Raw genomic sequence first — 120,717 nt, 5'->3', positions numbered from 1 at the left:
AGCACGAGGTATGACGAGTCCTCACGATCGTCGAATTGGGTCGCACCAACGGATGGGGCCATCTCGCTATGGCGGAGATGCACAAATTTTATCATGGCGACATTGCGACCATCCGCGATGTGGATCGACAGGACCAAGTCTCACCAAGGATTGCCAGGTGTCATCTAGAGCGCGATGCAGTTGCAGACATGGTGTCGAGTGGGATGGGTCCGGTCACAGATCGCAGAGTACGGTAGGTCAGAAGTTTCATGGCAACGGGCAAACAAGTTTCACGGCTCAAAGGTTTCAAAAAATGATGAGGCGCAATGGCGCCAATGGAAAACCAATGCATTTTTTGTTGGCGACATAGTGCCCAAACGGAAGGTTTCACCGTGGCAAGGAATGATCAGGCAGATGGGTCTCGTCGGTACTCTGCAGCGTAATTTGTCAGCTTAGTGTCAGGATAGCGAATCAGATGGGGAAACATGTAAATATCAGGGCACACTATCAATGGGCGCTATGGCGCTATGGGAATTTGGTCTCGATTTCTGCATAGCGACATGGTGCCTAGCTGACACGTGGTCGCTCTGCGGATCAGGTCTTGGGTTACCAGCTAGTGTTTCATCAAACCAAATAGGGAAGTGCCATGTGTATGAGTCAGTGCACAGCATACAGCGGGCCCCGTAGTCTCAGCACGAATGGCGAGTCTTCACGATTGTCGAACCTGCAGGAATCTACGACTGGCGCTATCTCGCTATCAAGAACTGCCCAGGAGTTAACGTCAGCGACATAGCGCCCGTGCACCATGTGTCCTGGCGGGACCACATTTCATGTCACCAGTGCAGTCAGATTTAAGCAACCAATAGACCAACAAGGAGATGCCACGTATCAGCGGGCCTGGCGAATCAATAGAGAAGGAGGGTCGCGGGAGGTCAAGTTTTGTGACCTTCAGATCTACAGAGATCAGCAACAGGATCTATCTCGCCATGGAGAAGCCGCGTGAGTTTTATGATAGCGGGTTAGCGCCTGTGCGCCTCGTGTCCTCGTGGCCCAGATTTGGAAGCGCAATAAGTAAAACGATTGGCGGTTGGTGGTTGGTGGTCATTGCAATTGTTACAGTCGATGTGATGGTTAATGTATGATGGCGCAGTCAGGATGAAACCCTTAGGCGCTATGGTGCTATCGAGATCTTCGAAGACTTTTTTGATAGCGACATAGCGCCCAGTCGCATGAAAAAGGTGGTAAGCGCCCAGTCAAACATAAGAGACTGCTAGGGTGGCGAAATCAAAGGTGTGATTGGCCTGCATGGCCCAGTTGGCTCGTCGAGCCTATTTGACTGATCAATTCTGATGGGTACACAAATCATGAGTGATGAGAAATCCGAGTTTTGCCACAATCTGATAGTGGGATTAATTGCTACCAACTCGGAATGAATGCCAAGCGCAGGAAGACACTCCATCCATCATGGCGATCCATCTACCATGTCAGAGAATGTTGTGGCACCATTCCTGTCTTCTCCAGGCTCTTTCTCAGAGGGATATCAGATTTCTTGGTATGCAGGCCATGATCAATCAGATCTTTGATTGGATTCTCAGGATAGAAATTTAATGCCAGTAGGTGAGAAGTGAATGTAATGCAAAAATCTTCAGTTATTCCTAATCTATAAAGGCAATTTGGTGATTTGTTCTTAGGGTCGACTCTTCCTGATTTTCTCTGCTATTCCTTGCAGACTTGCAGTGTAAAACCCCTTTGTCTCTGAGCTAGATAAAACATCCTATATCATCTCTTTCAGCCATCAACGTGTATGTGTATAGTTTTTCCTCTCATTGATGTATTATTGAGATCAGTGGTCTACATACTGTATCTATCTTTAGCCTATTGAATAATATACAAGTGAAATCTTCTGTTCCTGGTGTTATTCAGTTGGTCTCCTGATCTGTATGTGGCTGTTGGTCAATATAAGTCTGAATGAATGTATGACTTTGAATGTTACCCTAGTCTCGTAGTGCATATATCGGTAGAAATGAGTCTAAACACTCTGTTTTGGTGCATCACCGCCTTAGATTAGACTAGGTAGATTTTCTTTAGTGCTCTCTTTCTCCGTTTCCCTTCTGAGAATAGATAGGTGCGCCCTGACAGTAAGAGGAAGCCGGCCTTCTCCGAAGACTCAACCTCGTAGTTCAAGTCCCACAGCTTGGAGGTTGTTTTCATGTTTCACTAGGTTGTCCTCGTGTATAGGCCTTGGACAAGGGTGCAAACCTATGTGACAACAAGGACATACAAGGAAGTTAACTAATAATGATGTATTATTAGGACAAATACTCCATTAATGAGCAATAAAATTTATACATAGTTAAAGAATATTTTAGTATGATTTAAAATTCATCGACCATTCATTTAGTCATTTGTTTGGGTGACTAAATATTAGATACCAATTGTTTATTCATTTATTTGATCATTTATTTAGCCACTTATATTGGTCCATCCTTTTGATTTTAGCCAATGACCAAATTAATCATTTATTTAGTCACTTATAAATTACAAAATATTACTAGAATTTGATCACCTTTAGTCATGTGACTAAAAGTTTTAGTCATGTAGTCATTTATTTGCCAAAATTCTACTAGTGAAGGGATTCATGAAGATGTGAAATGACCTATTGATGGTCCTATGCAAAGATGTAGAACTTAGACTATAGAACATATCTCTTTGAAGTCATTCAGCAGGATGATATAAGGTTAGAACACAAGTGACTACAAACTCTTGAGAAGCATATTGTTCAAAACCATCACAAGGCTTCCAGAATGATAGATCAGTTTTTGCCATTCAATATATTGACTACATTTGTTGAACTTTGCATACTCTTTTACAAGGCGTGTTCAGCAATTTTATATATTTAAACATTTTGTGCCTAGCAAGATATGTTCAATACTTGTGTGCATTTTAATATTGATACTATTGAACCCAATTGTTTTCCTTCCTAAGAATATTAGGGTATAGATGATTGCATATCTATATTGTAAATAACCTAATATATGTGAAATTGATATGTGATGCCTATCTTATTAATATAAATTGAATATTAAATATTTTTCTTTAACCTCAAATTATCTATAATATTTTATATTGAGACTATCTTAATAAGTTAAATTTAATTTGTTGTTATCAAATTTAGTATACTAAATTTGTACAATTTTCAATGGCACAAAATGGAAGTTCAAAATACACAATCAATACCTCTAAAATAATAACTAGTAATGCTATGATTTATTTAATCAACATCTTGCAAGGAGGTAGAATGAATGGCTACTAATGATATACTTTATTTCATTAGAAACACTTGCAATGAAAGTGAATACCATTAAATAGTCACAATTTAACTTAGAAGATTGTCTCAAAAAGAATAAACTATCCACCAAAACAATCTACAAACTCAAAAACATAACTGAACTACACCGAATTTTTCAAAATCAATATAACCCTTGCACCACTTGGTTCATGTCCTGGCATGAATGGTGAGCATCTGAATAGTCAATAAGTTTGGTTAATTTAAAAAGGGTTTTTAGGTTTAAAATTATAGTAATGATCCCTACAAAATTTAATGGCTTAATCTGAGTTTTTTTTTAGCACAATGTACACAACCATATTGATAAAACCCCTCTTATGTGAACATTTTGAAGTTAGTCATTTTCTCTTGACGTTTCCACTCTAGGGAAAAAGTAGTCTTAGCCACACAAAGATAAGCACCACCTAAGATGGAACTTTCATAATGTTTACTATTAAATAGACCTTTGGGAAGCTCAATCATATAGAGATATTAGTTAAAAAACATAGATATTAGTTAAAAAACATATGCGTCAGAAATATAAACTAAGGGGAGGACCCCATGTGGTTGCTAAAATTATTTTGGCTAGAAGCTGCTACTCCATTTTTTTAGCAAAAATTTGTGAAGTTTGTGGTTTCGTGTAAGAAAAATTTGTGCTTATTTTTAAGCATCCTCTTTTAAATCAAAATTTTAAATGAATATCTATTGCAAATTAGATTTGGAAAAAAAAATTTAGGCAAGAAGAAAAACATTTATGAAGATATCTATGGTTTTTCGAATTTAAATAGTTGCACTTTTTTCAAAGATTATTTTGAAATTATTAGTGGTTGTTGCTCCACGATAATAAGAAAATACGAGCTTGTAGAATTTTTTAATTATAACATATAATATCTAATTAAAACACGATAAACTGTATATGAGAACATTCTCAAATTTTGTCTCTTTTAAATGGTGTTTATAAGTTATTAAAAATATATCATAAAAATAGTAAGAGTTATTGAAATGTCAGCTTTCAGAAATAATTATATTTCTTTAGTAATTCGATACAAACTAGTATAAAACATGAAGTTAATAAACATTTCCAATTGGAAAGGTGTGATACAATGTATAACTTAGCTAGAAGAAATTTATCTATATCATATCTTTGAAAAAAATTAATTTTTAGATAGAAATACTCAAATTCAGTTGTTCTGATTAGTCAGCCTAAAAGGTGACACAACTTTGTACTTTTACCCATGGATATGCCACTAAAAAATAGTATCAAAATTACAATGGGCCAAAGTCGACAATTACATTCATACATAGAATAGAAAAGTTTCTTATACTACTTGGCATGAAAGGAAATGGTGAACTACAAATGCCAAGTCATGGTAACATCAAGTAGTTAGACCTTTGAAAAATGTAACTTTGGTTCCCTGCAACCACGAAGTGCCTATGAATTCCCCAACATTTTTGTCAAAATATTGGAACAGATATTTGAATAAAGAAAAACTGAAGACAATGGAAAAATAGTGGTAGCTAATTAGTTTAAAAACTTAAAATTTCAGTTTAATAAAAAAATTTATATTACATGATTCCCTAAGAACAATAAAATGGTGGCAATGCTATGTAACTAATGTCTGCCTCTGTCACCTAATGTTGGGATCCACCCCCACTCTCAGTCACCTAGCCTATTCTACATTTCCAACAAGACATAGATATGATTTGTTTTTTTGTTGAGTGTAAGTAAAATTATTTACTTCATCTTCAAATGGAAAAAAAAATTTTTTACGACATAGGGCAACTCCTAGATATATTTATTTCAATTGTAAATTATTTCGTGTAGGAGCACCTAAGTAGAAAGGAATACTAGGAGGTTACAAGAGGACAGAATTTGTATTATGAATTTTATAGTGTTTTCAATGTATTAGGAGTCTATTTGAATCATAAGTAAGGCTATGTGAAGCCATTTAGATGACATTGTTAATATTGTCTTGTTAAGGTCCTAATTTGGTCAAGAAGGTTAGAATATGAAAGAATGACTAATAAATGTAAAATGGATGTAAAATAGCTATTAAAATTTATTTTAGGGTAATTGAATGTCCATGCAAATATTTATTAAGTGTGGAGTTAAAATTTCAAATTTGTCACATTGACATAAAAACATCGTAATGCAAAATTGCATGAAATGCATAAAACATTGTAAAAAGTGCAATTATGTTGTAAAGAGTAGGGTTATTGATTCAAAGGGTGGTTGGGAAGTTATAAAGCACCCCAAATAGTATAAAATCATTGTATGTGTGTTCCAAATAATGAATGGAAAGAGGAAGATCATTTTGAATCAATCAACATCTTCAAAATGTGTTGTTTTGATTGGTGTTAACTATATTTATGTTGAGTCTAGGTTGTGTATGGACCACTATAGCCTAGAAATATCATACAAAGTGTTTATTGTTTAAATTAAGATGAATAAGCTTCATTTTAGTTTTTTTCTGGAATGATTATGTGGACAAATGAATAAGTTATGAGTATTTTGGTGAAAGTGGTTTTTTGTAGATTTGAGAATCCCATCATATTGAAGGGTTTGGTATGGAAGCATTTGGACAAGTTTGAGAACCTATATAGATTAATTGGAAAGATAGGTGAATCCACTTTTATTCCCTTTTGGTTTGAATCAGTTGTATGAAAATTTGGGAAAGCTGTGGACAGTTTAGCAAAAAGAAGTTTTTGTATACCTCCAATGGAGTTGCAGACAATGATTTGTTCTCTCATAATTATTTATACGTTGAAATAATTAATGGATTAGATATTATGAAACTATATTTGTATATGGTTACAACTTGACAAATTCATTTTGTGTAATTTGAAATTGTAATTTATGATAGTAAAACTGGGCCTTGGTGCAGAGACTATAACTTGAAAATGATTTATTCAAATTGGGCTCAATTGAATGGATATGATTTAGATTTATTCTTAATTTCAATCAATATTAACTAATTTTAATTGACCCTGTGTAGACTACAATAGAAACATAATATGACGAAACGAGCTCTCTTCTTTTGGATACACAATACCAAGTAGTGTGGAAGTTTACTATTCATATTCCATTTCTAGATAATTGCATCACTAGTTATCCATTGTGAAGTATTTCCTATTTATCACAAGTTATGGTTTTGTACAATTAATTCTATGTAAATTTTCTTCTTACAAAGATGAGCCATTATAATAGAAAGTTGTATGACTCCCATCTCATAAAGGGTCCATAATATTTGTCAAAAAGCCAAAGGTAGTTGAGGATTGAATTGAAAATCTAAGTTAACCACTCAACTAGTGGCCTCTTACATATTTTATTTTTCTTAGACGAAGGACCAACGTTCCAAAATTTATTTAGGACTTTATACCCAATGCTATTTATACCTAGACAAGATCTTACTAATAAAAATCCTTTCATACTTTCACAAAGCTATAGTTGGATTTTTGTCTCGCTTCATTTCTTTGGATATATATTTTCCCTGCTATTGACCTGCTCTATTTTCTCCATCTCCAGCCCTATATTTTCCTTGCTATTGGTGTACTCTATTTTCTCAAACTCAAGACCTATTATACTTGGTTACAATATATCTCTACTTTTCTTCATCTAACTTCAGGCAAGAACTTCAGCGCATTGTATCTCTTGTGAAGAAAAACTACTAGAAAAAATTATAAGAAACATCCAAATAGATAAGAAAAATAAAATCTGAAAAAAAAGTCTACAAACAAAATCATGAAAGTATAATATAAGTTAATAAAGTAATTCAATTTTCAACAAAGTAAATAATTGTGTGCTTAATAAAGCATTAAAAACATCCATCTCTCACTATAAAACATTATATATATATATATATATATATATATATATATATAGTTCAATCTATCACAAAATTATTTTAAAAGAAACTTCAATTAGTCTACCCTAACTACCCTTCTCACTAATTCAAATTGAGGCTTACCCTGTACATTATTATCCTGAAGCAAGACCAATCAACACATTAGACAGAGTAAACTATTCCAGAAGTGCTAATAATTTCTTAAAAGCCTCCATGACTCTTCTTCTGCTTCCCTCAACTAGCACCTCCTTCTCTATCTTGATTCCTTCGAGTGTGATGACCACTATATCTCCACCATTTTTGAGGTGCAAGTATATTTGTAGCACTTTCCTCTCCCCATTCAGCTCCTTTCCCTTCCTATAGCAAAAATAATTAGTCTCGCGTACATAGCCCAGCGGCTTGGCCTTCCTGACCATAAGATAAGGAAACTCTAAAGAGTTTAGAATGGGCTCCATGACACAGCTAACGCTACCTTGTATAAATATTTCTCCTGGCCTTCCCTGCAAATAGTAATTTTTGCAAGTAATTAACATGAACATTTATATAAATTTAGAAAACTCTAAATTTGTGAAAGTTTTCATTACCTTGATATTTATAGATTGAATACAAGATTTGAGAGCTGATATGGTGTCACATACAAACTCCATTTCTTCCAATCCTTCCAATTTCTCCAAACTTTGTATAACAGACTCCTTCTAGCGGGTCTGTCGAAGACATAGATGCTTCAATGACTTGCAGTGTTGCAGGCCTTCTATTTTCTTAACTTTGGGGCATTCTATCAGTCTAAAGTATTCCAGCGAAGCCAAATTAGCAAAGCTTGACAGCTCTTCGAACTGTGGACAATATTGTATTAGCAGCTTCTCAAGGTGTACGAGACCACTAAGACAGCTGATCTTCTTTAGTACTTCGCAATGGTATATTGACAGCGTTTGCAGGGTCACTAGCAATCTCTCTATCTCGATTAAAAAGGAAACTTGTCTCTTTGAATGATGCTATTGCCCTCGAGCTCCAAATTTTGGAGGTTGGGCCAACAGTTACTGGAAATTGATAGCACGGAGACTGGTTTACAGTCTTCTTTCTTAGCACCAAATTCCATTGTACCTTTAGAACTTATGATTTCAATCTTTTTCAACAAGGGAAAGCAAACAAGAGAAGTCTGCAAGCCTTTCATCACCCTGCTCTCAATTTTGAGCGACGATAAGCTGACAAGTTGACCAATGTTACTTGGTGAGCTTCTCAACTTAAAGCAACCCATTAGATCTAACTTTGTCAAAAATGCCTGATTCTTAATTTGATTAGGCAAATCTTCTAATTCTTCACAACCGCTGAAGCCCAAGTACTTGAGCTTTCTGATGCCTTCAAACACATCTAAGTTTAGTTTAAGCTTGGCACAACCTTGTAAATTTAGATGCTCCAGGTGTATCAGCCTCTTGAATGAATCTGGCAAAGTTCTCAACTGCTTGCACAGTCCCAGATTTATGAGCTTCAATCTGTTTAAATTGTCAAAACCCTCAGGCAGTGAGGATAACATTTGACAACCTGATAAATCCAGATATCCCAAGTGTATCAGCTGCCTGAAAGAGTTCGGCAACATGTTCAACTGGCTGCACCAAATTAGACTTATGTGCTTCAATCTATTTAAATTACCAAAACCAATAGGTAGCAAGGAAAAACCATTAGTAGTTGAGGAGAATGGAATCTCTAGATCTTCCAAGTGTGTCAAGTGCTTGAAAGAATCCGGTAAAGTGCTCAACTACTCACAAAATGTTAGACTTAAATACTTCAATCTTACTAAATTCCCAAAGCTATTAGGCAGTGAGGAGAGCTTTTCACATCTAGAAAATCGAAGATGTTTCATCTTTATCAGCTGCTGGAAAGAATCTGGCAAAGTGCTCAACTGTGGACAAGACAGCATTAAATACTTCAAATCTTTTAAATTGCCAAAACCAGCTGGCAGTGAAGATAACTTTGGACAGTATAAATATAAATACTTCAGCGAATGCAGGGCACAGAACTCTTCTGGCAAACTGCTACCACTAAAACAAAGGGAAAGCATTTTAAGATTTTGAAGATGTCCTATTGAGGTTGGAAGCCATTGCAATTTGAAAGAGAAATGTACGATAAGCTTTCTCAATTGCAGAGGAGGCTGCACACAAACATCATTATACTCAATTCAGTTCATTATTGTACTGAATTCAATTGAGAAAAATATAAACTATCAAAAAGCTATTACATAAAAACCATGGATTCAAACTACTTACATCCACATTGACCTGCCACAACTCTTGCAAGTCATTAGCATCATCAAGCTCTAAAACACTTAAAAGTCTTAATGGAAGCCAAGATGGAAGGTTTCTTAACGAACGGGTACGCTAGTGAAGCCAAACAAGATGCTCTGATAAATATACAAACTCTTCTGTAAACTCATTGCTTTGCAAATGAGGTATATTTAGTTTTCTTAAGGTTCGCATTAGCTGATGAGCGTACTCTTTGTAGGCCACAAAAGTAGCTGGAGGTTGTATCCCTCTAATTTGTATTTCTTTCTGAATGAAAAATACCAGAATACAAGCTATTTCAGTCAACTCTGCCACAAGCAGAGGCAGACAAAACAACAAACTATTATTTTTATGATTTCACTAAGAAATAATTAAAGGGGAGCCAGTAATACATTTACCTAGAAATGCATTATATTATCAATCTACTGTGGACGCCAAAGCCGATATGATGAGTGCTCACTTGCCATCTCTCTTGCCATGTCCCTCAGATGATCGTGCATCCATATCTTCTTCTCATTGAAGGTGTTATGTTTCTCGAAAACCAGCTCCACAAGACAATTATTTACAAGTGTTTGTAAACCGTGCAGGCCACTCCAACCCGATCCATCCCACAGTGCTATAGTTGTGCTTTTGCATTCGCCGATGAGAAAACAAGCCGCATCCAAGAACATCTCTCTATCTTCTTTATCCAGAGCATCATAGCTAACCTGTAGCCTTTTTGTGATGTCGCTAGGCAATATTCTTGAGATTTTATCTAATTGGGATTCCCAGTAAGCAATGGAATCCTCAACATGTAGCTGTCCCCCTAATACCTTCAGAGATAAAGGCAAACCATTGCAAACCTGGACGAATTTGTCAACTAGAGTGTCAAATCTGGTGGGTGGAGAAGACTTCTGCAAAGCATGCCTGTAGAATAAATTCTTCACTACTGAGCTCTCAAGTCTTGTCACTTCGTAAATGTTTGAGATACCCATCGATTTAAGAACACCCCTTTTGTGGGACGTCACAATTACCATACTTTGGGATTCGAGGTTGAGTTTATTTGGGAAAAGAGCATTCAACTGATCAATGTGATCCAGGTCATCCAAAACAATGAGGGCCCGAACAAAGCTCAAATGATTTGTGAGTACCACTTTGCCTTCATTGACACTGTCTAATGACAAATTTTCAACGCCAAGGTCTGTAAGAAGCTTTTTCTACTTCTCAGGCAGAGCATTTCTGGATGCCGCATCCTAGACGTTGGGAACAAAATTGCATTTCTAAAATGAGCAAAAGTTTCTGTTGAAGAGCTCTTTGGCCAAAGTGGATTTCCCAATGCCACCCATGCCCACGATCCCCGTGAGTGTTTCACTGTCTTCTTCACTTGTGACTGATTCGACGAAGCCTTGTACTAGTTCATCCAAACCAAGTGGATATTCGGCTACATGTATGGGATCTATTTTCATTAATCCCAATGCTCTATTCATAATGTTCTTCAAAACTTCGGCCTTGTCCCTAAAAATTATGGGCGAAAAATAAAAATCAAAACAAAATACACAACACGAATTAAGTAGAACCTATATATTGTAAAATCTGAAAAAAGGTAAAGAATAGAGAGTATAATATAGCACACAAAACAACAATTATTTCCACGCACTAATTAAAATTACATTACAATCATTTAAAATGAATATATTGCTTGTTCTCCAACCCTACAAACTCCTTCTACGCAGATATTCACTCTACCATAAACAATGCAAACTGATACAATTTTTTTAGTTCCTCTTGCATGAGCAGATAAATATTAAAGAATATATAGCATACAAAAAATTATCAGTTCCTCAAGCATCACTTTTCTCAACATATATGGAATACAGAACTTGACTATCGAGGAGAAAAAGAAACAATACATATTATTGTTAACTTGTAAGCCAAAAAGGGATGAAATTTTGTGTATTGCCGCTTTCCACTGATCGAGCCTTTCCTTGGTGTATCTACCTTTCTTTGCATGTTGTGAGAACGCATCGGCATATATTCCTTTTCCTTGATCAATATATCTGAGATCAGAGGGATCAACATGATAGAAAATGGGAACAATTGTAGCAAGGGTGTGAAAAATCAAATTATTGCAATTGTGTTATTTTTCAAAATTAGATGGGAATTTGTTTTCAGCAGTTTAATAATCATTCAGGATAGGAGATTAATAATCAGTGACTACAATAGTTTGATTTTTCACATGGTATCAGAGCATTGTTAAGGGTAGAAGAGTTTTTCCCTAGGTTAAGAAATTTTGATCTCTTTAGATTTATTATTGCTTTAAACCCTTGAGATGGCTTCAGCTAGTTTGAGAGATTAGAATAGATTGGATGGTGCCTCAAATTTTGGTGTCTGGAAGGCCATAATTTCTTTATTGTTTGAAGAGAATGGTATCAAGGATTATGCTACCAGTGGTGTACCTATACCAAAAAATGCAACACAACTTGTAGCATATAGGAAGGACGATGCCAAAGCGAGGAGGATTATCCTTGATGGTGTCAAGGATCATATTGTTCCACATATCTCAGAGCTAGATACAGCAAAGAAGATGTTGGATGTCATTCTAAATCTGTACCAGAATGCTACCACCAACAGGAATTGGATTCTCAGAGAGAAGCTAAAGAATACCCGTATGAATCAGGGAGAAGATGTCAAAAGTTACCTCACCAGGCTCAGACTTGTCAAGGATGAGTTAGTAGCTGTTGGAGATAGCCCTAGTGATGATGAGCTAGTGAGACTAGCCCTAAATGGGTTTACTAAACAATGGAGTTTCTTTGTTCAAGTTGTTAGTGGACGAGATACTTTACCAAGTTGGGATCGACTATAGACTAATTTCACTCAGAAGGAGTTTAGACTAAGTCTTGTCAATGGGGCCAACAAGAGTCAGAAAAATGAGGTGGAATAAGAGAACGTTGCCCTAGCGGGTAAAGGGAAAGAAAAGAAGGGATCTAGCAAAGGATCAAATTCACAAAGTGAAAAGAAGAAGAAGGACCTTTCTAAGGTCAAGTTCTTTGGATGTCATGAGTTTGGCCACTATGTCAGTGATTTCCCAGAGAGGAAGAGGGGTAAGAAGCAGGTGGCAGCTTCAGCAAGTGCAGAAGAACTCTCCATTAGAATGGAAAATGAGTTTGCACTCATAGCCTGTATGGTTAGCTCAACCTCACAATGTGTTTGGTATATAGATAGTGGGGCGTCATTTCATATGACAGGAGTTAGAGAGTACTTCTCCAGTTACAAGGAGGAGGACACCAACATCCAAATTTCTATGGGAAACTTGTCCAAACTCAACCCTGTTGGGACTATTCAGTTTCAGAGGGAGAATGGAAAGATAATTCCACTTCATGATGTGTTATATGTGCCAAGCTTAGGTATGAATTTGATTTCTGTATCTTTTCTTCAGGATATGGGGTATAATGTACTCTTTAGAGGGACACATGTGTTGATTAAGCACAAGGATTGGAAATCACCCATAACTATTGGAGTTAGGAGTGGTCACCTTTATAGATTGCAGTTTGATGCTCCTAAGGCACTTATGAACAATAGTAATCCTAGAGATCTTGGAGAGCTATGGCATAGGAGGATGGGCCATATTCATCATCGAGCACTTAGATTGCTTCGTGAGACCGTGATAGGTGTTCCAGAGGTGAGCACAGAGCATGACGATGTATGTAAGAGATGTGTGTTGGGGAAGTTTGTGAAAGCATCTTTTCCAAGGAGTGACACCAGATCTAAGGTTGTTCTTGATCTAGTACATTTAGATGTTTGTGGACCAATGTCGATGAAATCTCTTAGAGGATATGAGTACTATGTTACTTTTATTGATGATTTCTCTAGAAAGACCTGGATATACTTCTTGAAGACTAAGGATGAGGTTTTCAGTCAATTCCAAGAGTTCAAGGCTCTTGTGGAGAACTCGACAAGAAAGAAGATAAAGGTTCTTCGGTCAAACAATGGAGGCGAGTACAAAGGAAATGTCTTCCAAGAGTTTTGCACCAAAGAAGGAACAATATCAGAGGTAGCAAGAGCTATGCTACATGACCAGGACATGCCCCGTTACTTATGGGTAGAGGTGTGTAATATAGCAGTCTACATTCAGAATAGAGTTCCACACAAGGTGTTAGGGAAGATGACACCAGAGGAGGCTTTCACAGGGAAGAAGCCAGATGTTAGTCACTTTAGGATACTCGAGAGTTTGGCATATTGTCATATTCCTGGAGATACACGTACAAAGTTAGATCAGACTGCAGAGAGGGGGTATTTTGTTGGGTACAATGAGACCTCAAAGGCATACAAGATTTTCATTCCAAGGACTAAAAGAATTATTGTCAGACGGGATGTCAAGTTCATGGAGGATAAGGCATTCAGGAGATCCAAAGATTTGCTAGCAGATGATCAGAGTAAGCAGCCAACAGAAGCTCCAAGACCAGGTCTAGGGCAGAAAAGCTCAAGTACAGTTACCAGTATGAGTGTACAGTCAGTTAGTGAAGATTCACAGAGTATGGAGCAACAAGTGCAATAGGAAATGCATCTAGAAGACTTAGAGGTTGACATTTCATCCTCTACAGTTGGCAGCAGGAACCATATGGTTCCAGATACACAAAGGGATACTCAGGAGTTTGTGGGAGCTCCTGGGAAGAGTACTAGATAGTGAAGACAACTAGCCAAGTTCAATGACTATGTGGCATTAGTTAGTCAGTTGGTAGATAGTGAGCCTTCTAGCAATCAGGAAGCTGCAGAACATCAGGTATGGCGAGATGCTATGGTTGAGGAATATTCTTCAATAATGCAGAATGATGTGTGGGAGGTAGTACCTAGACCAACAGATAGGGCTATAGTTGAATCACATTGGATCTATAAGATAAAGCACGGTGTAGATGGTAGCATTGAGAAATACAAGGCTAGGTTCATGGCAAAGGGGTTCTCTCAGAAGGAGGGAATAGACTATGAGGAGACATTTGCTCCAGTTGCCAGGTATACTTCTATGCGAGCTATAATCTCACTTGCAGCACAAATGGGATGGCAAATCCATCAAATGGATGTCAAGACAACATTCCTCAATGGTGAGTTGAAGGAGGAGGTATACATAGAACAACCAGAAGGCTTTGTAGCACACAGCAAAGAGACTCACGTGTGCAGATTGAAGAAAGCATTGTACGGACTCAAGCAGGCTCTTAGAGCGTGGTATGAGCACATTGATACATACTTGCAAAAAATGGGCTTTGTGAAGAGTGAAGCAGATGCTAACCTCTAATACTTGATGGTTAGGGGTGAGATTCTCATTCTTGTTCTTTATGTGGACGATCTATTTCTTACAGGTTCACTAGGGCTCATAGTGGATTGCAAGAGGAACCTTGCAGAAGAGTTTGAGATGAAGGATTTAGGACTTATGCACTACTTTCTAGGCATGGAAGTGTGGCAGATAGATGGGGAGATTTTCCTTGGTCAAGGGAAATATTGCATTGAAATCTTGAAGAAATTTGGGATGCAGGATTACAAAGCCATGTCTACACCCATGATCACGAATTGGAGGAAGGTAGATACATCTAAGGAAAAAGATGTAGATCCCACTTTATATAGATAGTTGATTAGTTCACTTATGTATTTGGTTAACACTAGGCTAGATATAGCATTTGCAGTAAACTCTCTTAGTCAGTTCATGGTTGAACCAAAGAGAATGCATTGGATAGCGGCTAAGCATGTGCTACGTTACTTGCATGGTACACTTGAGTATGGGATGAGATATGTTTGAGGTGAAGGTATCAGGTTGATAGGCTATACTGATGCAGATTAGGAAGGAAGTACAATGAATAAAAAGAGCACTTCAGTGTGTTGTTTCAGCTTGGGATCAGGAGTTGTATCTTGGTTCAGCAAGAAGCAGAAGTTTGTGGCTCTAAGTTCAGCAGAAGTAGAATACATAGCAGCTAGCATGGCGACATGTGAAGCTATATGGCTTCGAAAGTTGTTAGTAGCCTTTTTTGGTCAGAAGGTTGAGACTACTATAATACATTGTGACAATTAGAGTTGCATCAAGTTGTCTGAGAATCCACTATTTCATGATAGGTCTAAACATATAGATATCAGATATCACTTCATCAGAGATTGTGTACAAAGGGGAGTTGTTCGACTATAATACATACCTACAGATGAGCAGGTAGCAGACATTCTAACGAAGGCTTTGGGAAAGGCCAAATTTATCTTCTTTAGAGATCAGATGGGTGTCTTGCAGAATAGCTTCCCCACTAAGAGGGAGTGTTAATTATTGTTAGTTAGACAGCTATTATTTCTGACCCAAAAATAGTAGTAGTATTTATGGGTAGCTTGGACAGCTGTTCATCCTTATCTATGAATAGCAGTAGTATTTATGGGTGGTTTGGACAGCTGTTTGTCCACTTGCCAAGAATTAGTAAATGGTTATTATTTGCTAATTTTAGAGATTCCCTTTTGGACACCTTGCAACAAATTCTATTGTTGGTTGTTGAGTTATCTTAATCTCAGTCGTTGGTTTGATTTAATCTCGGTCATCGGTTTACCAATAGGAGTAGTATAAAAAGGGGCCATTGGGTCATTTGGATAGAAGAAGTTTCAAAGAAATGTTTGCAGTGTTAGCAAACAGTCTTGCAGTGTTAGCAAGGGCGTAGTGTTAGCGCGGGAATAGCAGTGGGGAATATCAGTGGGAGAAATTAGGAGGTTCTCAGAGTTCTGCTAGTGAGAGGGAAGGAATTTTGTATCTCTTGATTTGCTGAAGTTTAATATAATTCCTCATCTATAGAACTGGTTTTCCCTTAGGGGTTTTTCCAGGGACAATTTGTCCAAAAATATTGTGTTCATTGTGTTGCACATTTCTTTCCATATTATAAGTGAAATTGTAGTTGTGTTATTTTTCAATATTAGCTGGGAATTTGTTTTCAGCAGTTTAATAATCCTTCAGGATAGGAGATTAATAATCAATGACTGCAATAGTTTGATTTTTCACAAGGGGCTCTGATTTTGAGCATGTAAGCAAGCTCATCCAGACACTATGAGGATTGGGCATAGTTGGGAGAGAAAATGGCAATGTGAAGAGAGGCATTGTTCATTGCTGCTTGTATTTATCTCTTTATCACATCGCTGGGCCGAATTGCACCTACATCGAAGAAAGCGAGGAATCCCTTGCTATCAAGGGTTTCCTTATTTTTTTGGGCGAATGTGTATTTCGTATTGCTTCCGCGATGGTTAATGAAAGTTTGGCAGAGCTTCGTGGATGCAGACTCGGAGAATGGTGGGAACTGGTCAAATATGTTTTGGTGATCAGCCTCATGTAGCGTTTGCCGGCTGAGTTCAATAGCTCTCATAAACCTACGGAATGGAATGAGGCAGATCTATACCAAGATGTTTAGAATGGATAGACACCATTCGTGCAACAATTTAGGGATCTCCATTAAAAAGTTCCCATTTTCCCTGGGCCTTGAAGAAGGTTCAGGCTGCTCAAAAGCCTCTTCCAGTTTAGGCTGCTCAATAGTGTCTTCAAGCTTAGGCTGCTCAGAATTGGAAGCCATTTCAAAGGATCCAAATTATCCTTAATACAGAGAAGAGACAAAACCACGGTCGCAAATAGAGGAAAAAAAATGCTATGCAAGAAGAAAATAAAGATTTGGAGAAGAAGAAGAGCGAAAATATAGAAAATGGCCTGTCCAAAACTGTGTGAGTTCGTACAAATTTTTACAAAGAAGCGTCTCCGTTGAAGACGGCTACCTACGGATGCGGCCATGTTTGCTTAGATTGCACCATACATAAAATAGCATAACTATAATTGCAACAAACGTACATATATAAATAGTCTAAATTAATAGATGGTAACATGGATGACAATAATTGCAACAAATGTACATAGATAAATAGTCTAAATTAATAGATGGTAACATGGATGACAATGGATGACCATGCAAGCGTTCTGGGGCACCGGCTATCTAATTGATTATTTTTAATGTATCATGCACATTTTAGGCATCATGGCATACGTAGGCATTATGGCTGTAACAAGTGATGGAAGTGGAAGTAAAACATCTATGAGAACCATGCACTATCCTATCTTGCAACTGTGAGGCAACTTAGGGAAAAATACCTGATTTAGAGAAAACAGTTTCCCATACCATATAGAGTAAAATACATCATATAGGGAAATATTTAATATTCACCCCCAAAATAAATCAAAAAGATTTAAATATAAATTGATATAACATATATTCAGTAATCTTGAACTTCCAGAGTTCATCATGGAATTTTTTTATTTTTATTTTTTAAATTTGCAAGTCAAAAATCATACTCATAATCTTCTAAATAAAGCATAACCAAATCTTAGAAATATTTTGTAGTCTAAGAGTCTTGCAGAATTACTATTGTAATTTCTTGATACTTGGACAACATGACATGTTGGATGTAATCTTATGATTCTATTATGAGAAATTGGTGTTTTGTGGATCTGAATATCTATGTTATTGTTATATTATGATATGTGGTTAATTGTTGATGGCTAGGATTTGGGGATTCTCCTACCTTTTACAGCATCAGTTTTACTTATAAATGTTATTTAAAAATTAAAATGTTGTAAAGATAGACAAAGTTTAAGATAGATTTAAAACATAAAATATAATAGTAATTTAATAACTATATTTAAATATCAACGCATTTAAGAAAGATAGATCTAAAATTTATATATAATACATCTTCACCAATCCATAAAATAACAAATATAAAATTAATTTAAAAATAATATTATTTATTTTGAATTTTTCTAAACTAATATACAAATTTTCTTTATGTTATTATTACTTATTGCAATTGCTATCATATATTTCTATTTTATCTTTTCAATGAATTATAAGTATATCAAATATGATTTAAAAACTTCAATTGCTGAATTCTAATAAGTAAGCCAAATACATAATAATAAACAAGCATTCACTTAATTGAGAATTAAAGTGAATTGAAAATGTCTCAAGTAAATAGAAAAGCGCGGTTCGGAGACATGTGGTGGATGGAAATGAAGCAACACTACTAAGTACAAAATATCTCTCTATTCTTCAAATGTAACTTCTTTGTTGATCTCGTCAAGGATAATAATGAGAGTGACAATAAAACTCTTACTTTTCTTTTCTCCTTTTCTTCTTTATAATCAAATTTTCATCTATGATCTATCCCATTTGAGATTATGTAAATGCAATAGTGATTCAATTTACTCTAATTACAATACATATTTTGCTAATCTTAACTAATTTTTGTCCAATATTTGTTCAAATGTATTTGTGAATTCTGGGTTTAACACCAATTCTTTGGGTCAAATTTCTGTGCCAGACCAAACCATGACATCCATCAGACCATCATGTGAAAGTCTGATTACAAATACATCTTGAAAAATTCTCACTATATCTTCAATTACAACTATATCTTCTAGAATTCTCACTATCATTTTCTAGCACGGGTGGATTAGTTCATGTTAAAGTTGTCAATAATCTTTAAGATGAGTTAAGTGCAGGGCAAAATAAAAGAAGAAATAAATTAATGAACAAAAAAGAGAGGAAAAATAGGAACATATAAGAAGATACAACAAAAACATGAAGCACACCATGATGGTTATGAATTCAATTTCATTATAACTTTCCACAAATAACACAAAAGCAGTGTGTGTTCTAGAAGCTTGATTTACTATAACCTTAATATAAACTTTTCAAACATGTAACATGTTAACACACCAAGTTATAAACATATAAAATCTTCTATTTTCTACCAAACTCAAATTCATATTCTATTTTCCCCAAAAGAGAGGGACTATAGAGCTAGGGGACACAACCAAGTAGCTCACTGTAGAACTTGTGGAGTGTGAGGTGGTCTAAAAGTGTCATTTTCAAATGTTCAACCATAACCCATTATGTTCGTACCCATATGAGCACTCACCAAAAATATAGTACCTTTTGTACACATGAACCAATCAAGCTAAAAAAATGGTTGAAACTATTAGTACTTGTGTGATTACTATTGGTACATATGCTATCATTTTTCAAACTTTTGTGAACAATAATTGAGAGAATCTATAACAAGAGCTCCGAGAGAGTTTAAGTCCCCGTCTTATGTTATAGGTGAAATATATTACAATTTTTTAATAGTATAAAGTATTAAATATAAGTGCAAGGAGGAGATTTTTTTAAGATAAATTGTTCTGTATCAAGTAATTTTGAGAAAATTAACTTAACAATGATGAATTAATTTAATATAGTAATGTTAAAAATATAATGAGAATTAACTAATAATTGTACTTAAAATTTGATTTTGATAATGTAATGATGAAAACATCAAAAAATTAATAATAAATATAAATATGATTTGTGAAGAAAAAAAATTTATATTTGCATTCAGATGTTACTTTGAATTTTGAACTAAAAATAAAATTATAAAAGCAATTAAGTTGTGAGTTTTGAAAAACTTCCTCCAATTTTGACTCAATTATTGCAATTAATTTAATTATTGTTTAACTGAATTTATTTTAATTATATTTATTTTTAACTTTTCCTTAATCTGAAGTTTTTTATTGGCTGAGTTGAATTTTGCAAAAGATTTTATTATTTTTTCAATTCAAAAAAGTAACAATTATAGAATTTCAAAAAAATTTTGAAAAGTTTTTTTTTGAAGAGTATTGAATATACCATTTGCTGTTTAAACGTTCCCATGTATGAACATGTGAATCTTCAAATACCATGGTTTGCCCAAACCTATAATGGAGCTAAAGATTGTTTCCCTTTGTACCCAAGATACGAGGAAATTGACATTTTAATCACAAAGTTAAATAGTTGTACATTTAGATCATGTTGATGAGTAAGTTAAAATAAAATAACTAGCCACAAAGACCTTTAAATGCTTGGCATTTGTGCAATAAATCATACCTTACTCTGACGTCGTGTCCCATTGCATTGAAAGCCAGGCACCCTTGGTAGACAGAGAAGACAAATTAAATAATTTATTTTATCATTTTTAATTAGCCACATTGCATGTGAAATCTTCAAATGGCTTGTCGAGTACGAGGGCAATTTGACACAAAATCCAATATTAAGATCTTCAACAAGATGTGTCTTTAAATTTATTCTTCAATGTTGTCGATTGATTACGATTTGATAGCTGAGGAGATGACATAAATAGCTGTTAAGGTACTTGACATGCACCAGAATGAGTAAAATGAAAAACAAAACATTCCTCTCTTCGAGGGTTTGGAGAAGAAGCCTATGTTGTCGATACAATTAATTTTAATCACTCTTTCTATATTGTAAAAGTAATTTTTTTAATTAAGACTAATTAATATAAAGAATCAATATTATAATTGATTGTAGATTTCTCTTTTTTTTCATAGTAATAAGGAAAATGATCTAGTAGTCTCCTATGCCAACTTTGGGAATCTAATGCTCCTAATTCATACATCAAAATTTATCATTTTTTAGGTAAAGCTCCATAATTGAGTGAAGAGCCTAAAGCTAATTTTTCAAATTTTCTACATTTGTGGAGCTCTTTGTAGACCTCGTAGAGTGTGAGGTGGTCTAAAAGTGTCATTTTAAAATCTTCACCCAGAATCCAAAAGTGACCATTGGAACATGGGTGACACCCAGAATCCAGAAGCGACCATTGGAATATGGGTGACTAATGAGTTGTCTCCCCTACAAAATCAATGTAGGATGCAGATCATCCATTTTCACTCATTATTCATAGAATCTTTGTTATTACATGACTGGTACATACCGATTTACAAAACCCTAATTGACACTAAAATTGTAGACTTATTCACTACCCTCTCTCTAAAGACTTATTAGTTGTTTGATTAGGTCAAGTGTATGTGTACCTCACACATGTAGGAGCTCAATTTATTTGAAAAATGTAAAATACCTTACACCCTTATTTTTAGGCTTTAATTTCTCCATCTTTAAATTTATTGAATATCAAATTACAGTTTTAGTTATTAGTCTTATTTGTTTATTTAGATAGTTTTGTAAATTATATAGTTATTTTTGTGAGATCTAATTTGATAGGTATTGATTTTAACAATAATGAAAAACTAGCGATTACACTCCAACAAAGTGCAATGTTTATGCCAATAGGAAGATATACTTGGATAATATATTGAAGAGAAGGGAGAAAACTATTTTTGAGCATTTTGTAAATATTTCAAATAGAAATATTGTTTGTGTCTATAGCATAAGATGGGTTAAAAATGTTTTTTGTTGACCAAAAAGTGAAACTTTTTAATTAGACACAACTGATTTGAAATCTTGGCCCTATCTATGTTCCACAGGATTTAGTTCACTCAAGGGAAATGGCACCACAAAACCATCATTATTTTAGAAAACAAGTATTAAATATACCCAACCCCATATCAAACTCATTTTTGAATGTTTAAGTTGTGGAGGAGTCACATGCTTATCCATAATGGCTAGGGGAAATGACCCAATACTTCAATGGCTTCCAATGATTGTGATAGGAGTTGTTGACTTGATATCTACACTTGTTAATTTAATATCCATATTTATTCACTTAATGTCCAATTTTTTGATAACATCGCACCAATATTTTGACTTTAAAGTTGTTAGTACAATGATGACTACCAAAAACTGAATGAAATGCACCCTTAGTTGCAAAAATAAACCAATGATGCAATGCCATGTTAGATGTGCAAGTATGTGTACCCTTTTTGCAAGACCATTAATATTAATTTTTAGTTGGGTTGGTTTGGCCAAGTTGAATAAAGCATGCTTATGTGGCATCATAATTGATGATGTGGACTTGAAACCTTTATATTATAAGAATATAATTCACCAAGTAAGATGTTGTAAAAAGTTGGGAGTGATATGAAATTTCCAAGATTTTGATAAGTTCAATGTTTGGGTGCTCGAGTATCAGGGTTTTTCCACTATCAAACTCAAATTTAAGTAGGGATGGAGTGTATAAAATATATTAAAATTGCATTATGTTTAATTCAATTTGCAATTGGATGGCAAGTAGGTGCTAAAATAAATAGAAATGGTAGAAATTTCACTTCAAGTTTAGATTAAATTAAAAATGATCCTAATTGAAGCCCACCAAACTAAAATATCTAATGGATAATAAATACTCACAACAAATGCAATACATTTTCTAAAGGTGCAAGTACAAAGACACTTTCATAATCACATATCATATTTTATATTAAAGGTCATTGGCAAACCTTGTGCTCATTCAAGCAACAACATGAGACTTACAAGATTATTCAAGATCCTTATGAAAAACAACGCCAAAATAACAATTGGAAGACCAAGAGTCACAATTTAGAATTTCACAAAGGTGCTTGTCTTGGAATTTGAACCAAGATTTCCATAATGGGAACTCATTGCTTCAACCAGCTAAGATGAACCCCTTGGACAACATATAACATATTTTTAAAACAATATGGGCTTATTATAACCTACATATTATAGAGTCATATTAAAAGCCGATCTATTTTTGCTTAAGCTTGGTTATGTTGCCCTGTATTTAAATTCATTCATTTCACTATTACAATGTATGATCATCAAAAAAGAGAGGGAGGAAAATGAAAAGACTTGCATCAATATATGTGTCCTACTCAATGTTATTAGGAAAAAATGACAACGCAAGGATAGTTCATAATCTTTTCATGGGTACTTACTGATCGTCTTATTAAATCCAAACTTTGATTAAAGAGAGAACATACATTGGCATGTCAAGATTTTCATTCGCATGAAGATAAATAAAAGAAAATACATTTCCTATCACAAAGTTCTAGTTCTTTGTTTCCCTCTTTTTGATACTTGAGGGTGGCTAGGGATCATTTCTTGGTTGTACTCAATCATATATATTTTGAGCATATTGTGCTTGGCATAAGAAATAATCAAGGATATTTTGAACAACATCCCTAAAGTTTACAGCACTTTTATAAACATCTTAGTTATTAACTACAATGCCCATGAACCCAAATAGATCAATCTTATTATTGACTTCATTAATTTGCCCCCCAAAAAATAAGGATACAAACATTGGCTATATATTTATAGATGACATTTTAAATGTTATTTTTGTGTTCATGTTTTGTTTTTAATAGATACAAAATTTAGTATTTCATTTTTGTGTATCTATAGACTACTAGAACTATTCTGGATGCTCCATCCTCAGAAAGCATGAGCAATAGAATGATCTCTAAAGATGTCTCTTCAAACTAAAGAATGATCTTTAGAATGAACAATAGTAAGATGTTCCTTTTCTGCTTGTAAGTCCGAGTAATAATGAGTCATAAAATTGAACAAATTTCTAGTACGTTATAGGTTTTGTAGAAACTCAAATTCAAATATTCTAACATCGACATGGTTTCATTGTTTCATCATCATATTTATGCAAAGGATTTTTGTCAAAAAATATTCTAGAGAACTAATGAGCCCTGCCTTTAGCAAGGTATGTTGGGTGGAATTAGTTCTCTCTCATATATGAGAAAAATAAATTAATGCACACAATTAGTTCAATGATGCTTCATCCTTGGGGAGAAATATAAATTTCTAACAAAAAAAGTTAGGTTGAGCATCTTAAATATTAAATGCCTTTACTATAATTAAGTATAGTTATAAATAAATAAATAGGTAAATAATTTTAAAAAAATTCACTATGTAATTTGAATAAATATATATATATATATAGGTAGGTTTGTGTGTGTGTGTGTAGATAGATAGATGGATAGATATTGTGTGTGTGTGTGCGGGTGTGCTAGATAAAACATGTTAAAGTAGTGTCAATTTCACTATTTCATAATTGAAGTATGATAGAGTAAGTTAGTATTTTTAATTTTATTGGTATTAAAATTATTTATTGTATCTATTTTTTTTAATGCAAGATTGAGTTATTTGATATAAAAGAAAAGTTAGGAACATTAAGATTAGAGTAATTTTAAATAGACTTAGTCCTATAAATCATGTTCAGTCATAAAAAATGTAATCTATGAGTTATGTGGTAGCAAATGCTAATACATGTAAATTTTAGAACTAATGGTTTGGGCAAGGTGATGTGACTATAAATGTTGTCATACTAAATGTGATCATGATACTAATAGTACAAAAGTGATGGGAAGATTCTGGATGGTATAGAGAAGGGACTATGTATGGTGGTCAAGTTGGAGAAATTTGTCGGCTTCATAGCTGGCTCCCAAAACATGTTTGGCCAAAATTTTCGGACTGGAACTATTCTAGTAATGGAGTGTCGATGGCAAGGATGTGACAATTTTTAGAGTAACATTCATGAGGTAATAGCCTTATCAACTAGATTAATGATAAATATAATTTAAATTGTAAATATTTATTATTTTTATTAATAAATAATTTTATTCAAAGATTTAATATTTATCTAATAGAGGTTCTCACTATTTACTAAATACTAATATATTAAATGTAATTATAATAAAATAATGTTATATTTTATAAAGATGGTTATTACATGACATTAATTTGATTAATAGTGATTCTATGTTGAGATTATAAAATACTTAATTATAATTAATATTATTTGTATACAGCGATAGATTTGGAATTTTTTTTTGAGTGTGTGGAGGTTTTTTCATCTTCAAGAGTATATATATAGATTTAGAGTGCAAATTGGGGTGATTTTGAGTTCATTTCTTCTTCAAGATCAATTGAGAGGACATACAAGGAAGTTAACTAATAATGATGTATTGTTAGGACAAAGACTCCATTAATGAGCAATAAAAGTTATACATAGTTAAAGAATATTTTAGTATGATTTAAAATTCATCGACCATTCATTTAGTCATTTGTTTGGGTGACTAAATATTAGATACCAATTGTTTATTCATTTATTTGATCATTTATTTAGCCACTTATATTAGTCCATTTTTTTGATTTTAGCCAATGACCAAATTAATCATTTATTTAGTCACTTATAAATTACAAAATATTACTAGAATTTGATCACCTTTAGTCATGTGACTAAAATTTTTATTCATGTAGTCATTTATTTGCCAAAATTCTACTAGTGAAGGGATTCATGAAGATTTGAAACCACCTATTGATGGTCCTATGCAAAGATGTGGAACTTAGACTGTAGAACATATCTCTTTGAAGTCATTCACCAGGATGATATAAGGTTAGAACACAAGTGACTACAAACTCTTGAGAAGCATATTGTTCAAAACCATCACAAGGCTTCCAGAATGATAGATCAGGATTTGCCATTCAATATATTGACTACATTTGTTGAACTTTGCATACTCTTTTCCAAGGCGTGTTCAGCAATTGTATATATTTAAATATTTTGTGCCTAGCAAGATATGTTCAATACTTGTGTGCATTTTAATATTGATAATATTGAACCCAATTATTTTCCTTCCTAAGAATATTAGGATATAGATGATTGCATATCTATATTGGAAATAACCTAATATATGTGAAATTGATATGTGATGCCTATCTTATTAATATAAATTGAATATAAAATATTTTTCTTTAACGTCAAATTATCTATAATATTTTATATTGAGACTATCTTAATAAGTTAATTTAATTAGTTGTTATCAAATTTAGTATACTAAATTTGTACAATTTTCAATGGCACAAAATGGAAGTGCAAAATACACAATCAGTACCTCTAAAATAATAACTAGTAACGCTATGATTTATTTAATCAACATCTTGCAAGGAGGTAGAATCAATGACTACTAATGATATACTTTATTTTATTAGCAACACTTGCAATGAAAGTGAATACCATTAAATAGTCACAATTTAACTTAGAAGATTGTCTCAAAAAGAATAAACTATCCACCAAAACAATCTACAAACTCAAAAACATAAGTGAACTACACCCAATTTTTCAAAATTAACATAACCCTTGCACCACTTGGTTCATGTGCTGGAATGAATGGTGAGCATCTGAATAATCAATAAGTTTGGTTAATTTAAAAAGGGTTTTTAGGTTTAAAATTATAGTAATGATCCCTACAAAATTTAATGGCTTAATCTAAGTTTTTTTAGCACAATGTACACAACCATATAGATAAAACCCCTCTCATGTGAACATTTTGAATTTAGTCATTTTTCCTTGACTTTTCCACTCTAGGACAAGAGTAGTCTTAGCCACACAAAGATAAGCACCACCTAAGATGCAACTTTCATAATGTTTACTATTAAATAGACCTTTGGGAAGCTCAATCATATTGAGATATTAGTTTAAAAACATATGCATCAGAAATATAAACTAAGGGGAGGACCCCATGTGGTTGCTAAAATTAATTTGGCTAGAAGCTGCTACTCCATTTTTTTACCAAAAAATTGTGAAGTTGGTGGTTTCGTGTAAGCAAAATTTGTGCTTATTTTTAAGCATCCTCGTTTAAATCAAAATTTTAAATGAATATCTATTGCAAATTAGATTTGGAAGAAAAAATTTAGGCAAGAGGAAAAACATTTATGAAGATATCTATGAAGTAATACATTTACTTGGAAATGCAGTATATTATCAATCTGCTCTCGACGCCAAAGCCGATATGATGAGTGCTCACTTTCCATCTCTCTTCCCATGTCTCTCAGATGATCGTGCATCTGTATCTTCTTCTCATTGAAGGTGTTATGTTTCTCGGAAACCAGCTCCACAAGACACTTACTTACAAGTGTTTGTAAACCACACAGGCCACTCCAACCCGATCCATCCCACAGTGCTATAGCTGTGCTTTTGCATTCGCCGATGAGAAAACAAGCCGCTTAAAAGAACATCTCTCTATCTTCTTTATCCAGAGCATCATAGCTAACCTGTAGCCTTTTTGTGATGTTGCTAGGCAATATTCTTGAGATTTTATCTAATTGGGATTCCCAGTAAGTAATGGAATCTTCACCATGTAGTTGTCCCCCTAATACCTTCAGAGATAAAGGCAGACCATCGCAAACCTGGACGAATTTGTCAACCAGAGTGTCAAATCTGGTGGGTGGAGAAGACTTCTGGAAAGCATGCCTGCAGAATAAATTCTTCGCTACTGAGCTCTCAAGTCTTGGCACTTCGTAAATGTTTGAGATACCCATCGATTTAAGAACATCCCTTTTGTGGGACGTCACAATTACCATACTTTGGGATCCGAGGTTGAGTTTATTTGGCAAAAGAGCATACAACTGATCGATGTGATCCAGGTCATCCAAAACAATGAGGGCCCGAACAGAGCTCAAACGATTTGTGAGTACCACTTTGCCTTCGTTGATCCCATCTAATGACAAATTTTCAACGCCAAGGTCTGTAAGAAACTTTTTTTGCTTCTCAGGCAGAGCATTTCTGGATACCGCATCCCGCACGTCGGAAAGTAAATAGCATTTGTGAAATGAGCGAAAGTTTCTGTTGAAGAGATCTTTGGCCAAAGTGGATTTCCCAATGCCACCCATGCCCACGATCCCCGTCAGTTTTTCACTGTCTTCTTCACTTGTGACTGATTCGACAGAAGCCTTGTACTAGTTCATCCAAACCAAGTGGATATTCGGCTACATGTATGGGATCTATTTTCATTAATCCCAATGCTCTATTCACAATGTTCTTCAAAACTTCGGCCTCGTCACTAAACATTATGGGTGAAAAATAAAAATCAAAACAAAACACACAACACGAATTAAGTAGAACCTATATATTGTAGAATCTGAAAACAGGTAAAGAATAGAGAGTATAATACAGCACACAAAACAACAATTATTTCCACGCACTAATTAAAATTACATTACAATCATTTAAAACGAATATATTGCGTGTTCTCCAACGCTACAAACTCCTTCTACGCAGATATTCACTCTATCATAAACAATGCAAACTGATACAATTTTTTCAGTTCCTCTTGCATGACCAGATAAATATTAAAGAATATATAGAATACAAAAAATTATTAGTTCCTCATGCATCACTTTTCTCAACATATATGGAATACAGAACTTGACTATCGAGGAGAAAAAGAAACAATACTTACTTATTATTGTTAACCTGTAAGCCGGAAAGGGATGAAATTTTGTGTATTGCCGCTTTCCACTGATCGAGCCTTTCCTTGGTGTATGTAGCTTTCTTTGCATTTTGTGAGAACGCATCGGCATATATTCCTTTTCCTTGATCAATATATCTGAGATCAGAGAGATCAACATGATAGAAAATGGGAACGATTGTAGCAGGGGCTTTGATTTTGAGCATGTAAGCAAGCTCATCCAGACACCATGAGGATTGGGCATAGTTGGGAGAGAAAATGGCAATGTGAAGAGAGGCACTGTTCATTGCTGCCTGTATTTCTCTCTGTATCACATCACCGGGACGAATTGCGCCTACATCGAGGAAAGCGCGAAATCCCTTGCTATAAAGGGTTTCCTTAATTTTTTTTTGGCGAATGTGTATTTTGTATCACTTCCATGATGGTTAATGAAAATTTGGCAGAGCTCCGTGGACGCAGACTCGAAGAATGGTGGGAACTGGTCAAATATGTTTTGGCGATCAGCCTCATGTAGCGTTTGCCGACTGAGTTCAATAGCTCGGATAAACCTGCAGAATGGAATGAGGCAGATCTGTACCAAGATGTTTAGAATGGACAGACACCATTCCTGCAACAATTTAGGGATCTCCATTAAAAAGGTCCCATTTTGCCTGGGCCTTGAAGAAGGTTTAGGCTGCTCAAAAGCGTCTTCCAGTTCAGGCTGCTCAATAGTGTCTTCGAGCTCAGGCTGCTCAGAATTGGAAGCCATTTCAAAGGATCCAAATTATCCTTAATACAGAGAAGAGACAGAACCACGGTCGCAAATAGAGGGAAAGAACGCTATGCGAGAAGAAAATAAAGATTTGGAGAAGAAGAAGAGCGAAAACATAGAAAATAGCCTGTCCAAAACCGCGTGAGTTCGTACAACTTTTTACAAAGAAGCGTCTCTGTTGAAGACGGCTACCTACGGATGCGGCCATGTTTGTGTAGATTGCACCATACATAAAATAGCATAACTATAATTGCAACAAATGTACATATATAAATAGTCTAAATTAATAGATGGTAACATGGATGACAATAATTGCAACAAACGTACATATATAAATAGTCTAAATTAATAGATGGTAACATGGATGACAATGGATGACCATGCAAGCGCTCTGGGGCACCGGCTATCTAATTGATTATTTTTAATATATCATGCACATTTAAGGCATCATGGCATACGTCGGCATTATGGCTATAACAAGTGATGGAAGCGAAAGTAAAACATCTATGAGAACCATGCACTATCCTATCTTGCAACTGTGAGGCAACTTAGGGAAAAATACCTGATTTAGAGAAAACACTTTCCCATACCATATAGAGAAAAATACCTCATATAGGGAAATATTTAATCTTGAACTTCCAGAGTTCATCATGGAAGTTTTTTATTTTTATTTTTTAAATTTGCATGTCAAAAATCATACTCATAATCTTCTAAATAAAGCATAACCAAAACTTAGAAATATTTTGTAGTTTAAGAGTCTTGCAGAATTACTATTGTAATTGCTTGATACTTGGACAACATGACATGTTGGATGTAATCTTATGATTCTATTATGAGAAATTGGTGTTTTGTGGATCTGAATATCTGTGTTATTGTTATATTATGATATGTGGTTAATTGTTGATGTCTAGGATTTGGGGATTCTCCTACCTTTTACAGCATCAGTTTTACTTATAAATGTTATTTAAAAATTAAAATGTTGTAAAGATAGACAAAGTTTAAGAGAGATTTAAAACATAAAATATAATAGTAATTTAATAACTATATTTAAATATCAACGCATTTAAGAAAGATAGATCTAAAATTTATATATAATACATCTTCACCAATCCATAAAATAACAAATAAAAAATTTATTTATAAATAAATTTATTTATTTTGAATTTTTCTAAACTAATATACAAATTTTCTTTATGTTATTATTACTTATTGCAATTGCTCTCATATATTTCAATTTTATCTTTTCAATGAATTATAAGTATATCAAATATGATTTAAAAACATCAATTGCTGATTGCTAATAAGTAAGCCAAAATACATAATAATAAACAAGCATTCACTTAATTGAGAATTAAAGTCAATTGAAAATGTCTCAAGTAAATAGAAAAGAGCGGTTCGGAGACACATGGTGGATGGAAATGAAGCAACACTACTAAGTACAAAATATCTGTCTATTCTTCAAATGTACCTTCTTTGTTGATCTCGTCAAGGATAATAATGAGAGTGACAATAAAACTCTTACTTTTCTTTTCTCCTTTTCTTCTTTATAATCAAATTTTCATCTATGATCTATCCCATTTGAGATTATGTAAATGCAATAGTGATTCAATTTACTCTAATGACAATACATATTTCGCTAATCTTAACTAATTTTTGTCCAATATTTTTGCAAATGCATTTGTGAATTCTGTGTTTAACACCAATTGTTTGGGTCAAATTTTTGTGCCAAACCAAACCATGACATCCATCAGACCATCATGTGAAAGTGTGATTACAAATACATCCTTAAAAATTCTCACTATATCTTCAATTACAACTATATCTTCTAGAATTCTGACTATCATTTTCTAGCAAGGGTGGATTAGCTCATGTTAAAGTTGTCAATAATCTTTAAGATGAGTTAAGTGTAGGGAAAAATAAAAGAAGAAATAAATTAATGAACAAAAAAGAGAGGAAAAATAGGAACATATAAGAAGATACAACAAAAACATGAAGCACACCATGATGGTTATGAATTCAATTTCATTATAACTTTACACAAATAGCACAAAAGCAGTGTGTGTTCTAGAAGCTTGCTTTACTATAACCTTAATGTAAACTTTTCAAACATGTAACATGTTCACACACCAAGTTATAAACATATAACATCTTCTATTTTCTACCAAACTCAAATTCATATTCTATTTTCCCCAAAAGAGAGGGACTATAGAGCTAGGGGAGACAACCAAGTAGCCGCCCAAGCTAACTTCGAGCAGCTAAGACTTCCAATCCATATGTTAAAATCTGTCAATTTTTTTCAATGAAGTGCCATAGGTGAGTGAAGAGCTTAAATCTAACCCTTTAGATTTTGCACATTTACGAAGCTCACTTTAGAACTTGTGGAGTGTGAGGTGGTCTAAAAGTGTCATTTTCAAATGTTCAACCATAACCCATTATGTTCATACCCATATCAGCACTCACCAAAAAAATAGTACTTTTTGCACACATGAACCGATCAAGCTAAAAAAATGATTGAAACTATTAGTACTTGTGTGATTACTATTGGTACATATGCTATCATTTTTCAAACTTTTGTAAACAATAATTGAGAGAATCTATAACAAGAGCAAGGAGGAGATTTTTTTAGGATAAATTGTTCTGTATCACGTAATTTTGAGAAAATTAACGTAACAATGATGAATTAATTTAATATAGTAATGTTAAAAATATAATGTGAATTGACTAATAAGTGTACTGATAATTTGATTTTTTCAATGTAATGATGAAAACCTCAAAAAATTAATAATAAATATAAATATGATTTGTGAAGAAAATAAATTTATATTTGCATTCAGATGTTACTTTGAATTTTGAACTAAAAATAAAATTATAAAAGCAATTAAGTTGTGAGTTTTCAAAAACTTCCTCTAATTTTGACTCAATTATTGCAATTAATTTAATTACTGTTTAATTGAATTTATTTTAATTATATTTATTTTTAACTTTTCCTTAATCTGAAGTTTTTTATTGGCTGAGTTGAATTTTGCAAAAGATTTTATTATTTTTTCAATTCAAAAATATAACAATTATAGAATTTCTAAAAATTTTTGAAAAGTTTTTTTTGAAGAGTATTGAATATACCATTTGCTGTTTAAACGTTCCCATGTATGATCATATGAATCTTCAAATACCATGGTTTGGCCAAAGCTATAATGGAGCTAAAGATTGTTTCCCTGTCTACCCAAGATACGAGGAAATTGACATTTTAATCACAAAGTTAAATAGTTGTACATTTAGATCATGTTGATGAGTAATTTAAAATAAAATAAATAGCCACAAAGTCCTTTAAATGCTTGTAATTTATGCAATAAATCATACCTTACTCTGATGAAAGCCAGACACCCTTGTTAGACAGAGAAGACAAATTAAATAATTTATTTTATCATTTTTAATTAGCCACATTGTGTGTGAAATCTTCAAATGGCTTGTCGAGTACGAGGGCAATTCGACACAAAATCCAATAATAAGATCTTCAACAAGATGTGTCTTTAAATTTATTCTTCAATGCTGTGGATTGATTATGATTTGACAGCTGAGGAGATGACATAAATAGCTGCTAAGGTACTTGGAATTAATCTCCAATAAATCAATTGCATTAATAATTGAACCTGCTGTCACCGAATTACAATCTTGTCAGCTATGTCTACAGATGTTGTTTTTTGCTCAATAATAATATTCATAAAATGAATAAAACCTCAGAAAAATAGTGTTAGCCAATCATAAATTTATAATTAGCATATAATAATTTTTTTTTTAATATAATTCCTCAAACTTTGCAATATGATAGGCTATTACCAAGAAAAAATAAATTAGGGGGTGAAAACAAAACATTAGTTTCCTGCCTTTTGGACTAATAATAGACATAGTAGTCATTAGAATGTGGGCCACTATTAGATCATCTCCCCTAGTCCAAATTTGATTGGTGAACCATTTCTAATAAAATAATAATAATTAAAGATAATTATCTTACCTACCGACATGGAAAAAAGATCACAATTCAACTCTGCACAAGAATGCTCACCAGAAAGTTTTAGAGGAAGGATTTTGAAAGTTGGGGAAAGGTGGAACCATGGATGTAAGGGGAATCAAAATTCTTGTCAATAGTCCTCATTTGGTAAAAGTCACAGAGGGAAGATTCGATGTATGAAGAGAAAAAAAAAATTCAACAAAGCATACTCATCCACCTGTTTCACATCATACTCCTCAGTGCCAATGTAGTCAACAAGTTGGGGAAAATTGGAAAGCAGAAGTCTTATCGACTATTCACCCAGTTGTCTCGCATCACACTTGTCGAGAAATTTGCAATCTTATCGAACAGTAGTCATCCATCTGTCTCCCAGTAAAATAGTGGACACAGACAAATTTGCCATTGAATATATTGACTACATTTGTTGAACTTTGCATACTCTTTTCCAAGCCATATTCAGCAATTGTATATATTTAAACATTTTGTGCCTAGCAAGATATGTTCAATACTTGTGTGCATTTTAATATTGATACTATTGAACCCAATTATTTTCCTTCCTACAAATATTAGGGTATAGATGATTGCATATCTATATTGGAAATAACCTAATATATGTGAAATTGATATGTGATGCCTATCTTATTAATATAAATTGAATATAAAATAGTTTTCTTTAACCTCAAATTATCTATAATATTTTATATTGAGACTATCTTAATAAGTTAATTTAATTAGTTGTTATCAAATTTAGTATACTAAATTTGTACAATTTTCAATGGCACAAAATGGAAGTGCAAAATCACAATCAGTACCTCTAAAATAATAACTAGTAATGCTATGATTTATTTAATCAACATCTTGCAAGGAGGTAGAATGAATGACTACTAATGATATACATTATTTTATTAGCAACACTTGCAATGAAAGTGAATACCATTAAATAGTCCCAATTTAACTCAGAAGATTATCTCAAAAAGAATAAACTATCCACCAAAACAATCTACAAACTCAAAAACATAAGTGAACTACACCCAATTTTTCAAAATCAACATAACCCTTGCACCACTTGGTTCATGTGCTAGAATGAATGGTGAGCATCTGAATAATCAATAAGTATGGTTAATTTAAAAAGGGTTTTTAGGTTTAAAATTATAGTAATGATCCCTACAAAATTTAATGGCTTAGTCTGAGTTTTTTTAGCACAATGTACACAACCATATAGATAAAACCCCTCTCATGTGAACATTTTGAAGTTAGTCATTTTTCCTTGACTTTTCCACTCTAGGACAAGAGTAGTCTTAGCCACACAAAGATAAGCACCACCTAAGATGCAACTTTCATAATGTTTACTATTAAATAGACCTTTGGGAGGCTCAATCATATAGAGATATTAGTTAAAAATCATATGCATCAGAAATATAAACTAAGGGGAGGACCCCATGTGGTTGCTAAAATTATTTTGGCTAGAAGCTGCTACTCCATTTTTTTACCAAAAAATTGTGAAGTTGGTGGTTACGTGTAAGCAAAATTTGTGCTTATTTTTAAGCATCCTCTTTTAAATCAAAATTTTAAATGAATATCTATTGCAAATTAGATTTGGAAGAAAAAATTTAGGCAAGAGGAAAAACATTTATGAAGATATCTATGAAGTAATACATTTACCTGGAAATGCAGTATATTATCAATCTGCTCTCGACGCCAAAGCCGATATGATGAGTGCTCACTTGTCATCTCTCTTCCCATGTCCCTCAGATGATCGTGCATCCGTATCTTCTTCTCATTGAAGGTGTTATGTTTCTTGGAAACCAGCTCCACAAGACACTTATTTACAAGTGTTTGTAAACCATGCAGGCCACTCCAACCCGATCCATCCCACAGTGCTATAGCTGTGCTTTTGCATTCACCGATGAGAAAACAAGCTGCATCAAAGAACATCTCTCAATCTTCTTTATCCAGAGCATCATAGCTAACCTGTAGCCTTTTTGTGATGCCGCTAGGCAATATTCTTGAGATTTTATCTAATTGGGATTCCCAGTAAGCAATGGAATTCTCACCATGTAGCTTTCCCCCTAATATCTTCAGAGATAAAGGCAAACCATCGCAAACCTGGATGAATTTGTCAACTAGAGTGTCAAATCTGGTGGGTGGAGAAGACTTCTGGAAAGCATGCCTGCAGAATAAATTCTTCACTACTGAGCTCTCAAGTCTTGGCACTTCATAAATGTTTGAGATACCCATCGATTTAAGAACATCCCTTTTGTGGGACGTCACAATTACCATACTTTGGGATCCGAGGTTGAGTTTATTTGGCAAAAGAGCATACAACCGATCGATGTGATCTAGGTCATCCAAAACAATGAGGGCCCGAACAGAGCTCAAACGATTTGTGAGTACCACTTTGCCTTCATCGACAGCGTCTAATGACAAATTTTCAATGCCAAGGTTTTCAAGAAGCTTTTTTTGCTTCTGAGGCAGATCATTTCTGGATGCCGCATCCCGCACGTCGGGAACAAAACTGTATTTCTGAAATGAGCGAAAGTTTCATTTGAAGAGCACTTTGGCCAAAGTGGATTTCCAGATGCCACCCATGCCCACGATCCCCGTGAGTTTTTCACTCTCTTCTTCACTTGTGACTGATTCGACAGAAGCTTTGTACTAGTTCATCCAAACCAAGTGGATATTCGGCTACATGTATGGGATCTATTTTCATTAATCCCAATGCTCTATTCACAATGTTCTTCAAAACTTCGACCTTGTCCCTAAACATTATGGGTGAAAAACAAAAATCAAAACAAAACACACAACACGAATTAAGTAGAACCTATATATTGTAGAATATGAAAATAGTTAAAGAATAGAGAGTATAATACATCACACAAAACAACAATTATTTCCACGCACTAATTAAAATTACATTACAATCATTGAAAATGAATATATTGCATGTTCTCCAACGCTACAAACTCCTTCTACACAGATATTCACTCTATCATAAACAATGCAAACTGATACAATTTTTTCAGTTCCTCTTGCATGAGTAGATAAATATTAAAGAATATATAGAATACAAAAAATTATCAGTTCCTCATGCATCACTTTTCTCAACATATATGGAATACAGAACTTGACTATCGAGGAGAAAAAGAAACCATACATACTTATTATTGTTAACCTGTAAGCTGGAAAGGGATGAAATTTTTTGTATTGCCGCTTTTCATTGACCGAGCCTTTCCTTGGTGTATCTAGCTTTCTTTGCATGTTGTGAGAACGCATGGGCATATATTCCTTTTCCTTGATCAATATATCTAAGATCAGAGGGATCAACATGATAGAAAATAGGAACGATTGTAGCAGGGGCTCTGATTTTGAGCATGTAAGCAAGCTCATCCAGACACCATGAGGATTGGGCATAGTTGGGAGAGAAAATGGCAATGTGAAGAGAGGCATTGTTCATTGCTACTTGTATTTCTCTCTGTATTAACCATCGCGAAAGCGATACGAAATACACATTCGCCAAAAAAAATTAAGGAAACTCTTGATAGCAAGGGATTCCGCGCTTTCCTCAATGTAGGTGCAATTCGGTCGCAAATAGAGGGAAAGAATGCTATGCGAGAAGAAAATAAAGATTTGGAGAAGAAGAAGACCAAAAACATAGAAAATGGCTTGACCAAAAGTGCGTGAGTTCGTACAACCTTTTACAAAGAAGCATCTCTGTTGAAGACGGCTACCTATGGATGCGGCCATGTTTGCGTAGATTGCACCATACATAAAATAGCATAAATATATTTGCAACAAACGTACATATATAAATAGTCTAAATTAATGGACGGTAACACGGATGAAAATAATTGCAACAAACATGCATATTTAAATAGTCTAAATTAATAGATGGTAGCATGGATGACAATGGATGACCATGCAAGCGCTCTGGGGCACTGGCTATATAATTGATTATTTTTAATGTATCATGCACATTTTAGGCATCATGGCATACGTAGGCATTATGGCTATAACAAGTGATGGAAGTGGAAGTAAAACATCTAAGAGAACCATGCACTATCCTATCTTGCAACTGTTAGGCAACTTAGGGAAAAATACCTGATTTAGAGAAAACACTTTCCCATACCATATAGAGAAAAATACCTCATAGTGAAATATTTAACATTCACCCCCAAAATCAATAAAAAAGATTTAAATATAAATTGATATAACATATATTCAGTAATCTTGAACTTCCAGAGTTCATCATGGAATTTTTTTATTTTTATTTTTTAAATTTGCAAGTCAAAAATCATACTCATAATATTCTAAATAAAGCATAACCAAATCTTAGAAATATTTTGTAGTCTAAGGGTCTTGCAGAATTACTATTGTAATTGCTTGATACTTGGACAACATGACATGTTGGATGTAATCTTATGATTCTATTATGAGAAATTCGTGTTTTGTGGATCTGAATATTTGTGTTATTGTTATATTATGATATGTGGTTAATTGTTGATGGCTAGGATTTGGGGATTCTACTACCTTTTACAGCATCAGTTTTACTTATAAATGTTATTTAAAAATTAAAATGTTGTAAAGATAGACAAAGTTTAAGAGAGATTTAAAACATAAAATATAATAGTAATTTAATAACTATTTTTAAATATCAACGCATTTAACAAAGATAGATCTAAAATTTATATATAATACATCTTCACCAATCCATAAAATAAGAAATATAAAATTAATTTTAAAATAATATTATTTATTTTGAATTTTTCTAAACTAATATAAAATTATCTTTATGTTATTATTACTTATTGCAATTGCTCTCATATATTTTTATTTTATCTTTTCAATGAATTATAAGTATATCAAATATGATTTAAAAACTTCAATTGCTGATTGCTAATAAGTAAGCCAAAATACATAATAATAAACAAGCATTCACTTAATTGAGAATTAAAGTCAATTGAAAATGTCTCAAGTAAATAGAAAAGCGTGGTTCAGAGACACGTGGTGGATGGAAATGAAGCAACACTACTAAGTACAAAATATCTCTCTATTCTTCAAATGTACCTTCTTTGTTGATCTCGTCAAGGATAATAATGAGAGTGACAATCAAACTCTTACTTTTCTTTTCTCCTTTTCTTCTTTATAATCAAATTTTCATCTATGATCAATCCCATTTGAGATTATGTAAATGCAATAGTGATTCAGTTTACTCTAATGACAATACATATTTTGCTAATTTTAACTAATTTTTGTCCAATATTTTTGCAAATGCATTTGTGAATTCTGGGTTTAACACCAATTGTTTGGGTGAAATTTCTGTGCCAGACCAAACCATGACATCCATCAGACCATCATGTGAAAGTGTGATTACAAATACATCTTGAAAAATTCTCACTATATCTTCAATTACAACTATATCTTCTAGAATTCTCACTATCATTTTCTAGCATGGGTGGATTAGTTCATGTTAAAGTTGTCAATAATCTTTAAGATGAGTTAAGTGCAGGGCAAAATAAAAGAAGAAATAAATTAATGAAAAAAAAAGAGAGGAAAAATAGGAACATATAAGAAGATACAACAAAAACATGAAGCACACCATGATGGTTACGAATTCAGTTTCATTATAACTTTCCACAAATAGCACAAAAGCAATTTGTGTTCTAGAAGCCTGCTTTACTATAACCTTAATGTAAACTTTTCAAACATGTAACATGTTCACACACCAAGTTATAAACATATAACATCTTCTATTTTCTACCAAACTCAAATTCATATTCTATTTTCCCCAAAAGAGAGGGACTATAGAGCTAGGGGAGACAACCAAGTAGCCGCCCAAGCTAACTTCGAGCAACTAAGACTTCCAATCCATATGTTAAAATCTATCAATTTTTTTCAATGAGGCACCATAGGTGAGTGAAGAGCTTAAATCTAACCCTTTAGATTTTCCACATTTTCGAAGCTCAATTTAGAACTTGTGGAGTGTGAGGTGGTCTAAAAGTGTCATTTTCAAATGTTCAACCATAACACATGAACCAATCAAGCTAAAAAAATGGTTGAAACTATTAGTACTTGTGTGATTACTATTGGTACATATGCTATCATTTTTCAAACTTTTGTGAACAATAATTGAGAGAATCTATAACAAGAGCTCCAGGAGAGTTTAAGTCCCCGTCTTATGTTATAGGTGAAATATATTAAATTTTTTTAATAGTATAAAGTATTAAATATAAGTGCAAGGAGGAGATTTTTTTAAGATAAATTTTTCTTTATCGCGTAATTTTTAGAAAATTAATGTAACAATGATAAATTAATTTAATATAATAATGGTAAAAATATAATGTGAATTGACTAATAAGTGTACTGATAATTTAGTTTTCACAATGTAATGATGAAAACCTCAAAAAATTAATAATAAATATAAATATGATTTGTGAAGAAAATAAATTTATATTTGCATTCAGATGTTACTTTGAATTTTGAACTAAAAATAAAATTATAAAAGCAATTAAGTTGTGAGTTTTGAAAAACTTCCTCTAATTTTGACTCAATTATTGCAATTAATTTAATTACTGTTTAATTGAATTTATTTTAATTATATTTATTTTTAACTTTTCCTTAATTTGAAGTTTTTTATTGGTTGAGTTGAATTTTGCAAAAGATTTTATTATTTTTTCAATTCAAAAAAATAACAATTATAGAATTTCTAAAAAATTTTGAAAAGTTTTTTTTGAACAGTATTGAATATACCATTTGCTGTTTAAACGTTCCCATGTATGAACATATGAATCTTCAAATACCATGGCTTGCCCAAAGCTATAATGGAGCTAAAGATTGTTTCCCTTTGTACCCAAGATACGAGGAAATTGACATTTTAATCACAAAGTTAAATAGTTGTACATTTAGATCATGTTGATGAGTAAGTTAAAATAAAATAACTAGCCACAAAGACCTTTAAATGCTTGGCATTTATGCAATAAATCATACCTTACTCTGACGTCGTGTCCCATTGCATTGAAAGCCAGGCACCCTTGTTAGACAGAGAAGACAAATTAAATAATTTATTTTATCATTTTTAATTAGCCACATTGCGTGTGAAATCTTCAAATGGCTTGTCAACTATGAGGGCAATTCGACACAAAATCCAATATTAAGATCTTCAACAAGATGTGTCTTTAAATTTATTCTTCAATGCTGTGGATTGATTACAATTTGATAGCTGAGGAGATGACATAAATAGCTCATAAGGTACTTGGAATTAATCTCCAATAAATCAACTACATTAATAATTGAACCTGCTGCCACCGAATTACAATCTTGTCAGCTGTGTCTACAGATGTTGATTTTTGCTCAATAATAATATTCATAAAATGAATAAAACCTTAGCAAAATAGTGTTAGCCAATCATAAATTTATAATTAGCATATAATAATTTTTTTTTAAATATAATTCCTCAAACTTTGCAATATGATAGGCTTTTACCAAGAAAAAAGAAATTAGGGGGTGAAAACAAAACATTAGTTCCCTACCTTTTGGACTAATAATAGACATAGTAGTCATTAGAATGTGGGCCACTACTAGATCATCTCCCCTAGTCCAAATTTGATTGGTGAACCATTTCTAATAAAATAATAATAATTAAAGATAATTATCTTACCTACCGACATGGAAAAAAGATCACAATACAACTCTGCACAAGAATGCTCTCCGGAAAGTTTTAGAGGAAGGATTTTTAAAGTTGGGGAAAGGTGGAACCATGGATGTAAGGGGAATCAAAATTCTTATCAATAGTCCTCATACGGTAAAAGTCACAGAGGGAAGATTCAATGTATGAAGAGAAAAAAAAAATCCAACAAACCATACTCATCCACCTATTTCACATCATACTTCTCAGTGCCAATGTAGTCAACAAGTTGGGGGAAATTGGAAAGTAGAAGTCTTATCAAGACTATTCACCCAGTTGTCTCGCATCACACTTGTCGAGAAATTTTCAATCTTATCGACCGTAGTCATCCATCTGTGTCCCAGTAAAATAGTGGACACAGAAAAATTCTTTACCACTGTCGCTTTGCAGGATAATTCTTGACTATAAAGGTTTAATTAACTTCAGGTCAAACCAAGATGGACAGCCATGGGCCTACTGTTCGAAGGCGAGCTATTTAATTTGAAATATTAGTGGGAAAGGGACACGATACAACTTGACATGCACCAGAATGAGTAAAATGAAAAACAAAACATTCCTCTCTTCGAGGGTTTGGAGAAGAAGCCTATGTTGTCGATACAATTAATTTTAATCGTTCTTTCTATATTGTAAAAGTAATTTTTTTAATTAAGACTAATTAATATAAAGAATCAATATTCTAATTAATTGTAGATTTCTCATTTTTTTCATAGAAATAGGGAAAATGATCTAGTAGTCTCCTATGCTAACTTTGGGAATCTAATGCTCCTAATTCATACGTCAAAATTTATCATTTTTTAGGTGAAGCTCCATAGGTGAGTGAAGAGGCTAAAGCTAATTTTTCAAATTTTCTACATTTATGGAGCTCTTTGTAGACCTTGTAGAGTGTGAGGTAGTCTAAAAGTGTCATTTTAAAATCTTCACCCAAAATCCAAAAGTGACCATTGGAACATGGGTGACACCCAGGATCCAGAAGCGACCATTGGAATATGGGTGACTAATGAGTTGTCTCCCCTACAAAATCAATGTAGGATGCAGATCATCCATTTTCACTCATTATTCATAGAATCTTTTTTATTACATGACTTGTACATACCGATTTACAAAACCCTAATTGACATTAAAAATTGTAGACTTATACACTACCTTCTCTCTAAAGACTTATTAGTTGTTTGATTAGGTCAAGTGTATGTATACCTCACACATGTAGGAGCTCAATTTATTTGAAAAATGTAAAATACCTTACACCCATATTTTTAGGCTTTAATTTCTCCATCTTTAAATTTATTGAATATCAAATTACATGTTTAGTTATTAGTCTTATTTGTTTATTTAGATAGTTTTGTAAATTATATAGTTATTTTTTTGAGATCTAATTTGATAGGTATTGATTTTTCCAATAATGAAAAACTAGCAATTGCACTCCAACAAAGTGCAATGGTTATGCCAATAGGAAGATATACTTGGATAATATATTGAAGAGAATGGATAAAACTATTTTTGTGCATTTTGTAAATATTTTAAATAGAGATATTATTTGTGTCTGTAGCATAAGATGGGTTAAAAATGTTTTTTGTTGACCAAAAAGTGAAACTTTTTAATTAGACACAACTGATTTGAAATCTTGGCCCTATCTATGTTCCATACGATTTAGTTCACTCAAGGGAAATGGCACCACAAAACCATCATTATTTTAGCAAACAAGTATTAAACATACCCAACCCCATATCAAACTTATTTTTGAATGTTTAAGTTGTGGAGGAGTCACATGCTTATCCATAATGGCTAGGGGAAATGACCCAATACTTCAATAGCTTCCAATGATTGTGATAGGAGTTGTTGACTTGATATCTATACTTATTAATTTAATATCCATATTTATTCACTTAATGTCCAATTGTTGGATAACATCGAATCAATATTTTGACTTTAAAGTTGTTAGTACAATGATGACTACCAAAAACTGAATGAAATGCACCCTTAGTTGCAAAAAGAAACCAATGATGCAATGCCATGTTAGATGTGCATGTGTACCATTTTTGCAAGACCATTAATCTTAATTTTTAATTCGGTTGTTTTGGCCAAGTTGAAAAAAGCATGCTTATGTGGCATCATAATTTATGATGTGGACTTGAAACCTTTATATTACAGGAATATAATTCACCAAGTAAGACGTTGTAAAAAGTTGGGAGTGATATGAAATTTCCAAGATTTTGATAAGTTCAAAGTTAGGGTGCTCGAGTATCAGGGTTTTTCCACTATCAAACTCAAATTTAAGTAGGGATGGAGTGTATAAAAAATATTAAAATTGCAAAATTTTTAATTCAATTTGCAATTGGATGGCAAGCAGGTGCTAAAATAAATAGAAATGGTAGAAATTTCACTTCAAGTTTAGATTAAATTAAAAATGATCCTAATTGAAGCCCACCAAACTAAAATATCTAATGGACAATAAATACTCACAACAAATGCAATACATTTTCCAAAGGTGCAAGTACAAAGACACTTTCATAATCACATATCATATTTTATATTAAAGGTCATTGGCAAACCTTGTGCTCATTCAAGCAACAACATGAGACTTAAAAGATTATTCATGATCCTTATGAGAAACCACACCAAAATAAAAATTGGAAGACCAAGATTCACAACTTAGAATTTGACAAAGGTGCTTGTCTTGGAATTTGAACCAAGATTTCCACAATGGGAACTCATTGCTTCAACTAGCTAAGATGAACCCCTTGAACAACATATAGCATATTTTTAAAACATTATGGGCTTAGTATAACCTACATATTATATAGTCATATTAAAAGCCGATCTCTTTTTGCTTAAGATTGGTTATGTTGTCCTGTATTTGAATTCATTCATTTCACTATTACAATGTATGATCATCATAAAAGAGAGGAAGGAAAATGAAAAGACTTGCATCAATATATGTGTCCTACTCAATGTTATTAGGAAAAAATGACAACGCAAGGATAGCTCATAATTTTTTCATGGGTACTTACCAATCGTCTTCTTAAATCCAAACTTTGATTAAAGAGAGAACATACATTGGCATGTCAAGATTTTCATTCACATGAAGATAAATAAAAGAAAATACATTTCCTATCACAAAGTTCTAGTTCTTTGTTTCCCTCTTTTTGATACTTGAGGGTGGCTAGGGATCATTTCTTGGTTGTACTCAATCATATATATTTTGAGCATATTGTGCTTGGCATAAGAAATAATCAAGGATATTTTGAATAACATCCCTAAAGTTTACAAAACTTATATAAACATCTTAGTTATTAACTACAATGCCCATAAACCCAAATAGATCAATCTTATTATTGACTTCATTAATTTTCCCCCAAAAAAATAAGGATACAAACATTGGCTATATATTTATAGATGACATTTTAAATGTTATTTTTGTGTTCATGTTTTGTTTTTAATAGATACAAAATTTAGTATTCAATTTTTGTGTATCTATAGACTACTAGAACTATTCTGGATGCTCCATCCTCAGAAAACTTGAGCAATAGAATGATCTCTAAAGATGTCTCTTCAAACTAAAGAATGATCTTTAGAATGAACAATAGTAAGATGTTTCTTTTCTACTTGTAAGGCCGAGTAATAATGAGTCATAAAATTGAACAAATTTCTAGTACGTTATAGGTTTTGTAGAAACTCAAATTCAAATATTCTAACATCGACATGGTTTCATGTTTCATCGTCATATTTATGCGAAGGAGTTTTGTCAAAAAAAATTCTAGAGAACTCATGAGCCCTGCCTTTAGCAAGGTATGTTGGGTGGAATTAGTTCTCTCTCATATATAAGAAAAATAAATTAATGCACACAATGAGTTCAATGATGCTTCATCCTTGGGGAGAAATATAAATTGCTGATAAAAAAGGTTAGGTTGAGCATCTTAAATATTAAATGCCTTTACTATAATTAAGTATAGTTATAAATAAATAAATAGGTAAATAGTTTAAAAAAAATTCAATGTGTAATTTGAATATATATATATATATATATATATATATATATATATATATATATATATATATATATATATATATATAGGTAGGTGTGTGTGTGTGTGTGTAGATAGATAGATAGATAGATATTGTGTGTGTGCGTGCGTCTCTGCTAGATAAAACATGTTAAAGTAGTGTTAATTTCACTATTTCATAATTGAAGTATGATAGAGTAAGTTAGTATTTTTAATTTTATTGGTATTAAAATTATTTATTGTATCTATTTTTTTTAATGAAAGATTGAGTTATTTGATATAAAAGAAAAGTTAGGAACTTTAAGATTAGACTAATTTTAAATAGACTCAGTCCTATAAATCATGTTCAGTCATAAAAACTGTAATCTATGAGTTATGGGGTAGCAAATTCTAATACATGTAAATTTTAGAACTAATGGTTTGGGTAAGGTGATGTGACTATAAATGTTGTCATACTAAATGTTATCATGATACTAATAGTACAAAAGTGATGGGAAGATTCTGGATGGTATAGAGAAGGGACTATGTATGGTGGTCAAGTTGGAGAAATTTGTTGGCTTCATAGCTAGCTCCCAAAACATGTTTGGCGAAAATTTTCTAACTTGAACTATTCTAGTAATGGAGTGTCGATGGCAAGGATGTGACAATTTTTAGAGTAACATTCATGAGGTAATAGCCTTATCAACTAGATTAATGATAAATATAATATAAATTGTAAATATTTATTATTTTTATTAATAAATAATTTTGTTCAAAGATTTAATATTTATCTAATAGAGGTTCTCACTATTTACTAAATACTAATATATTAAGTATAATTATAATAAAATAATGTTATATTTTATAAAGATGGTTATTACATGACATTAATTTGATTAATAGTGATTCTATGTTGAGATTATAAAATATTTTTCTTTAACCTCAAATTATCTATAATATTTTATATTGAGACTATCTTAATAAGTTATTTTAATTAGTTGTTATCAAATTTAGTATACTAAATTTGTACAATTTTCAATGGCACAAAATGGAAGTGCAAAATACACAATCAGTACCTCTAAAATAATAACTAGTAATGCTATGATTTATTTAATCAACATCTTGCAAGGAGGTAGAATGAATGACTACTAGTGATGTACTTTATTTTATTAAGTGAATACCATTAAATAGTCACAATTTAACTCAGAAGATTGTCTCAGAAAGAATAAACTATGCACCAAAACAATCTACAAACTCAAAAATATAAGTGAACTACACCCAATTTTTCAAAATCAACATAACCCTTGCACCACTTGGTTCATGTGCTGGAATGAATGGTGAGCATCTGAATAATCAATAAGTTTGGTTAATTTAAAAAGGGTTTTTAGGTTTAAAATTATAGTAATGATCAATACAAAATTTAATGGCTTAATCTGAGTTTTTTTAGCACAATGTACACAACCATATAGATAAAACCCCTCTCATGTGAACATTTTGAAGTTAGTCATTTTTCCTTGACTTTTCCACTCTAGGACAAGAGTAGTCTTAGCCACACAAAGATAAGCACCACCTAAGATGCAACTTTCATAATGTTTACTATTAAATAGATCTTTGGGAAGCTCAATCATATAGAGATATTAGTTTAAAAACATATGTATCAGAAACATAAACTAAGGGGAGGACCCCATGTGGTTGCTAAAATTATTTTGGCTAGAAGCTGCTACTCCATTTTAGTACCAAAAAATTGTGAAGTTGGTGGTTTCGTGTAAGCAAAATTTGTACTTATTTTTAAACTTCCTCTTTTAAATCAAAATTTTAAATGAATATCTATTGCAAATTAGATTTGGAAGAAAAAATTTAGGCAAGAGGAAAAACATTTATGAAGATATCTATGAAGTAATACATTTACCTTGAAATGCGGTATATTATCAATCTGCTCTAGATGCCAAAACCGATATGATGAGTGCTCAATTGCCATCTCTCTTCCCATGTCCCTCAGATGATCGTGCATCCGTATCTTCTTCTCATTGAAGGTGTTATGTTTCTCGGAAACCAGCTCCACAAGACACTTATTTACAAGTGTTTGTAAACTGTGCAGGCCACTCCAACCCGATCCATCCCACAATGCTATAGCTGTGCTTTTGCATTCGCCGATGAGAAAACAAGCCGCATCCAAGAACATCTCTCTATCTTCTTTATCCAGAGCATCATAGCTAACCTGTAGCCTTTTTGTGATGTCGCTAGGCAATATTCTTGAGATTTTATCTAATTGGGATTCCCAGTAAGCAATGGAATCCTCACCATGTAGCTGTCCCCCTAATACCTTCAGAGATAAAGGCAGACCAGCGCAAACCTGGATGAATTTGTCAACCAGAGTGTCAAATCTGGTGGGTGGAGAAGACTTCTGGAAGGCATGCCTGCAGAATAAATTCTTCGCTACTGAGCTCTCAAGTCTTGGCACTTCGTAAATGTTTGAGATACCCATCGATTTAAGAACATCCCTTTTGCGGGACGTCACAATTACCATACTTTGGGATCCGAGGTTGAGTTTATTTGGCAAAAGAGCATAAAACTGATCGATGTGATCCAGGTCATCCAAAACAATGAGGGCCCGAACAGAGCTCAAACGATTTGTGAGTACCACTTTGCCTTCGTCGACACCGTATAGTGACAAATTTCCAACGCCAAGGTCTGTAAGAAGCTTTTTTTTGCTTCTCAGGCAGAGCATTTCTGGATGCCGCATCCCGAACGTCGGGAACAAAACCGCATTTCTGAAATGAGCGAATGTTTCTGTTGAAGAGCTCTTTGGCCAAAGTGGATTTCCCAATGCCACCCATGCCCACGATCCCCTTGAGTTTTTCACTGTCTTCTTCACTTGTGACTGATTCGACAGAAGCCTTGTACTAGTTCATCCAAACCAAGTGGATATTCGGCTACATGTATGGGATCTATTTTCATTAATCCCAATGCTCTATTCACAATGTTCTTCAAAACTTCGGACTCGTCCCTAAACATTATGGGTGAAAAATAAAAATCAAAACAAAACACACAACACGAATTAAGTAGAACCTATATATTGTAGAATCTGAAAACAGGTAAAGAATAGAGAGTATAATACAGCACACGAAACAACAACTATTTCCACGCTCTAATTAAAATTGCATTACAATCATTTAAAACGAATATATTGCGTGTTCTCCAACGCTTCAAACTCCTTCTACACAGATATTCACTCTATCATAAACAATGCAAACTGATACAATTTTTTAAGTTCCTCTTGCATGAGAAGATAAATATTAAAGAATATATAGAATACAAAAAATTATTAGTTCCTCATGCATCACTTTTCTCAACATATATGGAATACAGAACTTGACTATCGAGGAGAAAAAGAAACAATACATACTTATTATTGTTAACCTGTAAGCCGGAAAGGGATGAAATTTGTGTATTGCCGCTTTCCACTGATCGAGCCTTTCCTTGGTGTATCTACCTTTCTTTGCATGTTGTGAAAATGCATGGGCATATATTCCTTTTCCTTGATCAATATATCTGAGATCAGAGGGATCAACATGATAGAAAATGGGAACAATTGTAGCAGGGGCTCTGATTTTGAGCATGTAAGCAAGCTCATCCAGACACCATGAGGATTGGGCATAGTTGGAAGAGAAAATGGCAATGTGAAGAGAGGCACTGTTCATTGCTGCTTGTATTTCTCTCTGTATCACATCGCCGGGCCGAATTGCACCTACATTGAGGAAAGCGCGGAATCCCTTGCTATCAAGAGTTTCCTTAATTTTTTTTCGCGAATGTGTATTTCGTATCGCTTTCGCGATGGTTAATGAAAATCTGCCAGAGCTCCGTGGACGCAGACTCGGAGAATACTGGGAACTGGTCAAATATGTTTTGGCGATCAGCCTCATGTAGCGTTTGTCGGCTGAGTTCAATAGCTCGCATAAACCTGCGGAATGGAATGAGGCAGATCTGTACCAAGATGTTTAGAATGGACAGACACCATTCCTGCAACAATTTAGGGATCTCCATTAAAAAGTTCCCATTTTGCCTGGGCCTTGAAGAAGGTTCAGGCTGCTCAAAAGCGTCTTCCAGTTCAGGCTGCTCAATAGTGTTTTCGATCTCAGGCTGCTCGAAATTGGAAGCCATTTCAAAGGATCCAAATTATCCTTAATACAGAGAAGAGACAGAACCACGGTCGCAAATAGAGGGAAAGAACGCTATGCGAGAAGAAAATAAAGATTTGGAGAAGAAGAAGAGCGAAAACATAGAAAATGCCCTCTCCAAAACCGCTTGAGTTCGTACAACTTTTTACAAAGAAGCGTCTCCGTTGAAGACGGCTACCTACGGATGCGGCCATATTTGCATAGATTGCACCATACATAAAATGGCATAAATATAATTGCAACAGACGTACATATATAAATAGTCTAAATTAATAGATGGTAACACGGATGACAATAATTGCAACAAACGTACATATATAAATAGTCTAAATTAATGTATCATGCACATTTTAGGCATCATGGCATACGTAGGCATTATGGCCGTAACAAGTGATGGAAGTGGAAGTAAAACATCTATGAGAACCATGCACTATCCTATCTTGCAACTGTGAGGCAACTTAGGGAAAAATACCTGATTTAGAGAAAACAGTTTCCCATACCATATACAGAAAAATACCTCATATAGGGAAATATTTAATATTCAGGCCCAAAATAATTCAAAAAGATTTAAATATAAATTGATATAACCTATATTCAGTAATCTTGAACTTCCAGAGTTCATCATGGAATTTTTTTATTTTTATTTTTTAAATTTGCAAGTCAAAAATCATACTCATAATCTTCTAAATAAAGCATAACCAAATCTTAGAAATATTTTGTAGTCTAAGAGTCTTGCAGAATTAATATTGTAATTGCTTGATACTTGGACAACATGACATGTTGGATGTAATCTTATGATTCTATTATGAGAAATTGGTGTTTTGTGGATCTGAATATCTGTGTTATTGTTATATTATGATATGTGGTTAATTGTTGATGGCTAGGATTTGGGGATTCTCCTACCTTTTACAGCATCAGTTTTACTTATAAATGTTATTTAAAAATTAAAATGTTGTAAAGATAGACAAATTTTAAGAAAGATTTAAAACATAAAATATAATAGTAATTTAATAACTATATTTAAATAGCAACGCATTTAAGAAAGATAGATCTAAAATTTATATATAATACATCTTCACCAATCCATTAAATAACAAATATAAAATTAATTTAAAAATAATATTATTTATTTTGAATTTTTCTAAACTAATATACAAATTTTCTTTATGTTATTATTACTTATTGCAATTGCTCTCATATATTTCTATTTTATCTTTTCAATGAATTATAAGTATATCAAATATGATTTAAAAACTTCAATTGCTGATTGCTAATAAGTAAGCCAAAATACATAATAATAAACAAGCATTCACTTAATTGAGAATTAAACTCAATTGAAAATGTCTCAAGTAAATAGAAAAGCGCGGTTTGGAGACACGTGGTGGATGGAAATGAAGCAACACTACTAAGTACAAAATATCTCTCTATTCTTCAAATGTACCTTCTTTGTTGATCTCGTCAAGGATAATAATGAGAGTGACAATAAAACTCTTACTTTTCTTTTCTCCTTTTCTTCTTTATAATCAAATTTTCATCTATGATCTATCCCATTTGAGATTATGTAAATGCAATAGTGATTCAATTTACTCTAATGACAATACATATTTTGCTAATCTTAACTAATTTTTGTCCAATATTTTTGCAAATGCATTTGTGAATTCTTGGTTTAACACCAATTGTTTGGGTCAAATTTCTGTGCCAGACCAAACCATGACATCCATCAGACCATCATGTGAAAGTGTGATTACAAATACATCTTGAAAAATTCTAATTATATCTTCAATTACAACTATATCTTCTAGAATTCTCACTATCATTTTCTAGCACGGGTGGATTAGTTCTTGTTACAGTTGTCAATAATCTTTAAGATGAGTTAAGTGCAGGGCAAAATAAAAGAAGAAATAAATTAATGAACAAAAAAGAGAGGAAAAATAGGAACATATAAGAAGATACAACAAAAACATGAAGCACACTATGATGGTTACGAATTCAATTTCATTATAACTTTCCACAAATAGCACAAAAGCAGTGTGTGTTCTAGAAGCTTGCTTTACTATAACCTTAATGTAAACTTTTCAAACATGTAACATGTTCACACACCAAGTTATAAACATATAACATCTTCTATTTTTTACCAAACTCAAATTCATATTCTATTTTCCCCAAAAGAGAGGGACTATAGAGCTAGGGGAGACAACCAAGTAGCCGCCCAAGTCAACTTTGAGCAACTAAGACTTCCAATCCATATTTTAAAATCTGTCCATTTTTTTCAATGAAGCGCCGTAGGTGAGTGAAGAGCTTAAATCTAACACTTTAGATTTTCCACATTTACAAAGTTCACTTTAGAACTTGTGGAGTGTGAGGTGGTCTAAAAGTGTCATTTTCAAATGTTCAACCATAACCCATTATTTTCATACCCATATGAGCACTCACCAAAAATATAGTACTTTTTGCACACATGAACCAATCAAGCTTAAAAAATGGTTGAAACTATTAGTACTTGTGTGATTACTATTGGTACATATGCTATCATTTTTCAAACTTTTGTGAACAATAATTGAGAGAATCTATAACAAGAGCTCCAGGAGAGTTTAAGTCCCCGTCTTATGTTATAGGTGAAATATATTACAATTTTTTAATAGTATAAAGTATTAAATATAAGTGCAAGGAGGAGATTTTTTTAAGATAAATTGTTCTGTATCACGTAATTTTGAGAAAATTAATGTAACAATGATGAATTAATTTAATATAGTAATGCTAAAAATATAATGTGAATTGACTAATAAGTGTACTAATAATTTGATTTTGACAATGTAATGATGAGAACCTCAAAAAATTAATAATAAATATAAATATGATTTGTGAAGAAAATAAATTTATATTTGCATTCAGATGTTACTTTGAATTTTGAACTAAAAATAAAATTATAAAAGCAATTAAGTTGTGAGTTTTCAAAAACTTCCTCTAATTTTGACTCAATTATTGCAATTAATTTAATTACTGTTTAATTGAATTTATTTTAATTATATTTATTTTTAACTTTTCCTTAATCTGAAGTTTTTTATTGGCTGAGTTGAATTTTGCAAAAGATTTTATTATTTTTTCAATTCAAAAAAATAACAATTATAGAATTTCTAAAAAATTTTGAAAAGTTTTTTTTGAGGAGTATTGAATATACCATTTTTTGTTTAAACGTTCCCATGTATGAACATATGAATCTTCAAATACCATGGTTTGCCCAAAGCTATAATGGAGCTAAAGATTGTTTCCCTTTGTACCCAAGATACGAGGAAATTGACATTTTAATCACAAAGTTAAATAGTTGTACATTTAGATCATGTTGATGAGTAAGTTAAAATAAAATAACTAGCCAAAAAGACCTTTAAATGCTTGGCATTTATGCAATAAATCATACCTTACTCTGACGTCGTGTCCCATTGCATTGAAAGCCAAGCACCCTTTTTAGACAGAGAAGACAAATAAAATAATTTATTTTATCATTTTTAATTAGCCACATTGCGTGTGAAATCTTCAAATGGCTTGGCGAGTATGAGGGCAATTTGACACAAAATCCAATATTAAGATCTTCAACAAGATGTGTCTTTAAATTTATTCTTCAATGCTATGGATTGATTACGATTTGACAGCTGAGGAGATGACATAAATAGCTGGTAAGGTACTTGGAATTAATCTCCAATAAATAAACTGCATTAATCATTGAACCTGCTGCCACCGAATTACAATCTTGTCAGCTTTGTCTATAGATGTTGATTTTTGCTCAATAATAATATTCATAAAATGAATAAAACCTCAGCAAAATAGTGTTAGCCAATCATAAATTTATAATTAGCATATAATAAATTTTTTTTGAATATAATTCCTAAAACTTTGCAATATGATAGGCTGTTACCAAGAAAAAAGAAATTAGGGGGTGAAAACAAAACATTAGTTCCCTGCCTTTTGGACTAATAATAGACATAGTAGTCATTAGAATGTGGGCCACTATTAGATCATCTCCCCTAGTCCAAATTTGATTGGTGAACCATTTCTAATAAAATAATAATAATTAAAGATAATTATCTTACCTACCGACATGGAAAAAAGATCACAATTCAACTCTGCACAAGAATGCTCACCAGAAAGTTCTAGAGGAAGGATTTTGAAAGTTGGGGAAAGGTGGAACCATGGATGTAAGGGGAATCAAAGTTCTTATCAATAGTCCTCATTTGGTAAAAGTCACGGAGGGAAGATTCAATGTATGAAGAGAAAAAAAAAAATCCAACAAACCATACTCATCCACCTGTTTCACATCATACTCCTCAGTGCCAATGCAGTCAACAAGTTGTGGAAATTTGGAAAGTAGAAGTCTTATCAAGACTATTCACCCAGTTGTCGCGCATCACACTTGTCGAGAAATTTGCAATCTTATCGACCGTAGTCATCCATCTGTCTCCTAGTAAAATAGTGGACACAGACAAATTCTTTACCACTGTCGCATTGCAAGATAATTCTTGACTACAAAGGTTTAATTAACTACAGGTCAAACCAAGATGGACAGCCATGGGCCTACTGTTCGAAGGTGAGATATTTAATTTGAAATATTAGTGGGAAAGGGACACGATACAAGTTGACATGCACCAGAATGACTAAAATGAAAAGAAAAACATTCCGCTCTTCGAGGGTTTGGAGAAGAAGCCTATGTTGTCGATACAATTAATTTTAATCGCTCTTTCTATATTGTAAAAGTAATTTTTTTAATTAAGACTAATTAATATAAAGAATCAATATTCTAGTTGATTGTAGATTTCTCATTTTTTTCATAGTAATAGGGAAAATGATCTAGTAGTCTCCTATGCTAACTTTGGGAATCTAATGCTCCTAATTCATACATCAAAATTTATCATTTTTTAGCTGAAGCTCCATAGGTGAGTGAAGAGCCTAAAGCTAATTTTTCAAATTTTCTACATTTATGGAGCTCTTTGTAGACCTTGTAGAGTGTGAGGTGATCTAAAAGTGTCATTTTAAAATCTTCACCCAGAATCCAGAAGTGGCCATTCGAACATGGGTGACACCCAGAATCCATAAGCGACCATTGGAATATGGGTGACTAATGAGTTGTCTCCCCTACAAAATCAATGTAGGATGCAGATCATCCATTTCCACCCATTATTCATAGAATCTTTGTTATTACATGACTTGTACATACCGATTTAAAAAACCCTAATTGACACTAAAATTGTAGACTTATTCACTACCTTCTCTCTAAAGACTTATTAGTTGTTTGATTAGGTCAAGTGTATGTGTACCTCACACATGTAGGAGCTCAATTTATTTGAAAAATGTAAAATACCTTACACCCATATTTTTAGTCTTTAATTTCTCCATCTTTAAATTTATTGAATATCAAATTACATGTTTAGTTATTAGTCTTATTTGTTTATTTAGATAGTTTTGTAAATTATATAGTTATTTTTGTGAGATCTAATTTGATAGGTATTGATTTTTCCAATAATGAAAAACTAGCAATTGCACTCCAACAAAGTGCAATGGTTATGCCAATAGGAAGATATACTTGGATAATATATTGAAGAGAAGGGAGAAAACTATTTTTGAGCATTTTGTAAATATTTCAAATAGAAATATTGTTTGTGTCTATAGCATAAGATGGGTTTAAAAAAAAATTTGTTGACCAAAAAGTGAAACTTTTTAATTAGACACAACTGATTTGAAATCTTGGCCCTATCTATGTTCCACAGGATTTGGTTCACTCAAGGGAAATGGCACCACAAAACCATCATTATTTTAGCAAACAAGTATTAAACATACCCAACCCCATATCAAACTTATTTTTGAATGTTTAAGTTGTGGAGGAGTCACATGCTTATCCATAATGGCTAGGGGAAATGACCCAATACTTCAATGGCTTCCAATGATTGTGATAGGAGTTGTTGACTTGATATCTACACTTATTAATTTAATATCCATATTTATTCACTTAATGTCCAATTTTTTGATAACATCACACCAATATTTTGACTTTAAAGTTGTTAGTACAATGATGACTACCAAAAACTGAATGAAATGCACCCTTAGTTGCAAAAAGAAACCAATGATGCAACACCATGTTAGATGTGCAAGTATGTGTACCCTTTTTGCAAGACCATTAATCTTAATTTTTATTTGGGTTGTTTTGGCCAAGTTGAAAAAAGAATGCTTATGTGGCATCATAATTGATGATGTGGACTTGAAACCTTTATATTATAAGAATATAATTCACCAAGTAAGATGTTGTAAAAAGTTGGGAGTGATATGAAATTTCCAAGATTTTGATAAGTTCAAAGTTATGGTGCTCGAGTATAAGGGTTTTTCCACTATCAAACTCAAATTTAAGTAGGGATGGAGTGTATAAAAAATATTAAAATTGCAAAATGTTTAATTCAATTTGCAATTGGATGGCAAGCAGGTGCTAAAATAAATAGAAATGGTAGAAATTTCACTTCAATTTTAGATTAAATTAAAAATGATCCTAATTGAAGCCCACCAAACTAAAATATCTAATGGACAATAAATACTCACAACAAATGCAATACATTTTCCAAAGGTGCAAGTACAAAGACACTTTCATAATCACATATCATATTTTATATTAAAGGTCATTGGGAAACCTTGTGCTCATTCAAGCAACAACATGAGACTTACAAGATTATTCAAGATCCTTATGAGAAACCACACCAACATAACAATTGGAAGACCAAGATTCACAATTTAGAATTTCAGAAAGGTGCTTGTCTTGGAATTTGAACCAAGATTTCCACAATGGGAACTCATTGCTTCAACCAGCTAAGATGAACCCCTTGGACAACATATAACATATTTTTAAAACATTATGGGCTTAGTATAACCTACATATTATATAGTCATATTAAAAGCCGATCTTTTTTTGCTTGAGCTTGGTTATGTTGCCCTGTATTTAAATTCATTCATTTCACTATTACAATGTATGATCATCATAAAAGAGAGGAAGGAAAATGAAAAGACTTGCATCAATATATGTGTCCTACTCAATGTTATCAGGAAAAAAAGACAACGCAAGGATAGTTCATAACTTTTTTCATGGGTACTTACGATCGTCTTATTAAATCCAAACTTTGATTAAAGAGAGAACATACATTGGCATGTCAACATTTTCACTTGCATGAAGATAAATAAAAGAAAATACATTTCCTATCACAAAGTTCTAGTTCTTTGTTTCCCTCTTTTTGATACTTGAGGGTGGCTAGGGATCATTTCTTGGTTGTACTCAATCATATATATTTTGAGCATATTGTGCTTGGCATAAGAAATAATCAAGGATATTTTGAACAACATCCCTAAAGTTTACAACACTTTTATAAACATCTTAGTTATTAACTACAATGCCCATAAACCTAAATAGATCAATCTTATTATTGACTTTATTAATTTGCCCCCCATAAAATAAGGATACAAACATTGGCTATATATTTATAGATGACATTTTAAATATTATTTTTGTGTTCATGTTTTGTTTTTAATAGATACAAAATTTAGTATTCCATTTTTGTGTACCTATAGACTACTAGAACTATTATGGATGCTCCATCCTCAAAAAGCATGAGCAATAGAATGATCTCTAAAGATGTCTCTTCAAACTAAAGAATGATCTTTAGAATGAACAATAGTAAGATGTTCCTTTTCTACTTGTAAGTCCGATTAATAATGAGTCATAAAATTGAACAAATTTCTAGTACTTTATAGGTTTTGTAGAAACTCAATTTCAAATATTCTAACATCAACATGGTTTCATTGTTTCATCGTCATATTTATGGGAAGGAGTTTTGTCAAAAAAAATTCTAGAGAACTAATGAGCCCTACCTTTAGCAAGGTATGTTGAGTGGAATTAGTTCTCTCTCATATATGAGAAAATTAAATTAATGCACACAATGAGTTCAATGATGCTTCATCCTTGGGGAGAAATATAAATTGCTAATAAAAAAAGTTAGGTTGAACATCTTAAATATTAAATGCCTTTACTATAATTAAGTATAGTTATAAATAAATAAATAGGTAAATAATTGAAAAAAAATTCAATGTGTAATTTGAATATATATATATATATATATATATATATATATATATATATATATATATATACTGTGTGTGTGTGTGTGTTCGTGCGCGTGTGCTAGATAAAACATGTTAAAGTAGTGTCAATTTGACTATTTCATAATTGAAGTATGATAGAGTAAGTTAGTATTTTCAATTTTATTGGTATTAAAATTATTTATTGTATCCATCTTTTTTAATGCAAGATTGAGTTATTTGATATAAAAGAAAAGTTAGAAACATTAAGATTAGAGTAATTTTAAATAGACTCAGTCCTATAAATCATGTTCAGTCATAAAAAATGTAATCTATGAGTTATGTGGTAGCAAATGCTAATACATGTAAAATTTAGAACTAATGGTTTGGGCAAGGTGATGTGACTATAAATGTTGTCATACTAAATGTTATCATGATACTAATAGTACAAAAGTGATGGGAAGATTCTGGATGGTATAGAGAAGGGACTATGTATGGTGGTCAAGTTGGAGAAATTTGTTGGCTTCATAGCTGGCTCCCAAAACATGTTTGGCCAAAATTTTCTGACTTGAACTATTCTAGTAATGGAGTGTCGATGGCAAGGATGTGACAATTTTTAGAGTAACATTCATGAGGTAATAGCCTTATCAACTAGATTAATGATAAATATAATTTAAATTGTAAATATTTATTATTTTTATTAATAAATAATTTTATTCAAAGATTTAATATTTATCTAATAGAGGTTCTCACTATTTACTAAATACTAATATATTAAATGTAATTATAATAAAATAATGTTATATTTTATAAAGATGGTTATTACATGACATTAATTTGATTAATAGTGATTCTATGTTGAGATTATAAAATACTTAATTATAATTAATATTATTTTTATACAAAGATAGATTTGGAATTTTCTTTTGAGTGTGTGGAGGTTTTTTCGTCTTCAAGAGTTTATATATAGATTTTGAGTGCAAATTGGGGTGATTTTGAGTTCATTTCTTCTTCAAGATCGATTGAGAGGACATACAAGGATGTTAACTAATAATGATGTATTGTTAGGACAAAGACTCCATTAATGAGCAATAAAAGTTATGCATAGTTAAAGAATATTTTAGTATGATTTAAAATTCATAGACCATTCATTTAGTCATTTGTTTGGGTGACTAAATATTAGATACCAATTGTTTATTCATTTATTTGATCATTTATTTAGCCACTTATATTAGTCCATCCTTTTGATTTTAGCCAATGACCAAATTAATCATTTATTTAGTCACTTATAAATTACAAAATATTACAAGAATTTGATCACCTTTAGTCATGTGACTAAAGGTTTTAGTCATGTAGTCATTTATTTTCCAAAATTCTACTAGTGAAGGGATTCATGAAGATGTGAAACCACCTATTGATGGTCCTATGCAAAGATGTGGAACTTAGACTGTAGAACATATCTCTTTGAAGTCATTCACCAGGATGATATAAGATTAGAACACAAGTGACTACAAACTCTTGAGAAGAATATTGTTCAAAACCATCACAAGGCTTCCAGAATGATAGATCAGTATTTGCCATTCAATATATTGACTACATTTGTTGAACTTTGCATACTCTTTTCCAAGGCGTGTTCAGCAATTGTGTATATTTAAACATTTGGTGCCTAGCAAGATATGTTCAATACTTGTGTGCATTTAATATTGATACTATTGAACCCAATTATTTTCCTTCCTAAGAATATTAGGGTGTAGATGATTGCATATCTATATTGGAAATAACCTAATATATGTGAAATTGATATGCGATGACTATCTTATTAATATAAATTGAATATAAAATATTTTTGTTTAACCTCAAATTATCTATAATATTTTATATTGAGACTATCTTAATAAGTTAATTTAATTAGTTGTTATCAAATTTAGTATACTAAATTTGTACAATTTTCAATGGCACAAAATGGAAGTGCAAAATACACAATCAGTACCTCTAAAATAATAACTAGTAATGATATGATTTATTTAATCAACATCTTGCAAGGAGGTAGAATGAATGACTACTAATGGTATACTTTATTTTATTAGCAACACTTGCAATGAAAGTGAATACCATTAAATAGTCACAATTTAACTCAGAAGATTGTCTCAAAAAGAATAAACTATCCACCGAAACAATCTACAAACTCAAAAACATAAGTGAACTACACCCAATTTTTCAAAATCAACATAACCCTTGCACCACTTGGTTCATGTGCTAGAATGAATGGTGAGCATCTGAATAATCAATAAGTTTGGTTAATTGAAAAAGGTTTTTAGGTTTAAAATTATAGTAATGATCCCTACAAAATTTAATGGCTTAATCTGAGTTTTTTTAGCACAATGTACACAACCATATAGATAAAACCACTCTCATGTGAACATTTTGAAGTTAGTCATTTTCCCTTGACTTTTCCACTCTAGGACAAGAGTAGTCTTAGCCACACAAAGATAAGCACCACCTAAGATGCAACTTTCATAATGTTTACTATTAAATAGACCTTTCGGAAGCTCAATCATATAGAGATATTAGTTAAAAAACATATGCATTAGAAATATAAACTAAGGGGAGGACCCCATGTGGTTGCTAAAATTATTTTGGCTAGAAGCTGCTACTTCATTTTTTTACCAAAAAATTGTGAAGTTGGTGGTTTCCTGTAAGCAAAATTTGTGCTTATTTTTAAGCATCCTCTTTTAAATCAAAATTTTAAATGAATATCTATTGCAAATTAGATTTGGAAGAAATAATTTAGGCAAGAGGAAAAACATTTATGAAGATATCTATGAAGTAATACATTTACCTTGAAATGCAGTATATTATCAATCTGCTCTGGATGCCAAAGCCGATATGATGAGTGCTTAATTGCCATCTCTCTTCCCATGTCCCTCAGATGATCGTGCATCCGTATCTTCTTCTCATTGAAGGTGTTCTGTTTCTTAGAAACCAGCTCCACAAGACACTTATTTACAAGTGTTTCTAAACCGTGCAGGCCACTCCAACCCGATCCATCCCACAGTGCTATAGCTGTGCTTTTGCATTCGCCGATGAGAAAACATGCCGCATCCAAGAACATCTTTCTATCTTCTTTATCCAGAGCATCATAGCTAACCTGTAGCCTTTTTGTGATGTCGCTAGGCAATATTCTTGAGATTTTATCTAATTGGGATTCCCAGTAAGCAATGGAATCCTCACCATGTAGCTGTCCCCCTAATACCTTCAGAGATAAAGGCAGACCATCGCAAACATGGACTAATTTGTCAACCAGAGTGTCAAATCTGGTGGGTGGAGAAGACTTCTGGAAAGCATGCCTGCAGAATAAATTCTTCGCTACTGAGCTCTCAAGTCTTGGCACTTCGTAAATGTTTGAGATACCCATCGATTTAAGAACATCCCTTTTGCGAGACGTCACAATTACCATACTTTTGGATCCGAGGTTGAGTTTATTTGGCAAAAGAGCATACAACTGATTGATGTGATCCAGGTCATCCAAAACAATGAGGGCCCGAACAGAGTTCAAACGATTTGTGAGTACCACTTTGCCTTCGTCGACACCGTCTAATGACAAATTTTCAACGCCAAGGTGTGTAAGAAGTTTTTTCTGCTTCTCAGGCAGAGCATTTATGGATGCCGCATCCCGCACGTCGGGAATAAAACCGCATTTCTGAAATGAGCGAATGTTTCTGTTGAAGAGCTCTTTGGCCAAAGTGGATTTCCCAATGCCACCCATGCCTACGATCCCCGTGAGTTTTTCACTGTCTTCTTCACTTGTGACTGATTCGACAGAAGCCTTGTACTAGTTCATCCAAACCAAGTGGATATTCGGCTACATGTATGGGATCTATTTTCATTAATCCCAATGCTCTATTCACAATGTTAAACACACAACATGAATTAAGTAGAACCTATATATTGTAGAATCTGAAAACAGGTAAAGAATAGAGAGTATAATAAAGCACACAAATCAACAATTATTTCCATGCACTAATTAAAATTGCATTACAATCATTTAAAACGAATATATTGCGTGTTCTCCAACGCTACAAACTCCTTCTACGCAGATATTCACTCTATCATAAACAATGCAAACTGATACAATTTTTTAAGTTCCTCTTGCATGAGCAGATAAATATTAAAAAATATATAGAATACAAAAAATTATCAGTTCCTCATGCATCACTTTTCTCAACATATGTGGAATACAGAACTTGACTATCGAGGAGAAAAAGAAACAATACATACTTATTATTGTTAACCATTAAGCCGGAAAGGGACGAAATTTTGTGTATTGCCGCTTTCCACTGATCGAGCCTTTCCTTGGTGTATCTACCTCTCTTTGCATGTTGTGAGAATGCATCGGCATATATTCCTTTTCCTTGATCAATATATATGAGATCAGAGGGATCAACATGATAGAAAATGGTAACGATTGTAGCAGGGGCTCTGATTTTGAGCATGTAAGCAAGCTCATCCAGACACCATGAGGATTGGGCATAGTTGGGAGAGAAAATGGCAATGTGAAGAGAGGCACTGTTCATTACTGCTTGTATTTCTCTCTGTATCACATCGCCGGGCCGAATTTGGCAGAGCTCCATGGACGCAGACTCGGAGAATGGTGGGAACTGATCAAATATGTTTTGGCGATCAGCCTCTTGTAGCATTTGCCGGTTGAGGTCAATAGCTCGCATAAACCTGCGGAATGGAATAAGGCAGATCTGTACCAAGATGTTTAGAATGGACAGACACCATTCCTGCAACAATTTAGGGATCTCCATTAAAAAGTTCCCATTTTGCCTGGGCCTTGAAGAAGGTTCAGGCTGCTCAAAAGCCTCTTCCAGTTCAGGCTGCTCAATAGTGTCTTCGAGCTCAGGCTGCTCAGAATTGGAAGCCATTTCAAAGGATCCAAATTATCCTTAATACAGAGAAGAGACAGAACCACGGTCGCAAATAGAGGGAAAGAACGCTATGCGAGAAGAAAATAAAGATTTGGAGAAGAAGAAGAGCGAAAACATAGAAAATGGGCTGTCCAAAACTACGTGAGTTCGTAAAAATTTTTACAAAGAAGCGTCTCCGTTGAAGACGGCTACCTACGAATGCGGCCATGTTTGCGTAGATTGCACCATACATAAAATAGCATAAATATAATTGCAAAAAATGTACATATATAAATAGTCTAAATTAATAGATGGTAACATGGATGACAATAATTGCAACAAATGTACATATATAGATAGTCTAAATTAATAGATGGTAACATGGATGACAATGGATGACCATGCAAGCGCTCTGGGGCACCGGCTATCTAATTGATTATTTTTAATGTATCATGCACATTTTAGGCATCATGGCATACATAGGAATTATGGCTGTAACAAGTGATGGAAGTGGAAGTAAAACATCTATGAGAACCATGCACTATCCTATCTTGCAACTGTGAGGCAACTTAGGGAAAAATATCTGATTTAGAGAAAACACTTTCCCATACCATATAGAGAAAAATACCTCATATAGGGAAATATTTAATATTCATCCCCAATATCAATCAAAAAGATTTAAATATAAATTGATATAACATATATTCAGTAATCTTGAACTTCCAGACTTCATAATGGAATTTTTTTATTTTTATTTTTTAAATTTGCAAGTCAAAAATCATACTCATAATCTTCTAAATAAAGCATAACCAAATCTTAGAAATATTTTGTAGTCTAAGAGTCTTGCAGAATTACTATTGTAATTGCTTGATACTTGGACAACAAGACATGTTGGATGTAATCTTATGATTCTATTATGAGAAATTGGTGTTTTGTGTATCTGAATATCTGTGTTATTGTTATATTATGATATGTGGTTAATTGTTGATGGCTAGGATTTGGGGATTCTCCTACCTCTTACAGCATCAGTTTTACTTATAAATGTTATTTACAAATTAAAATGTTGTAAAGATAGACAAAGTTTAAGAGAGATTTAAAACATAAAATATAATAGTAATTTAATAACTATATTTAAATATCAACGCATTTAAGAAAGATAGATCTAAAATTTATATATAATACATCTTCACCAATCCATAAAATAACAAATATAAAATTAATTTAAAAATAATATTATTTATTTTGAATTTTTCTAAACTAATATACAAATTTTCTTTATGTTATTATTACTTATTGCAATTGCTCTCATATATTTCTATTTTATCCTTTCAATGAATTATAAGTATATCAAATATGATTTAAAAACTTCAATTGCTGATTGCTAATAAGTAAGCCAAAAGACATAATAATGAACAAGCATTCACTTAATTGAGAATTAAAGTCAATTGAAAATGTCTCAAGTAAATAGAAAAGCACGGTTCGGAGACACGTTGTGGATGGAAATGAAGCAACACTACTAAGTACAAAATATCTGTCTATTCTTCAAATGTACCTTCTTTGTTGATCTCGTCAACGATAATAATGAGAGTGACAATGAAACTCTTACTTTTCTTTTCTCCTTTTCTTCTTTATAATCAAATTTTCATCTATGATCTATCCCATTTGAGATTATGTAAATGCAATAGTGATTCAATTTACTCTAATGACAATACATATTTTGCTAATCTTAACTAATTTTTGTCCAATATTTTTGCAAATGCATTTGTGAATTATGGGTTTAACACCAATTGTTTGGGTCAAATTTCTGTGCCAGACCAAACCATGAAATCCATCAGACCATCATGTGAAAGTGTGATTACAAATACATCTTGAAAAATTCTCACTATATCTTCAATTACAACTATATCTTCTAGAATTCTCACTATCATTTTCTAGCACAGGTGGATTAGTTCATGTTAAAGTTGTCAATAATCTTTAAGATGAGTTAAGTGCAGGGGAAAATAAAAGAAGAAATAAATTAATGAACAAAAAAGAGAGGAAAAATAGGAACATATAAGAAGATACAACAAAAACATGAAGCACACCATGATGGTTACGAATTCAATTTCATTATAACTTTCCACAAATAGCACAAAAGCAGTGTGTGTTCTAGAAGCTTGCTTTACTATAACCTTAATGTAAACTTTTCAAACATGTAACATGTTCACACACCAAGTTATAAACATATAACATCTTCTATTTTCTACCAAACTCAAATTCATATTCTATTTTCCCCAAAGAGAGGGACTATAGAGCTAGGGGAGACAACCAAGTAGCCGCCCAAGCTAACTTCGAGCAACTGAGACTTCCAATCCATATGTTAAAATCTTTTAATTTTTTTCAATGAAGCGCCATAGGTGAGTGAAGAGCTTAAATCTAACCCTTTAGATTTTCCACATTTACGAAGCTCACTTTAGAACTTGTGGAGTGTGAGGTGGTCTAAAAGTGTCATTTTCAAATGTTCAACCATAACCCATTATTTTCATACCCATATGAGCACTCACCAAAAATATAGTACTTTTTGCACACATGAACCAATCAAGCTAAAAAAATGGTTGAAACTATTAGTACTTGTGTGATTACTATTGGTACATATGCTATCATTTTTCAAACTTTTGTGAACAATAATTGAGAGAATCTATAACAAGAGCTCCAGGAGAGTTTAAGTCCCCGTCTTATGTTATAGGTGAAATATATTACAATTTTTTAATAGTATAATGTATTAAATATAAGTGCAAGGAGGAGATTTTTTTAAGATAAATTTTTCTATATCACGTAATTTTGAGAAAATTAACATAACAATGATGAATTAATTTAATATAGTAATGTTAAAAATATAATGTGAATTGACTAATAAGTGTACTGATAATTTGATTTTGACAATGTAATGATGAAAACCTCAAAAAATTAATAATAAATATAAATATGATTTGTGAAGAAAATAAATTTATATTTGCATTCAGATGTTACTTTGAATTTTGAACTAAAAATAAAATTATAAAAGCAATTAAGTTGTGAGTTTTGAAAAAATTCCTCTAATTTTAACTCAATTATTGCAATTAATTTAATTACTGTTTAATTGAATTTATTTTAATTATAATTATTTGTAACTTTTCCTTAATCTGAAGTTTTTTATTGGTTGATTTGAATTTTGCAAAAGATTTTATTATTTTTTCAATTCAAAAAAATAACAATTATAGAATTTCTAAAAAATTTTGAAAAGTTTTTTTTGAAGAGTATTGAATATACCATTTGCTGTTTAAATGTTCCCATGTATGAACAAATGAATCCTCAAATACCATGGTTTGCCCAAAGCTATAATGGAGCTAAAGATTGTTTCCCTTTGTACCCAAGATATGAGGAAATCGACATTTTAATCACAAAGTTAAATAGTTGTACATTTAGATCATGTTGATGAGTAAGTTAAAATAAAATAACTAGCCACAAAGACCTTTAAATGCTTGGAAGTTATGCAATAAATCATACCTTACTCTAACGTCGTGTCCCATTACATTGAAAGCCAGGCACCCTTGTTAGACAGAGAAGACAAATAAAATAATTTATTTTATCATTTTTAATTAGCCACATTGCGTGTGAAATCTTCAAATGGCTTGTCGAGTACGAGGGCAATTCGACACAAAATCCAATATTAAGATCTTCAACAAGATGTGTCTTTAAATTTATTCTTCAATGTTGTGGATTGATTATGATTTGACAGCTGAGGAGATGACATAAATAACTGGTAAGGTACTTGGAATTAATCTCCAATAAATCAACTGCATTAATAACTGAACCTGCTGCCACCGAATTACAATCTTATCAGCTCTGTCTACAGATGTTGAATTTTGCTCAATAATAATATTCATAAAATGAATAAAACCTCACCAAAATAGTGTTAGCCAATCCTAAATTTATAATTAGTATATAATAATTTTTTTTTTTTTAATATAATTCCTCAAACTTTGCAATATGATAGGTTGTTACCAAGAAAAAAGAAATTAGGCGGTGAAAACAAAACATTAGTTCCCTGCCTTTTGGACTAATAATAGACATAGTAGTCATTAGAATGTGGGCCACTATTAGATCATCTCCCCTAGTCCGAATTTTATTGGTGAACCATTTCTAATAAAATAATAATAATTAAAGATAATTATCTTACCTACCGACATGGAAAAAAGATCACAATTCAACTCTGCACAAGAATGCTTATCGAAAAGTTTTAGAGGAAGGATTTTGAAAGTTGGGGAAAGGTGGAACCATGGATGTAAGGGGAATCAAAATTCTTATCAATAGTCCTCATCCGGTAAAAGTCACGGTGGGAAGATTCAATGCATGAAGAGAAAAAAAAAATCCAACAAACTATACTCATCCACCTGTTTCACATCATACTCCTCAGTGCCAATCTAGTCAACAAGTTGGGGAAAATTGGAAAGCAGAAGTCTTATCAAGACTATTCACCTAGTTGTCTCGCATCACACTTGTCGAGAAATTTGCAATCTTATCGACCATAGTCATCCATCTGTCTCCCAGTAAAATAGTGGACATAGACAAATTCTTTACCACTGTCGCATTGCAGGATAATTCTTGACTACAAAGGTTTAATTAACTACAGGTCAAACCAAGATGGACAGCCCTGGGCCTACTGTTCGAAGGCGAGATATTTAATTTGAAATATTAGTGGGAAAGGGACACGATACAACTTGACATTCACCAGAATGAGTAAAATGAAAAACAAAACATTCCTCTCTTCGAGGGTTTGAAGAAGAAGCCTATGTTGTCGATACAATTAATTTTAATTGCTCTTTCTATATTGTAAAAGTAATTTTTTCAATTAAGACTAATTAATATAAAGAATCAATATTCTAATTGATTGTAGATTTCTCTCTTTTCATAGTAATAGGGAAAATGATCTAGTAATCTCCTATGCCAACTTTGGGAATCTAATGCTCCTAATTCATACATCAAAATTTACCATTATTTAGGTGAAGCTCTATAGCTGAGTGAAGAGCCTAAAGCTAATTTTTCAAATTTTCTACATTTATGGAGCTCTTTTTAAACCTTGTAGAGTGTGAGGTGGTCTAAAAGTGTCATTTTAAAATCTTCACCCAGAATCCAGTAGTGACCATTGGAACATGGGTGACACCTAGATTCCAGAAGCGACTGTTGTCACTTAGGTCTACACCCTTGTCCAAGGCGTAGGCACGAGGATGACCTAGTGAAACACGGAAACAACCTCCAAGCTGTGGGACTTGAACTACGAGGTTGAGTCTCCGGAGAAGGCCAACTTCCTCTTATTTTCAGGGCACACCTATCTATTCTTAGAAGGGAAAGGGAGAAGGAGAGCATTAAAGAAAATCTACCTAGTCTAAGCTAAGGCGGTGATGCACCAAAACAGAGTGTTCAGACTCATTTCTGCCCATATATGCACTACGGAACTAGGGTAACATTCAAGGTCATACATTCATTCAAACTTATATCGGCCAACAACCACATACAGATCAGGAGACCAATTGAATAACACCAAAAAAAGAAGATTTCACTTGTATACTATTCAATAGGCCAAAGATAGATACAGTATGCAGAACCACTGATCTCAAGAATACATCAATGAGAGGCTAAATGCTACACACACACATTGATGGCTGAAAGAGATGATAGAGGATGTTTTATCTAGCTCAGAGACAAAGGGATTTTACACTACAAGTCTACGAGCAACAGCCGAGAAAATCAGGAAGAGTCGACCCTTACAAAATCTACAAAATTTGCCTTTATAGTTCAGGCGTAACTGAGATCTTTTACTGCTGAAATGACCCTGCAACTACCTACCATTGAGTCCCGTGGAAGACAATCATGGAAAAAATCTCCAAAAAAATTGATCTCTTTCGCCAATAATGTCCTCAGAAGACTGAAAACGGCGCCATAACTGCGCTCCGACCTGATAGATGGATCAACGGATGGATGGAGTGTCATTTTGTGTTTTACATTTACTCTAGTAGGTTGACATTGATCATGGAGATCAGATCGAATGATAAAATCGATTATCTTCGCTTCCTGGTTCATGAATCCGTCGAAGTCCAAAGGTCAACCGGGCTCCTTATGCATCAACTAGGCCGTGCGGGCCAATTGCATTTCTTTATTTTGCCACCTAGAGGTCCTCCCATGGTTAACCACCCTTCATTAGACTAACTGCACCACCTTGAATACTATCATGATTGTGACGGTTACACTAACCGCCAACCGCCATCCTAGACTGCGCCGACAAGACACGTGTCGACAAGGCGCTGTGTCGCCAACATAACCCTCACACATCTCCACCATAGCACGATGGCGCCTACCGTCGATCAGCCTCGATCCAACGATCATGGAGACTCGTCATTCAGCAACCTCTTTCCCTTGTAAATCACTGGGCCCTTGGCACATGTGGCACTTCCCTATTGGTCCGACGATTGCTTAATCCTTACTGCGCCAGCTGCATGAAACATGGTTCCACCATCACATGGCGCATGGGCGCTATGTCACCAATGTTAACTCCCAGGTAAGTCTTGATAGCGAGATAGTGCTAGTCGTAGATCCCTGTGGATCCAACGATCGTGAAGACTCGTCATTCGTGCTGAGACTACTGGGCCCGCTATACGCTGTGCACTGACTTATACACATGGCACCTCCTTATTTGGTTTGATGAAACACTAGCTGGCAACCCAAGACCTGATCCGCAGAGCGACCACGTGTCAACTAGGCACCATGTCGCTATGCAGAAATCGAGGTCAAATTCCCATAGCGCCATAGCACCCACTGACAGCGTGCCCTAAGATTTACATGTGTCCCCATCCAATTCACCACATCGACTGTGCTTGCACAGTACCCGCTAGGACCCATCCGTCTGATCATTCCTTGCCACGGTGAACTTTCCGTTTGGGTGCTATGTCGCCATCAAAAAATGCGTGGGTTTTCTGTTGGTGCCATGGCGCCTCGCCATATTTTTGAAACATCCGGGCCGTGAAACTTGTTTGCCCACCGCCATGAAACCTCTAACCTGCCATACTCTGAGATCTACGACCAGACCTATCCTACTCGGTGCCATATCTGTAACTACACCACACTCTGGATGACACCTAGTGATCCTTGGTGAGACCTAGTCTTGTCGATCCACGTGGCCGATGGTCGTCATGTCGCTATGATAAAATCCGCACATCTCTGCCATAGCAGGATGGCACCATCCGTTGATGTGACCCAATTTGACGATTGTGGGGACTCGTCGTACCTCGTGCTTCCGCCCTCCATGTCAATACACCTGGCATCGCCTTGAGACACGACCCCACCTGACATGCATCACCAGGGCACGATGTCGCTATCATAACCCTCACGCAACTCCTTCATAGCGCGATGGCGCTTTATCGTTGATCTGAGTTGATTTGAAGGTGGTGAACGTAAGCCCCGATTGTGTTAGCCGTGCCGACAGGAACTCTGACCTGGCACACCTGGATCCTCCTAATTCGTCGCCGCAACACCTGATCACGTCGGTCATTGAAACTCACCGCCGCGACTATTTCTGCCAGGCGCTATGTCACTATGGAGATTTTTCGGCCGATATGCAATAGCGACATAGTGCCAAGGGCGTCAAGAACCTTTTCTGACCCGCGAAACGCTGGACCCACCCCTGTAACATGTCGTCAGGGCGTCATCGCGCTATAATAAATATCATGCATTTCCCTTATAGCGCGATGGCGCCAACCGTTGGTACCGCTTAGATCTGATGGCCTAAAACTTGCAGGTTGTAACATTAAAACACTTATTCGAGACTAACCGTTGCACGAGCCACACTTTCAAAATTTAAATTCTTGGTGGTAAAACCAAAGGTAACACTTTTGGCGACTCGCAGGGGGCATGAGCCTGTTCAATGCATGATCAGTGCCTGAGAATGATCCATTGGGCCATGGAGTCAGAAAAGAGGGCCCAGAAGTTACAGGAACAACAAGAAGCAACTAAACTAACTATGTACATGGATTCACAACCTTTTCAGAAATAGGGCTTCAGATGGATCCCATTGACTGGAATGGGCAGAATTTCACCATTTGGCCTGCTTAGCTGGAACGCATTGGCCTATTTTCAACTGGAGATCAGATAAGGGCCAGTCCATAGTGGATCAAATTTGGAGTGCCTCCCTAGTTTTGCTCTGTCTGAGTCCCACTTGAGAACTAAATCTCCCTCTCTGAAGATTCTGGCCCTTGCCTTCTTATCAAAACTCTTCTTCATCTGCTGCTAGTGTATCTCCAGGGTTTGCATAGCTTTGTTTCTCTTTTCTTCTAGTTCAATCAACTCTGCCATTCTCGCTAACATGGAACTGTTTTCAACCAATTCCAGCTGATGAGCCAACCCCAAGGATGGGAATTCCAACGAGATTGGAAGTCTGGCCTCCCTACCATATACCAGCACAAAAGGTGAATTCCCAATAGATCTCTTGGGTGTTATCCTATCAGCTCATAGAGCGGTCCTTAATTTTTTATGCCAGACCCTTTGATTGTCTTCTATCGTTCTCCTTATGATTCTGATCAGATTTTTGTTGGAAGATTCAGCTAAACCATTGCCCTGTGGGTAGTAATTTGATGATGTGCTTAGATAGATATTGTGACTCATTGCCCATGCACAAATCTGGGTTCCAACAAAAGATTTGGCATTATCTGAGATGATAGTAGAAGGAGCTCCAAACCTAGATACAATTCCATCAAGGAATTCAACAACTGATGGCTTTGTGGCATCCTTCAAGGCAACTGCCTCTGTCCACCTAGTTAAATAATTGGTAGTAGCCAAGATCCATTTATGACCTGCACTAGATGGAGGATTAATGGGGCCTATAAAATCCAACCCCCACTGGATGAAGGGCTGATCCACTTGAATGGGGTGAAGAGGAAGAGCTGCAAGTCTCTGTTTGTCTAAGAAAAAAGCACATCTCTCACATTTTCTCACATACCTATAACAATCATGGAATAGAGATGGCTAGTAATATCCAACCCTCATGATCTTCATGGCGGTTGTTCTTGTAGAGAAGTGGCCACCCTCAAGGCCATCATGAAGTTCTTTAATCATCCTCTCAACCTGATCCTCTTCAATACATCTCAACAGGGTCCCATTAAAATCCCTCCTGAATAGGATATTATCAATCACAACATAGGGAATGGACTGCAGTCTGTATTATCTTCTTTTAGCTCTGTCCAATCCCTGAGGGTATCCATTCCCAGATAAAATGTTCCTCATGTCATCCATCCAACTCCTTGGGGTATTAACATTTCTTTCCTCCTGCTGCTCTGCAATTACCATAGCAGTCCCTTCATCTGAATCCTGACTTGATAACATTTCTTTGCATAATCCTCTCCCTCTTACCAACTTGGTAATTTGAATATCAACATCATATTCCATTACCCTAGTGATCCATCCAGCTCTCTTTTCACTGATGCCCTTGCTTAACAAGAAGTCTTTTACACTCGCATGGGGCACCAACAAATGGATCCTATTGTGGGATAAGAGGTGTCTAAATTTCTTCAAAGCTCTAATGACTGCAAGGGCTTGCTTCTCAACAAAGCTATACTTATCTTCATATTCCTTGAGTACTTCACTAAAGAAGGCTATGGGCTGCTCCTCATTCTTGTCATTTGTTTGAGTCAAGATAGCAGAAACACTTGAATCTATGGCTATGGCTGCCTTAAGTGTAGAGGATGAAATCTTTCTCAAAATTTGGGTTTATGAGAGTGGGGGCTGAGGCTATGGCTGCCTTAATTTCTTCAAAACTCTCCTTCCCCTCCTTGGTCCATGAGAAGACCATATCTTTCTTAAGCATGGCTATGAGGGGTTTCACCATGATGGCAAGATTAGGAATAAACCTTCTTACAAAATTTATCCTACCAAGAAAACTTTGCAGCCCTTTCTTGTGTTTAGGGAGAGGAAGGGCAAGTATTGCTTTTGTTCTTTCTAGATCAATGGTCAACCCATCCTTAGATACAATGTGTCTCTGTAATTTTCCTTGGCTTGTAGCAAAGACACACTTGGCTGGGTTGAGGGAAACTCCAAACTCTCTACATCTTAGAAATACCTGTCTCAAATGATCAAGATGATCTTTTACATTCTTAGAATATACAGGTATATCATCAAGGTATACTAAGAAAAACTTGTCGATTAATCTTTTGAAAGCTACCTCCATTTCCTTTTGGAATGTGGCACCTGCATTTGTTAGTCCAAATGGCATCTTGCAATAAGCATAGGTGCCCCATTTAGTAGTAAATGCTATCTTATATCTGTCAGATTCTTTAACCAACACTTGGTTATAACCAAAAAATCCATCAAGAAAAGAGAACCTCCTTGACCCACTGACCTTGGATAGAATTTGCTCCATAGAAGGGAGAGGATGGTGATCCTTAAGGGAAGCCTGATTAAGATCCCTAAAGTCCACACACAATCTGATTTCTCCATTCTTCTTCCTTATAGGGACAAGGTTAGCCACCCATGATGAGTGTTTGATAGGAAAAATTATGTTAGCTTCAATCAACTTGGATAGTTCCTTCCTCATTAAGGGTTCAATCTTGGGATTCACTGGCCTCTTTTTTTGCCTTACTGGTTTGACCCTATCAACTAAATCTATGGTATGCTGAAACAAACTAGGGTCAAACCCCTTTAAGTCATCATATGTCCAAGCAAACACATCATTAAATTCTTGACATAGATGAATGAAATTTTCTTGCTCAGCCTTAGAACATACCTTCCCCATGTTAAGAGACTTTCCATCAACAATAGTAACTAGAGCATGATCATCCTTTTCTGCAGCTAGATTTATTCCTTTGCCTCTTGTCTGATCATCAGGATTAAAGATACTCTCCAAGGTAATGAGACCCTTGGGCAACTTGTTGGAACTGAGGTGAATGATCTGATCACCATATTGATCTTGTAGTCTTGACTGATTTCTTTCTAAAAATTCTACTTCATTCTGCAAGAAACTCACAATCTTCTCATCAGACTCAAACACCTGCCAATGAGTATTATTATCAGGAACAGCAGGCCTTACTACCACCCTTATTTGTTGCTTCTTCTCTTCCTCAAGATTCCCTGGCACATCATAAGATGCACCCACTGCTGCAAGTCTATCATCATATTTGTTTTCTTTCCTAGGAATGTTCTGGATATTAAATGCTTGGAAACCCTCAAGCAAATCCCAGACTCTGTGTTTGTAAAACTTGAGCAGGCCATTTTTGGTGATATTCTGATTTCTCACTTGGTTCACTACCAACTCACTGTCTCCATATACTTTCAAGTTTTGAATTCCCCTCTTTTGGGCAAGTAGGAGACCTTGGATCAAAGATTCATACTCGGCCAAATTATTGGTACAACTAAATTGGAGCCTAAAAGAGAAGTATTATCTTATTTGTGCAGGAGAGATCAACATAACACCAGCCCCTGCTCCATTTCTATTCCTTGAGCCATCAAAGTACATATTCCATATTCCACTTATGTCATCATTAGCTCCAACAAGATCAAGAACTTGAGCCTCCTTCTCTATTATGCAATATGTACTAAGGCCTGTCTCAAGAGTTTCCGACATAGGCTCAAACTGACACGTATTCGCCCACTCATCTAAGAAGAAATCAGGAATCTCTACTATGGAGGTGGCAGGCTCATTTACTATGTCATTTTCATCCATCTCCAAAATGGGGCAATTCATATTAATGAAGTTGGGAGTGTAGGGTTTAGTGTGATGAAGGGCTTGAGGTTCTGCTCTAATTGAAGCATTGGCCCCATATCTAGTCTTAAATGACATATAAGACCAATCAGCAGATATGAATCCACCTATTTGGGTAGTGGAGTCTCTTGAAAGACAGATGGCAAAATAGGGCTTGACTTCAGCAACATATATGTCTTGAATCACAGTACAACCAGGGCATGCATGTAGGGCCATTTCCACATTCCTAAGGATGCCTACGGTTTTGACAGTACTCCCATCTAGTTGTAACACATCCCTAATAATGGGCTCATATTTCATTCCTAAAGCATGAGCAACACACCTAGGCATTACTGAGCTGCTAGCCCCCGAATCTATAATGCAATTATGGACTAACTTGCCCCCTATAATCGGAGAAACATAGAATGGAGGAGGTCTAACCTTTTTTTTTTCTCCACATCACCTGATGGTTGTACTAAACTAGTGTCAGTCTCCATGGTAGATGACTAATCTTTGGGCTCAATCTTTTCCAATTCTTGCTGTAGCATCCTTTTCTGCATTGGTATGGTGGCAATTGCATCCCACATGGAAATGATTACATTGGTTTTCTTCATTTGCTCTACCAAACTCAAGGGTGCATTAGGAATTTTGGCGGAAACTTTGGGAGATGTACCCATGAGAGACTAAGATGGAGCAACATAGGGATCACTTGCATCCTCCTTTCTTAGACCTTGCCTTTGCTGTTGTGAAGTGTTTGTCTTCTCATTTGCTTTTTGTGTATGAGGTATAACACTCGAAGTTGAGGCCTACTTAGGAGAAAGGGGGGCAGTATGTTCCATAGCTCTCTTCTTGCTTCTTGTGTTATGAGCAACGAAATCCTGGTTTACATTACAATGCTCCTCCATCTGGTGATTCATAAAAGAACAATCACCCTGCCTCTGAACATATGAGGCCTCCTTGGGATGATCTTCCTTGTGTGATTACTTTACTGCGGACTCCTAAATAGTTAGGGCCAAATAAGATTCTACTTTCTGACATAGGTAGTAGGTATAAGAATAGTTACATGAAGGATAGAAGTCTTGATCTTGGACTAAGTTATTTTGAGGAACTAAAGCTCTACTCTGATTTGAGCTTGAAGTAGCAGCATGACTATTTTGCCTATTCTGATCAAAAGAGCTATTCCAATGATTAGGAGGCCTACCACCACTTGGGGCCTGATGTTGTAATTGGGGGGGCTTACCACTTTGGGCTTGCTGCCTTTCTAAGGCCACCACCTTGTTACTCATTTTTTGTATTAGAGAAAAACTATCCTCTAATCTCTTCCCTTGGTCCTTCAACTCCTTCCCCTACTCTTGCAATTTTTTATCCAGAGTCCTCTCTCTTTTATCTGTATTCAGCACTAGACCTTGGAGCATTTCCTTGAGTTCCTCTATTCCATTTGAGGATGTGGAAGCTTGGGGAACTGGAGTAAGGGCTTGTGACGTAGAAATTGTAGGAAGGGGGGCTATTCTGGTTGGTGGTTGGGAACATCAGGAAAGAAAGGCATAGGAGGCCTTGGAGCCAACTTTCCTCCTTGTATGAGGATGTTCTCAGCTTTTATAGCTATCTCATAAGCATTCGACAATGTATCTCCTCCCGTAGTTTGGATTGTAGTGGCAATGTCACTGTTGAAAGCTCTAAGGTAATGCAAGAAGGCATTACTAGGGGTAGGTTTCACTATAGTAGGTATTCTATCCCATGTCTTTTGGAATCTGTAATTAAAAGTCATACATTCATGGGGGGCTCTTTTTATTGTAGTCAGCTGCTCTAGTAGTGACAAATGGTCACTCTTATCCTCAAAATGTTTGCATAATCCTGCTCCTAGTCCATCCCAATCAGTTATGGAACCATGAGCTAAGCCTCTATACCACTGTAATGTTTTTCATTTTAAAGATGAGGCTAGAAGTCTGACAACAACATCGTCTTCTATAATACCATGAATATTGCAGACATTCACTACCTCTTGGATATGCTCTAAAGGGGAAATAGAAGTTTCACCAGTAAAATCAAGTATACTTTTTAGTGCAGATACTGGTATATCATGTCTTTGGGCTAACAACAGAGGACTTCCACCATTAAAGGTGGCAAAAGCGTGAACTCTTGGCTGTGCCATATAAACAAGTGTTCTATTGATGAGTGTTGATGGCAATCTAGGCTGAGTTCGAATAGTAGGGGGAGTAGAGACAGATCTTACAGGTATATCAACTATTATTCTACCCCTAACTGGTGATAATGAAGAACTAGTCCTTCTTCTCCTAGGATTTGAAAGAGAAAGCTCTTGATATTGAAATTTACCTCTAGAAGACGCCCTTGTTTCAGTCCTGGGCATGAATTACTGCAAACTAGGTCTGGAACTAGACTTTTTTGATGTTCAGAGTCGCTAAGTACTTGAAGAATCAGTCTCTTAAAGGCTTGAAAACTGAAGCCAGCACTACTTCTTCAGCATTTATCTCTAGAATCCTTTCTTCTTGACACCAGTAGACCTGAAATCTTCTGATATGGGTCCCACCAGGCGTGCCAAAAATTGTTGTCACTTAGGTCTGAACCCTTGTCCAAGGCCTAGGCGTGAGGACGACCTAGTGAAACATGGAAACAACCTCCACGCTGTGGGACTTGAACTGCGAGGTTGAGTCTCCGGAGAAGGCCGGCTTCCTTTTACTATCAGGGCACACCTATCTATTCTCAGAAGGGAAAGGGAGAAGGAGAGCATTAAAGAAAATCTACCTAGTCTAATCTAAGGCGGTGATGCACCAAAACAGAGTGTTCAAACTCATTTCTGCCCATATATGCACTACGAAACTAGGGTAACATTCAAGGTCATACATTCATTCAGACTTATATCGGCCAACAGCCACATACAAATAAGGAGAGCAATTGAATAACACCAGAAATAGAAGATTTCACTTGTATACTATTCAATAGGCCAAAGGTGGATGCAGTATGCAGACCACTGATCTCAACAATACATCAATGAGAGGCTAAACGCTACACACACACGTTGATGGCTGAAAGAGATGATATAGGATGTTTTATCTAGCTCAGAGACAAAAGGATTTTACACTGCAAGTCTGCGAGCAGCAGTCGAGAAAATCAGGAAGAGTCGACCCTTACAAAATGTACAAAATCTGCCTTTATAGTTCAAGCGTAACTGAGATCTTTTATTGCTAAAATGACCCTGCAACTACCTACCATTGAGTCCCATGGAAGACAATCATGGAAAAAATCTCCAAAAAATTTGATCTCTTTCGCCAATAATGTCCTGAGAAGACTGAAAACGGCACCATAACTGTGCTCCGACCTAATATATGGATCAACGGATGAATGGAGTGTCATTCTGTGTTTTACATTTACTCTGGTAGGTCGAGATTGATCATGGAGATCAGATTGCATGACAAAATTGATTATCTTCGCTTCCTAGTTCATGAATCCGTCGAAGTCCAAAGGTCAACCGGGCTCCTTATGCATCAACTAGGCTGCGCGAGCCAATTGCATTTCTTTATTTTGCCACTTGGAGGTCCTCCCATAGTTAGCCACCCTTCATTGGACTAACTGGGCCACCTTGAATACTATCATGACTGTGACGGTTACACTAACCGCCCACCGCCATCCTAGACTGCACCGACAGGACACATGTTGACAAGGCGTTGTGTCGCCAACATAACCCTCGCACATCTCTGCCATAGCGCGATGGCACCTACCATCGATCGGCCTCGATCCAATGATCATGGAGACTTGTCATTCTACAACCTATTTCCCTTGTAAATCACTGGGCCCGTGACACATGTGGCACTTCCCTATTGGTCCGACGATCGCTTAATCCTTACTGCGCCAGCTGCATGAAACATGGTTCCACCATGACACATGGAGCACAAGCGCTATGTCGCCGACGTTAACTCCCAAGTAAGTCTTGATAGCGAGACAGTGCTAGTCATAGATCCCTGTGGATCCGACGATCGTGAAGACTCGCCATTCGTGCTGAGACTACTGGCCCCGCTGTATGCCATGCGCTAACTTATATACATGTCACCTCCTTATTTGGTTCGACAAAACACTAGCTGGCAACCCAAGACCTGATCTACAGAGCGACCACGTGTCAGCTAGGCTCCATGTCACTATGCAGAAATCGAGGTCAAATTCCCATAGTGCCATAGCGCCCACTGACAGCGTGCCCTGAGATTTACATGTGTCCCCATCCGATTCGCCACGTCGACTGCGCTTGCACAATACCCGCTGGGACCCATCCATCTGATCATTCCTTACCATGGTGAACTTTTCGTTTGGGTGCTATGTCGCCATCGAAAAATGCGTGGGTTTTTCGTTGGCACCATGGCGCCTTGCCGTATTTTTGAAACCTCCGGGCCGTGAAACTTATTTTCTTGTCTCCATGAAACCTCTGACCTACCATACTCTGTAATCTGCGATCGGACCCATCCCACTCGGTGCCATATCTATAACTGCACCACACTCTGGATGACACCTGGCGATCCTTGGTGAGACCTGGTCCTGTCGATCCACATGGCAGATGGTCGCCATGTCGCTATGATAAAATCTGCACATCTCCGCCATAGCGGGATGGCACCATCCATTGATGCGACCCAATTCGACAATCGTGGGGACTCGTCATACCTCGTGCTTCCGCCCTCCATGTTGATACACCTAGCATCGCCTTGAGACACAGCCCCACCTGACATGCATCACTAGGGCACGATGTCGCTGTCATAACCCTCGCGCAACTCCTCCATAGCGCAATGGTGCTTTACTATTGATTTGAGCTAATCCTACGATGGTGAACGTAAGCCCCGACTGTGTTAGCCATGCCAACAGGAACTCTGACCTAGCACACATGGTTCCTCCTGATTCGTCGCTGCAACACCTGATCATGCCAGTCGTTGAAACTCACCGCCGCGACTATTTTCGCCGAGCGCTATGTCGCTATGGATAATTTCCAGCCGATATGCGATAGCAACATAATGCCAAGGGTGTCAAGAAACTTTTCTGTCCTGTGAAATGTCGGACCCACCCCTGCAACGTGTCGTCAAGGCATCATCACACTATAATAAATATCGTGCATTTCCCTTATAGTGCGATGGTGTCAACCGTTGGTACCGCTTAGATCTGACGGCTAGAAACGTGCAAGTTGTAACATTAAAACACTTATTCGAGACTAACCATTGCACGAGCCACACTTTCAAAATTTAAATTCTTGGCGGTAAAACCAGAGGTAACAGCGACCATTGGAATATGGGTGACTAATGAGTTGTCTCCCCTACAAAATCAATGTAGGATGCAGATCATCCATTTTCACTCATTATTCATAGAATCTTTGTTATTACATGACTTGTACATACCGATTTACAAAACCCTAATTGACACTAAAATTGTAGACTTATTCACTACCTTCTCTCTAAAGACTTATTAGTTGTTTGATTAGGTCAAGTGTATGTGTACCTCACACATGTAGGAGCTCAATTTATTTGAAAAATGTAAAATACCTTACACCCATATTTTTAGGCTTTAATTTCTCCATCTTTAAATTTATTGAATATAAAATTACATGTTTAGTTATTAGTCCTATTTTTTTATGTAGATAGTTTTGTAAATTATATAGTTATTTTTGTGAGATCTAATTTGATAGGTATTGATTTTTCCAGTAATGAAAAACTAGCAATTGCACTCCAACAAAGTGCAATGGTTATGCCAATAGGAAGATATACTTGGATAATATATTGAAGAGAAGGGAGAAAACTATTTTTGAGCATTTTGTAAATATTTCAAATAAAAATATTGTTTGTGTCTATAGCATAAGATGGGTTAAAAATGTTTTTTTTTTACCAAAAAGTGAAACTTTTTAATTAGACACAACTGATTTGAAACCTTGGCCCTATCTCTCTTCCACGGCATTTAGTTCACTGAAGGGAAATGGCACCACAAAACCATCATTATTTTAGCAAACAAGTATTAAACATACCCAACCCCTTATCAAACTTATTTTTGAATGTTTAAGTTGTGGAGGAGTCACATGCTTATCCATAATGGCTAGGGGAAATGACCTAATACTTCAATGGCTTCCAATGATTGTGATAGGAGTTGTTGACTTGATATCTACACTTATTAATTTAATATCCATATTTATTCACTTAATGTCCAATTGTTTGATAACATCGCACCAATATTTTGACTTTAAAGTTGTTAGTACAATGATGACTACCAAAAACTGAATGAAATGCACCCTTAGTTGCAAAAAGAAACCAATGATGCAATGCCATGTTAGATGTGCAAGTATGTGTACCCTTTTTGCAAAACCATTAATCTTAATTTTTAATTGGGTTGTTTTGGCCAAGTTGAAAAAAGCATGCTTATGTGGCATCATAATTGATGATGTGGACTTGAAACCTTTATATTATAAGAATATAATTCACCAAGTAAGATGTTGTAAAAAGCTAGGAGTGATATGAAATTTCCAAGATTTTGATAACTTCAAAGTTAGGGTGCTTGAGTATCAGGGTTTTTCCACTATCAAACTCAAATTTAAGTAGGGATGGAGTGTATAAAAAATATTAAAATTGCAAAATGTTTAATTCAATTTGCAATTGGATGGCAAGCAGGTGCTAAAATAAATAGAAATGGTAGAAATTTCAGTTCAAGTTTAGATTAAATTAAAAATGATCCTAATTGAAGCCCACCAAACTAAAATATCTAATGGACAATAAATACTCACAACAAATGCAATACATTTTCCAAAGGTGCAAGTACAAAGACACTTTCATAATCACATATCATATTTTATATTAAAGGTCATTGGCAAACCTTGTGCTCATTCAAGAAACAACATGAGACTTACAAGATTATTCAAGATCCTTATGAGAAACCACACCAAAATAACAATTGGAAGACCAAGAGTCACAACTTAGAATTTCACAAAGGTGCTTGTCTTGGAATTTGAACCAAGATTTCCACAATGGGAACTCATTGCTTCAACCAGCTAAGATGAACCCCTTGGACAACATATAAGATATTTTTAAAATATTATGGGCTTAGTATAACCTACATATTATATAGTCATATTAAAAGCCGATCTTTTTTTGCTTAAGCTTGGTTATGTTGCCCTGTATTTAAATTCATTCATTTCACTATTACAATGTATGATCATCATAAAAGAGAGGAAGGAAAATGAAAAGACTTTCATCAATATATGTGTCCTACTCAATGTTATCAGGAAAAAATGACAACGCAAGGATAGTTCATAATTTTTTCATGGGTACTTACCGATCGTCTTATTAAATCCAAACTTTGATTAAAGAGAGAACATACATTGGCATGTCAAGATTTTCATTCGCATGAAGATAAATAAAATAAAACACATTTCCTATCACAAAGTTCTAGTTCTTTGTTTCCCTCTTTTTGATACTTGAGGGTGGCTAGGGATCATTTCTTGGTTGTACTCAATCATATATATTTTGAGCATATTGTGCTTGGCATAAGAAATAATCAAGGATATTTTGAAAAACATCGCTAAAGTTTACAACACTTTTATAAACATCTTAGTTATTAACTACAATGCCCATAAACCCAAATAGATCAATCTTATTATTGACTTCATTAATTTACCCCCCAAAAAATAAGGATACAAACATTGGCTATATATTTATAGATGACATTTTAAATGTTATTTTTGTGTTCATGTTTTGTTTTTAATAGATACAAAATTTAGTATCCCATTTTTGTGTATCTATAGACTACTAGAACTATTCTGGATGCTCCATCCTTAGAAAGCATGAGCAATAGAATGATCTCTAAGGATGTCTCTTCAAACTAAAGAATGATCGTTAGAATGAACAATAGTAAGATGTTCCTTTTCTGCTTGTAAGGCCAAGTAATAATGAGTCATAAAATTGAACAAATTTCTAGTACATTATAGGTTTTGTAGAAACTCAAATTCAAATATTCTGACATCGACATGGTTTCATTTTTTCATCGTCATATTTATGCGAAGGAGTTTTGTCAAAAAAAATTCTAGAGAACTCATGAGCCCTGCCTTTAGCAAGGTATGTTGGGTGGAATTAGTTCTCTGTCATATATAAGAAAAATAAATTAATGCACACAATGTGTTCAATGATGCTTCATCCTTGGGGAGAAATATAAATTGTTGATAAAAAAAGTTAGGTTGAGCATCTCAAATATTAAATGCCTTTACTATAATTAAGTATAGTTATAAATAAATAAATAGGTAAATAGTTTTAAAAAAATTTAATGTGTAATTTGAATAAATAAATAAATATATATATAGGTAGGTGTGTGTGTGTGTGTGTGTGTGTGTGTGTGTGTGTGTGTGTAGATAGATAGATAGATAGATAGATATTGTGTGTGTTCGTGCGCTTGTGCTAGATAAAACATGTTAAAGTAGTGTCAATTTCACTATTTCATAATTGAAGTATGATAGAGTAAGTTAGTATTTTTAATTTTTTTGGTATTAAAATTATTTATTGTATCTATTTTTTTTAATGCAAGATTGAGTTTTTTGATATAGAAGGAAAGTTAGGAACTTGAAGATTAGAGTAATTTTAAATAGACTCAGTCCTATAAATCATGTTCAGTCATAAAAAATGTAATCTATGAGTTATGTGGTAGCAAGTGCTAATACATGTAAATTTTAGAACTAATGGTTTGGGCAAGTTGATGTGACTATAAATGTTGTCATACTAAATTTTATCATGATACTAATAGTACAAAAGTGATGGGAAGATTTTGGATGGTATAGAGAAGGGACTATGTATGGTGGTCAAGTTGGAGAAATTTGTCGGCTTCATAGCTGGCTCCCAAAACATGTTTGGCCAAAATTTTCTGACTTGAACTATTCTAGTAATGGAGTGTCGATGGCAAGGATGTGACAATTTTCAGAGTAACATTCATGAGGTAATAGCCTGATCAACTAGATTAATGATAAATATAATTTAAATTGTAAATATTTATTATTTTTATTAATAAATAATTTTATTCAAAGATTTAATATTTATCTAATAGAGGTTCTCACTATTTACTAAATACTAATATATTAAATGTAACTATAATAAAATAATGTTATATTTTATATAGATGGTTATTACATGACATTAATTTGATTAATAGTGATTCTATGTTGAGATTTTAAAATACTTAATTATAATTAATATTATTGGTATACAGAGATAGATTTGGAATTTTCTTTTGAGTGTGTGGAGGTTTTTTCATCTTTAAGAGTTTATATATAGATTTTGAGTGCAAATTGGGGTGATTTTGAGTTCATTTCTTGTTCAAGATCAATTGAGAGCACATACAAGGAAGTTAACTAATAATGATGTATTGTTAGGACAAAGACTCCATTAATGACCAATAAAAGTAATACATAGTTAAAGAATATATTAGTATGATTTAAAATTCATCGACCATTCATTTAGTCATTTGTTTGGGTGACTAAATATTAGATACCAATTGTTTATTCATTTATTTGATCATTTATTTAGCCACTTATATTAGTCCATCCTTTTGATTTTAGCCAATGACCAAATTAATCATTTATTTAGTCACTTATAAATTACAAAATATTACTAGAATTTGATCACCTTTAGTCATGTGACTAAAAGTTTTAGTAATGTAGTCATTTATTTGCCAAAATTATACTAGTGAAGGGATTCATGAAGATGTGAAACCACCTATTGATGGTCCTATGCAAAGATGTGGAACTTAGACTCTAGAACATATCTCTTTGAAGTCATTCACCAGGATGATATAAGGTTAGAACACAAGTGACTACAAACTCTTGAGAAGCATATTGTTCAAAACCATCACAAGGCTTCCAGAATGATAGATCAGGATTTGCCATTCAATATATTGACTACATTTGTTGAACTTTGCATACTCTTTTCCAAGGCGTGTTCAACAATTGTATATATTTAAACATCTTGTGCCGAGCAAGATATGTTCAATACTTGTGTGCATTTTAATATTGATAGTATTGAACCCAATTATTTTCCTTCCTAAGAATATTAGGGTATAGATGATTGTATATCTATATTGGAAATAACCTAATATATATGAAATTGATATGTGATGCCTATCTTATTAATATAAATTGAATATAAAATATTTTTCTTTAACATCAAATTATCTACAATATTTTATATTGTGACTATCTTAATAAGTTAATTTAATTAGTTGTTATCAAATTTAGTATACTAAATTTGTACAATTTTCAATGGCACAAAATGGAAGTGCAAAATACACAATCAGTACCTCTAAAATAATAACTAGTAATGGTATGATTTATTTAATCAACATCTTGCAAGGAGGTAGAATGAATTACTACTAATGATATACTTTATTTTATTAGCAACACTTGCAATGAAAGTGAATACCATTAAATAGTCACAATTTAACTCAGAAGATTGTCTCAAAAAGAATAAACTATCCACCAAAACAATCTACAAACTCAAAAAAATAAGTGAACTACACCCAATTTTTCAAAATCAACATAACCCTTGCACCACTTGGTTCATGTGCTGGCATGAATGGCGAGCATCTAAATAATCAATAAGTTTGGTTAATTTAAAAAGGGTTTTGAGGTTTAAAATTATAGTAATGATCCCTACAAAATTTAATGGCTTAATCTGAGTTTTTTTAGCACAATGTACACAAACATATAGATAAAACCCCTCTCATGTGAACATTTTGAAGTTAGTTATTTTTCCTTGACTTTTCCACTCTAGGACAAGAGTAGGATTAGCCACACAAAGATAAGCACCACCTAAGATGCAACTTTCATAATGTTTACTATTAAATAGACCTTTGGGAAGCTCAATCATATAGAGATATTAGTTTAAAAACATATGCATCAAAAATATAAACTAAGGGGAGGACCCCATGTGGTTGCTAAAATTATTTTGGCTAGAAGCTGCTACTCCATTTTTTAACCAAAAAATTGTGAAGTTGGTGGTTTCGTGTAAGAAAAATTTGTGCTTATTTTTAAGCATCCTCTTTTAAATCAAAATTTTAAATGAATATCTATTGCAAATTAGATTTGGAAGAAAAAATTTAGGCAAGAGGAAAAACATTGATGAAGATATCTATGAAGTAATACATTTACCTGGAAATGCAGTATATTACCAATCTGCTCTGGATGCCAAAGCCGATATGATGAGTGCTCACTTGCCATCTCTCTTCCCATGTCCCTCAGATGATCGTGCATCCGTATCTTCTTCTCATTGAAGGCGTTATGTTTCTCGGAAACCAGCTCCACAAGACACTTATTTACAAGTGTTTGTAAACCGCCCAGGCCACTCCAACCCGATCCATCCCACAGTGCTGTAGCTGTGCTTTCGCCGATGAGAAAACAAGCCGCATCCAAGAACATCTCTCTGTCTTCTTTATCCAGAGCATCATAGCTAACTTGTAGCCTTTTTGTGATGTAGCTAGGCAATATTCTTGAGATTTTATCTAATTGGGATTCCCAGTAAACAAAGGAATCCTCACCATGTAGTTGTCCCTCTAATACCTTCAGAGATAAAGGCAGACCATTGCAAACCTGGACGAATTTGTCAACCAGAGTGTCAAATCTGGTGGGTGGAGAAGACTTCTGGAAAGCATGCCTGCAGAATAAATTCTTCGCTACTGAGCTCTCAAGTCTTGGCACTTCGTAAATGTTTGAGATACCCATCGATTTAAGAACATCCCTTTTGCGGGACGTCACAATTACCATACTTTGGGATCCGAGTTTGAGTTTATTTGGCAAAAGAGCATACAACTGATCGATGTGATCCAAGTCATCCAAAACAATGAGGGCCCGAACAGAGCTCAAACGATTTGTGAGTACCACTTTGCCTTCGTCGACACCGTCTAATGACAAATTTTCAACGCCAAGGTCTGTAAGAATCTTTTTCAGCTTCTCAGGCAGAGCATTTCTGGATGTCGCATCCCGCACGTCGGGAACAAAACCGCATTTCTGAAATGAGCGAAAGTTTTTGTTGAAGAGCTCTTTGGCTAAAGTGGATTTCCCAATGCCACCCATGCCCACGATCCCCGTGAGTTTTTCACTGTCTTCTTCACTTGTGACTGATTCGACAAAAACCTTGTACTAGTTCATCCAAACCAAGTGGATATTCGGCTACATGTATGGGATCTATTTTCATTAATCCCAATGCTCTATTCACAATGGTCTTCAAAACTTCGGCCTCATCCCTAAACATTATCGGCGAAAAATAAAAATCAAAACAAAACACACAATACGAATTAAGTAGAACCTATATATTGTAGAATCTGAAAACAGGTAAAGAATAGAGAGTATAATACAACACACAAAACAACAATTATTTCCATGCACTAATTAAAATTACATTACAATCATTTAAAATGAATATATTGCGTGTTCTGCAACGCTACAAACTCCTTCTATGCAGATATTCACTCTATCATAAACAATGCAAACTGATACAATTTTTTCAGTTCCTCTTGCATGAGCAGATAAATATTAAAGAATATATAGAATACAAAAAATTATCAGTTCCTCATGCATCACTTTTCTCAACATATATGGAATACAAAACTTGACTATCGAGGAGAAAAAGAAACAATACATACTTATTATTGTTAACCTGTAAGCCGGAAAGGGATGAAATTTTGTGTATTGCCACTTTCCACTGATCGAGCCTTTCCTTGGTGTATCTACCTTTCTTTGCATGTTGTGAGAACGCATCGGCATATATTCATTTTCCTTGATCAATATATCTGAGATCAGAGGGATCAACATGATAGAAAATGGGAACGATTGTAGCAGGGGCTCTGATTTTGAGCATGTAAGCAAGCTCATCCAGACACCATGAGGATTAGGCATAGTTGGGAGAGAAAATGGCAATGTGAAGAGAGGCACTATTCATTGCTGCTTGTATTTCACTCTGTATCACATCGCCGGGCCGAATTGCACCTACATCAAGGAAAGCGCACAATCCCTTGCTATCAAGGGTTTCCTTATTTTTTTTGGCGAATGTGTATTTCGTATTGCTTCCGTGATGGTTAATGAAAATTTGGCAGAGCTCCGTGGACGCAGACTCGAAGAATGGTGGGAACTGATCAAATATGTTTTGGCGATCAGCCTCATGTAGCATTTGCCGGCTGAGGTCAATAGCTCGCATAAACCTGCGGAATGGAATAAGGCAGATATGTACCAAGATGTTTAGAATGGACAGACACCATTCCTGCAACAATTTAGGGATCTCCATTAAAAAGTTCCCATTTTGCCTGGGCCTTGAAGAAGGTTCAGGCTGCTCAAAAGCCTCTTCCAGTTCAGGCTGCTCAATAGTGTCTTCGAGCTCAGGCTGCTCAGAATTGGAAGCCATTTCAAAGGATCCAAATTATCCTTAATACAGAGAAGAGACAGAACCACGGTCGCAAATAGAGCGAAAGAATGCTATGCGAGAAGAAAATAAAGATTTGGAGAAGAAGAAGAGCGAAAACATAGAAAATGGGCTGTCCAAAACCACGGGAGTTCGTAAATTTTTTTACGTAAATTTTTTTACAAAGAAGCGTCTCCGTTGAAGACGGCTACCTACGAATGCGGCCATGTTTACGTAGATTGCACCATACATAAAATAGCATAACTATAATTGCAACAAACGTACATATATAAATAGTCTAAATTAATAGATGGTAACATGGATGACAGTGGATGACCATGCAAGCGCTCTGGGGCACCGGCTATCTAATTGATTATATTTAATGTATCATGCACATTTTAGGCATCATGGCATACGTAGGCATTATGGTTGTAACAAGTGATGGAAGTGGAAGTAAAACATCTATGAGAACCATGCACTATTCTATCTTGCAAATGTGAGGCAACTTAGGGAAAAATACCTGATTTAGAGAAAACAGTTTCCCATATCATATAGAGGAAAATACCTCATATAGGGAAATATTTAATATTCACTCCCAAATTCAATCAAGAAGATTTAAATATAAATTGATATAACATATATTTAGTAATCTTGAACTTTCAGAGTTCATCATGGAATTTTTTTATTTTTATTTTTTAAATTTGCAAGTCAAAAATCATACTCATAATCTTCTAAATAAAGCATAACCAAATCTTAGAAATATTTTGTAGTCTAAGAGTCTTGCAGAATTACTATTGTAATTGCTTGATACTTGGACAACATGACATGTTGGATGTAATCTTATGATTCTATTATGAGAAATTTGTGTTTTGTGGATCTGAATATCTGTGTTATTGTTATATTATGATATGTGGTTAATTGTTGATGGCTAGGATTTGGGGATTCTCCTACCTTTTACAGCATCAGTTTTACTTATAAATGTTATTTAAAAATTAAAATGTTGTAAAGATAGACAAAGTTTAAGTGTACTGATAATTTGATTTTGATAATGTAATGATGAAAACCTCAAAAAATTAATAATAAATATAAATATGATTTGTGAAGAAAATAAATTTATATTTGCATTCAGATGTTACTTTGAATTTTGAATTAAAAATAAAATTATAAAAGAAATTAAGTTGTGAGTTTTGAAAAACTTCCTCTAATTTTGACTCAATTATTGCAATTAATTTAATTACTATTTAATTGAATTTATTTTAATTATATTTATTTTTAACTTTTCCTTAATCTGAAGTTTTTTATTGGCTGAGTTAAATTTTGCAAAAGATTTTATTATTTTTTCAATTCAAGAAAATAACAATTATAGAATTTCTAAAAAAATTTGAAAAGTTTTTTTTGGAGAGTATAGAATATACCATTTGCTGTTTAAACATTCCCATGGTCTAAAAGTGTCATTTTAAAATCTTCACCTAGAATCTAGAAGTGACCATTGGAACATGGGTGACACCTAGAATCCAGAAGCGACCATTGGAATATGGGTGACTAATGAGTTGTCTCCCCTACAAAATCAATGTAGGATGCAGATCATCCATTTTTGCTCATTATTCATAGAATCTTTGTTATTACATGACTTGTACATACCGATTTACAAAACCCTAATTGACACTAAAATTGTAGACTTATTCACTACCTTCTCTCGAAAGACTTATTAGTTGTTTGATTAGGTCAAGTGTATGTGTACCTCACACATGTAGGAGCTCAATTTATTTGAAAAATGTAAAATACCTTACACCCATATTTTTAGGCTTTAATTTCTCCATCTTTAAATTTATTGAATATCAAATTACATGTTTAGTTATTAGTCTTATTTGTTTGTTTAGATAGTTTTGTAAATTATATAGTTATTTTTGTGAGATCTAATTTGATAGGTATTGATTTTTCCAGTAATGAAAAACTAGCGATTGCACTCCAACAAAGTGCAATGGTTATGCCAATAGGAAGATATACTTGGATAATATATTGAAGAGAAGGGAGAAAACTATTTTTGAGCATTTTTTAAATATTTCAAATAGAAATAATGTTTCTATCTATAGCATAAGATGGGTTAAAAATGTTTTTTGTTGACCAAAAAGTGAAACCTTTTAATTAGACACAACTGATTTGAAATCTTGGCCCTATCTATGTTCCATAGGATTTAGTTCGCTGAAGGGAAATGGCACCACAAAACCATCATTATTTTAGCAAACAAGTATTAAACATACCCAACCCACTATCAAACTTATTTTTGAATGTTTAAGTTGTGGAGGAGAAAAATGCTTATCCATAATGGCTAGGGGAAATGACCCAATACTTCAATGGCTTCCAATGATTGTGATAGGAGTTGTTGACTTGATATCTACACTTATTAATTTAATATCCATATTTATTCTCTTAATGTCCAATTTTTTGATAACATCGCACCAATATTTTGACTTTAAAGTTGTTAGTACAATGATGACTACCAAAAACTGAATGAAATGCACCCTTAGTTGCAAAAAGAAACCAATGATGCAATGCCATGTTAGATGTGCAAGTATGTGTACCCTTTTTACAAGACCATTAATCTTAATTTTTAATTGGGTTGTTTTGGCCAAGTTGAAAAAAGCATGCTTATGTGGCATCATAATTGATGATGTGGACTTGAAACCTTTATATTATAAGAATATAATTCACCAAGTAAGATGTTGTAAAAAGTTGGGAGTGATATGAAATTTCCAAGATTTTGATAAGTTCAAAGTTAGGGTGCTCGAGTATCATGGTTTTTCCACTATCAAACTCAAATTTAAGTAGGGATGGAGTGTATAAAAAATATTAAAATTGCAAAATGTTTAATTCAATTTGCAATTGGATGGCAAGCAGGTTCTAAAATAAATAGAAGTGGTAGAAATTTCACTTCAAGTTTAGATTAAATTAAAAATGATCCTAATTGAAGCCCACCAAACTAAAATATCTAATGGACAATAAATACTCACAACAAATGCAATACATTTTCCAAAGGTGCAAGTACAAAGACACTTTCATAATCACATATCATATTTTATATTAAAGGTGATGGGCAAACCTTGTGCTCATTCAAGCAACAACATGAGACTTACAGTAAATTATACCTTACTCTGATGTCGTGTCCCATTGCATTGAAAGTCAGGCACCCTTGGTAGATAGAGAAGACAAATTAAATAATTTATTTTATCATTTTTAATTAGCCACATTGCATATGAAATCTTCAAATGGCTTGTTGAGTATGAGGGAATTCGACAAAAAATCCAATTTTAAGATCTTCAACAAGATGTGTCTTTAAATTTATTCTTCAATGATGTGGATTGATTACGATTTGACAGTTTGAAGTTAGTCATTTTTTCTTGACTTTTCCACTCTAGGACAAGAGTAGTCTTAGCCACACAAAGATAAGCACCACCTAAGATGCAACTTTCATAATGTTTACTATTAAATAGACCTTTGGGAAGCTCAATCATATAGAGATATTAGTTAAAAAACATATGCAACCGAAATATAAACTAAGGGGAGGAGCCCATGTGGTTGCTAAAATTATTTTGTCTAGAAGCTGCTACTCCATTTTTTTAGCAAAAAATTGTGAAGTTGGTGGTTTCGTGTAAGCAAAATTTGTGCTTATTTTTAAGCATCCTCTTTTAAATCAAAATTTTGAATGAATATCTATTGCAAATTAGATTTGGAAGAAAAAATTTAGGCAAGAGGAAAAACATTTATGAAGATATCTATGGTTTTTCGAATTTAAATAGGGTAAACTAATGAAATGTGTAGAAATTGATCAAGTTTAGCATTATAATTTTTAACAATTATTTGGATTAAGAATTGATATATTTGCATAATTTTTATAGATAATGTTTTAGTTGCTCAAAATTGTTTAAAATTAGGGGTCTAGTTCCCACCACAAAACTATATGGAAATAAATTTATTTCTCTTTAATCTTAGACTATGTTATAGATAGCATATATATCTAGAACATTCAAAAATAAAAATTGTCTTTAGACTTAAATTTTCACTGTTATAATAAATCAAAGTTCAACTCACAGAAAATAGATAGTTTTTATCTCCCACCACATTTTTCAAAACAAATCTATTCTAACCAGAATAAAAATTATACATTCTAGAAGAGGACTCTCTCCTCTAGAATGTCATATGAGTTTTAAATTTTTATGATATGGTTTACTATTTTTTTCTTTCTCAAAATTGACATCTTTTCGAGTGTTAAAATACATGGTTGTAGAATTTTTTAATTATAACATATGATATCTAATTAAAACACGATAAACTGTATATGAGAACATTCTCGACTTCGGTCTCTATAAAATGGTGTTTATAATTCATTAAAAATATATCATAAAAAAATAGTAAGAGTTATTGAAATGTCAGTTTTCAGAAATAATTATATTTCTTTAGTAATTGGATACAAACTAGTAGAAAACATGAAGTTAATAAACATTTCCAATTGGAAAACTGTGATACAATGTATAACTTAGCTAGAATAAATTTCTCTATATCATATCTTTGAAAAAGATTAATTTTTAGATAGAAATACTCAAATTCAGTTGTTCTGATTAGTCAGCCTAAAAGGTGACACAACTTTGTACTTCTACCCATGGATATTCCACTAACAAATAATATCAAAATTACAATGGGCCAAAGTCGACAATTACATTCATACATAGAATAGAAAAGTTTCTTCTGGTACTTGGCATAAAAGGAAATGGTGAACTGCAAATGCCAAGTCATGGTAACATCAAGTAGTTAGACCTTCGAAAAATGTAACTTTGGTTCCCTGAAACCACGAAGTGCCTATGAATTCCCCAACATTTTTGTCAAAATATTGGAACAGATATTTGATTAAAGAAAAACTGAAGACAATGGAAAAATAGTTGTAGCCAATCAATTTAAAAACTATAAATTTCAATTTATTAAAAAAAATTATATTACATGATTCTCAAATAACAATAAAATGTTGGGAATTCTATGTAACTAATGTCTGCCTCTATCACCTAATATTGGGATTCACGCCCACTCTTAGTCACCTAGCCTATTCTACATTTCCAACAAGACATAGATATGATTTGTTTTGTTGTTGAGTGTAAGGAAAATTATTTACTTGATCTTCAAAAGGAAAAAAAAAAAAAAAAATTACGACATAGGCCAACTCCTAGATATATTTATTTCAATTGTAAATTATTTGGTGTAGGAGCACCTAAGTAGAAAGGAATGCTAGGAGGTTACAAGAGAATAGACATTTGAGGTCATAAGTAAGGCTATGTGAAGCCATTTGTATGACATTGTTAATATTGTCTTGTTAAGGTCTTAATTTGGTCAAGAAGGTTAGAATATGAAAGAATGACAAATAAATGGTAAAGTGGATGTAAAATAGCTATTAAAATTTATTTTAGGGTAATTGAATGTCCATGAAAATATTTATTAAGTTTGGAGTTAAATTTTCAAATTTGTCACATTGACATAAAAAATTTGTAATGCAAAATTGCATGAAATGCATAAAACATTGTAAAAGGTGCAATTATGTTGTAAAGGGTAGGGTTATTGGTTCAAAGGGTGGTTGGGAAGTTATAAAGTACCCCAACTAGTATAAAATCATTGCATGTGTGTTCCAAACAATGAATGGAAAGAGGAAGATCATTTTGAATTAATCAACGTCTTCAAAATGTGTTGTTTTGATTGGTGTTAACTATATTTATGTTGAGTCTAGGTTGTGTATGGACCACTACAGCCTAGAAATATCATACAAAGTGTTTATTTTTTAAATTAAGATGAATAAGCTTCATTTTAGTTTTTTTTTTGAATGATTATTTGGACAAATGAATAAGTTATGAGTATTTTGGTGAAAGTGGTTGTTTGTAGATTTGAAAATCCCATCATATTGAAGGGTTTGGTATGGAAGCATTTGGTCAAGTTTGAGAACTGAAATGGATTCATTGGAAAGATATGTGAATCCACTTTTATTCCCTTTTTGTTTGATTCAATTGTATGCACATTTGGGAAAGCTGTGGACAGTTTAGCAAAAAGAAGTTTTTGTATACCTCCAATGGAGTTGCATACAATGATTTGTTCTCTCATAATGATTTATACATTGAAATAACTAATGGATTAGATATTATGAAACTATATTCGTATATGGTTACAACTTGATAAATTCATTTTGTGTAATTTGAAATTGTCTTGGGAAAGATATTGGATGCCATAGGCAATGTCACAACTTTTGTTTCTCATTTATGATAGTAAAATTGGGCCTTGGTGTAGAGACTATAACTTGAAAATGATTTATTCAGATTGGGCTCAATTGAATGGATATGATTTAGATTTATTCTTAATTTTATTGAATATTAACTAATTTTAATTGACTCTATGTAGACTACAATGGAAACATAATATGACGAAACAAGCTCTCTTATTTTGGATACACAATACCAAGTAGTGTGGAAGTTTACTATTCATATTCCATTTCTAGATAATTGCATCACTAGTTGTCCATTGTGAAGTATTTCCTATTTATCACAAGTTATGGTTTTGTACAATTAATTCTATGTAAATTGTCTTCTCACAAAGATGAGCCATTATAATAGAAACTTGTATGACTCCCATCTCTTAAAGGGTCCATAATATTTGTCGAAAAGCCTAAGGTAGTTGAGGATTGAATTGAAAATCTATGTTAACCACTCAACTAGTGGCCTCTTACATATTCTATTTTTCTTAGACGAAGGACCAACGTTCCAAAATTTAATTAGGAATTTATACCCAATGCTATTTATTCCTAGACAAGATCTTACTAATAAAAATCCTTCCATACTTTCACAAAGCTATAGTTGGATTTTTGTCTCGCTTCATTTCTTGGGATATATATTTTTCCTACTATTGACCTGCTCTATTTTCTCCATCTCAAGCCCTATATTTTCCTTGCTATTGGTCTACTCTATTTTCTCAAACTCAAGACCTATTATAATTGGTTATGATAGATCTATACTTTTCTTCATCTAACTTCAGGCAAGAACTTCAACACATTGTATCTCTTGTGAAGAAAAACTAATAGAAAAAAATATAAGAAGCATCCAAATAAATAAGAAAAATAAAATCTGAAAAAAAACGTCTACAATCAAAATCATGAAAGTATAATATAAGTTAATAAAGTAATTCAATTTTCAATAAAGTAAATAATTGTGCGCTTAATAAAACATTAAAACCATCTATCTCTCACTATAAAATGTTATATATATATATATATATATATATATATATATATATATATATATATATATATATATATATATATATATATATATATATATATATATATATATATATATATATATATATATATATATAGTTCAATCTATCAAAAAAATTATTTTAAAACAAACTCCAATTAATCTACCCTAACTACCCTTCTCGCTAATTCCAATTGAGGCTTACCCTATACATTATTAGCCTAAAGCCAGACTGATCAGCACATTAGACAGAGTAAACTATTCTAGAAGTCCTAATAATTTCTTAAAAGCCTCCACAACTCTTTTTCTGCTTCCCTCAACTAGCACCTCCTTCTCTATCCTGATTCCTTCCAGTGTTATGACCACTATATCTCCACCGTTTTCAAGGTGCAAGTATATTTGTACCACTTTCCTCTCCTCCCCGTTCAGCTCCTTTCCCTCCCTATAGAAAAAATAATTAGTCTCGCGTACATAGCCCAGCAGCTTGGCCTTCCTGACCGTAAGATCAGGAAACTTCGAGGAGTTCAGAATGGGCTCCACGACATAGCTAACGCTACCTTGTATAAATATTTCTCCCGGCCTTCCCTGCAAATAGTAATTTTTGCAAGTAATTAACACGAACATTTATATAAATTTGGAAAACTCTAAATTTGTGAAAGTTTTCATTACATTGATATTTATAGATTGAATACAAGACTTGAGAGCTGATATGGTGTCACATACGAACTCCACCGCTTCCAATCCTTCAACTTTCTCCAAAATTTGTATAACGGACTCCTTCCAGCGGGTCTGTCAAAGACATAGATGCTTCAATGAATTTCAGTGTTGCAGGCCTTCTATTTTCTTAACTTTGGGACATTCTATCAGTCTAAAGTATTCCAGTGAAGCCAAATCAGCAAAGCTTGATAGCTATTCAAACTGCGGACAATATTGTATTAGTAGCTTCTCAAGGCATACAAAACCACTAAGATATCTGATCTTCTTCAGCACTTCGCAATGGTATATTGACAGCGTTTTTAGGGTCACTAGCACTCTCTCTATCTCGATTAAATGGTGATTTTTAGGAAACTTGTCTTTTTGAACGATGCTATTGTCCTCGACCTCCAAATTTTGGATGTTGGGCCAACAGTCACTGGAAATTGATAGCATAGAGATTGGTTTGCAGTCTTCTTCCTCAACACCAAATTCCATTGTACCTTTAGAACTTACAATTTCAATCTTTTTCAATGAGGGAAAGCGAACAAGAGAAGTCTGCAAGCCTTTCATCACCCGACTCTCAATTTTGAGCAACCATAAGTTGACCAGTTGACGAATGTTACTTGGTGAGCTTCTCAACTTAATGCAACCCGTTAGATCTAATTTTGTCAACGATGCCTGATTCTTAATTTGATTAGGCAAATCTTCTAATTCTTCACAACCGCTGAATCCCAAGTACTTGAGCTTTCTAATGCCTTCAAATACATCTAAGTTTAGTTTAAGCTTGGCACAACCTTGTAAATTTAGATGCTCCAGGTGTATCAACCTCTCGAATGAATCTGGCAAAGTTCTCAACTGCTTGCACAGTCCCAGATTTATGTGCTTCAATCTGTTTAAATTGTCAAAACTGTCAAGCAGTGAGGATAACATTTCACAACCTAATAAATACAGATATCCTAGGTGTATCAGCTGCCCGAAAGAGTCTGGCAACATGCTCAAATTGCTGCACCAAATTAGACTTATGCGCATCAATCTATTTAAATTACCAAAACCAATAGGTAGCGAGGACAAACCGTTAGTAGTTGAGGAGAATGGAATCTCTAGATCTTCCAAGTGTTTCAACTACTTGAATGAATCTGGTAAAGTGCTCAACTGCTCGCAAAATGTTAGACATAAATACTTCAATCTTACTAAATTCCCAAAGCCATTAGGTAGTGAGGAGAGCGTTTCACATCTGGATAATCGCAGATGTTTGATCTTTATTAGATGCTGGAAAGAATCTGGCAAAGTGCTCAACTATGGGCAAGACAACATTAAATACTTCAAATCTTTTAAATTGCCAAAACCAGCTGGCAGTGAAGATAACTTTGGACAGTATAAATATAAATACTTCAGCGAATGCAAGCCATAGAACTCTTCTGGCAAACTTCTACCACTAAAACAAAGGGAAAGCATTTTAAGATTTTGAAGACGTCCTATTGAGGTTGGAAGCCGTTGCAATTTGAAAGAGAAACGTATGATAACCTTTCTCAATTGAAGAGGAGGCTGCACACAAACATCATTATACTCAATTTAGTTCATTATTCTACTGAATTCAATTGAGAAAAATATAAACTATCAAAAAGTTGTTACATAAAAACCACGGATTCAAACTACTTACATCCATATTGACCTACCACAACTCCTCCAAGTCATTAGCATCATCAAGCTCTAAAACACTTAAATGTCTTAATGGAAGCCAATATGGAAGATTTCTTAATGAACTGGTATGCCAGCGAAGCCAAACAAGATGCTCTGATAAGTATGCAAACTCTTCCGTGAACTCATTGCTTTGCACATGAAGTGTATTTAGTTTTCCTGAGGTTCACATTAGCTGATGAGCGTACTCTTTGAAGGCCACAAAAGTAGCTGGAGGTTGTATCCCTCTAATTTGTATTTCTTTCTAAATGAAAAATACCAGAATACAAGCTATTTCAGTCAACTTTGCTGCAAGCAAAGGCAGACAAAACAATAAACTATTATTTTTATGATTTCACTAAGAAATAATTAAAGGGGAGCCAGTAATACATTTACCTTTAAATGCAGTATATTATCAATATACTCTGGACACCAAAGCCGATATGATGAGTGCTCACTTGCAATCTCTCTTCCCATGTCCCTCACATGATCGTGCATTCGTATCTTCTTCTCATTGAAGGTGTTATGTTTCTCGAAAACCAGCTCCACAAGAAACTTATTTACAAGTGTTTGTAAACTATGCAAGCCACTCTAACCCGATCCATCCCACAGTGCTATAGTTGTGCTTTTGCATTCGTCGATTAGAAAAAAAGCCACATCCAAGAACATCTCTCTATCTTCTTTATCCAGAGAATCATAGCTAACCTGTAGCCTTTTTGTGATGTCACTAAGCAATATTCTTGAGATTTTATCTAATTGGGATTCCCAGTAATCAATGGAATCCTCACCATGTAGTTGTCCCCCTAATACCTTCAGAGATAAAGGCAGACCATCAAAAACTTGGATGAGTTTGTCAACCAGAGTGTCAAATCTGGTGGGTGGAGAAGACTTCTGGAAAGCATGCTTGTAGAATTAATTCTTCGCTACTCAGCTCTCAAGTCTTGGCACTTCGTAAATGTTTGAGATACCCATTGATTTAAGAACATCCCTTTTCTGGGACGTCACAATTACCATACTTCGGGATCCGAGGTTTTGTTTATTTGGCATAAGAGCATACAACTGATCGATGTGATCCACATCATCCAAAACAATGAGGGCCCGAACAGAGCTCAAACAATTTGTGAGTACAACTTTGCCTTCGTCGACATCGTCTAATGACAAATTTTCAACGCCAAGGTCTGTAAGAAGCTTTTTCTACTTCTCAGGCAGAGCATTTCTAGATGCCGCATCCCGCACATCGGGAACAAAACTGCATTTCTGAAATGAGCGAAAGTTTCTGTTGAAGAGCACTTTGGCCAAAGTGGATTTCCCAATGCCACCCATGCCCACGATCCCCTTGAGTTTTTCACTGTCTTCTTCACTTGTGACTAATTCGACTAGGCCTTGTACTAGTTCATCCAAACCAAGTAGATATTCGGCTACATGTATGGGATCTATTTTCATAAATCCCAATGCTCTATTCACAATGTTCTTCAAAACTTTGGCCTCGTCACTAAACATTATGGGCGAAAAAAAAAAAAAAAAAAAAATACACAACACAAATTAAGTAGAACCTATATATTGTAGAATCTAAAAATAGGTAAAGAATAGAGAGTATAATAAAGCAAACAAAAAAACAATTATTTCCACGCACTATTTAAAATTACATTACAATCATTTAAAATGAATATATTGCGTGTTCTCCAACGCTACAAACTCCTTCTACGCAGATATTCACTCTATCATAAACAATGCAAACTGATACAATTTTTTCAGTTCCTCTTGCATGAGAAGATAAATATTAAAGAATATATAGAATTAAAAAAATTATCAGTTCCTCATTCATCACTTTTCTCAACATATATGGAATACAGAACTTGACTATCGAGGAGAAAGAGAAACATAACATACTTATTATTGTTAACCTGTAAGCTGGAAAGGGATGAAATTATGTGTAGTGCTTCTTTCAAATATTTGTCCCAGACCAAACCATGACATCCATCAGACCATCATGTTAAAGTGTGATTACAAATATATCTTGAAGAATTCTCACTATATCTTCAATTACAACTATATCTTCTAGAATTCTCACTATCATTTTCTAGCACGGGTGGATTAGTTCATGTTAAAGTTGTCAATAATCTTTAAGATGAGTTAAGTGCAGGGCAAAATAAAAGAAGAAATAAATTAATGAACAAAAAAGAGAGGAAAAATATGAACATATAAGAAGATACAACAAAAACATGAAGCACACCATGATGGTTACGAATTCAATTTCATTATAACTTTCCACAAATAGCACAAAAGCAATGTGTGTTCTAGAAGCTTGCTTTACTATAACCTTAATGTAAACTTTTCAAACATGTAACATGTTCACACACCAAGTTTTAAACATATAACATCTTCTATTTTCTACCAAACTCAAATTCATATTCTATTTTCCCCAAGAGAGAGGGACTATAGAGCTAGGGGAGACAACCAAGTAGCCGCCCAAGCTAACTTTGAGCAACTAAGACTTCTAATCCAGATGTTAAAATCTGTCAACTTTTTTCAATGAAGTGCCATAGGTGAGTGAAGAGCTTAAATCAAACCCTTTAAATCTAACTCTGACGTCATGTCCCTTTGCATTGAAAGCCAGGCACCCTTGGTAGACAGAGAAGACAAATTAAATAATTTATTTTATCATTTTTAATTAGCCACATTGCATGTGAAATCTTCAAATGGCTTGTCGAGTACGGGGGCAATTCGACACAAAATCCAATATTACGATCTTCAACAAGATGTGTCTTTAAATTTATTCTTTAATGTTGTGGATTGATTATGATTTGAAAGCTAAGGAGATGACATAAATAGCTGGTAAGGTACTTGGAATTAATCTCCAATAAATCAACTGCATTAATAATCGAACTTGTTGCCACCGAATTACAATCTTGTCAGCTCTGTCTATAGATGTTGATGTTTGCTCAATAATAATATTCATAAAATGAATAAAACCTCAGAAAAATAGTGTTAACCAATCATAAATTTATAATTAGCATATAATAATTTTTTTTTAATATAATTCCTCAAACTTTGCAATATGATAGGCTATTACCAAGAAAAAAGAAATTAGGGGGTGAAAACAAAACGTTAGTTCCCTGCCTTTTTCACTAATAATAGACATAGTAGTCATTAGAAGGTGGGCCACTATTAGATCATCTCCCCTAGTCCAACTCTGATTGGTGAACCATTTCTAATAAAATAATAATAATTAAAGATAATTATCTTACCTACCGACATGGAAAAAAGATCGCAGTTCAACTCTGCACAAGAATGCTCACTGGAAAGTTTTAGAGGAAGGATTTTGAAAGTTGGGGAAAGGTGGAACCATGGATGTAAGGGGAATCAAAAGTCTTATCAATAGTCCTCATTCGATAAAAGTCATGGAGGGAAGATTCAAAGTATGACATGGAGGGAAGATTCAATGTATGAAGAGAAAAACAAAAATCCAACAAACTGTTCTCATCCACCTATTTCACATCATAATCGTTAGTGCCAATATAGTCAACAAGTTGGGGAAAATTGGAAAGCAGAAGTCTTATCAAGACTATTCACCTAGTCGTCTCACATCACACTTGTCGAGAAATTTGCAATCTTATCAACCGTAGTCATCCATCTGGCTCCCAGTAAAATAGTGGACACAGACAAATTCTTTACCACTGTCACATTGTAGGATAATTCTTGACCTTGTAGAGTGTGAGGTGGTCTAAAAGTGGCATTTTAAAATCTTAACCTAGAATCCAGAAGTGACCATTGGAACATTGGTGACACCCAGAATCTAGAAGCGACCATTGGAATATGGGTGACTAATGAGTTGTCTCCCCTATAAAATCAATGTAGGATGCAGATCATCCATTTTCACTCATTATTCATAGAATCTTTGTTATTACATGACTTGTACATACCGATTTACAAAACCCTAATTGACACTAAAATTGTAGACTTATTCACTACCTTCTCTCTAAAGACTTATTAGTTGTTTGATTAGGTCAAGTGTATGTGTACCTCACACATGTAGGAGTTTAATTTATTTGAAAAATGTAAAATACCTTACACCCATATTTTTACGCTTTAATTTCTCCATCTTTAAATTTATTGAATATCAAATTACATGTTTAGTTATTAGTCTTATTTGTTTATGTAGATAGTTTTGTAAATTATATAGTTATTTTTTTGAGATCTAATTTGATAGGTATTGATTTTTCCAATAATGAAAAACTAGCGATTGCACTCCAACAAAGTGCAATGGTTATGCCAATAGGAAGATATACTTGGATAATATATTGAAGAGAAGGGAGAAAACTATTTTTGAGCATTTTGTAAATATTTCAAATAGAAATATTGTTTGTGTCTATAGCATAAGAAGGGTTAAAAATGTTTTTTGTTGACCAAAAAGTGAAACTTTTTAATTAGACACAACTGATTTGAAATCTTGGCCCTATCTATGTTCCACAGGATTTAGTTTACTCAAGGGAAATGACACCACAAAACCATCATTATTTTAGCAAACAAGTATTAAACATACCCAACCCCATATCAAGCTTATTTTTGAATGTTTAAGTTGTGGAGGAGTCACATGCTTATCGATAATGGCTAGGAGAAATGACCCAATACTTCAATGGGTTCCAATGATTGTGATAGGAGTTGTTGACTTGATATCTACACTTATTAATTTAATATTCATATTTATTCAGTTAATTTCTGATTGTTTGATAACATCGCCCGTAGGTTGCAATTTTACTGTCATTGTCGAGCTCTTTAGTGCTAGTTTTATGCTGTTGGTTAGCAGCATTGTTATGGGATTATCATATATTGTGCTATGGATTCAGTTTATTATGTGATGAGATTACTTAGACTCTACATTTCATGTATGTATGATGATTATTTTTAGTGTTCGCAATTATTGATGATGATTATTACATTGCTTTCAGTTATTAATGATGATTAGTAAGATGATTTACCATATGTATTTTCTTATGGATACTTAGCCCATACTTGCATGTGTATGGTGTGCATGTTTGCTTTGTGTGTTTGTTTTTGTATGATGTGTCTAATGTGGTTAAGAAAAGGAGTCATAGTCACTTGCTAGTCGGGATCTACACGATGCACCACTTCTTGCCATTGTCTATTTAGTTTAGTATATATATTATGTTTGTACATGTATAATTTTTATACAGGTTGCAGGTACCGGGTATCGACTTCCCTGAATTGCCAGGATGAGCATACCCTATCATATCATCTCAATGATAAGAAAGGGGAGATAAATTTTCAAGTCCAAATCTCAACTCTTTAAGCCATTTGTTCTAATTGGAAAATTAGGACAAGTATCCAAGTTGAGTACTTTCCGAATGCGTTAGATGACGTAATTCGTGATTTAAACCCTTGGTTTGATTTTGTATGTATTTTGGCTATGATGGGTTTTCATATTTTTACCTTGTGAGTATTTGATCTATTTTCTATTAATTAAACCTATTTAAAAGATTTAATTAATGGTTTAATTTAATGAAAAATTAATATGGTATTTTAATATTTATTTTATTTTATTGAGAAAATTAATTAAATAAAATAATTAAATTTAAAAATAAAAGTTAAAAGTTTAAATTTGGAATGTGACAATATTTATTTTAATAATAATATATATTGGAGTTCATTTTTAAATAAATGACTAAATGATATTATTATTAAAGCTAATAAATATTTTAGCAACTAAGTTTTGGAATATAAAATTTAAAAGTGAAAAATATATTTAAAATTATTTAAAGATTCTAGATTTCATGTGATTAAAATATAAATATATTAAGATTGAAAAGTGGAATTATTAAAGTTAGTGCATGAGATTTAATAAATAAATTAATTAAATTGGAAAGAGTAAAAGTAAATATTAAATTAATTAATGTGCATTATTTTAATATTTGCTCACATAGGAGTTGGCAAATTCTCGAAAGTTGTCATGTAGACAACATAAGAGTTTGCACTCTAAGAATGCACAAGTTGTCTACACTTAGGAGTTAGCATTTTATTTGAGCACATGGTGTCTACAACCTTAAGACTCACCTAGAAGGTTGGAGAAGACCCATGCTTGGTGGTCATACTTATCTTCTAGTTGTTTCTAGAGACACTCTAGATGCATCTTAGAGGCCTTTAAATAGAGGCTCTCCTAGTGTGTTTGGAAGCTACAAACTACAAGCTTCAAGCTAAAAATAAAAGCTTCAAGCTTACATGCTCATATTCTTCTTCATGCTCATATGCTCCTTCATGCTCATATGTTTCTACATGCTCATATATTTTTACATGCTCATATGCTTCTTTATGTTTTCATGCTTCTTCTAGCACTTCTAATCACTTGGAGGATTCGGTTGGCTCGAATCTTGGAAGAATTGCGAATGATAGAAAAAAAAAAAAGATTTTCCATGGATTTTTGAGGCATGGTGGATTAGCATCAGTGTCCAAGTGCACTAGTGATATTCATATATTCTCTTTGCACTATTTCTCTTCCTGTCTTCATCGTGTCTGTTATATGTGTCTGAATACTCTCTATGATTGAATCTAGAATTTGAAATTGGAATCTAGATATACTATTTTGTTGAGAAGAAAATAATAGAAAAACCCTAGATCCAATTAAGGAGAAATAATTAGATATGAATCAGGTTTGGGTTCGAATTTATATTAAATTAGAAAGACAATATTTGAAATTAAAATAGAAATTTTATGGTCCAAATTCGAATGATTAGATGTAATCTTTCTATCAATTATATTTTTAGATGCATATGAAAAAACCCTTTTATGGTTAAATTTAGAAAATAGTTATTTTAAGAGGAAATACTTAATTCATCACAAATTGTCCCGTCGCTGCCCTTGGTTAGACCCAAACTCAGTCATTCATAACGTTTTATTGTGATCGAATTTATTCGATCGCTACAGTCAGAATTGGTGCAACTTGGCCCTCTCCAAAATATTTCAATTTCAGCCCGATCCAACACTTCATTACAGAGATATGGCTGTCGTACTGAGACTATTTTATTCAAGGATAGATATTTCTCTATTTCTCATAACCAAGAGTTCTTTATGCTTAAACTTCACAAAAATAATATATCAAAGCATGGAATGAACTAAAGATATTATTGCAATCTTTCCTAAGTAGAATCTTATTTTTATGTATTAGTTTTATATGATTTATTAACTAATCTAATTTAATTAAGTTTAGTTAATAGTAGAAGAAGTATAATTAATCTATTTATCAACCAACATAGGAGGCATTTAGTTGAGATATTAATAATGGAGATTTTTAATGAAAATGATAGAATTGATGGAAGGGGATATTGAATTCATTTAATTTGAATATTAAGGGATTAGATTAATTTTAATAATATTGAATATTTAATTTTAATAATATTGGATTAACATTTAATTAAGTATTATTAAATTGACAAGAATTCATTGTTAGATTATAACATTTAACATTGCCATGATTTGAATAGTTATGTTATTGTTAAATAAATTATTGATATACTTTAATGGTGTTAAGAGTTAGTTAACTAACGAAGTTTATGGAGGGATTCTCTAGATCGATTATTTATAGTTTTGAGGAGTTTATTATTTATTAATGTTTGTTAGGTCTAACAAACTATTAATAAATAATGGTTTAAATAGTTATCAATAAATTTGATTAGAGTTAATTTAGTGGAGATTATTTAATGATTGAAGTTTTGGATTTGGTGTATAGTTGATTTTTAATGGATATTCAATGAGTTGATGATATAACTATGTTATTAATAATGAAGTTGTGCGATATAGTCTTAATTGAAATGATTATCATTAATACGAGTTTGTTAAGAACACATTAGTATTCATAAAAAGAATGAAGAAGGTAGTCATTACAAATTTGTTAATAAGACTCACAATATAGCTTGTTATTAAATATTAACAAGTTATTATTATTGAACTATGAGTATGAATATTTATGTATTGGATTATGGTTTACCTTTAACTTACACATTATGGCTAGTTATTCATTAGGTCATTGATATGGTTATGTAATTATTAATTAAATCAATTAATTTGAGTTAATGATATTTAATTAATTAAGTTATATAATAAAATTTTTAATTGATATGATTCTTTTAGCAAAGTTGCAAAGTAATTACATCGAAGTTGATAAGTCTTATTATAATGACTTGAATAATGACTTAGATATTTTAACGATTATTAGTGATGATTTAATTATTATAATGATTAAGAGGCTTAAGTGTTAGAGATACTTAATTAAGTTTTAACCATTTAAATGTTAATGGATCATGGATTGTGTTTCTATGTTAATTGGTCACTTTAATAAAGTTATATTCTTCTTATTCGAAGATTGATGATTGGTTTTTTTATAATTTAACAAATAATGATCCTTGATTTATGTTGGAAGTTGAAGTAACATTAAAGAAGAGTTGATTAGTATATGGATCTTGGTCAAATAAAGTGAACAATTTAATTAAAAGTGAATGATGATAAGTTTAGTCAACATATATCTTTGAGTTATTCTTAGAATGTAATACTTAATAATGGAAGGATAATGCTATCGGAGAACAAATGAGTTGACTTGTAGGTCAAATGATGAAACTTAAGACACTTGAAGGTACACTTGCAAATAGAAAACTGGAAATCTCTACACATTATTCAAGTATGTGAACTTAGTAAACCGAAACATGTGTTTGCATCGTGTATTCTATATGCTTCTTGTTTTGGGTTTTGGGTTGACTAGTGTTGACCAGTCCTAGGTTGTTACTAGAGGCTCGGGGGTTATGAGATGTGATGGCATGTTGATCTTATTTGATCTCGATCTTTATAAGCCAAACCATGATTATGTGATCATATGCTCTATGAAATGTTTGTATTTGTTCATCAGTCTTCATGTGTGAAGTTGAGATGTGTGTGTATGAGCCACTTGAGCTAATCATTTTTGAGTCATCGATCAGTTATCCTTGGATTATTTTCTAGTTGACATGATGGGATTGAAATGTGAATTTATTTCTTGATGATATCATGTTGTGACATGTTTGACTCAAACATTTTGGAGTCTTCGATCAGTATGATTTTGAGATATTCTTGGTTACTTGTGGAGAACCAATGGACATTGTGATTTATCTTGAGATATATTTTAGTTATTGAGAACCAATTGATAATTATGATTATCAGTGATGCCTTCAGTTGCCAATAGAGAACTATTGTGGTCATGATTTTCTATGGATGCTTTTCTAGATGCTCATGGAGATTTGATGATTCTTAATATGAATATTTGAAGATTCTTATTGTGGATATTTGATGCTTTTATCATATATATTTGACGATTCATTTTATGGATTATCTTTTGGATTTTCTTTATAGTCGCTTGTACAGAACTGTGGTGATTTATGATTCCATGAGCTTAAGGTAGGTAATCTACTTATAGTGTTGGGAAGTGGCTTGTAATGGGGGCCCTGGCCCTAAGTGGCTGCCAGGGTAACTCATTGTAAGTTTGGTTAATAAGTGATAACATTTACACACTAAATGGGGATTAAATGAACCTAAACAGATAATTGTTTTGGTTCTCGCCCATCCCTTGAGTGCTTGTACAGGCTAGAATGGGAGTAGTGAGAATGCATGGTTGCGACCATGCATTCCGTAGTATGCCTCGTCAGTATGAGAGGATACTAGTGGCTAAATGAGATCAATATGGACCCGTGGAGTTTAGCTAACTGCCAAGGTAACTTGTACATGATAAATGCGATGACACTTTCCCGCTTGTAGAGTAGGTTTCTTGCATGTCATTGTTGTGCCTCTGGGAATTAGATGTCAATTTTGTGTGATGTAACCTTTGAGTTAGTATACTTTTAAGATTCCTAAATTTATAGAGATTTATGCTTTGTGGTTTTGATAGCATGCTTGAAACTTGGGATTATCTCCTCAGCACGGTGGGAGTGGACCACTTAGGAACTATGTGGTCGGGTGGTAGTGTTTTTCCACTCTTATCATTTGAGACCCATCCGAGACACCGTGGCTGGAGTATTCTTGGTTGGTATTTATCTTCATTCTGTTCTTGGATCATTATGATAGATGATATACCTTGTGATGGATGTATTTGCTGGTAAGTTCCTTACATTGATGATTTGCATATGTTAGTTGATGATATGTTATGCTTTACTTTGCATGTTAGTAGGATGTTTTAGGATGCTTTGGAATGTTACACACGGAGGGATGGCTAGGATCCACGATGGTCTAATGATGCTATTTACGATTGGGAGGAACCGTGCACTTAGTTATTTATGTTTGTGATATATGGTTATCTTTTATGATAGATGTTTATATCTTTTGTGATGTTGTATCATGTATGATATGTGGTTTCATTTACTTTTATTGCATTATGGATTAATATTGGATGCTGATGTACCTCATTTATAGTGGATGATTGAGCTAAACTAAAATCTAATTACAAAAGGACACTTGTATATTGTTTAGGAACATTGGATGTATCATTGTTATTTCATAAGGATGTGATGTTAGATGAATAGTTAATTTAGATGTGATTCAAGGTTAAAGGATATTTAAAGAATGTAACTTGTTATGTATGTTATGTTTATTTTTATTCGAATTGTTTTTATTACTTCCACAAATGTTATGAATGCTTTACTTTCATGTTTAAAAAAAAAAATTTGTTTGGCAAACTTAGTGAAAACTATCATGTGAACTCTTTCAAACTGAAAACTTGAATGTAGGTGAACTGAAACAGAACTTAAAACTGTTACTTGCATATTTTCCATACTTCAACACTTAGCTTTCAAAACTAAAATTTTTAATTAAACTTAACCATGGACAAAACTAAAAATTGGAACTCATTCTAGTTACAAAACATGTATCTTTTATCTATGTAATAAAGTAATATGCCCTAGATTATCTTTCCAAGCATTAAGTTGCTCTTGTTTAGAATGTAATAAAAAATTTATTTTAGTAGTTGTTAAAAGAGTGAATGTTGGATCGATATGATTTTCGGTTTACCATTAAACTAGAATCATATTGTTCTAAGGTTTTTGTAATACCTTTAGTAGAATCATGTTTTCTTATAGAGGGAAAGGGTTTAATGGGACCCGCATAGTGAGTATCTGAGTTTCTCATTCTTGTAGGCTTCCAGGAGTAAGCCTAATTCCAAGGAGGGTGAATGTAGTGCCTGCCCCTAGGTTGCAATTTTGTTGTCATTGTCGAGCTCTTTAGGGCTAGTTTTATGATGATGGTTAGCAACATTGTTATGAGATTATCAGATATTGTGTTATAGATTCAGTTTATTATGTGATGAGATTACTTAGACTCTACATTTCATGTATAATGATTATTTTTAGTGTTCGCAAGAATTGATGATGATTATTACATTACTTCCAGTTATTAATGATGATTAATAAGATGGTTTACCATATGTCTTTTCTTATGGATACTTACCCCATACTTGCATGTGTATGGTGTGCGTGTTTGCTTTGCATGTTTGCTTTTGTATGGTGCATCTGATGTGGTTAAGGAAAGGAGTCGTAGTCACTTGCTAGTTGGGATCTACACGATGCACCACTTTCTGCCATTGCCTGCTTAGTTTAGTATATATATTGTGTTTGTACATGCATGATTTTTATGCAGGTTGTAGGTACCGGGTATCGACTTCCCTGAATTAGCAGGATGAGCATACCCTATCATATCATCTCAATGATAAGAGAGGAGAGATAAATTTTCAAGTCCAAATCCCAACCCTTTAAGCCATTTGTTCTAATTGGAAAATTAGGACAAGTATCCAAGTTGATTACCTTCTGAATGCGTCAAATGACGTAATTCGTGATTTAAACCCTTGATTTGATTTTGTATGTATTTTGGCTATGATGGGTTTTCATATTTTTACCTTGTGAGTCTTTGATGTATTTTCTATTAATTAAACCTAATTAAAAGATTTAATTAATGGTTTAATTTAATGAAAAATTAATATGGTATTTTAATATTTATTTTATTTTATTGAGAAAATTAATTAAGTAAAATAATTAAATTTGAAAATAAAAGTTAAAAGTTTAAATTTGGAATGTGACAATATTTATTTTAATAATAATATATATTGGAGTTCATTTTTAAATAAATGACTAAATAATAATATTATTAAAGCTAATAAATATTTTAGCAATTAAGTTTTGAAAAATAAAATTTAAAAGTAGAAAATATATTTAAAATTATTAAAAGATTCTAGATTTCATGTGATTAAAATATAAATATATTAAGATTGAAAAGTAGAATTATTAAAGTTAGTACATGAGATTTAATAAATAAATAAATTAAATTGGAAAGAGTAAAAGTAAATATTAAATTAATTAATATGCATTATTTTAATATTTGCTCACATAGGAGTTGACAAATTCTTGAAAGTTGTCATGTAAACAACATAAGAGTTTGCACTGTAAGAATGCACAAGTTATCTACATTTAGGAGTTAGCATTTTATTTGAGCACATGGTGTCTAAAACCTTAAGACTCGTCTAGAAGGTTGGAGAAGACCCATGCTTGGTTGTCATACTTATCTTCTAGTTGTTTCTAGAGACACTCTAGATGCATCTTAGAGGCCTTTAAATAGAGGCTCTCCTAGTGTATTTGGACAAGTTTAATGGAAGCTACAAGCTAGAAGCTTCAAGCTAAAAATGGAAGCTTCAAGCGGACATGCTCATATTCTTCTTCATGCTCATTTGTTTCTACATGCTCATATATTTTTAGATGCTCATATGCTTCTTTATGCTTCCATGCTTCTTCTAGCAATTCTAGTCACTTGGAGGATTCGGTTGGCTTAGATCTTGGAGGAATTGCGAATGATGGAAAAAAAAAAAGATTTTCTATGAATTTTTGAGGCATGGTGGATTAGCATCAATGTCCAGGTGCACTGATGATATTCACATATTCTCTTTGCACTATTTCTCTTCCTGTCTTCATCATGTCTGTTATATGTGTCTGAATACTCTCTATGATTGAATCTAGATATGCTATTTTTTTGAGAAGAAAACAATAGAAAAACTCTAGATCCAATTAAGGAGATATAATTAGATATGAATCAAGTTTAGGTTTGAATTTATATTAAATTAGAAAGACAAGATTTGGAATAAAAATAAAAATTTTATGGTGAAAATTCGAATGATTAGATGTAATCTTTCTATCATTTATATTTTTAGAGGCATATGAACAAACCCTTTTATGGTTAAATTTAGAGAACAATTATTTTAAGAAGAAATTATTAATTCATCACAAATTGTCCTGTCGTTGCCCTTGGTTAGACCCAAACTTAGTCATTCATTACTTTTTATTGTGATCAAATTTATTCGATCACTCCGGTCAGAATTGGCGCAACTTGGCCCTGTCCAACATATGTCAATTTAAGCCTGATCCAACAATTCATTAGGGAGATATGGCTGTCGTACTGAGACTATTTTATTCAAGGACAGATATTTTTCCATTTCCTATAACCAAGAGTCCTTTATGCTTAAACTTCAAAAAAATAATATATCAAAGCATGGAATGAATTAAAGATAATATTGCAATCTTCCCTTAGTAGAATCTTATTTTTATGTATTAGTTTTATATGATTTATTAACTAATCTAATTTAATTAAGATTAGTTAATAGTAGAAGAAGTATAATTAATCTATTTATCAACCAACATAGGAGGTATTTAGTTGAGATATTAATAATGGAGATTTTTAATGGAAACGATAGAATTGATGGAAGAGGATATTGAATTCATTTAATTTGAATATTAAGGGATTAGAAAATGGTTGTCTTTCAGTATTTATTTAATGTATATTAAATACTATTTAATATATATTAAATAATTTAGAGTTGTTTAATGAAGGTGATTTTAAATTAAAAAGATTTTAACAATATCGAATTAAGAATTAATTAAGTATTATTAAATTGACAAGAAGTCATTGTTACATTATAACATTTAACATTGCTATGATTTGAATAGTTATGTTATTGTTAAATAAATTATTGATATACTTTAATGGTGTTAAGAGTTAGTTAACTAATGAAGTTTATGGAGGGATTCTCTAGATCGATTATTTATAGTTTTGATAAGTTTATTTTTTATTAATGTTGGTTGGGTCTAACAAACTATAAATAAATAATGGTTTAAATAGTTATCAGTAAATTTGATTAGAGTTAATCTAGAGGAGATTATTTAATGATAGAAGTTTTGGATTTGGAGTATAATTGATTTTTAATGGGTATTCATTGAGTTGATGATATAACTATGTTATTAATAATGAAGTTGTCCGATATAGTCTTAATTGAAATGATTATCATTAATACGGATTTGTTAAAAAAAATTAGTATTCATAAAAAGAATGAAGAAGGTAGTCATTATAAATTTGTTAATAAGACTCCCAATATAGCTTGTTATTAAATATTAATAAGTTATTATTATTGAGCTATGAGTATGAATATTTATGTATTGGATTATGGTTGACCTTTAACTTACACATTATGGCTAGTTATTCAATAGGTCATTGATATGGTTATGTAATTATTAATTAAATCAATTAATTTGAGTTAATTAGATCTAATTAATTAAGTTATATAATAAAGTTTTTAATTGATATGATTCTTTTAGCAAAGTTGCAAACTAATTACATCGAAGTTGATAAGTCTTATTCTAATGACTTGAATAATGACTTAGATATTTTAACGGTTATTAGTGATGATTTAATTATTATAATGATTAAGAGGCTTAAGTGTTAGACATACCTAATTAAGTTTTAACCATTTAAATGTTAATGGATCGTGGATTGTGTTTCTATGTTAATTGGTCACTTTAATAAAGTTATATTCTTCTTATTCGAAGATTGATAATTGGTTCTTTTATAATTTAACAAATAATGATCCTTGATTTATGTTGGAAGTTAAAGTAACATTAAAGAAGAGTTGATTAGAATATGGATCTTGGTCAAATAAAGTGAACAATTTAATTAAAAGTCAATGATGATCAGTTTAGTGAACATATATCTTTGAGTTATTCTTAGAATGTAATACTTAATAATGGAAGGATAATGCTATTGGAGAACAAATGAGTTGACTTGTAGGTCAAATGATGAAACTTAAGAAACTTGGAAGTATACTTGCAAACAGAAAACTGCAAACCCCTACACATTATTCAAGTATGTGAACTTAGTAAACCAAAACATGTGTTTGCATCGTGTATTCTATATGCTTCTTGTTTTGGGTTTTGGGTTGACTAGTGTTGACCAGTCCTAGGTTGTTACCAGAGGCTCGAGGGTTATGAGATGTGATGGCATGTTGATCTTATTTAGTCTCGATCTTTATAAGCCCAACCATGGTTATGTGATCGTATGCTCTATGACATGTTTGTATTTGTTCATCAGTCTTCATGTGTCAAGTTGAGATGTATGTGTATGAGACACTTGAGCTAATAATTTTTGAGTCATCGATCAGTTATCCTTGGATTATTTTCTAGTCGCCATGATGGGATTGAAATGTGGATTTATTTTTTGATGATGTCATGTTGTGACATGTTTGACTCCACCATTTTGGAGTCTTCGATCAGTATGATTTTGAGATATTCTTGGTTCCTTGTTCAAAACCAATGGATATTGTGATTTATCTTGAGATATATTTTAGTTATTGAGAACCAATTGATACTTATGATTATCACTGATGCCTTCAGTTGCCAATAGAGAACTATTGTGGTCATGATTTTCTATGGATGCTTTTGCAGGTGCTCATGGAGATTTGATGATTCTTATTTTGGATATTTGAAGATTCTTATTGTGGATATTTGATGCTTTTATCATGGATATTTGATGATTCTTTTTATGGATTATCTTTTGGATTTTCTTTACAGTCGCTTGTACAGGACTGTGGTGATTTATGATTCCATGAGCTTAGGGTAGGTAGTCTTCTTGTAGTGTCGGGAAGTGGCTTGCAATGGGGGTCGGGGCCCTAAGTGGCTGCCAGGGTAACTCATTGTAAGTTTGGTTAATAAGTGATAACATTTACACACTAAATGGGGATTAAATGAACCTAAAAAGATAATTGTTCTGGTTCTCGCCCATGCCTTGAGTGCTTGTACAGGCTAGGATGGGAGTAGTGAGAACGCATGGTTGCGACCATGCATTCCGTAGTATGCCTTGTCAGTATGAGAGGATACTAGTGGCCGCATGAGATCAGTATGGACCCATGGAATTTAGCTAAATCCTAGGGTAACTTGTACGTGATAAATATGATGACACTTTCCTGCTAGCAGAGTAGGTTTCCTACATTTCATTGTTGTGCCTCTGGAAATTAGATGTCAATTTTGTGTGATGGAACCTTTGAGTTACTATACTTTTAAGATTCTTAAATTTATAGAGATTTATGTGTTGTGGTTTTGATAGCCTGTTTGGGACTTGAGATTATCTCCTCAGCATGGTGGGAGTGGACCACTTAGGATCCACATGGTCGGGTGGTAGTGTTTTTCCACTCTTATCATTTGAGACTCATCTGAGACACCGTGGATGGAGTATTCTTGGTTGGTATTTATCTTCATTCTGTTCTTGGATCATTATGATAGATGATATACCTTGTGATGGATGTATTTGCTGATAAGTTCCTTACATTGATGATTTGCATATGTTAGTTGATGATATGTTATGCTTTACTTTGCATGTTAGTAGGATGTTTTAGGAGTGACATTCCTACTATGATAATACCGATGATCTCTTCAGTGCTTTGGAATGTAACACACGAAGGGATGGCTAGGATCCACGATGGTCTAATGATGCTATTTATGGTTGGGAGGAACCGTGCACTTAGTTATTTATGTTTGTGATATATGGTTATCTTTTATGATGGATGTTTATATCTTTTGTGATGTTGTATCATGTATGATATGTGGTTTCATTTACTTTTATTGCATCATGGATTAATATTGGATGTTGATGTACCTCATTTACAGTGGATGATTGAGCTAAACTAAAATCTAATTACAAAAGGACACTTGTATATTGTTTAGGAACATTGGATGTATCATTGTTATTTCATAAGGATGTGATGTTAGATGAATAGTTAATTTAGATGTGATTCAACGTTAAGGGATATTTAAAGAATGTAACTTGTTATGTATGTTATGGTAACTTTTATTTGAATTGTTTTTATTGGTTTCATAAATGTTATGAATGGTTTACTTTGATGTTTAAAAAAAAATTTTGTTTGGCAAACTTAGTGAAAATTCTTTGGATCCCTTGACGGGGCATTGCAATGTTAGATGGCAAGCAGGTGCTAAAATAAATAGAAATGCTAGAAAATTCACTTCAAGTTTAGATTAAATTAAAATTTATCCTAATTGAAGCCTACCAAACTAAAATATCTAATGGACAATAAATACTCACAACAAATGCAATACATTTTCCAAAGGTGCAAGTACAAAGACACTTCCATAATCACATATCATATTTTATATTAAAGGCCAATGGCAAACCTTGTCCTCATTCAAGAACCAACATGAGACTTACAAGATTATTCAAGATCCTTATGAGAAACCAAACCAAAATAACAATTGGAAGACCAAGAGTCACAATTTAGAATTTCACAAAGGTGCTTGTCTTGGAATTTCAACCAAGATTTCCACAATGGGAACTCATTGCTTCAACTAGCTAACATGAACCCCTTGGACAACATATAACATATTTTTAAAACATTATGGGCTTAGTATAACCTACATATTATATAGTCATATTAAAAGCTGATCTTTTTTTGCTTAAGCTTGGTTATGTTGCCCTGTATTTAAATTGATTCATTTCACTATTACAATGTATGATCATCATAAAAGAGAGGAAGGAAAAATGAAAAGGCTTGCATCAATATATGTGTCCTACTCAATGTTATCAGGAAAAAATGACAGCGCAAGGATAGTTCATAATTTTTTCATGGGTACTTACCGATCGTCTTATTAAATCCAAACTTTGATTAAAGAGAGAACATACATTGGCATTTCAAGATTTTCATTCCCATGAAGATAAATAAAAGAAAATACATTTCCTATCACAAAGTTCTAGTTCTTTGTTTCCCTCTTTTTGATACTTGAGGGTGGCTAGGGATCATTTCTTGGTTGTACTCGATCATATATATTTTTAGCATATTGTGCTTGGCATAAGAAATAATCAAGGATATTTTGAACAACATCCCTAAAGTTTACAACACTTTTATAAACATCTTAGTTATTAACTACAATGCCCATAAACCCAAATAGGTCAATCTTATTATTGACTTCATTAATTTTACCCCCAAAAAATAAGGATACAAACATTGGCTATATATTTATAGATGACATTTTAAATGTTATTTTTTTGTTCATGTTTTGTTTTTAATAGATACAAAGTTTAGTATTCCATTTTTGTGTATCTATAGACTACTAGAACTATTCTAGATGCTCCGTCCTCAGAAAGCATGAGCAATAGAATGATCTCTAAAGATGTCTCTTCAAACTAAAGAATGATCTTTAGAATGAACAATAGTAAGATGTTCCTTTTCTGCTTGTAAGGCCAAGTAATAATGAGTCATAAAATTGAACAAATTTCTAGTATGTTATAGGTTTTGTAGAAACTCAAATTCAAATATTCTAACATCGACATGGTTTCATTGTTTCATCGTCATATTTATGTGAAGGAGTTTTGTCATAAAAAATTCAAGAGAACTCATGAGCCCTGCCTTTAGCAAGGTATGTTGGGTGGAATTAGATCTCTCTCATATATGAGAAAAACAAATTAATGGACACAATGAGTTCAATGATGCTTTATCCTTCGAGAGAAATATAAATTGCTACTAAAAAAAGTTAGGTTGAGCATCTTAAATATTAAATGCCTTTGATATAATTAAGTATAGTTATAAATAAATAAATAGATAAACAATTTTAAAAAAATTCAATGTGTAATTTGAATATATATATATATATATATATATATATATATATATATATATATATATATATATATATATATATATATATATATATATATATATATATATATATATATATATATATATATATATATATATATATATATATATATATATATATAGGTGTATGTGTGTTTGTGTGTGTGTGTGTGTGTGTGTGTGTGTGTGTGTAGATAGATAGATAGATATTGTGTGTGTGCGTGCGCGTGTGCTAGATAAAAACATGTTAAAGTAGTGTCAATTTCACTATTTCATAATTGAAGTATGATAGAGTAAGTTAGTATTTTTAATTTTATTGGTATTATTGTATCTATTTTTTTTAATGCAAGATTGAGTTATTTGATATAAAAGAAAAGTGAGGAATTTTAAGATTAGAGTAATTTTAAATAAACTCAGTCCTATAAATCATGTTCAGTCATAAAAAATGTAATCTATGAGTTATGTGGTAGAAAATGCTAATACATGTAAATTTTACAACTAATGGTTTGGGCAAGGTGATGTGACTATAAATGTTGTCATACTAAATGTTGTCATGATACTAATAGTACAAAAGTGATTGGAAGATTCTGGATGGTATAGAGAAGGGACTATGTATGGTGGTGAAGTTGGAGAAATTTTTCGGCTTCATAGTTGGCTCCCAAAACATGTTTGGCCAAAATTTTATGACTTGAACTATTCTAGTAATGGAGTGTCGATGGCAAGGATGTGACAATTTTTAGAGTAACATTCATGAGGTAATAGCCTTATCAACTAGATTAATGATAAATATAATTTAAACTGTAAATATTTATTATTTTTATTACTAAATAATTTTATTCAAAGATTTAATATTTATCTAATAGAGGTTCTCACTATTTACTAAATACTAATATATTAAATGTAATTATAATAAAATAATGTTATATTTTATAAAGATGGTTATTACATGGCATTAATTTGATTAATAGTAATTCTATGTTGAGATTATAAAATACTTAATTATAATTAATATTATTTGTATATAGAGATAGATTTTGAATTTTCTTTTGAGTGTGTGGAGGTTTTTTCGTCTTCAAGAGTTTATATATAGATTTTGAGTGCAGATTGGGGTGATTTTGAGTTCATTTCTAGTTCAAGATCGATTGAGAGGACATACAAGGAAGTTAACTAATAATGATGTATTGTTAGGACAAAGACTCCATTAATGAGCATTAAAAGTTATACATAGTTAAAGAATATTTTAGTATGATTTAAAATTCATCGAGCATTCATTTAGTCATTTGTTTGGGTGACTAAATATTAGATACCAATTGTTTATTCATTTATTTGATCATTTATTTAGCCACTTATATTAGTCCATCCTTTTGATTTTAGCCAATGACCAAATTAATCATTTATTTAGTTAATTATAAATTACAAAATATTACTAGAATTTGATCACCTTTAGTCACGTGACTAAAAGTTTTAGTCATGTAGTCATTTATTTGCAAAAATTCTACTAGTGAAGGGACTCATGAAGATGTGAAACCACCTATTGATGGTCCTATGCAAAGAATTGGAACTTAGACTGTAGAACATATCTCTTTGAAGCCATTCAGCAGGATGATATAAGGTTAGAACACAAGTGACTACAAACTCTTGAGAAGCATATTGTTCAAAACCATCACAAGGCTTCTAGAATGATAGATCAATTTTTACCATTCACTATATTGACTACATTTGTTGAACTTTGCATACTCTTTTCCAAGGTGTGTTCAGCAATTGTATATATTTAAACATTTTGTGCCTAGCAAGATATGTTCAATACTTGTGTGCATTTTAATATTGATACTATTGAACCCAATTGTTTTCCTTCCTAAGAATATTAGTGTATAGATGATTGCATATCTATATTGGAAATAACCTAATATATGTGAAATTGATATGTGATGCCTATCTTATTAATATAAATTGAACATAAAATATTTTTATTTAACCTCAAATTAGCTATAATATTTTATATTGAGACTATCTTAATAAGTTAAATTTAATTAGTTGTTATCAATTTTAGTATACCAAATTTGTACAATTTTTAATGGCACAAAATGGAAGTGAAAAATACACAATCAGTACCTCTAAAATAATAACTAGTAATGCTATGATTTATTTAATCAACATCTTGCAAGGAGGTAGAGTGAATGACTACTAATTATAAACTTTATTTTATTAGCAACACTTGCAATGAAAGTGAATACCATTAAATAGTCACAATTTAACTCAGAAGATTGTCTCAAAAAGAATAAACTATCCACCAAAACAATCTACAAACTCAAAAACATAAGTGAACTACACCCAATTTTTCAAAATCAACATAACCCTTGCACCACTTGGTTCATTTGCTGGCACGAATGGTGAGCATCTAAATAATCAATAAGTTTGGTTAATTTAAAAAGGGTTTTTAGGTTTAAAATTATAGTAATGATCACTACAAAATTTAATGGCTTAATCTGAGATTTTTTAGCACAATGTACACAACCATATTGATAAAACCCCTCTCATGTGAACATTTTGAAGTTAGTCATTTTTTCTTGACTTTTCCACTTTAGGACAAGAGTAGTCTTAGCCACACAAAGATAAGCACCACCTAAGATGAAACTTTCATAACGTTTACTATTAAATAGACCTTTGGGAAGCTCATTCATATAGAGATATTAGTTAAAAAACATATGCGTCAAAAATATAAACTAAGGGGAGGACCCCATGTGGTTGGTAAAATTATTTTGGCTAGAAGCTGCTACTCCATTTTTTTAGCAAAAAAATTGTGAAGTTGGTGGTTTCGTGTAAGAAAAATTTGTGCTTATTTTTAAGCGTCCTCTTGTAAATAAAAATTTTAAATGAATATATACTGCAAATTAGATTTGGAAGAAAAAATTTAGACAAGAGGAAAAACATTTATGAAGATATCTATGGTTTTTCGAATTTAAATAGTAGCACTTTTTTCAAAGATTATTTTGAAATTATTAGTGGTTGTTGCTCCACGATAATAAAAAAATTCCAAACTATCCTTTCCTCTCAATTTAAGAATTACATGGCAACACGATGGCTGATTAAATTTAAATAGAAATTTATCATAATAAGTTGCATGGGAACATGGGATAAACACCAAACAGAGAAAATGATCTATCAGAGTTAGACCCATGCATTAATTGAGATGCACATGGTGGGGTAGCACACAAATCATTTTCATTGCGCTGATTTAGGTAGATGTTGCTCCAATCACTTTTTCATTTCATAAGTTCTAGGAATCTTAGGTCATGATACATGATAATAAATTGATGGGGGCTAACAAAAGTATAACTGTTCACCTTAAATGATATAAAATTGGTATTATTATTTAGAATTTGAAAATGAGGTAAACTAATGAAATGTGTAGAAATTGATCAACTTTAGCATTATAATTTTTAACAATTATTTCGATTAAGAATTGATATATTTCCATAATTTTTATAGATAATGTTTTAGGTGCTAAATTTTTTTGAAAATTAGGGGTCTAGTTTCCACCACAAAACTATATGGAAATAAATTTATTTCTCTTTGATCTTAGACTGTGTTATAGATAGCATATATATCTAGAACATTCAAAGAAAAAAAAAATTTCTTTAGACTTAAATTTTCACTGTTATAATCAATCAAAGTTCAACTCACCTAAAATTGATAGTTTTTATCTCCTACCACATTTTTCAAACAAAATCTATTCTAACCAGAAAAAAAATTATACATTCTAGAAGAGGACTCTCTCCTCTAGAATGTCATATGAGTTTTAAGTTTTTATGATATGGTTTACTATTTTTTTCTTTCTCAAAATTGACATCTTTTTGAGTGTTAAAATAATTTTTTAATTATAACATATGATATCTAATTAAAACACGATAAACTGTATATGAGAACATTCTTGACTTTGGTCTCTATAAAATGGTGTTTATAAGTTATTAAAAATATATCATAAAAAATAGTAAGAGTTATAACTTAGCTAGAATAAATTTCTGTATATATCATATCTTGGGAAAAAATTAATTTTTAGATAGAAATACTCAAATTTAGTTGTTCTGATTAGTCAGCCTAAAAGGTGACACAACTTTGTACTTTTACCCATGGATATGCCACTAACAAATAATATCAAAATTACAATGGGCCAAAGTCGACAATTACATTCATACATAGCATAGAAAAGTTTCTTCTACTACTTGGCATGAAAGGAAATGGTGAACTGCAAATGCCAAGTCATGGTAACATCAAGTAGTTAGACCTTCGAAAAATGTAACTTTGGTTCCCTGGAACCACGAAGTGCCTATGAATTCCCCAACATTTTTGTCAAAATATTGGAAAATATATTTGAATAAAGAAAAACTGAAGACAATGGAAAAATAGTGGTAGCCAATCAATTTAAAAACTAAAAATTTCAATTTAATAAAAAAAATTATATTACATGATTCCCAAAGAACAATAAAATGTTGGGAATGCTATGTAACTAATGTCTGCCCCTCTCACCTAATGTTGGGATTCACCCCCACTCTCAGTCACCTAGCCTATTCTACATTTCCAACAAGACATAGATATGATTTTTTTTGTTGTTGAGTGTAAGGAAAATTATTTACTTGATCTTCAAAAGGAAAAAAAGAAATTTACGACACAAGGCAACTCCTAGATATATTTATTTCAATTGTAAATTATTTGGTGTAGGAGCACCTAAGTGGAAAGGAATACTAGGAGGTTACAAGAGGATAGAATTTTTATTATGAATTTTATAGTGTTTTCAATGTATTAGGAGTCTATTTGAATCATAAGTAAGGCTATGTGAAGCCATTTGTATGACATTGTTAATATTGTCTTGTTAAGGTCCTAATTTGGTCAAGAAGGTTA

General features: G+C 33.2%; 1 pseudogene; it reads right to left on the bottom strand.

Annotated features, from left to right (window-relative positions):
* Positions 1 to 7,325: 7,325 nt before the first annotated feature.
* LOC149545839 (uncharacterized) lies at positions 7,326 to 87,192 on the bottom strand (annotated as a pseudogene).
* Positions 87,193 to 120,717: the final 33,525 nt, after the last annotated feature.

Source organism: Cupressus sempervirens, chromosome 7, assembly GCF_028749045.1.
Source record: "Cupressus sempervirens isolate cs-2001-9-10 chromosome 7, ASM2874904v1, whole genome shotgun sequence".
In the NCBI taxonomy this organism is placed as follows: domain Eukaryota; kingdom Viridiplantae; phylum Streptophyta; class Pinopsida; order Cupressales; family Cupressaceae; genus Cupressus; species Cupressus sempervirens.
Note: the sequence above shows the minus strand (reverse complement) of the source record. Positions and strands in the feature narration are given on the sequence as shown.